General features: G+C 45.7%; 1 protein-coding gene across 1 annotated transcript; it reads left to right on the forward strand.

The window, feature by feature from the left end:
- Positions 1–6,958: 6,958 nt before the first annotated feature.
- Positions 6,959–101,896, forward strand: TARS2 (threonyl-tRNA synthetase 2, mitochondrial; the record flags this gene model as incomplete). Its single annotated transcript, XM_082274887.1, has 20 exons — positions 6,959–7,161; positions 18,276–18,351; positions 23,338–23,418; positions 28,870–29,060; positions 32,522–32,645; positions 34,858–34,979; positions 39,926–40,043; positions 40,887–40,948; positions 49,835–49,913; positions 52,423–52,569; positions 60,967–61,065; positions 68,810–68,976; positions 70,871–71,033; positions 71,781–71,918; positions 74,458–74,535; positions 82,134–82,234; positions 90,032–90,136; positions 93,367–93,439; positions 98,867–98,981; positions 101,705–101,896. The coding sequence occupies 20 exons, from the start codon at positions 6,959–6,961 to the stop codon at positions 101,851–101,853; spliced, it is 2,391 nt and encodes a 796-aa protein (XP_082131013.1). The 3' UTR covers positions 101,854–101,896.
- Between the last annotated feature and the right edge of the window lie 42,283 nt (positions 101,897–144,179).

A 144,179-nucleotide genomic window follows, 5' to 3' on the forward strand; every position in this document is an offset into this window, starting at 1 on the left:
AATGGTGCTTCAAGAACTGTGGGGATTTCAAAGCTGCCAACCCTGACCTACTCAAGATTACTTGTTGCCTGACTGTCTGAGGCTTTAATTGTTTCCTAGTTACTAACGCACAACCGATTACAAAATTAGAATCTTTAATCTGCATACTATTTCTAGGATAGCAACTGAGAAAGTACAGAAACCATTGGAACCACATGGCAGAGAGGAAGCTAGAATTTTCAGGACTTAAAAAGCCTCCATATTTTTCTCCCTGGTGGTTTTCTTTAAAGCGGTTGTATCCTCACAAAAAAAAAAAAAAACCCTACTGGACAAAGGCCTAATGAGCTAGTATGCAATGCATACTAGCTCATTATGAAATACTTACCTTAGAATGTAGCCTGGACACCGCTGAGGGAGCTGTCTTGTTCCCTCAGCGTCTCTTCTGGGTTCGGCGGCTCTGGCGCTGTTGGTGGCTGGAGCCGCGATGACGTTACTCTCGCGCATGCACGCGGGAGTTCACTTTCCGGCAAGGAGCTCTGAAGGTCAGCGGCTGCATGCAGGGCGAATATCTCCTAAACCGTGTAGGTTTAGGAGATATTCATTTTACCTACAGGTTAGCCTTATTATAGGCTTACCTGTAGGTAAAAGTTAAAAAGCAGAGTATACTACCGTTTTAAAGGTCTTCAAGATAGCTTTGGAAGGATGCATAAATGCTTACTGAATGTAGTGCTCTGCCAACTAGGGTTCATAAGCTAAGGTTAAAAGATCCCACAGGGTGTTAGACCTTGAATTGATAAAACCTTATTTTTCCAGAGTAAAGTTGAACTCAAGGAATATTTAAAGGAAACATGAATGCAGCTCTGCATTCATATATATATATAATTTGTATGTGTTGTGTTTTTTTTTTTTTTTTTTTCGTTTTCGAATACAAGCAGCAGAAGTATCCATATTTAACTTGGTACCCATTTCCTGCAGTCACTGTAAAACACTGCTCAGAGGGGAGGTAGAAGCAGCACAAGAAGCCAATCAGTTGTCCTGGTGTTCAAGAAGCAAGCTGATTGGAGCAGAAAGATAAGCTCATCAGTCTTCTGCTGCAGTCATAGGGTGGGGGAGGGAAGAAGACCAATAATTGTTTCTAAGACCCCGTTCACACCGGGGCGACCCGACTTGCTGGGGCGACCTGTGAAGTCGCGGTGCGCAGCTCGCACCGCGACCTCGGAGCGGCCGGCATGGACTTCATATCATTGAAGTCAATGCAGGTCGCTCCAGGTCACCCCAAAGAAGCTCCGGACCCTTTTTCTAAGTCGGAGCGACTTGTGTCGCTCCTATTAGAACAGGTCCTGTGCTGCTCTATGGCAGGCGACTTGTCAGGCGACCAGGTCGCCCCAGTGTGAACGGGGTCTAAACTGCAGCAGATAAAAAAACAGATCTCCTGCCCTGCCAGACAGGGCTGTGTGAACTAATATTATACTGGACTTGTAAAGCAGCAACAGTTTGTGCAGCACTTTACAAAATAAAGGGAGACTGTACATTTTGCAAAAAGACAAGAAGGTTAGAAAGGCACTGCAAGTAGAGCCTTACAATCCCAAAGATAACCTTGTGGAGATGAGTTGTCATTAAAAAAAAAAGTTGAGTAGAGGCAGGATAGGCTTCCCTGATGAGATGAGCTTTCAGGGAGTAGGAGATAACCAGATTGGAGTGGGACATTTCAGAGAATGGGAAAGAGTTATGATTGAGAAATGCAAAAAATTTGGCAGGTATTTTCGTCTGTATTTTGTGGTTTGCCTGAAGTTCACCTTTAATCAATATTTTCTTGGAAACGTAAAGAATGAAATATTAAGTTGCTGAACATTTTTGTTTAGATTCATCACCACACACCCAAAGTACAGAATTTTCGATCCTAGCTTTTAATATACATTGCTGAATAAAGCTTACTAGAGCTTAAAAGAAATAGGATTCTCAGAAATTCCGTGTACAATTGTCATGCCTACAAAACAAACACATTTGGTTCCTGCTGTTTAAAATAGCATTGGAGCCATTCCTTAACTTGAACATACATAATTGCTATAACGCAAGACCTATTAGAAGTAAAAAAAATTTTTTAAACTGAAGTTGTTCTTGAAAATGTGTAAAGCAAGGGTGTCCAACCTGTGGCCCTCCAGCTGTTGCGGAACTACAGGACCCATGAGGCATTGCAAGGAAAGTCCCATGAGACATTGCAAGGCTGACTGTTGCTGGGGGGCCGCAGGTTGGTCACCCATGGTGTAAAGTAAACTGAAATCCACAACAATCTACACACAAGTCCTGGTTAAAACCAGACTAAGGCTGGCCATAGACGGTTTGAGTCTTGGCCAGTTCAGCAGGAACTGGCCAAGATTTAAACCGTGTGTGGGCAGGCTGAATGTACAAAGTTGATAGATCAACTGTGGTACAACCAGCTTGCCGGATTTACTTGTGATTATCGCTAGCGGCTGCTATAGCTGCTAGCAATAATCTGTCTTCTCCCAGCAAGGATTGTTTCCTCAATCGCCACCCCCCCCTCCCCCACCAGGAGAATACAATGTCTTGGCAGGAAGGATTACCCTCTCAGCACTGTCTGTTTTGATGGGGAGAATTGTGCGAATTTCTTTCCTGCAACCGCACCATGGCCTGCCCCATTTTTTTGCCTGTGTAGTGGAACATTGCGTAGTTTAAGAGCTATCACTCCATTCTTCACATGGTAGGTCTAACTTAGTGATTTGAAAATGATCACCTTGTAAAACAACCTATTCAGTTTAAAATCAAATTGAAAGGCAAAACTTTTTTTATAGATATGAAAAAAAAAAGTTTTTTATTCCCCCTTTTTTTTTTAAGTGATCACATTCCCTCTGTTCTCAGCTGCATAAGAACTGGGCGAGGAGACGCAACAGGACACTGAGCTTCTCAGTGAATGACTATGCAGTGGGGGGCATGTCAGGACAAGTCTGATCATTGGAGGAGAACACACGAGTACCCAGCATAGCTAGAGAACTGACCACGCTGTGCTCTCCTGCTTAATGTGATCAGTTAATAATAGGAAAGCAGAGGGACTGGCAGGAGCATAAAGGAAGCAATACAAAGCGAATCAGAGACTTTCTCATAAAAGTACATGGTACAGCAGGCACATATAAGGAAGTTCTGGGGTAACAAACTACCCTAAAACATTTCCCCTTCAATGTATCCAAGTTTTTCTTCCGGGTTAATGAAAATAAATGTTGTAATATATATTTGCCAAAAATGATTACTTTTAAAATGTTTTCGTTCTGCTATTACCCTTGTTCTTAGCTATGCCTCTTTTTAGGGCATTCATACATTTCTGTTGGCAGTCAAAACAGGACAGGAGTAAAGTCTTCAGTTCTATTCATATCTGCGTGTTGTACAGTATTGTGTTTTCTTTTGCATTACCATATCATACAGAACTAAATGTGGTGCCATTAATTTTAATTGGCACTTGGCCAGAACGCCACTGCTCATGCATTTTAGCACACCAAATGACAATGATGTGCACCATATGTACATTGCGGTGTGCAGGAGAAATGGTTGCTGTCCAATAAAACCTGCATTGTGCTGTGTTGACAGCTCATTAAAAATGAATAGGCTGCCTAAATGCAACATAGCAGACTAAATCTGCCGTAAGGGGCCAATTTACATTAATGCATTGTGGTAACTCATGTTAAATGCAGCACACCTCAGTGCAAACGTCTATATAAATTGATGTGCCATTTATTGTCAGCGGCACCCTGATGTATAGTACAGTTGCTGCTGACTCACAATGTATGTACCTTGCGGTGTGTTAACATAAAATCAGTATGTCTGTTTTAGGTTTTTAGCGGGAGGTGGCTTTGTGAGGCCAAGTGGAGTTTAAGACTCCAAATGGAGTCTAAAAGAAGACCGGTATAGGAAAGTTTTTAAAATGCAAGACCTAGGCCAGACTCAATGGAAAATGGCAATATCATTAAATAACCACAATATGTTACAATCAAACTATTGTTCTTCGTTGTAGTAATTTGGCCTTCTTGGGTGCTTGAAATGATGACAGTGCAAATAAAAAGTATCACAGACAGTACTCAAGATATAATCGCCTTAAAAGAGAAGTAGGGCCAAAGCTCTCCTGTAGGTCACAGGAGTGGACTTCGTTCTACACTCCTATAACCCGTATTCAGCTGATAGCTGTCGACTGACATCACTCTGGCAGTCCTTGCTCTACGGGGATCACAATTTCAATGTCGAGATCTGCCCAGATGCCTGACTGGCAGCTGGCTCAATCTCTCAGCATGCTGCTGAGCGCCTGAGCCAGCCACTCCTGCCCCCTCTACAGCCTGACACAGCACTAAGTGCTAGTGCTGGAGAAGCAGAGCAGAGAGCCAGTGATTGACAGTTTGTTCACTGAAGACCCAGAACCGAGCGATCAGTGGTCATGTGACTGCTTTTTTCTCAGTCTTAGAGGTGGCTGGGAACAGATGCAGCATTGGACCATTGCTGCATCCTTCTAGGTGAGTGTGGTTGTTTTTTTTTTTTTTTTAAATCCCATACTTCTCTTCTAAACTTTAATTTAAAAAAAACTGTAAATAATCATTGCATACACAGCAACTGGGTGAAATAGGCTCATGTCAATGATAATGCTGTGTTTTGCATTTGAAAGCTAAGGTACTGAGACATGCATCTGTTGACTTTATAAGGGTGGTGTTTACCACCCACAGTCTTCTCTAGGGACATTACTGGGCCACTTGGAAGAGGGCTCTACTTTAAATGAAGTTTAAATTTAAGAAGGTCATGCTTTATAAATCCTTAGGAAGGGCTCCATTCAAAAATATTAGTGTTTGTGAAGCCAAAAGTTTTTTTTTTTTTTCTTGGTTTTAATAGATTGAGAAAGTGTTATTGCTGTGTATGTCTTAAACACACTTTGGAAATTTTGGGGGAAAAAAAAACTTTAAAATCACAATATTAAGAGGTGAAAGGAATTATTTAATTGGTAATGACTTTTCTGGTGACAACTGTCTAGGCAAGGATCATTTGTCACTGTGATTTCCTTTTCCTGTTTTGGTTCGGGACAGCAAGTGAAAGAAACCTTCAATCCTTCCAAAGGCTGCCCATACCTTGTTTTATTTTTTGTGTTAGCCAGAGCATTGATCGAAAAAAAATAAAAATAAATAAATTGCCCCATCCACACATTCGAGGTGGATGGAGAAATCCTCCCCACTGCGCTATTGCGTTCTGACAGCGGGACTCTCACTGTCAGAATACACTGATCAGTGTTGTAGCTATTGAACAAAAATTTACCAACAGTCCCATTCGGGAGGAGTCAACCATTCCATTGAGGGACACAGGATGTCTTTCACCTTCAGATTATATACCCCTGTGTTTTAAGGACCCAACTGAAAATCTGTTGAACTTTGTTTACACTGGCAGGCCATGTTCTTTAGCCCATCTTGGCTGTGCCAAACCATGGCTGACTGGTCAAAATCTCTTAAGGGATCTTACATTGCTTTGGTTGATCTCGTGAAAGCATTTGACCCATATGGGTTTTGAGACCTACTTTTGATACCATTCTCAAGGACATTGCTGATGGCAAGAGCACCCATCTTAATTCACTGATGAAGCCTAAGGAACAGCTTCCAAAGTCTTCTCCCCTCTCTTACAAAATGTCCCTTTTCATTTCTCTGCTCCTGCACCCTCCATGTCGACACCTTCCCCAAAGCTTGGCTTGCTGTCCACCTGCAAAATCTGGGCTCAAGTCTGCCATATCTGCAGACAAGCTGCTTTTGGCATGACAGTGTGCCCCCACTTTCCAAAGTGAGGGGGTATTTGTTCTCATTTACAGACAACAGCTTGCTACAAACTGGATTTTCACGATTCACTACCTACTTGGTTTCTCACCTCAACCAATTGTCACCACGCAGATTGCCAGATCTCCATCAAGGCCTCTTGGGTCTTTTGGACCAAGGTGTCTGCCCAGTTCCTGTAGCAGAACAGTTTTTTTAAGGTTTCAGTCCAACCTGTTCAGTTCTCAAACTCCAAGGGGGCATCCACTTCATCTTGAATCCCAAAGTTCTGAATGTTTTATTCAATCACTCAAAATCCACGTTGAATCCATCAGGTCTGTTAAGGATTGACCAGAGGTCATCTCCATTCACCAGGAAGCCTTTCTAGCATTGGTGGGCATAATGGATGCATACCTACATGACCTAATTTTTACAGGGCATCAACGTTTCTTAAGCTTTGGAGGCCTTTCACTACCAGTTCTTAGTCTTGCCCTTTGACCTCTTATCTGCACTGTGGATATTCACTGAGGTGCTGGCTCCAGTAATAGCTCTGCTGTGCTTTCGTGGTATCTCCATTGTGGAACACTTAGATGACATTCTGTTGAGAGAACAGTTGGCACAGTCTATATTGAACAATGTGGCTTTAAATGTACAGAAGTTATGGGGAATCAAATGGATCCTGAATCTTCAGAAATTGGTGCTGGAACTGACTCATTGGCGTATCTGGGTCTAATCCCTGAAAGTTTCTTCCACAAGACCTGGAACTTCGGGCAGAAATTTTGTAATCTGATCCTTATTCAGATGCAAAAGGCCACAGTGGTTGAGTACATCCGCCATCAAGAAGGAACAAGAATTTTCCCACTAAGGGAAGAGGTAGATCGCATCCTGCCCTGAACAGAACTTCCAGTTCCTGCCCCATCCGCCGTGGGTATCCCACGTATAGACAATTGGCAGGCAGGCTTCCTCAGATGTTAGTGACTGGACCAGGGGAGTAGTCCCTACACCCCAAGGTGTTCCAGGACCTGTGTCTCAGGTGTGGGGCACTTTATTTGGACCTTCTGGCCCCCAAACTGGATACGTTTGGTTTCAAGTACAGGAATCCTCCAGCAAAAACAGTGAATGCTTTGGTGGCTATATGGGATTAGCTCCCTGTTTAAACTTTTCCTCCCATGAAACCTCTTCCTTGCCTACTTTACACGATGGAGATAAATGGCTTTCTAGTAATCTTCATTGCTCTGGACTGGTCCAAGCAGATGTGCTATGCCAATCTGGTAAGACTCGTAGCAGATTCTTCGTGGGCTCTGCCGAATCAACAGAATCTTCTGTCCCAAGTGCCGATTTACCATCCTACTTCACGGTTGCTTTCTGTAATGGCATGGCTGTTGAAACCCAGATTTCGAAGGTCAGGAGGATGGAGTTTGTAGTACCTATGATAAAAAAGGTAGGAAGTCTACTTCTCACAAAGTCCATCATTGGCAATGGAAGACAGACTTAATTTGATGTGAGTCTCGAAGCTTTTACCACAGGAGTTTCTCCAGAATTATTAATGTTCTTGGCTTTACATACAAAATTAGTATACAAATGACAGAATTTACTATGTTCCTTTTTATGATATGGTGCCCTGTTGTTAACTTGATGCCTTAATCTACTCTTCTCATTGCCTTTACTACCTTTGCTGGAATCCACTAGTATCACTAAGGAGTTATCTGGAGGAGGGTGTGAATTCATGATCACAAAACCAAAAAAATCAACTGACTAGTATTAAGAGCTAATCTATATTACTAAACCGTCTTCTCATATAATTCACACAAGGAGACATGGGACACAAACTTCTTTTCTCTTTCGTTCATTGATGGACACAGCTCAATAATCTTCGACACTAGGCAGGAAGAAGCTTTACCACGCCAATGGGGCAGTCCCAGGGAATATACTCCCACTTCCTGCTATAGGCATTTCATTTTTTCTGCCTAGTCAGGAGTAAGGACCTAGTTCCTTGCTGGGATTTTTGGTCCTAGCATTTTTTTTCTTTTCTTTTGTTTTCTGTTCTGTTCCTGTGAGAACTACAATCAACTGCCGGACTGGGCGGCGAACTGGATATTCTAGATCCTTATGTTCTAGATCCTTATGATCTCCCAGTCCAGCCAGCGAGTGCCGCAGGCCTCAGCTCTGCGCTAAGTCAGCTACGACATAGCCCCACTGGATGGGGGCTGGCCGGCGTGATAAATGTCTCGCGAGGGTGCATACGACATGGTCATGGCCTAAGTTGCAGCATGCTTTTGGCCCGCAGCACACCCATTTCGATAATGCAGGTACCCCCCCCCCCCAGCCCTTCTAAACGGTCACCGTGGGTCTTTCGGCCCCCCCTACCGGGATGCACTTGTGAGCTGGCTTTGCCACCTGCTCCTAAAGGGGGTTGGTTTTAAATGCTGCTGACCGGGTTTTTCCAGGTGCACAACGGGAGGTTGAGCAGGTTCCCTGCCTCCGGGGGGTTAGTGACTGGGGCAGGGATGTACTTTGGGCTCCCTGCGGCAGTTGTCGGGCTGGGGGAGCGGATTTTTACCATCCGCGGGTACGTGCCTCACACGGCCGGATCGGACCAAAAATTTAGGCTGCGGGTTTGCAGCCTACTCGCTGCTGATCGAGCTGCTAACCGGGGCTCACTTCCTGGCGGCCAGGCACCCGCAAAGATTTAGGCCGTGCCTTGCGGCCTACTCGCAGAGATGCTGACCGAGCTGCTGACCGGGTTTTTCCGGGTGCACAATGGGAGGTTGAGCAGGTTCCCTGCCTCCGGGGGGTTAGTGACTGGGGCAGGGATGTACTTTGGGCTCCCTGCGGCAGTTGTCGGGCTGGGGGAGCGAATTTTTACCATTCCGCGGGTACGTGCCTCACACGGCCGGATCGGACCAAAAATTTAGGCTGCGGGTTTGCAGCCTACTCGCTGCTGATCGAGCTGCTAACCAGGGCTCACTTCCTGGCGGCCAGGCACCCGCACAGATTTAGGCCGTGCCTTGCGGCCTACTCGCAGAGATGCTGACCGAGCTGCTGAATGGAACCTAAGTGAGGCTGCCCTGCTGACCGAGGGCTCACGTCCTGGCATCTGGGCACCCTCAAAAAGGTAGGCTGTGGCCACTAGGTCATGCGGCCGCGTTAGGCACCGCCGTTGGGGGGGTGGCCCCAGTGAGTTTAGCTGAAACCTTCATGCAGCCTGCTGGGCCATGTGGTCAGCTTGGCGCCTCTCTTGAACCAGGTGGCGCTGTGGGTCCCTTCATTTTTAGTGACCTTTTTGCCGCAATTATTGTGTGGGCGAAGGTACTCTACCTGAGCGTCCGAGTCACGTCGGGTGGCCCCCCCATTTAAGGGGGCTGTGTCCTATCATGTCCTCTATGGAGAGAGCTCTGAGGGCGACCCCCCCCCCCCCCCGTTGTGTTTTTTTTTTTTTTTTTTTTTTTTGCGAGGTCTCATGTGTGGTCCATATATGGACCATTGGCAGGCATTCCCTTGCCAGATCGCAGTCGGTGGCCTCCCTGATTATAATGTTTCGGGGTGAACTTAGTATGTAGTGACCCTACTGGGTTTGCGTCCACGCACTTGGGAGTTCTCTGATAGGATGATTCCTCTTCTACTCCGCATGAAAAGGCGCTGGTGGATACGCTGATTGTATCAGTGTGAGCAACTTTAAAAATGGAGGATGCTGCTGCGTCGGAGGCGCCAGTCCCCTTTTGGTACCCGCAGCTCCTCAAAAGCGGCAAAGGTATTTCCTTTTCCCACCTACTTTCACAAAATTGCTTAAGCATTTCACTACATGCTATCTCTTTGAAGAGTCTCTGTTGAAGGACAGTCCCACCTGTGGTGGACTCTCAGGTTTCTAGGCTGAATAAATCCACCCTAAGTCTCTGGCTTTTCAAGATCAATTTGACAGAGCGGGACTATGGTCCGCCACATATTTACTGTGGCTGGTTCATGCCTTACGCCAGTGTTCACCATAGCCTTGGTGTCCCTGACTGTCGGAGTGGGCAAAGATTTTGCGCCAGGATCTGGAGGGGGAACAGATTCTCCCTGCCTTTTGTGGTGCTGGCGAACCAGTTGGTCCAGGGGTTTTAGTTCATCTTTGATGTGTCTCCTTTAGTCTCTAGGTTTTCCGTGACAGCAGTGGTTCTTCAGCGCAGGATATGGCTGAAATGCTGGTCTGTGGACCAGACTTCCAAGAAGGCCTTATCTGATCTTCCCTTTGTGGGGGATAGCCTGTTCGGATCCTCCATGGATGATATCATTAAGCAGGATCTCAAGACAAAAGATTTAGGTCTGTAAGGACCTCCTCTGGAGGTTCCAGCAGGACCTGGTCTGGTAACCTGAGAGTGGGTCTTTCCGGCCCTTGGACCTCCAAGACAAGTGATGAGCAGATTCGGTCTGGCTACAAAATCGAGTTTCGGGCTTATCCTCCAGAGAGGTTCTTTCCTTCCAACCTGCATTTATCGCCAGACGTGCCTTTTTTTACAAGGGGTGATTGTTCCGGTTCCAGAATATAAACTTTTTCAAGGGATTTCTTCAATCCTGTTTACAGTTCCCAGAAAGGAAGACTAGGTACATCCAATCCGGGACCTCAAAGCTCTGAACCGTTTTGGCGGATACAGATATTGCAAATGGAATAAATTTGTACGGGAGTGGCATCCCTACATCAAGGGGATCTTCTGGCCCCTATCGATATTAAGGACGCTTACCTTCATATTCCGATGTATGTCGGTCATCCACGCTTTCTCCATTTTGCCGTGGGCGAGGAGCATTATCAATTAGTGGTATTTTCCCTTTGGTCTCGCCTTAGCTCCTCCAGTCTTCATAAAGTGTTGGCCCCGGTGTTGGCACTGATGCGCCAGCGGGATATTGCAGTATTGGAGTACCTGGACAATCATCTTCTGCGACTGCTCTGACTGACAACCTGGAGATTACTGTGCAGACTCTGCAAGAGTTTGGTTGAAAATTGAATTTCCAGGAATTTGCTCTGGTTCCATCCACCAAGTTGGGACTATCTGGGTCTGCCTCTGGACTCAGCCTCAGCCAGGGTGTTTCTCCCATGGGACAAGCTCCCAAAGCTGCAGGATGCAATTCGGCTCCTGTTTTCCAGCAGTCGATCATCTATCAGGTCTTGTATGTTGGGTGCTGGGCCTGATGGTGTCTACCTTCGAGATGGTTTTGTTTGCACAGTTCCACACGAGACCTCTGCAGGGATATTCTTGCCAGCTGGGACAAGAATCCACAGTCTCTAGACAATCCTGTTCTTGTTGAGCCAGGGTACGAGATGGTTTCTGATTTAGTGGCTTCTCTCTCCGGCACTTGAACAGGGAAAATCTTTTCTTCCCCCAGTACTGGACGGTGGTCACCACGGATGCCAGCCTGTCCTAAAGAGGTGGCGTTCTCGGCATCAGACTGTCTGGCTCATTGGGTGTCCGGTAAGGTTTCAATCGGACACGACCATGGCTTATGTCAATCACAAGGGGGCACATGAAGTGTCCTGGTGGCTCGGGAAGTAGCTGACATTCTAAAGTGGGCAGAACGCTTTGTTACAGCCCTCTCTGCTGTGCATTTTCCAAGGGTGGAAAATTGGCAGGCGAATTATCTGTTGTCAGGCATTGGACCAGGGAGAATGGTTACTTCATCCGGGGGTATTTTCCTCAGTTGTGTCTCCGGTGGGGAACTCCCTGAGGTGGACCTGTTGGCCTCTTGTCTCAACAGGAAGGTGCAGAGGTTTATAGCATGGTCTCGGGATCCTCTGGCCTACGCCACCGAAGCACTGGTTGCTGCTTGGGGCCAGTACCATCTGAGAGACGTCTTTCCCTCTCTAAAAACTTCTGCCAAGACTCCTACGAAGGATCGAAGCAGAAGGGATTCCGGCCATCCTAGTGGCTCCAGACTTGCCTCCCTGGTCTTGGTACGCAGGTTTGATACAGTTGGAGACTTCCCCTCAGAGAAGATCTGTCTGTCCATGGCCCAATCTTCCATCTTGGTTTAGTTGCTGGCTTTAACGGCTTGGCTGTCGGAAGCCTGGTGCTGAAGGATAGAGGGATGTCTGAATCAGTGATTCCCACGCTGCTGAAAGCTAGTAAATCGACTTCTAGGACGAGTTACCATCGCGTTTCAAGAGCGTACTTTGCGGGTGTTAAGCTATTGGGGTTCCCCCTGCTCCCTTTCGGTGACTCAGATTGGCTTTTCTCCACCAAGGTGTTTAGCAGTGTCTGGCCTTCTATCAAGGGCCAGGTTCAGCCTTGGGGTTTTTTTTTTTTCAACGTCCATTGGCTACGCTTTTTTTGTTCGCACTTTTGTTCAGGGGGTTCGCCACCTGGCTCCCCCCGTGTGGTCTCCATTGCCCTCGTGGAAGGGTACAACTGGTGCTGTCGGTTCTTCAGTAACCACCGTTCGAAAAAAATTGTGAGATTCCTCTGCTTATGTTGTCCCAGTAGGTAGCCTTCTTGGTGGCTTTTTCTTCTGCACATAGGGTGTCAGAGCTGGCAGCTTGTCTTGCCGTTCACCTTACTACTGGTTCGCAGAGATAGAGTGGTGCTTCGTCCTTGTCAGTCGTTCCTTCCTAAGGTTGTTTCTAGTTTCCATCTGAGTGAGGACATGGTTTTGCCTTCCCTGTGTCCTAAGCCTAGGCATCCTAAGGAGATTGCCGTGCATTCTCTGGATATGGTTCGGGTGTTGAGGGTGTACCTTTCAGCAACCAAGTCGTTTAGGAAATTAGACTCGCTATTTGTCTTTTTTTTTTTTTTAATTCTGTTTATTGAAGTTTTGAAAAACAACATACAAAACAGAGCCGTGTGGGCATACCCAGGCTCAACAATATAGAACCACAATAACAAGACCAACATAAATAAAAAAAAGATATAAAAAAAATAAACCCCACCCACCCACACACCCCCCAACAAGGCTGCAGATCCAAGAAGTTCTTGAGCTTCGCAGGTCTGTGTACCGACAGTCCAACAGACAGGTAAAGAATACAGTATGGTTCAGCGTGGTCATCGCTATTTGTCCTTACGAATGGACCTCGCAAGGGGTTGGCCACGTCTGCGGCAACCATTTCCAGATGGATCAGGCAGAGGGAGGTGCAGGCCTATCCAATCAAGGCTCAAGATCCTTCTTTCCCTGTTAAGACGCATTCTACACGGGCGCTTAGTGTCTCCTGGGCCTTCCGCCATCAGGCATCAGTGATGCAAGTTTGCAGAGCAGCCACTTGGTCGTCTGTGCACACTTTCACAAAGTTTTTACAAAGTGGATGTGCTGGCATCTGCGGATGCTGCTTTGGCCAAAAAGGTTTTTCTGGCTGCTGTTTGAGTGGACTAGTCCTTTGAGGGTGTATATTTCAGGTGAGCTCCAGTTACTGGTTGAGCTCCATGTTACCTAGTTGGCTAGGTTTAGCCTTTGGACATTTTTTTTTTTTTTTATGCTTTGGGCACCCACAAATCCCAGAAATTGGGCAAAGGGTTTCCCTGCCCAGGACTTTGACAATATTGTCAATGAACAGTGGGGGCGCATCAAGCACATGTTGGTGGTGCCAAAACGTTGTAAGCACCATTATCCCTTTGCGGATAAGGTTTACACTCAGTGGATCGTGCCATCAAAGGTGGATCACCCAGTTTCCAGACTGAATAAGTCTATTGTGGTCCCGGTGGAAGAATCTCCAGCTTTTACAGGGATTCTTGCAATCCCCGTAAAAATTGCAAAAGTTGCAGGGGGCGATCTGGTGGTTGTTGACAATCTGTCTTCCTTGCGGACTTGCATGCGGGCCTTGGGTCTGATGGTATCAACCTTTGAGGCGGTTCCGTTTGCTCAGTTCCACACAAGACCTTTACAAAAGGAGATTCCTCTAAAATGGAACAAGGATCCAAAATCCTTGGACAATTTAATTCAGTTGAGTCGCAACACAGTCTGCGCTTCTCTGGTGGATTCACTCGTCAGCTCTTCGTCAGGGCAGTTTCTTCCTTCCATTGTATTGGACGGTGTTACCACGGACGCCAGCCTGTCAGGCTGGGGAAGAGTGCTAGGGAAGCTCAGCGCCCAGGGATCCTGGACGGTGGAAGAGTCCATGCTGCCGATAAATTTTCCTGGAGCTCAGAGCAATAAAGCTTTGCCTGAGTCATTGGACAGCTCATCTGCAAGGATTCAGTCAGAAAATGCCACGGCTGTGGCATACATCAATCAAGGGGGGCACCAAGAGTATCTTGGCGGCCCGGGAGGTGGCCGAGATTCTGGACTGGGCAGGAAAAGTTTGTCCTAGCCCTCTCTGCTGTGCACATCCCAGGTGTGTGGAGAACTGGCAGGCGGATTAACTGAGTCGTCAGGTGTTGGATCAAGGGGAATGGTCCCTTCATCCAGAGGGTGTCCAGTGGGGGCCACCCGATGTCGACCTGTTTGCCTCTCTACTCAACAAGAAGGTTTAGAGGTTTGTGGCCAGGTCGAGGGATACTCTGGCCGACGCCACAGATGCATTGGTGGCTCTTTGGCATCAGTATCAGCTGATCTATGCGTTTCCTCTGCTAAAAGTCCTGCCTAAGCTTCTGCGCAGAATCAAGATGGAAGGCATTCCGTTCATTCTAGTGGCCTTAGAATGGCCTCGCCATTCTTGGTACGCAGACCTAGTAAGGTTGGGCGCAGATGCTCCCTGGAGGTTTTCTCTCAGGGAAGATCTGCTGTCGCAAGAGCTGATCTTCCATCCTGCTTTACAGTCGCTGGCTTTAATGGCGTGGCTGTTGAAAGGCAGGTATTGAGGGATAGAAGTCGTTCTGACTCTGTGATTCCTATACTTTTGAAGGCCAGGAAGTCTACTTCCAGAAAAATCTATCATCGTATGTGAAAATCTTACATCTCATGGTGTGAATCGCTGAAAGTGCACCCTCGCTTGTTTTCGGTAGCTAGGGTTTTGGCCTTTCTTCGAAAAAGGGGTTGAACAGCATTTGGCTTTGGGCACTATCAAAGGCCCAGTGTTTGCTTTGGCTGTGTTTTTTTAACGTCCTTTAGCTACGCTTGCCCTGATTCGCACCTTTATTTAGGGGGTGCGTCATATGGTGCCTCTGAGGCGATCTCACTTACCTCCGTGGGATCTGAATTTGGTATTATCGGTTCTTTAAAAACCTCCTTTTAAGAACATTAGGGAGATTCCCCTGCTTACGTTATCTCAGAAGGTTGCCTTTTTGAGGAGTATCACTTCTGCCTGTAGGGTGTCTGAACTGGTGGCATTTTCTTGCCGTTCACCTTATCTGGTGGTCCACAGAGATAAAGTGGTACTTCAGCCTAATCAGTAGTTTCTTTTGAAGGTGGTTTCTGATTTCCATTTGAATGAAGACATTGTGCTGCCTTCTCTCTGTCCTAAGCCCAAGCATCCCAAGGAAATTGCTTTGCATTCTTTGTATGTGGTTTGGGCAATTTAGATTTTACCTGGTGGTTACTGAATCTTTCAGGAAATCTGACTTTTTGTCCTTTCCGAAGGACCTCGTAAAGGTATGGCTGCGTCTGCTGTGACCATGTCCAGATGGATCAGGCAGATAGTGGTACAGGCTTATTCACTGAAGGGTCAGGTTCCACCCGTGAAGGCGCGTTCTTCTAGGCCGCTGAATGCCTCTTGGGCTTTTCGCCATCAAGCATCAGTGATGCAAGTTTTAGAATTTTTTTTCTCTTTGAGGGTGTATGTTTGTTCCTGTTGAGCTTCATGTTACCTGGTTGGCTATGTTTAGCCTTGGGAAATGACATTCTTCTTTGCCTTGTTTTTTTCCCACCCCTCATGCGAATACTGCTTTGGGACGTCCCAATGGTTAAGAAGATATGAAGCTGCGTCTGTCAATGAAAGATAGATGGATTTTTTAACTTACCGTAAAATCCTTTTCTCTGAAGTTCATTGACAGACGCAGCACCCGCCCCTCTACTTTTGAGTGGAATGAGGTTGTTTGTCTTCTAAACAATGCTTGCAACGAAACTGAGGGCTGTAGCACAGTGTGTGGAGTATGTCTGCAGGGACAGCCCAATAAGTGTGGTGAAAGCTTTTTTCTGCCTAGTGTCCTACTCCTGTAGGGGGCAGCATAACCCAATGGTCAAGAAGATAGGAAGCTGCATCTGTCAATGAACTTCAGAGAAAAGGATTTTACGGTAAGTTAAAAAAATCCAGTTTTTTTGTCTTACCGTAAAATCCATTTCTCTGATGTTTTTCTTATGGACACAGCACCCACCTCTCTATTGAGTTGGGTTATATTTCTTCTGACACTGCTTGCAACAAAACTGAGTGCCTATAGTAGGAAGTGGGAGTATACCCCCCTGGGACTTCCCCATAGGCGTGGTAAAGCTTTTACCTGCCTAGTGTCCTCCTGTAGGGGGCAGGATAACCCAATTGTCAAGAAGATTCTGGAGCGGTGTCCGTCAATGAACATCCAAGAAAAGGATTTTACAGTAAGACAAAAATCCAATTTGTTTTGTAATGCTATGTGTGTACATAGTCTGTTTGTGGGTAGGACAATAACCTAAGCAAAACAAGCGACTCATAACAGAGAAGGTCTTGAAAATATTGTCTTCTCTGATGGTTTCTATATGTGGATGCATTTTTTTTCAGAGTTGAACTCTGGGATAAGCAAGTTTTGCCTAAGTATAAAAAGGTGTCTATTCTTGAATCTTGGTTTGCTTTGTGTAGGTCTTCCAGATCTGTGCAGGAATCGAACATGAAAACTGCCTTTGCAGGACCTTCCTGTTTTTAAGACCAGTTGCTGCCCCTTTGTGCTTGGGTGACTGGGCTTGTATGTGCCCCCATCCATTCAGTTTTCTGCAGGCAGCCTGTATAAGGTGGGTATGCTGGGTTCGCTTTCCTGTCTCCACAGGCTTTGATAATGCCACTTTTACTCTTACAAGGTAGAATATCGGTTTGCAAAGGTATGTGGTGCACACTAAGTGGGTTTATATATTTAAATACATTTTTGGGCCAGGAGTTCAGCTTTAAATATAACGCTGTCCTAAATTATAGCCCTGAAATGTGTGCTGGCTTGCTGTAGTGATATTCCCTGTATTCTGCCAGGCAGCCTATACAGACTTTGCTACATGGCCGGATTTATGCACCACTATAAGCATGTACTGTTTTCATACATTAGTAGAATTTAATTGAATTTGAGATTATCTCATTTAAAATTTGTAGTGAGATATATAGTTCAGATTTAAAGTGTGCACTTTTTTTGTATTTTTTTTTTTTTTTTATCTTCTGTGAATTTTTAAATATCTGTTTCCATTACCTGCAGTCAATCACGAAGATGGATGAATCCGGTTTTGGCAAGTTCTGTTGGAAATTCTTAATATTAACTTTGTGGACCAGTACTAGTGCAGTTCTTGCATTCAGTTTCACATTGTCGCTGCCATTTGGCTTGTTCTCTTGTAAAAGAAAAAAGTAAAGAATTGCCTATCGCATATTTTACCAGTTGTGTAATTTTGTGTACCCAGACGTAATGAAGGTGTGGTTTTTTTTTTTTTTTTTTTTTTTTTTTTTTTCTTCCAAGCAGGATACACATAGAAAAAAAATCAAGCTGCAGGATTGTGGATTTATTAATATTGTGCCATTGAGTTTTTTTTTTTTTGTTCTTTAGTTTCGTTTGTTTTTTTTTACATTTTTTTATTTTCTATGGTTCTAGTAGAAATATCTCCATATAGCTTCAGCATAAATGAGCATTAAATACAACTTTCATATGGCTGAGGAATATAGACTAGAGTTTTAAAAGGAAGCACAACTTAAAGAGGAAGTAAACCCTCCTTTTTTTCCAGCAAATATGTGCATTTATTATTTTTCTGTAAAAGGTGGTTTTAGTCTTTAACTTGTGTCACTGCATGTGCAATTCGTGCAGCTGAAACCCCTCTAATAGGGCGGCACAATGGTGTAGTGGCTAGCACTTTCACCTAGCAGCAAGAGGGTCGCTGGTTCGAATCCCAACCACGACACTACCTGCCTGGAGTTTGCATGTTCTCCCTGTGCCTGCGTGGGTTTCCTCCGGGTACTCCGGTTTCCTACCACACTCCAAAGACATGCTGGTAGGTTAATTGGATCCTGTATAAAAAAAAAAAATGGCCCTACTATGTATGTATGAATGTGAATTAGGGACCTTAGATTGTAAGCTCCTTGAGGGCAGGGACTGATGTGAATGTGCAATGTATATGTAAAGCGCTGCGTAAATTGACGGCGCTATATAAGTACCTAAATAAATAATGAATAAAATAATACAATGACCTGTTGGGGTCTACTGGAGATGAGACATGCCAAGCCTCTGAAATGTATGACATTTCCTGTGTTATGCAGTTCACATGAGCCTCCACAAGGTGTCACCATTGCTCAGCATATGATGGTAATAGTCTTTCCATTGTAAGTCTGCTGCAGACAATCTCAGGCGTGCAGAGCTGACATCGAGGAGTCACATGACTCAGCAGTCACATGACTTGGGGCTGTCAGGAGGCGTGTCCTAAGTGTCATGGCTGGTGTGTGTGCATGTGTGGAGCACGCTGACTGCTGAGGATTATGAAGCTGCTGGGGCTGGTGAAGAGGAGCTCTGTCATTAAACACAAGGCTTTCCTGGCTGCCTGCTGTAGGGTCAGTGCTCTGCTTCTCCTGATCTGTGATCTGCCAGGACTCTGCATGCAATGACCTCTGTCTTCTCTCTGACATGACCCTCATCAAACATTACCTGTTCCCCAGGGACAGTGTCCTGCTGTGCCTGGGACTGTTAGCACCTGACAGATTTTATTTAATGCTATCTGTTTTTCTTAATCTTAAAGGGTCAGTCCACCCAAAACTGATAATGCAGGTTGTGGTAGATGCTGGACAGTTAAAATCTAAATCCGCCTAATAAATGCATTGATAGAAATGAGGAAAAAAATGTGCATTTTATTTATTTTTGTGGCGTTGGAGCATGCCAATGCATTGCAGTCGGGATCACAGGTGTAATGCACAGGTTCCTGCAGACTATTCTTCCAGCTGCAGATGTGGACTTTTAATGGATAAGTTCACCCTTTAAAAAAAAAAAAAAAAAAAAAAGATGATAAATGCACATTTTTTGCAGGCAAAAAAAAAAGCTTTTACAATTTTTTTTTTCTTTTTTGGAGCCTGGAAAGCATTTGCCAGCAATCAGCAGATGGTGCCAAGAAGGGTTCCTGCAGAGTACCACTGTAGGGTCCTTTTCACATGGGTGCAACCGCCGTCAGAGTCCGTTTTTGCTCAGTCGCCGATCCCCGCTGAGCAGGCGGATGACAGCTCCGTCTACGCTCTGTGTGCGGAGACGGAGCTGTCAGATCCCCGCTCTCCTCTATGGGGAGATTGGATGAGAACGGACCACCTTTCTCATCAGATCGGATCCGCCAGACGGATGGAAAATAGGGTTTCCATCCGTCCGGATTCCACGGACAGGATCGGATTGGAGAGCAGCGGGTGTCAGCGGAGATGTCCTCCGCTGACATCCGCTGCCCCATAGGGATGCATGGAGCATCCGATCAGGTCCGCCTGAAAAACTGACCAGCGGATCGGATCGACCGTGTGAAAGGACCCTAAGTGGAGATTGCCCATACAGCATACAGGCAGGCAGTTTCACATTGAGGCTCCTTTCACACTATCCGCTCCGTCGGACGGATTCAGTTTTTCTCAGCGGGGGATCGAGCCGCCGATCCCCCGCTGAGCAGGAGGATGACAGCTGTGTCTCCACGCTGTGTGCGGAGACACAGCTGTCAGTTCCCCATGCATCTCTATGGAGGCAATCGGATGGGAACGGACCGTCGGTCCGTTCTCATCCCATCCGATCTGCTGGACGGATGGAAAATAGGGTTTACATCCGTCCAGATTTGACGGATCAGATGTCAGCGGACATGTCTCCGCTGACATCCGATCCCCCATAGGGATGCATGGGGGGACCGTTCAGATCCGCCAAAAAAACGGACAGGCGGATCTGAACGGTCCGCCTGTGTGAAAGGGGCCTGAAAGGAAAAATCAATTGACTACCAGAGCGCTCAGCAGCGCTTTGGTAGCTCATTGAGCACTACAAGCCAACAGCCACAAAGGGTATCAGTGCTTGTAGTCCAGACATTTACAGGGCTCACTGTACTACTGTCACCCAGGTAGCAGATCACCTAGCAGGAGCAGGGACATATATGTTCCACTCTAAAAATGTCCATGGACGCATGTGTGGTTTGTGGATGTTAATGCCCACCCGCTTTGCTTTAATACGTGTGTTGTGAGCAACAAGAGGCTAACCTAAATGAATAAGGGTCAGTTCACACCAGAACGCACATTCTGTGCGCATTTTCCACACTGCAGTTGCTATCTGCAGCAGGTGTTGGTGTTGACGACTCCCAAAACGCAGGTTGCAAGCTCGCAGTGAGTTTGCCTGTACTGGATTTCATGAAAGCAACATGCAGTTGGGTTGCTATGGGTATGTTTTTAAAGCATACACTACATTTGGTGCAGTCTGGCACTCTAAACGCATTCAAATGAGTAGGCTAAAAACTGCACTGCACCGTTCTTGTGCGATTCATGGTGTGAATGAGCATTAAAGGCAAAACTCAAAATTGTGTATTTTGGGTTTTTTTTTTTTGGAGCATAAATAACTATTTTTACCTTTTTTTTTTTTTTTTTTTTTTTTTTTTTATTTTGGAACAACATTTTTTTTAAATTGGGATGTTTTATAATGAGCACCTAGCATTGGCCAGCGTCTCATGGTATACTATATTTATTTTCACTAGTTTGATATTTATTACTAGATTTATGGTATTCATATTTATTACTAGATTTATGGTATTCATATTTATCACTAGATGTATGGTATTCATATTTATTACTAGATTTATGGTATTCATATTTATTACTAGATTTATGGTATTCATATTTATTACTAGATTTATGGTATTCATATTTATTACTAGATTTATGGTATTTATATTTATTACTAGATTTATGGTATTCATATTTATTACTAGATTTTTGGTATTCATATTTATTACTAGATTTTTGGTATTTATATTTATTACTAGAATTAGGATATTCATATTTATTACTAGATTTATGGTATTCATATTTATTACTAGATTTAGGGTATTCATATTTATTACTAGATGTATGGTATTTATATTTATTACTAGAATTAGGATATTCATATTTATTACTAGATTTATGGTATTCATATTTATTACTAGATTTAGGGTATTCATATTTATTACTAGATTTATGGTATTCGTATTTATTACTAGATTTTTGGTATTCATATTTATTACTAGATTTTTGGTATTCGTATTTATTACTAGATTTTTGGTATTCATATTTATTACTAGATTTTTGGTATTCGTATTTATTACTAGATTTTTGGTATTCATATTTATTACTAGATTTTTGGTATTCATATTTATTACTAGATTTAGGGTATTCATATTTATTACTAGATTTAGGGTATTCCTATTTATTACTAGATGTATGGTATTCATATTTATTACTAGATTTAGGGTATTCATATTTATTACTAGATGTATGGTATTCATATTTATTACTAGATTTAGGGTATTCATATTTATTACTAGATTTTTGGTATTCATATTTATTACTAGATTTATGGTATTCATATTTATTACTAGATTTAGGGTATTCATATTTATTACTAGATGTACGGTATTCATATTTATTACTAGATTTAGGGTATTCATATTTATAACTAGATTTAGGGTATTCATATTTATTACTAGATTTATGGTATTCATATTTATTACTGGATTTATGGTATTCAGCGGATTAAAGTGGATGTAAACACTAACATGTACCCAGTGAACTGAACAGCCTCCGATGATACATAGAGATAAAACCAATCTTCGTACACATATTCTATTTCTATATCTGCTGTCTTCAGCTTTCTACACTGTTTAGAAAGTGAACATTGTGTTAGAATATTTTCTTTCTGTTCCAGCACTGGGTGTGGAGTATTGGCATACACTGTGTGACAGCTGATTGAAGGAAAGGCACCCCTCCCCCCCCCAAACATGCAGAGCTGTGAATAGACCAGCCCTCTGCTAATCTATCCCTATGTACCCACCCCAACACACATTTTCAGCTGCTTTTATCTCCTGTGTCGGAGAACTTGTCAAAACACTACAGATCTGTGTCCAGGTCAAATTTCATGAATGGGTTTTACATCCACTTTAAAGTATAACTGAATGCAAAACTTTTTTTTATTCAGGTTTGGATAGAGCAGGGAGGGATTAGAACCCCTAGTTGGGTTTTTTTTTTTTTTGCGCTCTGTGTCCCTGTTCGGGAGATCTACCCTCTGTTTGCCCAGTTTACTGTTATTATTGAGGGTGAATTTGGGAGTGGCACCAGAACAGAAATGGAGGGGAAATCTTCCAGTGGAGACACAAGTTCTAAAGACAACCTCTCCTTCTGTTTCGGCTATGGGGCAGGAAGTGATGGGAAGTCTTCATAATGGGATGCAAAAAAAAAAACCTCACGAGTTATGTTCCTCCTTTATCCAAAATGGGGGTAAATAAGTTTTACCTTCAGCCTTACTTTAAAAGGAGTTTGACCTCTTTTGTCCTGACATCCAATCACTATCCAAATCTTGCTGCATTCATCCCAAAAACAACTTTAAAATTTGCCCTTTCTTACCCCGCAACACCACCAAGCTACTAATGCTCTCCCTTGTGATCTCACTTGACTACTGCAACCTCTTATAGGCCTACCTCTACACAGGCTAGTCCCCTTTAGTCTATCATAAATGCAACTGCCAGGCTCATCCACCCTCTGTGCCAATCCTTCCGCTGTCTACCAATCGCCCAACAAATCCGATTCAAAATCCTGACGATGACATATGAAGCCATCCACAACTCTACTGCTTTGCTTTCCTAAGGCCCCTTTCACACAGGCGGACCGTTCAGATCCGCCTGTTCGTTTTTTTGGTGGATCTGAACGGTCCCCCCCCCCCCCCCCCATGCATCTCTATGGGGTATCGGATGGCAGCGAAGACATGTCCGCTGACATCCGACCCGATCCGATCCGTCAAATCTGGACGGATGGAAACTCTATTTTCCATCCGTCCATCGGATCGGATGAGAACGGACCGACGGTCCGTTCCCATCCGATTTCCCCCATAGAGATGCATAGAGATGCATGGGGAACTGACAGCTGTGTCTCCGCACACAGCGCGGAGACACAGCTGTCATCCTTCTGCTCAGCGGGGGATCGGCGGCTCGATACCCCGATGAGAAAAGCGGAGTCCGTTTAACGGACATAGTGTGTGAAAGGAGCCTTAAGAACTAGACGCACTGCTGGTATCCAACATTGTCTGCTCAAATGTGTTCGACATTCGTCCAACAAATGTTTTAAAGGTTTTCTTAAGGCTACATTCACACTTGAGCATATCAGTGGGTGATTTAGGATACCACTGTGCCAATGGGGGTCTTAGTAGAATTAAAAAATATGACTTTGCTGTAAATTAAGCATTTAGTAAATTCAGTACTGTAGCAAAGCTTGGGAAATTGATTGTTGTGTATTTATCTTTTTATACTTTTTTTTTATTCTTTTATATAAATTCTTTCTTCTGGTATTCTCTAGTGTTCCAGGAATGGGTCTCCTGCAGCACACAATGGGAGATGGAAGCACAGTTCTGCTGATAACGAGCACCCAGAAGTGCAGGTAGGTTAATTAATTCACTGTGTGCAGCAGGGCTTTGTACATAAATCAATTTTAACCCCCCCTGGCGGTCTGATTATATCGTTTTGCATGGAAATATGTTGTTTTATATTTTAGGCCTATAATTCCTAGGAATAACCCACCTAAATCTGTCCAAACAAGAGTCTAGTAGACTTCCCGGGTATGATAAAGTTTGAAACATGAAATCCTAAATTATAACCTCCATGGCGGTATTCCCAAGTGTGGCTCGGGGTTAATAGAGTACCAAAAGTGGTAACCCCGAACCACACTCAGGATTACCGCACAATAAGACTCACTGTCCCCAGCGATCCACCGCCGTCCTCCCCCACTGTCCTCCAGCCATCCTCCCGCTGTGTGCTCGGCCGATGCAGGCACCTGTCTTCCGGTTCCCTTCCCTGCGATCCCCGCCGTTCTCCAGCCATCCTCCCGCTGTATGCTCGGCCAATGCCGGCACCTGTCTTCCGGTTCCCTTCCCTGCGATCTCCCGCCGTCCTCCAGCCATCCTCCCGCTGTGTGCTCGGCCGATGCCGGCACCTGTCTTCCGGTTCCCTTCCCTGCAATCCCCCGCCGTCCTCCAGCTATCCTCCCGCTGTGTGCTCGGCCAATGCTGGCACCTGTCTTCCGGTTCCCTTCCCTGCGATCCCCGCCGTTCTCCAGCCATCCTCCCGCTGTGTGCTCGGCCACTTCCGGCACCTGTCTTCCGGTTCCCTTCCCTGCGATCCCCCGCCATCCTCCAGCTATCCTCCCGCTGTGTGCTCGGCCGATGCCGGCACCTGTCTTCCGGTTCCCTTCCCTGCGATCCCCCGCCGTCCTCCAGCTATCCTCCCGCTGTGTGCTCGGCCGATGCCGGCACCTGTCTTCCGGTTCCCTTCCCTGCGATCCCCCGCCGTCCTCCAGCTATCCTCCCGCTGTGTGCTCGGCCGATGCCGGCACCTGTCTTCCGGTTCCCTTCCCTGCGAGCATTGCGATGCAGAGGGGTGGAACCGGCGGCAATTTCAAAAATGTAAATACACCAAAATGACATGATAGAAAGCTGTAATCCGGATTACACTGTACTATGCCATTTCACCACAGGATTTCATCTGGTGACTTTTCCAGTGCTTTGTGCCTGGAAAATAGAGAACGACCATGGCGTCCAAAAAGCGTTCTTTTTGCGCAAAAAGCACTTTTAGACAAATTGGAAAAACAGCAACAGTGAAAATGAGTTACTTGAAGAACTGAGCGATAGCGATTCGTGGGAAAATTCGTCATCAGGTACGGAAAGTGACGACAGCGACGATTCTGTCTCTTTCTGGCACATCGCTCTGTTGGAGCACACAGCAGGAGGATGGCTGGAGGACGGCGGGGGATCGCAGGGAAGGGAACCGGAAGACAGGTGCCGGCATCGGCCGAGCACACAGCAGGAGGATGGCTGGAGGATGGCAGGGGATTGCACGGGAAGGTGAGCTTTATTGTGGGGTAATCCGGAGTGTGGCTCGGGGTTACCGCTTTTGGTACTCTATATCAGTGGTCCTCAACCCTGGCCTACAGGGCCCACTAACAGCCCAGATTTTAGGTATTACCTTGGGGAGATGCAGACTAGAGTACTGCAATCACTGAGCAGCAAATGATATCACCTGGGATGTATTTCAGTTATCTTGAAAATCTGGCCTGTTAGTGGGCCCTGTAGGCCAGGGTTGAGGACCACTGCTCTATATTAACACCGAGCCACACTCGGGAATACCGCCAGGGAGGTTAAACTTCAATGTGGGAAAAATAATTTGGACTTGGTGACATTAAACTTTGGTTTAACCCTTTCCCGCCGACAGAAAACAAATATGTGGCCTGGGCTTTAAGGGATTGTCTCGGCGTGATACCTGCAGCTAGAGGCATCACCCCAGTACTGTTTTTTAGAGCAGACGGTCGGCTTTCTTGTGATTACCGTCCTGGCTAATCAGCTGCTCGGCTGTTATTACAAGCAGCAGGAGGGGACCCCCCCCTATCTCTCTGAGCTCGCGCACAGAAGCGAACGCATATGTAAGTCGTGCATATTTACAAAAAAGCGCAAACATGCAAAAGAAATGACTATCAAATATAAAGGCAATCAATGAATAAATAAAAATGGGGATTTAGTCCCACCATATGGCCATATTGTGCTCAAGCCCACCACTACGTCAAAGTACCCCATTATCAGTGGGTCCTACACTATCCATATAAAAAAGGATGAATCCATAACTTCTCAAACCCTTGGAGACACTATATAGCTATAGCTGCACCAGCTTTAGAAATGCATGTTCAGGGTGTGCTCCCCCAACCTTTTTTGTTTGTAATGTATTCGGTCTGACCAGACTCTGAGGTGAGCACCCCACTCTCCCACACCTGTACTCCATTAGTGTCCATTGACTAGTAGATATTGGATGAGTCCCTCATAGTGCAGTCACACATCTCTCCCAGTTAGGAGTAAGTGTCTCCAAGGGTTTGAGAAGTTATGGATTCATCCTTTTTTATATAGATAGTGTAGGACCCACTGATAATGGGGTACTTTGACGTAGTGGTGGGCTTGAGCACAATATGGCCATATGGTGGGATTAAATCCCCATTTTTATTTATTCATTGATTGCCTTTATATTTGATAGTCATTTCTTTTGCATGTGTGCGCTTTTTTGTAAATATGCATGTCTCTTGGTCTATAGCTGCACCAGCTTTAGAAATGCATGTTCAGGGTGTGCTCCCCCAACCTCTTTTTTGTTTGCATATGTAAGTCGCCCATGCATATGTAAATGGTGTTCAAACCACACATGTGAGGGATCATTACGATCATTAGAGCGAGAGCAATAATTATTGCGCAACACCTCCTCTGTAACTCTAAACCGGTAACCGTTAAATAGTTTGGCACCATTCCATGAGTGTGTACAATTTTTATAGCATGACATGTTGGGTATCTCTTTATTCGGCGTAACATCATCCTTCACATTATACAAACAAACTGGGCTAACTTTACTGTTTTTTTTTTTTTTCTTTTTCTATTCATGAATTTTATTTTAAACAAATCACATTTGAAAGACTCCTGCGCAAATACCGTGTGACATATAAAATATTGCAACAATCACCATTTTATTCTCTATGGTGTCTGATATATAATATATATATATGTATGTGTGTGTGTGTGTATGTGTGTGTGTGTATATATATATATATATATACACACACACACACACACACACACACACACACACACACACACACACATATATATATATATAGTGGGTACGGAAAGTATTCAGACCCCCTTAAATTTTTCACTCTTTGTTATATTGCAGCCATTTGCTAAAATCATTTAAGTTGATTCTTCTTCCTCATGAATGTACACATAGCACCCCATACTGACAGAAAAACACAGAATTGTTGACATTGTTGCAGATTTATTAAAAAAGAAAAACTGAAATATCACATGGTCCTAAGTATTCAGACCCTTTGCTGTGACACTCATATATTTAACTCAGGTGCTTTCCATTTCTTCTGATCATCCTTGAGATGGTTCTACACCTTCATTTGAGTCCAGCTGTATTTGATTATACTGATTGGACTTGATTAGGAAAGCCACACACCTGTCTATATAAGACCTTCCAGATCACAATGCATGTCAGAGCAAATGAGAATCATGAGGTCAAAGGAACTGCCTGAAGAGCTCAGAGACAGAATTGTGGCAAGGCACAGATCTGGCCAAGGTTACAAAAAGATTTCTGCTGCACTTAAGGTTCCTAAGAGCACAGTGGCCTCCATAATCCTCAAATGGAAGGCGTTTGGGACGACCAGAACCCTTCCTAGAGCTGGCCGTCTGGCCAAACTGAGCTATCGGGGGAGAAGAGCCTTGGTGAGAGAGGTAAAGAAGAACCCAAAGATCACTGTGGCTGAGCTCCAGAGATGCAGTCAGGAGATGGGAGAAAGTTGTAGAAAGTCAACCATCACTGCAGCCCTCCACCAGTCGGGGCTTTATGGCAGAGTGGCCCGACGGAAGCCTCTCCTCAGTGTAAGACACATGAAAGCCCGCATGGAGTTTGCTAAAAAAAACACCTGAAGGACTCCAAGATGGTGAGAAATAAGATTCTCTGGTCTGATGAGACCAAAATAGAACTTTTTGGCCTTAATTCTAAGCGGTATGTGTGGAGAAAACCAGGCACTGCTCATCACCTGTCCAATACAGTCCCAACAGTGAAGCATGGTGGTGGCAGCATCATGCTGTGGGGGTGTTTTTCAGCTGCAGGGACAGGACGACTGGTTGCAATCGAGGGAAAGATGAATGCGGCCAAGTACAGGGATATCCTGGACAAAAACCTTCTCCAGAGTGCTCTGGACCTCAGACTGGGCCGAAGGTTTACCTTCCAACAAGACAATGACCCTAAGCACACAGCTAAAATAACGAAGGAGTGGCTTCACAACAACTCAGTGACTGTTCTTGAATGGCCCAGCCAGAGCCCTGACTTAAACCCAATTGAGCATCTCTGGAGAGACCTAAAAATGGCTGTCCACCAACGTTTACCATCCAACCTGACAGAACTGGAGAGGATCTGCAAGGAGGAATGGCAGAGGATTCCCAAATCCAGGTGTGAAAGACTTGTTGCATCTTTCCCAAAAAGACTCCTGGCTGTATTAGATCAAAAGGGGGCTTCTACTAAATACTGAGCAAAGTGTCTGAATACTTAGGACCATGTGATATTTCAGTTTTTCTTTTTTAATAAATCTGCAACAATGTCAACAATTCTGTGTTTTTCTGTCAGTATGGGGTGCTATGTGTACATTCATGAGGAAGAAGAATGAACTTAAATGATTTTAGCATATGGCTGCAATATAACAAAGAGTGAAAAATTTAAGGGGGTCTGAATACTTTCCGTACCCACTGTATATGTGTTTGGGGGTTTTAAGTTTAATTTTCTAGCATTAAATACTGATTTTAACTTGTAAGCAACAAACGTCTGAAAAAGGCTTAGGCATGAAGGGGTTAAAAAAAAATTCCCAGTATTTTTAACTCCGAAAAGTCCCTTCTATTGCTCTCAGCCGCCTCCAGATCTCCAAATTCCTTTTCTTGCTGCTATCGGACTTCCTGTTGGAGGGTGGCTACGTTTGTTCTCTGTGGTCTCACTGTGTGTAGGAACGTAGCCACCCTCTCTTGCTTTCTCTGGAGGGGGTCAATGGGATTTGTAGTGTGCATAGGGGCAGTGAACATGACTGAAACTAATGTGCACTGCTCATTCCAAACAAACAGAAGTGAGGGAGAACAGGGGAGGTTCAGATAGACCCAAACCCTTGATCCAGGTCCTGGCTGTTTTATGATGCCTGGTCTAATGGAATAAGTACATGAGAAGTATTAACGTGTATATTAGTCCGAACTGGACTCCTTTAACTGCTTACAGTTTATTGATTTGTTTGGCATCCTATTTTTTGTGTTTTACACAGAACAAATCTCTGCCTGAATTTATCAGAGAACGACTGCAGTGCTTCGAAAAGCTGAGAGAAAGATATGAAGTCAGACTGGCAGAGAGGGTGGCGAAAGAGACTCGTCCAATCAGGATCTCCATACAAGATGGGACTGTGATGAGTGGGCACTCTTGGAGAACAGCTCCCTATGACGTGGCAGTACAAACGAGGTAAATCCCTTACATAGTGAAGTCATGTGAATTAAACCGATGTTGCCACTGAATAATTCAGTCTTAGGCCCCTTTCACACTTGAGGACCGTTCAGATCCGCCTGTCAGTTTTTCAGGCGGATCTGAATGGATGTCAGCAAAGACATGTCCGTTGACATCCGATCTGATCCTGTCCGTCAAATCCGGACGGATGGAAACCCTATATTCCATCCATCCAGCGGATCGGATGAGAATTGACAAGCGTTCCGTTCTCATCCAATTCTCCCATAGAGAAGAGAGGGGATCTGACACCTCTGTCTCTGCACACAAAGTGGAGACGGAGCTGTCATCCGCCTGCTCAGCGGGGGATCGGCGGATCGCCCCCCCCCCCCCCCCCCCCCTGCTGAGCAGCACGGCTCCGCCGACGGAACGGAGCCGTGTGAAAGGGGCCTTAAGCCCCGGTTCACACTTGTGCGAGTGCGGGGTTCGCATGTAATATTGGAGCGCACTGCTCCTTCATTACATGCGATCGGCTGTGCGGTGTGAGTTTAGCCATACACTTTGTATGGCTAAATTCGCACTGCAGCCGCAGCAAACACGCACAGGGACCCTTTTTGGAAGCCGCATCAGGATCGGATCGCACAGCGGTTCACACTTGTGCGATCCGATCCTGTGCGAACTGCAAGATCGCACTGCGATATGCGATCAAACTGGGGGTGTCGTTAAGATTACATTGACACCCCCAGCGTATCGCATATGGCAGTGTGAACTGCCGGGGGTGCGTGTGCGATGCGGGAACAGGCTGCGGATTTGCAGCCTTCCTGCATCGCATAAGTGTGAACCGGGGCTATATTGTAACTGGGTAGTGGAATTACCAAAATATTTTTCTTGGATATTTTTTTTTTTTTTTAGGTAAAAAGTAATCTAAAGTGAGTTGCTGGCTAGTCAACTACCCGATCTCCTAAAACCACTTCAGCTCCAGGAGATTTACCCCCATTTGTGATACTGCACTGTTACTTAAACTGACAATTGTGTGGTCGTGCAACACTGTACCTAAAATTTTGTCCTTTTTCCCCCCACAAATAGCACTATCCTTTGGAGGTATTTGGTTTTACCCCCTTCATGTCCAGGCTATTTTTTGCTACTATGCACTGAACTATTTTGACTGATAATTGCACGGCCAGGCAACACTGAACACTAATGAAATGACTAACATTTTTTTTTTTCACACAAATAGTGCTTGGCTTTTGGTGATATTTGATCATCTGCGGTTTTTAGTTTTTGCTATAAAACACATCAAATAAAACAAATTTCTTCATCAATTTAGCCCAATATGTATTCTGCTACATATTAAAAAACAAAACAATAAGTGTATATTGATTGGTTTGCGCAAAAGTTATAGCATCTACAAACTATGCAACGTTTTTTTTTTGCTAGTAAGGGTGGCGATCAGCGACTTATAGCGGGATTGCGATATTGCTGTGGACATATTGAACACTGACACTTTTTAGGGACCGGTGACACCAATACAGTAAAAAGTGCTAAAAAATATTCACTGTACTAAGGACACTGGCTGTGAAGGGGTTATTACCAGGGGCGATCAAAGGGTTAACTGTGTGCCCAGCTGGTGTGGGGAGGTGCTAAGGGGGTACTAGGTTTAGGGGATACTGGGGGAAGGCATGAACTGGTGCCCCTGCTTTGCAGAGACACAGAATCCATGCCTTCTGTACTGACAGAACAGAAATCTGCCTTGTTTACATAGCAGATTGCCGTTGTCATTCAAACAACACAGGAAAAGCCGCTCAGGTGAGGCACGAATACCCAGGTGCTGGTCGGATCCACCATCCAGTAATCAAGTATCCAAGGAGAAAAAGTGACAGCACTCGGTCGCATACTCATAACCCTTTATGAGTAAGCGACCCACAGAGTTGTGAAACGCGTTAACCGTGTCCATGTTTGTTTGATGCACCGTTGTTTTTCATGAATGGGAATAAACACTTCAAGTTCATCTTCCTCTGAGTGCGGTCACTTTTTCTCCTTAGATTGCCGTTGTTCCTTTGAATGGAAGAATTAGCGGCTGGCGGCGGACATTAAAGGCCCGTACACACGTAGCGATTGTCGGCCGTAAATATTCGGCCACCGACCGATCGGTCGATTTTCGGCTTGTTAGTATGATGCTTCCGACAACCGACTGCGAACTGGTGTGCAGGCTATAAAATTTTTGTTGGCCAACACCAGAACGGCCGATTGTTCCTCAGTCAGTACAGAATTCGGCCGACAAACAGCAGATGAGCAAGACTGGGCATGCTCAGAGAAGAAAAAAGACACGGAAAGTTAACCATCACATGACATCACTTCTGCAGTCGGCTGTTGTTGGCCCGACAAAATTTGTGTGCAGTCTTTAGCACTTTTCAACTGACAGGACAGCACCGGACAAAAGACGGCCGATCGTTCGGCCGACAATCGGTGCGTGTGTACGGGGCTTTAGTCTGCAGTACCTGCCGATCAGCTCCCGCTGTTGGCAGGCACGCTCTAGGCTCGGAAGTGCAGGATCTCATACTAGGTAAATGATCCTGCCCAGCAGAACCACCTTTCCACCGTATATGCAAGTTTATACAGTCGGCAAGCGGTTAAAGTCTTGCAGTTTGAGTCTGCAGAAGAAAGAGTGGTAAAGGTTTGAAAGAATCCTGCAAACTAATCCTAACCTCTGTTGTCGGATACTGTTATGCATACTAGGAAGCTGGGATACCACAATGAGGTCAAGCAGTCACTAAAGCCTGGTACATTGGCTGAGAGGGTGGATCAGAAGCTGGTTGGCTGCTGGTTTTCCAGCATGCTTGTCCGAGAGAAGGCGGAGAAACAACTGGCTTCTGTTGGACCGGCTGCCATACACATGGGCCGATGTCCCCCCGGTATTCGGCCCACGTGTAAGGGGCTTTAGAACCATCTGTCAGACTTCAGGTGTCCTCTAAACCAGAAGCATAAGCTTAAGGCCCCTTTCACACTATCCACCCGGCGGACGGACTCCGTTTATCTCAGCGGGGGATCGATCCGCCGATCCCCCGCTGAGCAGGAGAATGACAGCTGTTCTCCGCGCTGTGTGCAGAGACACAGCTGTCAGTTCCCCATACATCTCTATGGGGGAATCGGATGGGAACGGACCGTCGATCCTTTCTCATCTGATCCCATCTGATCCGCTGGACGGATGGAAAGTAGGGTTTCCATCCGTTCAGATTTGACGGATCGGATGTCAGTGGACATGTCTCCGCTGACATCTGATGCCCCATAGGAATGCATGGGGGGACCGTACAGATCCGTCAAAAAAAACTGACAGGCGGATCTGAACGGTCCGCCTTCTGAAATAACACAAGAAAAATAAATATTTCTATAAACATGATAAAAACTGAAAGTTCAGCATTCTTGCTTTAGCCCTGTTTTGTTATATTTTGAAATTTGAATTGATCCATCTGTTCTTTTCTCAGGCCAGGCTCTATACACAATATCATAGGAGCCCGAGTAAATGGATCGCTTTATGATCTGAACAGACCCCTGGAAGCAGACTCAGACATTGAGTTCCTCACTTTTGACTCTCGTGAAGGGCAGAATGTAAGTTCATTTATACAGATAATCTGTTTGTTAGTAACTAATATAATGGGGAACCCCTGAATAGTTCTTGCTGAAATTTACACACACACAAGAGAATGCATTGTAGCAGTGATTTCATCTCCTCTCCCTGCATGCTTGTTTAGGTGAGTCTATCGAGTGTTAGCAAAAACTGCCTGCTTTCAGGCTTGCTCTGTCTGATTTAGTTTTTTTTTTTTTTTTTCTTTAGAAAGTCCTTAGTGTTCTGGTAATCCTGTGGCCTGTATTAACTACTTGGCTGCCTGCCCACAGTAGTTGTAGTTCAATCAGGTGCAGCTCTAGGGCAGGTGACGTACCTATACGTTGCGGCTTTTTCCTGGACTCAGTATGCATGCACCCCCTGCCAGCCCTGTGTTGTATTTGGACACAGCACGAGTTTGGCAACTGATTTTGGCAGAAGTCAGCTGATGGACTGTGGCCAAACACACAAAGAGTTCTGTGTACTCTGAACAGCGATCCGCCTGTTTTGAAAAAAAAACAGACAGGTAAAGGCAGCACACATTACATACATTCCACATTGTTAGGCACACAATTAATCTCTATGCCCCTAGATCAGAGATATGCAAACTGTGGTCCTCCAGAAGTTGCAGAACTACAAGTCCCAGGAGGCATAGCAAGGCTCTGACAGCCACAAGCATGACACCCAAAGGCAGAGGCATGATGGGACTTGTAGTTTTGTAACAGCTGGAGGGCCACAGTTTGCATATCCCTGCCCTAGATGATAACCCCTTCTTACCCAGTTTCATTAGTATAGTGTCAGTGTATAGTATTAGCACTGATCAGTGTATTAGTGGTACTAGTAATGTCAGTCAGTGTACCTCCCAGCCAGCATCAGCTAGAGCCAGATTGCTGGTCACAGTCCCACTATAAGTGGCTGATCATCGCCATTACTAGTATAGTGTCATAAATGCATAAATTCCAGTATATATACCATCATTTGTAGACGCTATAACTTTCACACCAACCAAATATTATACACTTATTGGGATTTTGTTTTTTTTTCTTAAGCTATGTAGCAGAATACATTTTGGCCTGAATATATGAAAAAATTAAAACATTTTTTATTGGATATGTTTTATAATAAAGTAGAAAAAGTTGTGTTTTTTTTTTTTTTAAACTATATAATAAAAATAAACCCAGTGGTGATCAAATAGCACCAATAGAAAGCCCGATTTGCTTGAAAAAATATATAATTAAATCTGTGTACAATATTGCATGACCGCTCAATTACCAGTTAAAGAAATGCAGTGCTAAGTGGCAAAAAATGGCAGGGTCATGAAGGGGGTAAAACCTTTCGGAGCTGAAATGGTTAAAGGGTGTGTAGGTAGACAGTGAGTGTGTGTGTATATATGTGTGTATATATATATCCTTTTTTTTTAAAAGAGATGTATGGGAATGTTTGTGTTTACACACATACATATATATATCTCTCTATGTGTGTGTGTGTGTGTGTGTGTATATGTGTGTGTATATATATATATACACACACACACACACACACACACACACACACACACACACACACACACACACACACACACACACACACACATATATATATATATATATATATATATATATATATCTATATATATATATCTATATATATATGTGTGTATGTATCCTTTTCTTTAAAGGAGATGTATGTGTTTTTTTTTCTTTCTTTTAAATGTATAGTTACCCAGGTGGATGCAGCATCGGTCCCCCGGCGCCTCTGCACTGAAAGCCGAACAATAGAACACCGCCGATCGCTCGGTTCTGACGGCTCCCCAAGCAAAGAGCTGGTGGCTGTCAGTCAGTAGCTCTCTGCTCTGCCCCCTCCTCATTCACTGGAGCTGGGCTGTGGAGGGGGTGGGAGCGGCCGGCTCAGGCTGTCAGCGGCTTACGGAGAGGCTAAGCCGCGTGTCGTTCCAGGTACCTGGCGGATCCTGACTACCATTGTCGTGATGACGCTGTGCCTGGACTGACTTCTGTGACGTAAGTAGAGAGTGGACTTCAGCCCGCTCTCTGCTAAAACTAGTCACAGGAGTGCAGAACAGACTGCACTCCTATGATCCATAGGAGATGTACAGCCAAACGAGCTTTGGCTGTACATCTCCTTTAAATGGTAGCAGTCAAATTGTCAGTACGCGATAAATAGTCTCAATGAATGTTACTCTTTTTTCTTTTACTGTAGATATTTTGGCATTCGAGTGCCCATATCCTCGGGGCAGCTCTGGAGCAGTTCTATGGAGGCCTATTGTGTCATGGACCCAGTACAGAGAATGGATTCTTCTATGACCTCCACCTCTTCAGCAGGTAAAAAGCAGCGCAGGCTGGGTGTCTGAACGGTTTGAACACATGATATACAGTATAACTGTGCGCAGACCAACTAGCGTTGCTGCTGGGAAGCCTTGCAGTTTTGCTTCTTTTCATGGCATTACCAAACTTCAATTCAACTTTTTAACCATAACTTTCCTGTGAACACAATTTTTCATAGCTGCAAATTTCCAGCATTTTAGTTTTCCAGCACAGTAATAGTTAATAAAACCGTATGCACAAAATTGAAAAGGCCCTTCATTAGCATTCTTTTTTTAGGCCTCATTCACAAAGGCGTATTTATGCGTACACACGTGCAAAGGGCTGCCTTTGCCTGCATGGGATGCACAGAAACTCTGTGCATCCGCGGGCAGGCAAGTCCCATTTATGACTAGTGGGACACAATGGACTACAACAAAATGGCACCTGTCTGCACACTGCCTCAGCATATAGTGAGCTCATTCTTAATTAAAAATGGCTTTGGCTTGATCTCCTACCCGTGGGAGAACTCCCTCTAATAGGTTTTGCCCAGTAGGGTCTTAAACATTGGGGGGAATCACCAGGGTGCCAGGAACAAAAGAGAGAAAAAAAGGTCCTTTATTCTTAAGATGCAAGTAAGCGTTTAATCTAAAATGATTGTAAAAAAAATAAATCTTTCTCATAAAAGTAAAGCAATATTAATTCCACTCTTGGGTAAGAGTCACGGTCAGTGCGGGTCCATATAATGTACACTTGTGTCAGAAGGCCGAATACAGTCAGTACTACTTAAAGCTAACGCATTTCAGATGCCATGTCCCCTGAAGGAGAAACGACCCTGGAATGATGTAAGGCCTGTGTGGTGCTGGCTGGAGTTGGCTTTTTTTTTTTATATTAATTCAGCAGAACATGTACAAAGGATCACAGGTAGAGTCAGCAGCTGAAACAGGAAATGGAACAATAATATATATATATACAGTGGGTACGGAAAGTATTCAGACCCCCTTAAATTTTTCACTCTTTGTTATATTGCAGCCATTTGCTAAAATCGTTTAAGTTCATTCTTCTTCCTCATGAATGTACACATAGCACCCCATACTGACAGAAAAACACAGAATTGTTGACATTGTTGCAGATTTATTAAAAAAGAAAAACTGAAATATCACATGGTCCTAAGTATTCAGACCCTTTGCTCAGTATTTAGTAGAAGCCCCCTTTTGATCTAATACAGCCAGGAGTCTTTTTGGGAAAGATGCAACAAGTCTTTCACACCTGGATTTGGGGATCCTCTGCCATTCCTCCTTGCAGATCCTCTCCAGTTCTGTCAGGTTGGATGGTAAACGTTGGTGGACAGCCATTTTTAGGTCTCTCCAGAGATGCTCAATTGGGTTTAAGTCAGGGCTCTGGCTGGGCCATTCAAGAACAGTCACGGAGTTGTTGTGAAGCCACTCCTTCGTTATTTTAGCTGTGTGCTTAGGGTCATTGTCTTGTTGGAAGGTAAACCTTCGGCCCAGTCTGAGGTCCAGAGCACTCTGGAGAAGGTTTTTGTCCAGGATATCCCTGTACTTGGCCGCATTCATCTTTCCCTCGATTGCAACCAGTCGTCCTGTCCCTGCAGCTGAAAAACACCCCCACAGCATGATGCTGCCACCACCATGCTTCACTGTTGGGACTGTATTGGACAGGTGATGAGCAGTGCCTGGTTTTTTCCACACATACCGCTTAGAATTAAGGCCAAAAAGTTCTATTTTGGTCTCATCAGACCAGAGAATCTTATTTCTCACCATCTTGGAGTCCTTCAGGTGTTTTTTAGGAAAATCCATGCGGGCTTTCATGTGTCTTACACTGAGGAGAGGCTTCCGTCGGGCCACTCTGCCATAAAGCCCCGACTGGTGGAGGGCTGCAGTGATGGTTGACTTTCTACAACTTTCTCCCATCTCCTGACTGCATCTCTGGAGCTCAGCCACAGTGATCTTTGGGTTCTTCTTTACCTCTCTCACCAAGGCTCTTCTCCCCCGATAGCTCAGTTTGGCCGGACGGCCAGCTCTAGGAAGGGTTCTGGTCGTCCCAAACGTCTTCCATTTGAGGATTATGGAGGCCACTGTGCTCTTAGGAACCTTAAGTGCAGCAGAAATCTTTTTGTAACCTTGGCCAGATCTGTGCCTTGCCACAATTCTGTCTCTGAGCTCTTCAGGCAGTTCCTTTGACCTCATGATTCTCATTTGCTCTGACATGCATTGTGATCTGGAAGGTCTTATATAGACAGGTGTGTGGCTTTCCTAATCAAGTCCAATCAGTATAATCAAACACAGCTGGACTCAAATGAAGGTATAGAACCATCTCAAGGATGATCAGAAGAAATGGAAAGCACCTGAGTTAAATATATGAGTGTCACAGCTAGGGCTGGGCGATAAAACGATACCGATATGTATCGCGATAGTCTCGTCATCGATAGCAATAAACAAAATTGAATGATAAAACGAAAAGTCCGCTCCGACGGGTTTAAGCTTTAAAAATGGCGCTGCCCGTCACATACATGTCACCGCGCACGCGCCGCCGCCGCTCGGGAGAGGCCGGAAATAGCCGAAATTATACGAGCGGTGGCGGCGCGTGCGCAATGACGTGTCGGCGCCGGGCGGCGCCATTTTTAAAATGAAGGCGCCTCTGGAACAGGTAAGTGAAACAGCTTCACTACCTGCCATTATGCAGGGCTGCGGGCACACTACAAGGGATGCAGTGCTGCGGGCATGGTCTACCTGTACCATGCCCACAGCACTGCATCTCCTGTAGTATGCCCACAACCCCGGATCCTCTTGTACCATACCAGTCACCCTGCATTCTCCTGCACCATGCCAGTGCCCTGCATTCTCCTGCACCATGCCAGTGCCCTGCATTCTCCTGCACCATGCCAGTGCCCTGCATTCTCCTGCACCATGCCAGTGCCCTGCATTCTCCTGCACCATGCCAGTGACCTGCATTCTCCTGCACCATGCCAGTCACCCTGCATTCCCCTGTACCATGCCCGCCGCCCTGCATTCTCACCCTAGGGTCCTTATTTTAAATGGGTAATAAAAAATATCAATAATTATCGATATCGACCGATATGAAACACTGATATCGTGATACAGTTTTCAGCCATATCGCCCAGCCCTAGTCACAGCAAAGGGTCTGAATACTTAGGACCATGTGATATTTCAGTTTTTCTTTTTTAATAAATCTGCAACAATGTCAACAATTCTGTGTGTTTCCGTCAGTATGGGGTGCTATGTGTACATTCATGAGGAAGAAGAATGAACTTAAATGATTTTAGCAAATGGCTGCAATATAACAAAGAGTGAAAAATTTAAGGGGGTCTGAATACTTTCCGTACCCACTGTATCGTTTTACATAAATGCTGATATTCACCAGAAAGAGGAAGTGCTTTAAGAGAATGGAAATCTTTATGAAGGATTCCAGTTTGGGAAGGTCCAAGCCCACTGACCTCTGTTCCCATAACTGTGCACCAGTTAAAAAAAAAAAATGTTAATCTCAATCACTACCTGGAGCATGGGTTTTTGTGTTTTATAGATTCAAGGAATTGGGTCCAATGCAATTTATATGTAAATTGTTGATTTAACCACTTTAGCCCCGGAAGATTTGGCTGCTCAAAGACCAGGGCCTATTTTGCGATTCGGCACTGCATGTTTTTAACGGACAATTGCGCGGTCGTGCGACGCTGTACCCAAATTAAATTGACGTCCTTTTTTTTTTTCCCACAAGCAGAACTTTCTTTTGGTGGTATTTGATCACCTGTGTGATTTTTACTTTTTGCGCTATAAACAAAAAAAGAGCGACAATTTTGAAAAAATAACAATATTTTTCACATTTTTTTTTATATGAAATTCCCCCAAAAAAATTTAAAAATCAAAATCTTTTAACATTTTAGGCCAATTTGTTTTCTGCTACATATTTTTGGTGAAAAAAATCGCAATAAGCGTATTTTGATTGGTTTGAGCAAAAGTTATTGCGTTTACTAACTAAGGGAAAGATTTATGTAATTTTTATTGTTTTTTTTTTTTCTTTTAACGAGTAATGGCGGCCATCTGCGTGTTTTTTTTTTTTTTTTGCGGGACTGCGACTTTGTGGGGGACAGATCGGACCCTTCTAGATTGTGGTCCCGCAAGCTGGACAATCTGTGTGCTGGGTGCAGCTGAGAGTGGCATTGTTACGCAAGTGACGGCAGGGTGTGGGATTGCCTGGTCTTTGGTCACGAGGTGGATGAGAAGGCCAGGGGTCTGATACCCGCCACCGTCACAACTCCCTTATCTGCATAGCCATTTTTTGGTAAAGGTGAGCTATGCCTTTAAAACAGAGAAAAACACATTTGGCCACTAGATGGAGCTAAGTATCATAGAAATGTCTTATAATGCCATCTAGTAGGTAATTGTGGTATTTTTTTAATGCAATGATATATGTTAAAGCACTGGATATAACCTGCTTACGTTCCTGTTTTTGTTTTCATTTGCCCTATGCACACGGAATGAATATTCATGCACTTTAACTGGGTGAAGGGTTTAAAAAAATCAACCTCCTAATTTTATTCTGAATGCTTGACTGCAATAACTGGTCGTTTTTTGTTTTTTTTGTTTTGTATTTTTTTGCGTGGTTTTAAACTGGGAGTAGGCTGTTGCACTACATAACATAACATTTTGCTTTCATGGATTTTCTGCTGTCCAGATTTCTTCTTTTTTTGGGCTCAGTGGTGCTGAAATGTCCTCAATTGCTCTTTTGTTGATCCTCTAACAATGAAGTGTTTTTCTGCTGTAATGTATTTTCATTCTGCTTATTTTGGGATTCCTTTACAAACGTATGTATTTAGATTGGAGAGAAGAATAGAACGTGTAATTGTTACTGTATTTCCCTAGAACAGCCCTGAGATATTAGTTATTCTATTTTTGTATTCAATAACAATCTTTCTTTCTCATGTCTAGTAATGTACAGGGCGGTGACCTTCCCAGTCTGGAAGCCATCTGCAAAGATATCATTAAACAAAAGCTTCCCTTCCAGCGGGTGGAAGTGACACGGGAAGACTTACTAGACCTATTTAAGGTGAGAAATTGAAAAACAAGGACCCACGCTACAGACTTCTTGACTGCTCTGCACATCCAGCTATGTGTTTTTTACATGTGCTGGGCTGCCTTCAGGGTCATCAGAATTGCTATGTTAGCAAGATATATTTCTGAACAACAGGATCGGACCCTATTTTATCTCCTTTTACTGATAGGTTTTATCTCTTAACTGTAAACCGCAACCCTTATCTCCAAAAATAACTGCAAAAATGTCTTAGTCACGCTGTTTTTGGTTTTATGAAACTTATCTTTGTGCAGACATATGCAAGAAGATTTCAAATATACTCCTCAAAACATAGCTGGACACACAGGTGTTGATTTACTAAAACTGAAGAATCTGGTGCAGCTGTGAATGGTAGCCAATCAGCTTCTGACCTTAGCATGTTCAATTAAGCTTTGACAAAAGCATCTAGAAGCTGATTGGTTTCTATGCAGACCTGCACTAGATTTTTCATTTTTAGTAAATGAACCCCATAAAGTTTGGTGCAAAGTTTCAGTCCACCAACAGTTGACACCTTAGTTCTGAGAAGATACCAGCAAATTGAATTGAGTCACCCACCCACTTTTTTTTGTAGATTCCATTTGTCAGATCTTTAATTTTCTGTTGCCACGTCCAACCTAATGTCACAGAGACTGGTTCTCTTTGCCTTTGTGTCATAAGCCTGTCACCACCATTCACCGATCCAATGTGAATTTTTTTGTTAGCTGATGAGGTTTTTCCTACAGGTTGTTGAATGGTTTGACTCTTTGGGGGAATTGGAAATTGAGGCCTCTGTATTTTTTGCCCTTAGGGTCTCCTAATCTTCTCCTTTCTCTTCTGCAGTATAACAAGTTTAAAGTACAAATCATTGAAGACAAAGTGGAAGCAACTACTAGTATTTACAGGTAAAATACCATACCTTTTTAACATCAGAATTTATTTTTAAAGGGGTTGACAATTTTAGCTTAGTGTGTGACTGTTATATAAAAATCACTTTTATACACAGAAGCCTTTATAGAAACTTAGTTGGCAAGGTTTATTTAACAAACAATTGAATTCATTTTAAGATTAAAAGTAAAAATGGTCCGGTTGGAACTTGGCACCTTTTATCACCTCCTTTGGAGCTGCCCAGACCTGCAGGGATTTTGAATGGAAGTATTAGGACAGGAGATGTACCAGGGGATTGGAGGAAAGCTAGCATGATTCCGATATTCAAAAAGGGCCAGAGGCATATCCCAGGGAATTATAGGCCTGTCAGTCTGACATCAGTAGTATGTAAACATCTGGAGGGGATGATAAGGGACTATATCGTAGAGTTTGCTAAAGACAACAACATCATCAGCAGTAATCAGCACGGGTTTACAAATGGGCGTTCTTGTCAAACCAATCTCTTAACATTCGTTGAGGAGGTGAGCTGTGAGCTAGATAGGGGGAGACCAGTGGATGTGGTGTACTTAGATTTAGCTAAGGCATTTGATACAGTTCCCCGCAAGCGCTTCATTTATAAAATAAGGTCTGCAGGTATCGACAGCAGGGTTTGCTCTTGGATAGGGAACTTTGTAAAGGGGCGTGTCCAAAGGGTGGTAATAAACAGCGCATACTCAGACTGGTCTGAGGTAGTAAGCGGGGTCCCCCAAGGCTCAGTCCTGGGACCAACCTTGTTCAATTTATTCATAAACAGCATTGAGGACAGGATCAGTAGTTCGTTATCGGTTTTTGCAGATGACACAAAATTGGGGAGGGCAATAACTGCACAGCATGAAGCAGATATCCTACAGAATGACCTGGACAAAATAACAGAGTGGGCAACGACTTGGCAAATGAGGTTTAATGTGGAGAAGTGTAAGGTTTTGCACTTGGGGACTAAAAACATAAAAGCACAATACACGTTAGGAGGGGAACCCTTGGGGGAATCAAAAATGGAGAAGGATCTGGGAGTCTTGGTTGATGATAGACTAGGCAATAGCATGCAATGTCAAGCGGCAGCTGCCAAAGCTAGCAGAATATTAGCATGCATAAAGAAAGGGATGTATTCCAGAGCTAAGACTATAATCCTTTCACTTTATAAAACTCTGGTCCAACCGCATCTGGAGTATTCTGTCCAGTTCTGCTCGCCAGTCCTCAGGAGGGATGTGTTGGAGCTGGAGAGAGTCCAGAGAAGGGCAAATAAACTGATTAGGGGATTGGAGGAACTTAATTATGAAGAGCGTCTGCAATCGCTTGATTTATTTTCCCTGGAGAAGAGACGCCTGAGGGGGGACATGATAGCAATTTACAAATATCTCAATGGGGATCTCAGCTTAGAAAAAAAGCTGTTCATTCGAAGGGATTGCATGAGGACTCGAGGGCATACAATGCGATTAGAGGAGAAGCGTTTTAACCTCAGGCAACGTGGGGGGTTCTTTACTGTTAGGGCTACAAGATTGTGGAATTCTCTACCACAAGAGGTGGTTTCTGCGGGAAGTATGGTGGCTTTCAAAAGACTCTTAGACGTACATCTCAAGGATCAGAACATTCAGGGCTATGTGAGATGATTACAGCCACACACCCCTACACAGGTTGAACTGGATGGACTATTGTCTTTATTCAACTTCACCTACTATGTAACTATGTAAGTGGTCAGATTTCTACATGACACTATGGGCTCCCCTCTGACGTTGGCCCCCAAGCCGTGCTTGCTAGGGATATTCCCTGACACCAGTGTAGCCAAATCCACTACCCTCTTCTTACACGAGACATTATTTCTAGCTAGGAAATGCATTGCACGACAATGGATGCGCGACAATCCCCCCACCTTTCATGATTGGCTCCGAGAGGTTAACATAACGCTACCCTATAAAAAGCTGATATATGTCCACCGCGGGTGCCCCTCCACGTTTAATAAAGTATGGGACAGATGGGTACAGGCTTAGTTGACATGTATTTAAATTTTGCACTGTTGTTTATGCTAAATCTTCTATTCACTACATCTCTTGCTTTCATTTACTGTTGGGGGCATAGAGCTATTGCAGATACAGGTTTGGCAATGTCCACACTCCATATATGTCCTTGATGTACCTAGGTATTTCCTTCATTTTTGACGGTTTTTGTTTTGCTATATTCCCATGGCGGTTTCCTGATATGTACTTGTATTTTTTGTAACTGAGTTTTTTTATCAATAAAGACCTTGTTTAATAAAAAAAAAAAAAAGTAAAAATGGTCTACTTAACCACTTGCCTGACCGCCCCATAGCAGATTTACTGCTACAGGGTGGCTGGGCTGTGCAAGATCACGTACAGTATCTCACAAAAGTGAGTACACCCCTCACGTTTTTGTAAATATTTTAGTATATCTTTTCATGTGACAACACTGAAGAAATGACACTTTGCTGCAATGTAAAGTAGTGATTGTACAGCTTGAATAACAGTGTAAATTTGCTGTCCCCTCAAAATAACTCAACACACAGCCATTAATGTCTAAACCGCTGGCAACAAAATTGAGTACACCCCTAAGTGAAAATGTCCAAATTGGGCCCAAAGTGTCAATATTTTGTGTGGCTACTATTATTTCTCTATCATTCATTGACAGACACAGCGTCATATCTTCTTAGCCATTGGGTTATGCTCCTTCCTTCAGGAATAGGACACTAGGCAGGAAAAAGCTTTCACCGCGCCTATGGGACTGTCCCTGCAGACATAAACCCACACACTCTACTACAGCCCTCAGTTTGTTTCTGCCTAGTTTAAGAGTAGGACCTAGTTCCCTGCTGGGACTTCAGTCTTAGCTGTTATTTTTTTGGGAACCGTTTTTTGTACTTTATTCTTTTGATTGAGTTCCAGGAGAACTACAAGCAACAGCCGGCTGGGTTTCGGACTGGATATTCTAGATCCTTAAGGTCTTCCAGGCTGGCCAGCAAGCGTGAGCAGGTTATAGTCCAGCACTAGGCCTCGCCACGACAGAGCCCCGATGGATGAGGACGAGCCCGCGAGTGGACTGTCTCGCCGGGACACGATTGACCTGGAACGCCCTGAGTCGCAGCGTACCCCTTGGCTAGCAGCACTCCCATCCCGGGTGGGAGGTAGTCTGTTTGGAGTGGCGCCCAACTGATTCCGTGGTATGGTAAGTGTCCCCCCAATTCTCTGGCGGTCTCAGGGTGGACGTGGGCCCCCTCCATGGAATAATCGGACCCTCGATTCCCCTGGCCTCTCGGGTATACCAGGTACCCTTCCCTTAACTGTTCCCCTCCTCCCATACAGGTTCCTACCTTTGGGGGGGGGCGGATATATTGCAGCTGCTGCAGCGGTCCTTGGGCGGGGCATTTTCTCTTGTGGGGTCCCCTTCTGGGGACCACCCGATGCCTTTGTTTGCTGATCCCCCCCCCCCCAGGTGTCCTGGAGACCGCATGGCACTCCATGGGGGCTGCCATTTTGCTGTAGACTTGCCCTGCATTACTGTCAGAATCCCTCATTGTAATGTATGGGCAGCCCGTGTGCTTTCCCTTCCTATGTCAGATCCTTTTTCTGCTGTACAGATCGTTCCTGCAAGCCTCCTGATCTGTTTGGTAATGTTTTTTGGGGTCTCTTGTGGGTTTCGTCACACAGACTGTGTTAGGCTGAGACTTGCTGTACCGCCGGTGTAGCGGTACAATCTTGTTTTTGCGACTTTTTAAAGCGACACTACATCTTTATAAATTTAGTTTTTCAAATTGCACCTACAGACCCCCTCGGTGCGACTGCGGAACCTTCTGGTTCGCAGCCCCTGTCAGCTTTTACAGCTGTTTTGGAAAGCCTAGTGTCAAAAGTGAATTTAGTGTTTTAAAAAGTGCCGCTAGCCGAGAGGCGCCCTTTGCCTTCGCCTCCCTCTGTTGTATCTTCAGATTGAGAGGCAGATGTGGCCGCCGCAGATGCACCCCACCCTGGTGGCTCTGTGTCATCGCATTCTGATGTCCTGTTCTCATCAGCCGCTGTGCGGGAAAGCTTATTGGTGGAAACACTTAGTTTCAGTGCAAGAAACTTTAAAAATGGCAATGTGTCTACAGTGTTAGGAATGCAGGTGTCCTTTGGCACCCGCAAATCCCAGAAATCGGGCAAAGTGTTCCCCTGTCCGCAAATTTTTGAGAATCTTGTCAATGAGTAGTGGGGGCGCATCAAGCACGTTAGTGGTGCCCAAGCGTTTTAAATGCTGTTATTCCTTTGCGGGTAATGTCTCCACTCGATTGACCATGCCACCAAAGGTGGATCATCCAGTTTCCAGACTGAATAAGTCAACCTTGGTCCCAGTGGAAGAATCCCCAGCCTTTACGTATCCCGTTGATAGATGGATTGAGTCTCTAGCCCACCATATGTGTTGGCGGGCTCAATTTTGAAACCAATTTTTGTGGCCACCCTGGTGTCAGTCAGTCACTGAATGGGTGAACATACTAAAAGGTGTCTTGGAAACGGAACAGCTCTCCCCGGGGCTTGAGCTCTTGGATCAAATGGCTCAAGCCCTTCTGTATTTATGTGATGCTTCGCTGGATGCGGCTCCACTGGTAGCCAGAGTGTCCGCGGTGTGGATTGCTATTAGATGCATGGTGCGGCTAAAAAGCTGGTCTGCAGACCAGGCTTCCAAAAAGGCTCTTTCTGACCTTCCCTTTACTGGGGACTGGTTGTTTGGATCCTCCCTCGATGAGTTGATCAAAGGCCTTAGGGGTGGGAAGAGTACTCATCTCCCTCAATCCTCTAAGGGCAAGACACCACGTGCTAGACGGGGGCCTTCCTTTACTTCTCATAGGCGGCTTTTTTCGCACCTCTTGGTCGCAAGAAAAAGGAAAGCCATTCAGGTCTTCTGGGAGTTCCAAGAAGACCTGGTCAGGTAAACCGAAGACAGGCTAATCCAGATCTGCAGCCAAATCCTTGTCTGCATGAAGGGGAGCCCTCAAATGATTCTGGGGTGGGGGGACATCTTTGCTTCTTTCCGGAACCACAGACTTCTTTGTTTCAGGACGAATGGGCTCACAAACTGATCTGATCAGGGTTCAAGATCAAATTCCGGTCTCGATCGTCGGACAGGTTCTGCCTGTCCAACCTGCGCCTATCTCCAGACCGTTTCTCCGAAGGAAGGCAAAGTGCATCCAATCCTGGACCTCAAGGCTTTGAACCGCTTTGTGGGGGTACAGAGGTTTCGAATGGCGTCCATTTGCACAGTAGTGGCGCCCTACACCAGGGAGACCTTTTGGCCTCCATAGGTATCAAGGATGCCTATCTACACATCCCTATATATGCTGGACACCAGCATTTTTCTCGCTATAGAAGAGGAGCATTATCAATTTACGGCGTTAAACTTTGGTCTCGCCTCTGCCCCCAGGGTCTTTACCAAGATGCTGGCTCCGGTGTTGGCATTACTGTGCCAAGGGGGATTTCGGTACTGGGGTACCTGGTTGATCTACTATTGAGGGCGGACTCTCACTCAGCCCTGTTGGACGACTTGACTGTCACTGTCCGAACACTGCAAGAGTTCGGTTAGAAGTCTCAAGGGCCGATCTTCCATCCTCCTTTACAGTCGCTGGCTTTAATGGCGTGGCTGTTGAAAGCCAGGTATGGAGGGATAGAAGTCTTTCTGACTCAGTGATTCCTACACTTTTGAAGGCTAGAAAGTCTACTTCCAGGAAGATCTATCATCGTACGTGGAAATCGTACATTTCATGGTGGGAATCGCTGAAGGTGCACCCTCGCTTGTTTTCTGTAGCTGGGGTTTTGACTTTTCTTCAAAAAGGGGTTGAACAGTGTTTTGCTTTGGGCACTATGAAAGGCCAAGTGTTGGCTTTGGCTGTGTTTTACCAATGTCCTTTAGCTACACGTGCCCTGATTCACACTTATTCAGGGGGTGCGTCATATTGCGCTTCCGAGGCGATCCCAGTTACCTCCATGGGACCTGAATTTGGTGTTATCTGTTCTTCAAAAGCCTCCTTTTGAGAACATTAGGGAGATTCCCCTGCTTACATTATCTCAGAAGGTTGCCTTTTTGGTGGCTATCACTTCTGCCCGCAGGGTGTCTAAACTGGCGGCATTGTCTTGCTGTTCACCTTATCTGGTGGTCCACAGAGATAAAGGGGTACTTCGACCTAATCAGTCATTTCTTCCTAAGGTGGTTTCTGATTTCCATCTGAATGAAGTCATTGTGCTGCCTTCACTGTGTCCTAAGTCCAAGCATCCCAAGGAAATTGCTTTGCATTCTTTGTATGTGGCTCAGGCAATTAGAGTTTACCTGGCGGCTACTGAATCTTTCAGGAAATCAGCCTCTTTTTGTCCTTACCGAAGGACCTCGTAAAGGATTGGCTGCGTCTGTTGCGACCATATCCAGATGGATCCGGCAGACGGTGGTTCAGGCTTATTCATTGAAGGGTCAGGCTCCTCCTTTCCCTGTGAAGGCACATTCTACTAGGGCGCTGAGTGCTTCTTGGGCTTTTCGCCATCGGGCATCAGTGATGCAAGTTTGCAAGGCGGCAACTTGGTCGTCAGTACACACGTTTACCAAATTCTACAAGGTAGATATGTTGGCATCTTCAGATGCCTCTTTTGGCCGCAAGGTTTTGCAGGCTGCTGTTTAAAAGAGAACTTTTTTCTCTTTGAGGGTGTATTTTGTTTCTAGGTGATCTCCAGTCATTCCTGGTTGAGCTCCTGGTTACCTGGTTGGCTACGTTTTTAGCCTTTGGGGAATTTTTTTGTTCTTTGCGTTTTTTCCCGCCCCTCATGAAAATACTAAGAAGATACAAAGCTGCGTCTGTCAATGAACGATAGAAAAAAATTGATTTTTGACTTACCGTAAAATTATTTTCTCTGAAGTTCATTGACAGATGCAGCACCCGCCTCTCTAATTATGAGTGCAATGGGGTTTTTGTCTTCTAAACAATGCTTGCAATGAAACTGAGGGCTGAAGCAGAATGTGTGGGGTTATGCCTGCAGGGACAGCCTCATAGGCGGCGTGAAAGCTTTTTCTTGCCTAGTCTCCTATTCCTGAAGGGAGAAGCATAACCCAATGGCTAAGAAGATATTAAGCTGCGACTGTCAATGTACTTCAGAGAAAAGGATTTTACGGTAAGTCAAAAATCCAGTTAGTCTAGCACTGCCTTAACCCTCTTGGGCATTGAGTTCACCAGAGCTTCACAGGTTGCCACTGGAGTCCTCTTCCCCTCCTCCATGATGACATCACCGAGCTGGTGGATTTTAGAGACCTTGCGCTTCTCCACCTTCCATTTTAAGGATGCCCCACGGATCCTCAATAGGGTTTAGGTGTGAAGACCTAATTGGCCAGTCCATTACCTTTACCCTCAGCTTCTTTAGCAAGGCAGTGGTCATCTTGGAGGTGTGTTTGGGATTGTTATCATGTTGGAATACTGCCTTGCGGCCCAGTCTCCGAAGGGATAGAATCATGCTCTGTTTCAGTATGTCACAGTACATGGTGGCATTCATGGTTCCCTCAATGAACTGTAGCTCCCTAGTGCCGGCAGCACTCATGCAGCCCCAGACCATGACTCTCCCACCACCATGCTTGACTGTAGGCAAGACACACTTGTCTTTGTACTCCTCACCTGGTTGCCGCCACACACGTTTGACACCATCTGAACCAAATAACTTTATGTTGGTCTCATTAGACCATAGGACATGGTTCCAGTAATCCATGTCCTTTAGTTTGCTTGTCTTCAGTAAACTTTTTTTGTGGGCTTTCTTATGCATCAACTTTAAAAGAGGCTTCCTTCTAGGATGACAGCCTAGACCAATTTGATGCAGTGTGTGGCGTTTGGTCCGAGCACTGACAGGCTGACCCCTCACCCCTTCAACCTCTGCAGCAATGCTGGCAGCACTCGTACATCTATTTCCCAAAGGCAACTTCTGGATATGACACTGGGCACGTGCACTCAACATCTTTGGTAGACCATGGCGAGGCCTGTTCTGAATGGAACCTGTCCTGTTAAAACGCTGTGTGGTCTTGGCCACCGTGCTGCAGCTCAGTTTCAGGATCTTGGCAATCTTCTTATAGCCTATGCCATCTTTATGTAGAGCAACAATTCCTTTTTTTTGGATCCTCAGAGAGTGCTTTGCCATAAGGTGCCATGTTGAACTTCCAGTGACTAGTATGAGAGAGAGAGCGATGACACCAAATTTAACACACCTGAGACCTTGTAACACTAACGGGTCACATGACACCAGGGAGGGAAAATGGCTTATTGGGCCCAATTTTGACATTTTCACTTAGGGGTGTACTCACTTTTGTTGCCAGCTGTTTAGACATTAATGGCTGTGTGTTGAGTTATTTTGAGGGGACAGCAAATTTACACTGTTATACAAGCAGTTTGAACAGGAGCCAATTAACATGCCAGCAGGTCTTTGGAATGTGGGAGGAAACCGGAGTGCCCAGAGGAAACGCACGCAGACACAGGGAGAACATGCAAACTCCAGGCAGGTAGTGTCATGGTTGGGATTCGGACTGGCGACCCTAGTGCTGCTAGGCGGAAGTGCTAACCACTTAGCCAATGTGCTGCCCTTTTATCCCTGTTACCTGGAGGGGCGTTGCTTTGTAGTTCACAGAAGATAGCTGGGAAGGCGGACCACATTTGAGATTTCAGTTCGGTGTACAAGGAGTTACAAAGACACTGGCACTCTGGCAGGATCTACAGGTATTTTCTGTCCTTGGATAAACTTGGCATGAACACAGGAAAATGTACGCAGCCACAGTGTCCAAGGACTAGTAATATATATTACATACTACTTTTTGGGTTTACGTACATTTTAAGGGCATCTGAGGCTACTAGAATGTCTTCTTTGTCTGTGCAGGTGTGGAAATCTGGTTGACCTCTGCCAGGGTCCTCATGTCATGCACACCGGGCAAATTAAAGCCATTAAACTCATCAAGGTAAGTCAAAAAGAGATTTGATTAGAGGGGTTGGATCATAATGTGATACTTGTGTAAGAAATATATGATGGAAGTCATTTTTTGCCAGACTCGTACATTAGTTGCTGGACCATGACACGAATATGTCCCAGCTCTACTGTCTCAGAACTAGTACATGGCACATCAATCTGTGTCAGCTGCCATCATCACCACTTTCTGCATGCCAAGCATCTGTTGGTTCTAATGCATAAGCTGGCAGGGTGTAGCCCTTGACTGTCAAGTGGACCTGTCAAAGAATACAAGATTGATCCTCAGATATATGAAACAGTTTAGGTTCAGTTATTCAGACTAAGTGTATTCATGGCGCTGGATTGAAGCATTTTTTGGTATATGTTGTATCTCTTCAAACATAGGTGGAGATTTCCTAAACGTCGTGCACACAGGGCCGGTGCAAGGATTTTTGCCACCCTAGGTGAAATCTAATTTTGCCGCCCCCCCCCCCCCCTTGACTCTGCCCCTGACTGCACCCCCTTTCCCCTGCCCATGTATACGGTGTAGGTGGCAGGGGTCAGGAGTGTGTAATGCACAGAATGCAGGGGAGTGCAGGGTGCGCTACGCACTGACTGCAGGGTGCGCTACGTACTGACTGCAGGGTTGCAGGGTGCGCTACGTACTGACTGCAGGGTGCGCTAGGTACTGAGTGCAGGGTTGCGGGATGCGCTAGGTACTGAGTGCAGGGTTGCGGGGTGCGCTAGGTATTGAGTGCAGGGTTGAGGGGTTTGCGCTAAGTATTGAGTGCTTATTTGGCCCTACTTCTCCTGTAGGTCACAGGAATAGTGAACTTTGTTCTGCACACCTGTGACCCGTATTCAGCAGGGCTAAAGCTGTCACTCAGCCAGGTTGACTTGGCACCGCTGAGAGCCTGAGCCAGCCGCTCCTGTTCTCTCCACAGCCTGCCGGTACAGTGAGCATTGAAGGAGTAGAGGTGGGGGTCCGTGACTGACTGTCACCGGCTCACTGAGGACTGATCGATCAGTGGTTTTTGATTGGACAGCTCTCGGTCTTGGAGGTGGCAGGGAACAGATGCAACATACAACTGATGCTGCCTCCACCTAGGTGAGTATAATAGTTTTTTTCTTTTTTAATCTACACCCACCCCTATTCTAAGCCCCATACTAACTACCCTGTAAAAACAAACTCCCAGCACCAGCTTCAGGGGAGAGAAGGGACATCTGACAACGAATGCCCCTATGGGTGACATCAGCGCCCAGGCCCTGCAGCCACTTTCGCTGCTCTCTCCTGTACACTGAAGCTGGCCACTGGAGAGATTACATGACTGGACCGGAGTGCCCTTAATTTAGGTAGGAGTACACTTTTTTTTTCTTTACAGGGTAGTTAGTATAGGGCTCACAATAGGGGTGGGGATAGGTTTAAGGTGGTTCTAAAGGCAGAAGGGGTTTCTTATCTTAATGCATTCCATGCATTAAGATAAAAAAACCTTCAGTGTGCAGCAGCCCCCCTAAGGTAAGTACCTGAGCCCCATCTCGATCCAGCAATGTTGCACAAGAGTCTCAGCTGTCTGGGGACTCTCCCTCATTGGCTCATGCTGCTCTCAATCAAAGTCAGTGAGCCAATGAGGAGAGAGGGGGCGGGGTCAAGCCACAGTTCCGTTTCTGAATGGACACACACAGCAGCGGCTCGGGTGCCCCCATAGCAAGCTGCTTCCTGTGGGGGCACTCAGCTGGAGGGAGGGGCTAGGAGCACCGGCAGGGGACTCAAAAGAGGAGGATCTGGGCTGCTCTGTGCAAAACCACTGCACAGAGCAGGCAAGTATAACGTGTTTGTTATTTTTAAAGGAAAACAAATGACACTTTAGTATCACTTTAAGTTTAGTTAAAGTGGGGGGGGGGGGGGCGAATGTTGGTATGTTTTCTGATGGTTTACTTCCACTTTAAGATGAATGCTTCAATAATGAGGGAAAATATGCACCCTGAAAATATACTCCACTTTCCCTAATTTTTAACACTACCCCTCACTTTCAATAATTACTCTTGACCTAACCCCAATTATAAAAATGACCACATTATCTAATCCCTTAAACTTTACTCTAACTCATGAATTTAACCCCTAACTTAAGTCCAAGCAGCCTAATGCTTGCATTGTGTTTAGCTTATTGGGAACTGAACCTGAATGATCAGCACCAAAAGCGAACTCTCTGCTCTGAGATCTATGTGTGTATCTGATGCAACTGATTGATAGATATTGTACATTGTATTATAGAAGTGATTTATAGTCTACATTGTATTTTAGAATTGACCTATCCTTCTCAATCATGGTTTTAGTGACAGACAGCATTTTGTTATGATACTAATATATTAAATAATTTTTGTTTTTATATTATTGGACAGCATTTTGTTCATTATAATATGAATATATTATATTATTATTGTTTATTATATTATTTGACAGCGTTTTTGTGATCTGCTCAGTATCCTATTCATTTGGGATCTTTCCGCTTGTTTCATATCAGAACTCATCTGCCTTCTGGAGAGGGGACCCCACACAGGATGCATTACAGAGAGTGTACGGGATCTCCTTCCCTGACAGTAAACAGATGAAGGAGTGGGAGAGACTGCAAGAAGAGGCAGCCAAGCGGGATCATCGCAAGATAGGAAGGGTAAAACAAGTCATTTGTACAAAACCATTATCATGCTGTTGAAGGGACAACTGTACCTTTTAGTGTTGTTCTTTTAACAATTGCTCCTCATCCGAGTGCAGCCAGCCTATCAAAATTCCTAAATCCCAGCCCCCTTCCCGCAATTTTGACTGTGCATCCTTGCCCAGCCAAATGCAATGAAAATGTATTGAGCAGTGGCTGTGGAGGAGCAGCGGCGTGTTCGGTCATTGGTAAAACCAGTTCACATCGGATCCGATGCCTGCTGTCAGCACTTTTACCTGTGATAATCATCCATATCCACTTGCCTGCTTGAGCTCATTTGACCATTATAACCTATAGTCCTGTTGATCTGGTAAGAGGCGTGTTCTGAAGGGTGTCGGTGGTGGTGATCTTCATTTTGGTCTCCGCTTCGCACTATACTTTTTATTGAAGATTTAAATTATCACCATATTGCATTTTTTCTTCTGCACAATTTCTTTGCACTATTTGTTTCACACTGATTTCAACATAATTTGTCATTCAATGTTTGTTGTTGCATTGATCTTATTCAGCACACCTTAGCGCCGCTTTTTTATGTATTAAATATTGTTGGACTGGTATCAGTTTTCTCTTTTGTTCATTGACGGACACAGCTTCTGATATTCATACCCATTGGGTTATATTGCCGCCTACAAAAGTGGGAAAGTAGGCAGAAAAGATTTCTGGCTACACCCATGGTCAGTCCCATGGGGTATACTCCCTCTCTCTGCTATAGCCACTCAGTTTTTTTCTGCCTAGTTAGGAGTAAGGACCTAGTTCCTTGCTGGGATCTCTGGTCCTTGCAATTTTTTCTTTTCAGATAGAAACTTTTTCTCCTGTTTTTTTTTCCTGTGAGATCTAAAACCAACTGCCGGACTGAGCGACAGGCTGGATAATCTAGATCAACTGGTCACCCCAGTCTGGCCAGTGAGCACGCGCAGACTTCAGCGAGCATGAGCAGACTTCAGCTCTGCGCTAGGTTTGCCGTGACATAGCCCCACCAGACGGGGGCTGGCCTGCGAGTTAAATGCCTTGCGAGGCTGCATACGACCGGGTCTGGACCCGAGTCCTTCTGGCCGACAGCCGCCACATTTCGATGGAGAGGGGCTCTGTCTGCAGCAGTGCCCGCCTGGTTCCTGCGAAGGGTCTCCGGGTGGACGTGGGCCCCTCCTTGGGACAGTCGCCCCCCTGAGTTCCTCTTTTTCTTTCAGGCACCCCCCCCCCCCGCCAATTCCCTCACTCTGCCCACCCTCCACGCTGGGGCTTTTTGGGTGATCTGTCCACTTTTCCTGGGATGGGGGTCAGACGCTAACTAGCGATAGGGGCCGGGGGGTAGGGGTTGTACCTGGTGGGGGCTTCTGCCAGGATCTGTTCTTGAGGCCTGGTCTCCCTCCTGGGTCCCTGTAAGCCTTGTGGTGCCGCCGTTTTGTTGTAACCCACGTGTTTCTATACACGGCAGCCATATTTGTGTAGTACCACGGCCATATTTGTTGTGGTTTGCCATTGGAAATGGCGGCAGCCATGACAATAGATCCTTGTGGGCGGCGATTTCGGCGGTGGGAGCCCCTCCTCATCCCCTAGTGCTGATTCCTGGATCATTTTACTTCCTGATCGCCACACGTGTAGCTTCCTCTCAGGGAGGATCTGCTGTCTCAAGGACCGATCTTCCATCCTGCTTTACAGTCGCTGTTGAACGCCAGGTGCTGAAGGATGGGGGTTTATTTGAGTCGGTGATTCCTACACTGTTGAAAGCTAGGAAATTGGCTTCTAGGAAGATCTATCATCGTACATGGAAGACGTACATTGCGTGGTGAGTCTCTTGGGGTTCATCCTCACTCGGATCTCCCCCGTCATCTTTCTTTTGCTTTCTTTCTTTTTCTTTCTTTCTTTTGCTTTCTTTTTCTTCTCCCATCTCTCTATCTCTATCTCTATCCCGCTCTATCTCTCTCTATCTCTTGAACAGAAATTTACTAAAAGTGAAGAGTGCAATATCCGGTACAGCTGTGCATAGAAACCAATCAGCTTCCAGGTTTGTTTGTCAAAGCTTAATTGTACAAGCTGGAGTTAGAAGCTGATTGACTATGACATGCATAGCTGCACCATATTTTGCACCATATTTAGCACTCTCCAGTTTTAGTAAATCTCCCCCATTGTGTTTAAACTTGAAGCTTTATAGAAGTCAATCATCCTGTCTTCTGCCATATAGTAAAGTGTGGTCCAGCTCTCAACTTTGAGCAGGACTAAGAGCTCCAGTTGATGCAGCATCACCTGCTGGTGAAATCTGGTATTAATGCACAGCCACAAAATCGTATCTAATATTTATTGTGGATGTGGGGCTGGTCATGAAATAAAATGAAATAATTACACCAGAAGCGAAACTGTGAAAATGTGTACCCACTAATGGCACTTTCTCCAATCGCCTTCCAGGACGGCCCAACATGAGAGATGATAGGCTCCTCCTACCGGAAACACAATCAATTAAAACACAGTTAAAAGGCCCCACCCTTCCCTCTATCCTCAGTTTAGATTGTGTTTCTTCCTACGAAACGTTTGTTGTTTTTTACTGACCTGCAGACTTTGTGATAGTCCTATGGTCCCCCTGTGAGCCAGGTTCAGCGAAGCCATTGAGAGTAGAGCTCTACCTGCCACCCCTCCCGGGTCTCTCACAGGTCGCCTCTTCCATCGGGGGAACCGTCGGTCACCCTGGGTGATCCCTCTGGTCTTTCTCTGTTTTTTCCCGGCGCCAGCAGCTCTCCTCCACAGAAGATCAGATTCAAAATTCCCGCGGGAAGTGACGTCAGACGCGAGCGCCTCAAGCCTCGCGGTCGGAGCGGAAGGAGTCGGACATCCGGTGACGTCAGTTCCGACGAACGCGGAAGGAGAAGGTGGAGGAGACGCCGGAACCGCTTTACATGCGGTAGTGCAGCTCCCAGGCCGTAGGAGCTCGGACAGCTGCCAGGGAGATGAAGCCTTCTACTCACCCACCAGGGAAGGAAGAAGCGCTGAGCCAAGCAAAAGCAGCCAAACCCAGGTCGGACCCGGGTAAGTGCTGTAGTGCATCTAGAAACTTACTTTCAACAGAAAATGTCTGCTGATGTATTTTCCCTAAAAAATGCTTGATGTTCCCTCTCCCTGCCCATAGTAGGACTGTTAAGTGTCTTTTCTATAGGGCCTCATACCTTTGCATATGTGGGAACAGTGATACTAATCGATGTTGTATCCTGTCTTCCAGAGTCCCAGAGTGGTGTTCAGGAAACTTCTACTGTCTCAGGGCCAGGATCTGTTGCCTCTAAAAAGTGTGGTAACTGTGCAGACAAATTACCTCCCTCCCATACAAAACCATTTTGCTACAAATGCATTTACAAACTGGCAGGAAAAGAATCATCAGCCCTTATGAAAGACTTTTTAAAAACAGTCCGGGAGGAAATGCTGACAACAATCCAGACTGTAAAAACTTCCCTAGCACCCCCAGCCTCTCAGGCAGGGGAAGGGACCTCTTCACAGGAGAGCTTTTTTGTTAAAGCAGGACAAACTAGCCAGCCCCTTTCTCAGAGTCTACCTTCAGGTTTGCAAGGAAGTAGACAGGAAGAAGAGGATTTGAACCACTCAATCTCCCAGTCCAATTCAGAGGGAGAAGGAGATAGGGACTCAGATGAAACAGAGGAAGCAGAACCTTCCAGGAATCTGTTTGGACTTGATAACATGCAAGGGCTTCTTCAAGCTGTGTATGCCTCTGAAGAAATACCTGACGTACAAGTAGGGACATCAGCTCAGGACAGACTCTACAAGGGTCTAGGTAAGACTCCTAGAGTTTTTCCCATCCACCAATCCCTCAAAGGGTTGGTTCTTCAGCAATGGCAGCGTCCAGAGACTAAGTTTAAGAAACCAGTGTCATGGAAATGCAGATTCCCCTTTAAGGAGGAAGATATCGAACAGCTGATTAAAAGTCCAAAATTAGATGCACCCTTGGCTCAAGTAACCAAGAAATCGGACCTCTCCTTTGCTGATTCAGGCAGCATTAAGGATGCCATGAATAGGAAAGCGGAGTCTCTCCTGAGGAAAGCCTGGGAGGCCAATGCCTCTACCATGGCCCCAGCCTTGGCTGCCTCTTGTGTAGCAAGGAATACCTGCTGTTGGTTAGACAGGTTGAATAAAAACTTATCCCAGGATAAGACTCAAGATTTACAGGACTCACTGACCCTGATTGGGAAGGCAGTAACTTACCTGGCAGATGCAGCTGTTGAGTCGGTTGTAGCTTCAGCCAAGACAGGTGCCCTTTTAAACTCAGCCAGAAGAGCTATCTGGTTGAAGGAGTGGGAGGGTGACCTCACCTCAAAGTCAAAGCTCTGTGCCTTGCCTTTTGAAGGATCATTATTATTTGGTTCTGGGTTGGATGAGGTTCTAGCTAGGTCCTCAGAAAAAGGGAAGAAATTTCCAGTTAAAAGGAAGGATGTTCCCAAGAAATTTTTTCGAGGCCCCCAGGAACATAGTCAAAATAGACGTAAAAGAGAACCCAACAAGAGATGGGGTTTCAGGAAGGGAAAACAAAGGAATAATTTGCTCTTTCCCTCCTCAGCGGGCTCTAGAGACAACAAGTGACGCCACCATCAAGGTGGGGGGGAGACTGAAAAAAATGTTTCCCTCAGTGGGGAAAAATTTCAGTCTCCCCATATATTTACAACCTCATTCAGGAAGGCTATCGCCTTCAATTCAATTCAATACCACCCACCACAATTACCATAACTCAGGTCCCCAAGAAACCTCAGTTCAAGGAAGCTCTACTTCAGGGGATTCAAGAACTGGCAGAGCAATTAGTAATAACCCCAGTACCAGAGGATCAGCATCTACAAGGGGTGTATTCCCATGTGTTCGTGGTTCCAAAACCATCAGGCAAATTCCGCCTAATAATAAACCTGAAGAAACTCAACAGTTTCCTGACGTACAAAAAATTTTCAATGGAGACAATTTATTCAGTACGAAAGAACTTACTAAAGGATGTCTTCATGACCACCTTAGACCTCAGAGACGCTTACCTACACATTCCCATCCACCCAGAACATCAAAAGTTCCTGAGGTTTGCCTTAGAGAACAATGGGGAAACGACTCATTGGCAGTTCAGGGCACTACCCTTTGGTCTAGCTGCCAGTCCAAGAATATTTACGAAGGTTCTTGCAGAGGCGGTAGCCCACCTACACATGTTGGGGATTGCCCTGATCCCCTACTTGGACGATCTACTGATTTTCGGGAAATCAGAGACCCAGGTAAACCAGGATACCCATCGTGTAATAGAGGTTTTGGAGAGCCTAGGATGGCTTATCAATCTGAAAAAATCAGCTTTGGTCCCATCCCAGCTCCGGAACTTTCTAGGGTTTCTAGTAGACTCAAAGGCTCAAAAACTATTCCTAACCCAAGAAAGGATGCACAAGATAGTCACCACAGTCCAAGGGTTAGAAGACTCCCCATCCTGCTCCAGAAGAGATGTTCTGAGAGTATTGGGCTTGATGTCAGCCAGCATACCAGCCTTGGTGTGGGCACAATTGCACGCAAGGGAACTTCTGTTTTTCCATTTGTCATCTTGGGACAGAAAAACAGACTCGTTGGACGAACAAGTCGTCCTCACCCCTCAGGCCCGGGAATCCCTGATATGGTGGAAAGAACAGACCAATCTAGGGAAGGGCAGGCCCTGGGGACAATGGGATCCTATAGAGATCACTACAGACGCCAGTACCAAGGGCTGGGGTGCACACATGGAAGGAGCTCATGCACAGGGGATCTGGGAGTTGGCGACAACTCAAGCCTCCTCCAATTTCAGGGAGTTGAAAGCTGTAGGAGAAGCCTTGAAAGCTTCCAAAGAGAACATCCACAACAAGGAGGTCCTCATTCTCTCAGACAATACTACAACGGTAGTATACCTGAACAGGCAAGGAGGAACCAGATCCAGACCCCTCTTGGATCTAGCTTCCTCAATCCTAAGCTGGGCCGAGGAAAGAGTAGTCTCTCTAGTAGCAGTCCACATCAGGGGGGAAAACAACCTGCAAGCAGACTTCCTCAGTCGTCATCTGATTCAGGAAGGAGAATGGGAGTTAGACCCCAGAATTTTTCAAAAGATTACACAGAGGTTCGGAACACCAGAAATAGATCTGTTTGCCACAGCGCAGAACAAGAAAGTGGAAAAATTCTTCTCCCTCACCAGGTCCAGAGGAATGATGGGGTTGGATGCCCTGGCTCAACCTTGGGGTTTCAGTCTGGCTTACGCCTTCCCCCCTCTAATGTTGATCCCGAGAGTTCTTCAGAAACTGAATCACTCGGAGGACCTCCGGTTGATACTAATTGCTCCTTGGTGGCCAAGAAGACCTTGGTTTGCCACTCTGAAGACCATGGCAATGATTCCCCCATGGCATCTGCCGGTCTCAAAAAACCTGTTATCTCAGGGTCCAGTGTTATGCCAAGACCCGGAATTTTTTCAGTTGGCAGCTTGGCTACTGAAAGCCAACTCTTAATTTCAAAAGGTTGCTCACAGAGAGTTGTAGATACTCTCCTGCTGAGCAGGAAACCTATTACCAAGAAAATCTACACTAAGGTATGGAAAAAGTTTTGTACCTGGGGTAAGCAAAGAGGATTTGACTCCCCCTCTACCCCTGTAATCCTAGAGTTTCTACAGGACGGGGTGGATAAGGGTGTGGCCATTAACACTCTTAGGGTACAAATTGCGGCTCTCTCGGTGTTCCTGGACACTCGTCTGGCAAGAGAGCCACTGATGAGCAGATTTTTGTTAGCCAGACAAAGAGTTACTCCTTTGTCTAAAGACAGGTTCCCTCCTTGGGACCTGACAAGGGTCCTAGAGGCGTTATCTAGGTCTCCCTTTGAACCTTTGGAACAGATTTCCCTCAAACGGTTGTCTTTAAAACTGACGTTTTTGCTGGCTATCACTTCAGCTCGGAGAGTAGGGGATCTCCAGGCCCTCTCTATCAAAGAACCGTTTATGACTGTATGCCCAGACAGGATAATCCTAAAACCAGATCCACTATATCTCCCAAAGGTGGCATCTCCTTTTCACAGAGTACAGGAGATCAATTTACCTTCCTTCTGTGACAACCCAAAGAACAGTAAGGAGGAAAAGTTCCACTGTATTGATGTTAGAAGAGCTCTACTCATCTACTTAGACAGGACAAAGAACTTTAGAAGGTCAAACCATCTTCTGGTCCTTCATTCTGGACCTAGGAAAGGATTGCAGGCTTCCAAGCCCTCAATTTCTAGATGGATCAGGCAAGCAATTACCATCGCTTATGAGGCATCAGGTGTCCCAGCTCCTGTTAAAGTTAAAGCTCATTCTACAAGAGCCCTAGCAACATCTTGGGCCGAGAAGGCAGGAGCATCCTGGGAACAGATCCGCATGGCAGCCACTTGGTCCAGCCAGAACACCTTCCTGAAACATTACAGGATAGAAGTACTGTCTCAACAGGACCTGACCTTTGGACGCAAGGTCTTGCAGGCAGTTGTCCCACCCTAAGGTAGGCTGAGGTTAATCTAGTATCCTCTCATGTTGGGCCGTCCTGGAAGGCGATTGGAGAAATCTTACCGTTAGTTTACCGGTAACGTCTTTTCTCATGAGCCTTCCAGGACGGCCGGCCTACCCGCCCTATCAAAGGGTGCAAACAAGTTAAAAAGGGTAAGTGCCTATGAATTGACTGTGATACACGGTTCCCTCAAGGAATTTGGTTGTGGAAGATACTTTTTTACAACTGAGGATAGAGGGAAGGGTGGGGCCTTTTAACTGTGTTTTAATTGATTGTGTTTCCAGTAGGAGGAGCCTATCATCTCTCATGTTGGGCCGTCCTGGAAGGCTCATGAGAAAAGACGTTACCGGTAAACTAACGGTAAGATTTTCCACTGCAAGTACCGGCTCGGCTCTACTTGGCCCTGCTTGGCCCGGTTTGCTTTTCCACTGCATGGTACCGCACGGTATGGTGTTGGAACGGTTCAGTACGGTACGGTATGGTTTGCTTTGCCACTAAAGTAGTACTAAAGTTAAGTGGGTGGGATAACAACGATTCTCTGACCAATCAGTGGCTAGTAGTGACTGCATGCAAAGGATTGTGGGATATGGTACCGGGTATGGTACCTCTTGGAACCACAATCGAGGTGGTACTCTTTTTGAGAGCCGTACCGTTCGGTTCCATGCAGTGGAAAAGCGCTACCGTACCAAACCGTTCCTACACCATACCATGCGGTACCAGCAGTGGAAAGCACAAAAGCGAGCCGAACCGTTTGGTTCCATGCAGTGGAAAAGCACCATAAGGCTACAGTATACATTCCCTTTAACATGGAAACAATACTGAATTTCTTCTTTTTGCTGTAAGTTCCCTTTCTCTTTTCCAGGATCAGAATCTGTTCTTCTTCCATGAATTCAGTCCAGGAAGCTGTTTCTTTCTACCCAGAGGAGCACACATCTACAACCTCCTTATAGACTTTATAAAGGTATTTCCCCTTCTGTTTTCATAGAATCCCTGCTAATACTAGAATGGCACACCGATTTCTGTCTGGGAAGGGGATTTCATTGTATATTGTAGTGTAGTTGTTCTGCTCTGTCAGGAGGATCAGGTGTACAGAGCGACTCAACAGTCACTGTTTCATGTTAAGTTACCTAGCCATAGAAAACCTGTCTAAAGAGTTCAACCAAATATAAAAATAAAACGTCTTCAGAACCCTAAACCCACAACCGATGCGGACAAATCCAGCATTGGTAGGTTTTCACTTTTAAATTGTTTGATAACAGCATGATATAAATTGAAAATTCTTTTTATTACTTTAAAGGTGTTACTAAACCCACAACAGGAAAATCGGACTGTATATGCAGTAAAGCACGCTTGTTATACTCACTGTGGAACCTAAGGGGTTAATCCTCTGCATTGTGTATAAGAGCTGTTTGATCCTGTCTTCTCTGATCATCTCCTCCTCCCACTGACTCCAATATATTTCCTGATATTTGCAGAGCTAGGGGACAGGCTGCACATGCTCAGTTTTGTTGTGTATTGCTAGAGAGTTTTCTTTGGCCCTGTGCTGATCACATGCACTCTCCCAATCAGCACTGTCCAGACAGGGTCAGGGGTCCTGCATCCTCATAGGACAATCGTGGGAGAATGGAAACTCCTCCTACAAGCTTTAACCAGACCAATGGTGGCCCCTCCATTAGGGGCGCGGGGTTGCTGCCCCCTAATCTACATGCAGGGTGCCGGGTGTTTTTTTTAAGCACATAATTAGAGCCAGAGGCTGTAATAGGATTCATAAAAGGGTGGGCTCGGGGCGCAGAGCACTGCGCCCTGAGCCCACCCAATTGTGTGACAATAGTGAATGAATATTCGCTATTGCCACACTGATTCTCTTGCCGGCCAATCAGGAAACGGATCCTGAGACCTGTTTCCCGATTGGCCAAAAGGAGAAGGCATCCTATTTGTCAAGATGGAGAGAGGAGACGGCTGCCAAGAGGGAACATGGAGACTGGGGGGAAGCCGCCGCCGCTGCTGCCTGTCAGTCCCGCGGAGCAAGGTAAGTAAACTGGCACGGGGGGGATATGGTGGGGCAGGCTGGAGTGATTGGGGGGGTCTGTAACAAGTGACATGGTTCTGTGAATATGGGTGTAACATGTCACGTGTTACTAAAGGGGAACTTAACCTTTAGCAAAGGGGCACAAATTTATTAGGACAGATCTGCTCCCTCTTCTGTGCTGTCTCCATGATAGACACAGAACTGTACAGCTGGGGCTGCATGTTCCAGATTCCTCTGTCCATCCCTGTCCTCCTACCTAGCTAAGTGTAAGAGGGGAAAGAGAGGGCTGTGCAGGCAGAGAGAGGAATCTGAGCTGTCTGACCGCTCACATTCCAAACACCAGGCAGGCTTTCTCTAATAAAAATTGGGGAAATCTCCTAAAGCAGTGGTCCTCAACTCCAGTCCTCAGGGCCCACTAACAGGCCAGATTTTAAGTATTGGGGGAGCAAACCCTGAACATGTATATCTAAAGCCGGTGCAGCTATGGACCAAGCGACATGTATATTAAAAAAGAATAGCGCACACATGCAAAAGAAATGGCTATCAAATATGGAGACAATCCATAAATAAAAATGGGATTTGGTCCCTCCATATGGCCATATCGTGCTCAAGCCCACCACTACGTCAAAGTACCCCATTATCAGTGGGTCCTACACTATCCATAAAAAAGGGGTGAATCCAGCCTCTCTAACCCTTGGAGACAACACTCCTTGCTGGGAAAGATGTGCTAATGCACTACAGGGGACTCCTCCTATATCTACTTGATAGTGGACTCTGATAGAGTACAGGTGTGTGTGGGGGATGGGGTGCTCAACCTCAGGGTTTGCTCCCCCAATTTTTTGCTTGTTTATTATGTATTTGTTCTGACCAGGCTTACCTATAGGTACAAGTGTCAGAGGAGGGTTTTACTTTTTAATGTGGTACATGCCAGCCCACTCATTTTCCTACACCAGTTATTCCCCGTTTCCTTTTTCAGAATGCTTTTATTTATTTATTATTTTATGTCTTTTAAATATCAATAAATCAAAGTTAAATATTAAAGTAACTTTAAGGAAAGCAGCATAAAGGAGAAACACTTTAAATTTCCATTGTTATAGTAAGAACGAAGATCAGAAAAGGCTGTTAGAGGAAAGAAGTGACTGTCACAAGTTTTATATGAAGTTCTATTTGTATTTCTTATACATTTTGCCAGTTCACACCAAGATCAGGTTAGAATATGACAGGGAAAGCTAGATTTAAAACTGGGTACTTCAGTTAAATTGTATTTTTCCTATCAGAAAATGAGGATTAGGCTGGCCATCCGTTTATGCAATTTTCATTCCTTCAACTGTGGGTTGAAGGAAAGAAAATCGCTTGATTTTTCCCAATCAACACACTCAGTGTTGATGGGGGAATCCCTCACACTGCACCATTGTTGTCTTGACATCGGGAGGTTTCCCCACCATCAGAATACAATGATAGAAATTTAGATCCGGCCATAGGGACTGACAGGTAAGGAGAGCTGTGCATGTGCAGTAAGACAATGAAGATCATCTCTGGTCAGAATAATAAAATCGTCCTCTGATGAGAAGTTTCTTTTGTTATTTCTTATACAACCCTTATACAATCCTGCCTTTGTGTTCAGTGTGCATTGCTGAGAGGTTTATTCTGTGGTGTCACCTTCCTTCCTTACTAGTCTATTAGTAGCGATGGTTAAGTAGGGTGTGGTTCTGATTTTCAGGCAGCTGATTCAATTATGACGTACTGATTAGAGAATGATTTGGAAAGCTGTAGCGTAATTGTTTAGTTTGAGGCATTTCGGAAGAATCAGACGACGATTGGTTGTTATGAGTATGACTCATGGCTGTAGGTTTCCTTTGAAGATTGACCACAAGTGTAACCTATAACTTCTGGACTGAGAGCATTTTAAAACGAAACCATGTCACCATTATTTACTTTCAGGGTTCATGCTTCAAGTGCAGTCAAGTAAACGAATGGCGACCTTTTTTTTTTTTTGGCTGTGTGCGGCACACATGTAGGGATGTCGTCCTATTTATCAGTTTTGCCTTGTAGCCTTGCCTTGTAGCCAGCAAGCACTTTGGCTTGTACTGTCCAGCTGTCATTTTCCTGCTGGTCTGAATTTATTTGTGGTTGTAAATAAGTGAAGATTGTTCATCTTTGAAGCACATTGGCAGTTAAAGGGTTAGCTCACCTTTTACAAAAAAAAGGGAGGGTGAAGGTGAACGAATACCAGACCGACCCCCTTTCCCCCACCATCCCCGATCTCTCCTGTACTTGCCTCCAGAGTTGCTGAGCTGTCGGTCACCCATGCTGCCGCTCTAGTGGTCTGAGGATTTGACCTTTGCTCTTTGTCTTCCCTGTGCAGCATTTTAGGGACAGGCCAGATTGATTCACTGTGATGATGCCAGCCAATCAGAATCAATCTGCTCTGTTCCAGCAACACTTCACACAGAAGAGGGAAAAGTGTGGGGATTTCAAATCCCTGGAGCATGTGAGGGGGGGGTTTGACAGCTCGGCAACCCCAGAAGTAAGTACAGCAGGGACCGGGGGGTGGCAAGGGTATCCAGTGTGGTGTTTGACAGCTCTGCAACCCCAGAAGTACAGCAGGGACCGGGGGGTCAAGGGTGTAGGAACCCACACAAATCTGGGGGGGGGACAGCATTTTTACTCGCCAGGTATATGCTTTTTCAGTAAACTGCGAGAGCGAGAGTGTGTGTGTGTGCAATACAATTAATTCATCAAATTTGTTTATTATATCCCACATAACCCACATAGCATTAATAAAAATTAACCCACCTGGCATTAATAAAAATTAACCCACCTGGCATTAATAAAAATTAACCCCCAAATTAAGCCCATGGCATTAATAAAAATTAGTGCTGGTGCTGCTGCTTGGCTTGCTGGCTGGGCTGGCATATGCTTGCTGCCAGTGCCTTGCCTTGCGCTGCCGCCGGAACCTCCTCACTGTCCGGTCCCCGACACACAGTGGACAGACTGCTAGGTAGTCAGTCAGTACTGTCCATGTGACGCCACTCCCGCATGCGCTTTAGGTCTGGCCGCCTAGGCTGGGTGCTTGGTGCGCGCCGCGCACTCTCCCTATGCTGGTGAGACGTCTTGCATGATGCCACTCCGCTGTGCACGCCCCCCTCCACCCGCCTGCCAGCCTGTGTTTGTAGGACAGAACAGGACCCCCCAGGGCAAGACAGGACCCCCCAAAGACAGGAAAGGACCCCTCAGGATAAGACAGGACCCCCCAAAGGAACAGGACCCCCAAGGACAGGAAAGGACCCCCCAAGAACAGTGCCAGAACACAGCATTGCCCCCAATGATTTCAAAGTGCCAGCCACACATTGCCCCCAATGATTTCAGAGTGCCAGCCACACATTGTCCCCAATTGCAGAGTGCCAGCCACACATTGTCCCCAATTGCAGAGTGCCAGCCACACATTGTCCCCAATTGCAGAGTGCCAGCCACACATTGCCCCCAATGATTTCAGAGTGCCAGCCACACATTGCCCCCAATGATTTCAGAGTGCCAGCCACACATTGCCCCCAATGATTTCAGAGTGCCAGCCACACATTGCCCCCAATGATTTCAAAATGCCAGCCACACATTGCCCCCAATGATTTCAGAGTGCCAGCCACACATTGCCCCCAATGATTTCAGAGTGCCAGCCACACATTGCCCCCAATGATTTCAGAGTGCCAGCCACACATTGCCCCCAATGATTTCAGAGTGCCAGCCACACATTGCCCCCAATTGCAGAGTGCCAGCCACACATTGCCCCCAATGATCGCAGAGTGCCAGCCACACATTGCCCCCAATGATCGCAGAGTGCCAGCCACACATTGCCCCCAATGATCGCAGAGTGCCAGCCACACATTGCCCCCAATGATTGCAGAGTGCCAGCCACACATTGCCCCCAATGATTGCAGAGTGCCAGCCACACATTGCCCCCAATGATTGCAGAGTGCCAGCCACACATTGCCCCCAATGATTGCAGAGTGCCAGCCACACATTGCCCCCAATGATTGCAGAGTGCCAGCCACACATTGCCCCCAATGATTGCAGAGTGCCAGCCACACATTGCCCCCAATGATTGCAGAGTGCCAGCCACACATTGCCCCCAATGATTGCAGAGTGCCAGCCACACATTGCCCCCAATGATTGCAGAGTGCCAGCCACACATTGCCCCCAATGATTGCAGAGTGCCAGCCACACATTGCCCCCAATGATTGCAGAGTGCCAGCCACACATTGCCCCCAATGATTTCAGAGTGCCAGCCACACATTGCCCCCAATGATTTCAGAGTGCCAGCCACACATTGCCCCCAATGATTTCAGAGTGCCAGCCACACATTGCCCCCAATGATTTCAGAGTGCCAGCCACACATTGCCCCCAATGATTTCAGAGTGCCAGCCACACATTGCCCCCAATGATTGCAGAGTGCCAGCCACACATTGCCCCCAATGATTGCAGAGTGCCAGCCACACATTGCCCCCAATGATTGCAGAGTGCCAGCCACACATTGCCCCCAATGATTGCAGAGTGCCAGCCACACATTGCCCCCAATGATTGCAGAGTGCCAGCCACACATTGCCCCCAATGATTGCAGAGTGCCAGCCACACATTGCCCCCAATGATTGCAGAGTGCCAGCCACACATTGCCCCCAATGATTGCAGGGTGCCAGCCACACATTGCCCCCAATGATTGCAGAGTGCCAGCCACACATTGCCCCCAATGATTTCAGAGTGCCAGCCACACATTGCCCCCAATGATTTCAGAGTGCCAGCCACACATTGCCCCCAATGATTTCAGAGTGCCAGCCACACATTGCCCCCAATGATTTCAGAGTGCCAGCCACACATTGCCCCCAATGATTTCAGAGTGCCAGCCACACATTGCCCCCAATGATTTCAGAGTGCCAGCCACACATTGCCCCCAATGATTTCAGAGTGCCAGCCACACATTGCCCCCAATGATTGCAGAGTGCCAGCCACACATTGCCCCCAATGATTGCAGAGTGCCAGCCACACATTTCCCCCAATGATTGCAGAGTGCCAGCCACACATTGCCCCCAATTGCAGAGTGCCAGCCACACATTGCCCCCAATTGCAGAGTGCCAGCCACACATTGCCCCCAATTGCAGAGTGCCAGCGATCCCCCCGCACTTACCTCTCTCGCAGCTTCTCTTCAGTCCCCGGCTCCATGCGTCTCCGAGTCTTCAGTCCTCCCGCGGCGCCTCCTCCTCGTCCAATGGCACGGTGTTTGCCTTTCGGCCAATCAGGAAGCGGGAGGACCCGCTCCCTGATTGGCCGGGAGGAGTATCCGTGTGACAATAGCGAATTCTCATTCGCTATTGTCACAGAATGGGCAGGTCGGGTGCACTGCTGCTCCCTGGCCGCCACGTCTGCGGCTGCGCGGTCCGAGCGCGGTACATTCAATTGTACTGCGCTCGGACGCGCCACGGCTAAACTGGGGGGGATTTCAGCATACCAGTCCCCCCCCCGCATTATTTTCTGGGGGGGATGTGTCCCCCCCGTCCCCCCCGGTTCCTACGCCCATGCGGGGGGTGGCAAGGGTATCACACTGGCTGAGTGGTTAGCACATCTGCCAGGTAGCACTAGGGCTGTGGGTTTGAATCCCAACCACGGCACTACCTGCATGGAGTTTGCATGTTCTACCTGTGCCTGTGGGTTTACTCTCACCCTCCAAAGACATGCACGTAGGTTAATTGGCCCCTGTCTAAATTGGCCCCAGTAGGTGTATGTATGAATGTGAGTTAGGGACCTTAGATTGTAAGCTCCTAGAGTGCAGGGACCGATGTGAATGTACAATATATATATATATATGTATGTAAAGCGCTGTGTAAATTTATGGGGTTATATATGTATATGTAATTAAAAAAAAAATATATATATATATATTATAGTGAACTAATACTTTAAGGTCTACTGAAAGAGTTTGTAAATGAAAGTTCTAAAACTCCTCCTCAGCCAACCAGCAGTGATTATTTGAATTAAAAGATAATGATTAAGATTGTATTAGGACAAATTCAATAAAACATACCTTAAAAAAGAGGAGGCGTGGGACTGCAGTTCCCCGGGAGGCGAAGGAGGCATGGGACTGCAGTTCCCCGGGAGGCGAAGGAGGCATGGGACTGCAGTTCCCCGGGAGGCGGAGGAGGCGTGGGACTGCAGTTCCCCGGGAGGCGAAGATGTTGGACTATATTTCTAGAATCAGTGTTGTCTGAATCTAAAACCGCAAGGGGGTTGTAGAGATGCAGGGCTCTGAAGCAATTGGACAATTGGATGAGGCACAGTTACCATTACAGGCATGGACATGGGGTACTATCCTCACTAGAGGTAAAGATGTGGATGTGCTTATATGCCATCAAAAAAGAATGTGGCATCCATTTTAACACAGTGGTTTTCAACGCCAGTCCTCGGGACCCACTAACGGGCCAGGTTTGCAAGATAACTAAATTACATCACAGGTGATCTCATTTGCTGCTCAGTGATTTCAGTATTCTAGTCTGCATCTCAAGGTAATACTTAAAATCTGGCCTGTTAGTGTGTCCCAAGGACCGGAGTTGAGAACCACTGATTTAACACCACTGGAGTAGGGTGGGTATTAACCTTTTTTTTTTTTTAATTTTCTTTTTGTTCCTTGTAGAATGAGTACAGAAAGCGGGGGTTCACAGAGGTCATTACTCCCAACATGTACAACAACAAGCTATGGCAGCAGTCTGGACACTGGGAGCACTATGGAGAGAATTTGTTCTCTTTCACCGTAGAAAACGAGACTTTCTCTCTGAAGCCGATGAACTGCCCTGGTCACTGGTGAGTCAGTACATGAAACCTGCTGAACTCATGGAGTCTATATCTACACAGACGTTGCAGGCTGCGATGATTCAACTCGGCACCTGCTTTTATTGATGTGTGTGCAGCTGCTGCACTGCGTGTCATGCTGGTACTGTATATTGCAGTATACATCAGTTCATGACCCAGACCTACAGAAAGTGCTGAATACAGTATATTTACTCTAACTGAAACACAGGATATAGCTTTAAAATTCTTGTCAATTTCTGAAAACGCACTTTAGTTTTAATTTGCAAGTTCTGAAAACACACTTTAGTTATAATTTACTTTATTAAAAAAAAAAAAAAAAAAAATGGAAAAAATAGGGGATGCTATGACTGTTTGGGGGTCAGTATTTTTTTTTTTTAATATAAGGCTGATTTTTTTCATTTATACAGAACTACATATATTTATGGTAAACAACCTTTAAACTGCTTTCGAAGTAGGAATCTATAAAAGGCATTCTGTTGGCAACGTGGTTCATCAATGCTTATACTTTCTATGATTTTTTTTTTCTTCCATGACAAAGATTATCCAGAACACTCTGAGTTAGCTGTAAAACGAGGGGGATATTAATCTGGTACTGTCGGTTCTTCAAAAACTGCCCTTTGAAAACATTTGTGAACTTCCTCTGCTTACCTTGTCACAGAAAGTGGTTTTCTTGGTAGCGATTACTTCTGCATGAAGGGTCTCTGAGCTGGCTGCTTTGTCCTGTCAGTCGCCTTACCTGGTGGTTCACAGGGACAAAGTGGTGCTTTTTCCCGGTCAGTCGTTCCTTCCTAAGGTAGTTTTGGGGTTCTACTTGAATGAGGACTTTGTGTTGCCTTCATTATGTCCTAAGCCAAAGCATCCAAAAGAGGTTGCTTTGCATTCTTTGGATGTGGTCCGGGCCATCACGGTGTACTCGATGGCGACTGAGCTTATTCGGAAATCGGATTCCTTGTTTATTCTTGCGGATGGTCCTCGTATGGGGCAGGCTGCATCTGCTGCGACCATTTCCAGATGGATCAGGCAAACTGTGGTGCAGGCCTATTTAATCAAGCGTCAGCTTCCTCCTTTCCCTGTTGCGCATTCCACAAGGGCGCTTAGTGTCTCCTGGGCCTTCCGTCATCAGGCATCAGTGGTCCAGGATTGCAAAGCGGCCACTTGGGTGTCTATACACACATTCACCAAGTTCTACAAGGTGGATATTTTTGTATCTGCAGATGATTCCTTTGGCCGCAATGTTTTGCAGGCTGCTGTGGAAGAGACTTCTGCCTCCGTGAGGGTGTTTTTTCTGGTAAGGTGAGCTCCAGTTGTTCCTGGTTGAGCTCCTGGTTGGCTAAGTTTAGCCCTTTTTTGAGAATTTTGTTTATTGCTGTGTTTTCTCACCCCTCATGCTGATACTGCTTTGGGATTTCCCATCTGTCAAATGAAGATATGAAGCTATGTCCGTCAATGAACGAAAGAGAAAACTGGATTTTTGTCATACCGTAAAATCCTTTTCTCTGATGTTCATTGATGGACACAGCACCCACCCCTCTGTGGAGTTGGGTTATGTATTCTTCTGACACTGCTTGTTACAAAACTGAGACACCACCTGGGACTGCCCAATAGGCGTAGTTAAGCTTTGTTAGCCCTTTTCCGCCTAGTGTCCTACTCCTAGGAAGAGCAGCATAACCCATCTGTCAATGAACATCAGAGAAAAGGATTTCACGGTAAGACAAAAATCCATTTTTTTTTCTTTGACCCTTTTAATCTCACAAGCCTGTTTTCATATGGAACAATGCATGTAAATGTTTTACTTTTCTTGTGGTGGTGGTGTTTTTTTAAAATCTGCATTGCTACTACTTTGCAGGAACAGTTTATTGATCACTTGGTTTTCGTTACTTTCTAGCTTGGTGTTTGATCACCGACCTCGTTCATGGCGAGAACTTCCGCTAAGGTTGGCTGATTTTGGGGTGCTGCACAGGAATGAACTCTCGGGGGCGCTATCAGGGCTCACCCGTGTCCGTCGCTTCCAGCAAGATGATGCCCACATATTTTGTTCCTTGGATCAGGTGAACGCAACTTAGATTTGATAACCTTTTGTTTTTACTCTACATCACTTGGTCCTTTTGTGTCGCCCACCACCTTAGGGATTTGATCAGAGTGCCTTAACAAATAATAGCTAATCAAATTTAAATAAGTTCACGTTTCAAAAAAATAAATAAAAATAATAAATGCACATATTTTTGCAAGGAAAATGTGTTTTTATTTAATTTTTCCTGTAGGAGCCTGGAAAGCATTCCACACATGATCAGTGAATTGGGGGTGCAATGTCAGGCTTCTGCAGACAAGCTGTGCAACTTTCTGCTTGTACCATCATACGGGTCCTCTGTTTACAAGATGCAGGATTTGTGAATGAACTACAAGAGTGCTCATCAGTTCCCTCGTAGTTCATTCAGAACTACAAGCTGTCAGCCACGGTGTCTGACGGTAGTTGTAGTTCGTTCATTTCACAGGAAGCTGTCACAAAAGGGGAGGATTGGGGGAACTGGCGGCAGAAACTGGAACATTTTCCACCCTAAATATGGTGAACTTGCACACAGCTGAACAAAATAAGCTGAATTCTAGGCTGCAGCACCGTTGTTAAAGCTCACTGCAACTTGCTTTTTAAACTCGTGGAGTTGAGACCCAATCTGCAAGTGCATTGAAATGGCACAATCATCAATTAAATATCTGAGCTCTGAGGGTTTATTACCAATTGAATGTGGTTTGGACTGCAGGCTATATAATAAACACTTTTTTTTCTTTCAATTTTGCAGCTGGAATCTGAAATTAATGGCTGTCTGGATTTCCTTCGTGCAGTGTATGCAATATTTGGATTTACATTTAAATTGTTCCTCTCCACACGTCCTGAGCAGTACATGGGGGAACTGGAGGTCTGGCAGAGGGCTGAAAAGGTAAGTCTTTAATGAGATCTTCCATTCGCTACATTTGACAGGTATTATGTTTGGTGCAGTGTGTAAAGCCAAAGGTTTATTTTTACAAAAAAAAAAAAAGCTACTGAAAATGATCAGCTCATGTGGCAGCCCCTCTCATAATTTCAAGTTGAAGACGAATTGAAGCAAGCTGGCTGATCTGTATGTATCATAGGCAATGCTGGAAAATGATCCTTTGCCCCCTACAGTATGGCACACTGTGTGCTAACCTGGGGATACTATGTTTTGAAATTCGATTTAAGCCGGCCATAGATGGAGCGAACCTCCTTAACCTCCTTAACCTGGTTAAGCAGGGACCAGCCGAGATTTGATTCACTTATGGGCAGCCTTGTTTTACTTAAGTGGATCCATCAATTGACTTCAGTAAAACCAGCCTGTCAGATTTCTTCCATGTGACTCCTGCTGGTGGCTATAGTTGCCAGCAGTAATCATGTTCTGCTGGTAGGGAAGGCTCACCGCTGGCAGAAAGCAATAGCGCTTCCTCCATCAACACTGAATGTGTTAATGGAAGAATCAAGAAGTTTTTTTCTTCCTGCAGCTTTTGGTTGCAGGAAAGAAATTGCATCATCTATTGGCTTGCTGAACTCTCACTTTCTATCCTTAAGACCCCTGTGACTGGGACAGAAACAAACAATCAAACATCTTTCAGTCATCACCAAGAGTGGAGAAATTTCCCAAAGGAAGCACAGTCCACAATGGAACTCATCAGAATTACAAAGGTTGAAAAAAAAAAAGACACAAGTCCATCTAGTTCAGTCAATAGAAAAAATCACTAGTAGAGAGGTTCAACCCCCCCCCCCCCTATTTTTTTCAGAACCAAGAATCATGTATATTGTGATGTATAGTGTGATGTACACTGCTCAAAAAAAATTAAAGGAACACTTTTTAATAAGAGTATTGCCTCAAGTCATTCTCCTGGGATATTGATCTGTCAGTTAAGTAGCAGAAGGAGTTGTTAATCAGTTTCAGCTGCTTTGGTGTTAATAAAATGAACAGGGGCACTAGATGGGCAACAATGAGACAACCTCCAAAACAGGAATAGATTTAGAGGTGGGGGACACAAACTTTTTTTCCCTACTCCTCTTCTTTTACTAGTTTTGTATTAGGCTAGGGTCAGTGTCACTACTGGTAGCACGAGGCAATACCTGGACCCTATAAAGGTTGCACAGGTATTCCAACTTCTCCATGATGATCCATTGGCAGAAGGTTTGCAGTCTCAAGAGCATGGAGGAGATTTAAGAGAGCTGGACCGGGCCGTAGAAGGTCCTTAACCCATCAGCAGGACTGGCATCTGCTCCTTTGTGCATGGAGGAACAGGATGAGCACTGCCAGAGCCCTATAAAATGACCTCCAGTAGGCCCCTGATATGAATGTCTCTGACCAAACAATCAGAAACAGACTTCATGAGGGTGGCCTGAGGGCCCAACGTCCTCTAGTGGGCCCTGTGCTCACTGCCCGGCACCAGGGAGCTCGATTGGCATTTGCTATTGAACACCAGAATTGGCTTGTCCGCCACTGGCACCCTGTGTTTTTCACAGATGAGCAGGTTCACCCAGAGCACATGTGACAGACGTGAAAAGGTCTGCAAAATATTATGCTGCCTGTAACATTTTTCAGCATGACCGGTTTGGTGGTGGGTCAGTGATGGTCTGGGAAGGCATATCCATGGAGGGGCGCACAGACCTCTACAGGCTAGACAATGGCACCCTGACTGCCGTTAAGTATCGGGATGAAATCTTTGGACCCATTGTCAGACCCTACGCTGGTGCAGTGAGTCCTGGGTTCCTCCTGGTGTACTACAATGCCTGGCATCATGTGGAGAGTATGCATCTGGTTCCTGGAGGATGAAGGAACTGATGCCATTGAATGGGCCCCACGCTTGCCTGACCCAAATCCAACAGCACACCTCTGGGACATTGTTTTGGTCCATCTGACGCCACCAGGTTGCACCTCAGTCTGTTTAGAAGCTCAGTAATGCCCTGGTCCAGATCTGGGAGGAAATTCCCCAGGACACCATCCGCCGTCTCAAAAGGCGCATGCCCCGACATTGTCAGGAATGCATACAAGCACACGAGGGCCATACAAACTACTGAGGACCATTCTGAGTTGCTGCAATGAAATTTCAGCAAAATGGACTAGCCTTCTGCATCGTTTTTTCACTTTGATTTTCGGGGTGTCTTTGAATTCGGCACCCTGTAGGTCGATACTTTTCATTGCCATCAAACGATGTGGCATCCTTTTGTTCCTAACACGTTACCCAGCCCATACCAGTATAGATCCTAACACATTACCCGGTCCATACCAGTATAGACCCTAACACATCACCCAGTCCATATCAATATAGATATCCAGCATCAGATTTTTCCCCATTGAGATCTGATGTGTTTTCAAAGTGTTCCTTTAATTTTTTTTTAAGCTGTATTAAACAAGAGCAGCTTTTCATTCATTGATGAATCTTATTTACTTTTACACTAATAAAAAAAATCTGGACTCATTTTAGGAACTGGAGAAAAGTCTGAACAGTTTTGGTCTTCCTTGGGAGCTGAATGCAGGAGATGGAGCATTTTATGGTCCAAAGGTAAGAATTTTCCTTACTCAGAGAGGACAGAAAATAGAAAGGGTGGCACATCAGAATGATGGGGCAGTTGTTAATGTTTACATTTTGCTTTCAACTTGCAGTGGAAAGGGACATGGATCTCAAAACTGATGTTGGACAAAATCTGTAGTCTTTTTATTTTAGAAAAGTATTTTACTGATTGTATTACTGCCTGAAAGCTGTCTTTATTTACACTGAGAGGAGAACCAGAACTGTGAGTCAGTCAAGATCTATTCCATCATACTGTATGTATAGGAACTTTCTTAAAGCCCAAGTTCAGCCAAAAGCAGAACAAACAAAAATCAGCACAAGATAAACCTAGTCAGTATGTTGTCCCTTGTGCAGATTCCTCTTATTCTGAGCTATTCTGCTAGAAAGCGGTCAAAGCCAGCAGCAATCCTAGGTGGTGGAGGCATTCCCTGCCCTGCATACATGTGGCTGTGGGACGAGGAATGCCTCCGCCACCTATGATTGGCTGTTGGCTTTGGCAGCTTCCCTACATGAGATCTCTAGAGAGTTTGGACTCTGAAGCTGCCTGAGCTCATCACTGATATTCCCCTTTGACATGGGTTCATACCATTACTGCAATTTTGAGATGGCACATGGTTGGAGGATACTTTCCACTATCAGGGTAAGTTAGAACGTGGGGCAAAACCTTATGGCTTTTTGCCTATAATTTTTATTTTTTTTTGTGTTTACCAGTTGTTGACAAAAAAGGACAGAAGGAAAGACAGTTCTATTACTAGATGTTAAAAAAAAAAACCAATAAAACACAGAGGCAGTAGCTATAGGTTAGGGGAAAATATTCATAAACTTTAAATAGTTGCTTAACCACCTAACCACTACTAGGTTTTTTTTATTTATTTAAATGTTTATTGGATTTTTGAAATACAAAACTGAAAGTAGAATGAACATAAACAGGTTAACCAAAGCAATGCAAACAGATGGACGGAAAACGTCCCAGGGAGATATACAATTATCCAATGATAGATAAGCACATATTGGACTACGGGAAGGGGAAGAGAAAAAAAAAAGAAAATTAAAGGAGGGGGGTAAGCCTGTAGTGGTCGACTTGGGGAAGAACACATAAGCTGTAGCATAAGTACCTGGAAAAAAAGAGAGTAAAACCATAGAAAGTACGGAATCTAAATGTTAACCATAATACTGACTGTCCAGACGAAGCTACGCTACTTTTAGCGAAACGCGTCGAAAACCAGCCCGGCGGTGCACACTCTACACTCTCCATAGTGGATGGCAGACCGCACTTGGAGGGCACAGCAGCCAGCAACACCACAAGCCTTCGAAAATGGAAGGGAGACGGCACAAGCAGCGCAGCAGTGAAGGAGCGGCTGACAGCTTTCCCCTCTGTGACTGCTAGGGGTGAAATAGTCGCACTAGCTATCAGGTAACTGGAACCGGGACTGCCGTTACGGGATCCACCGCCACACACAGTGCATAGCGCATACTCCTCATAAGGAACAAGTAAGTGGATCTCTATACCTACCCGTATACACCTGACGCAAGTCCCCTACAACCGGCAGTCACACTGCATTAGCACCGGAGATTTCTCCACAGCCGATTACCTGCATAAGCGCCCCAGACACATCCCATCTCCCCTCATCCATCCTCCGCAGCCACGGACATCCTGGTCCAAGAAACTTTCCAGCAGGACTGATTATACTTAATCTACACAGTAACCTGTTACATTATAAGTCTGTACATAAGATACAGCATTGCTATTTTTATGCCCAGTAACAGGAGATCACTACACTGGAAATATAGAGTCGGCTACACCCTGTATAACAACAAGACGATCTGCTAAAATACATTGACATTGTGTCACAAATGCACATTCTTGAATCATTCCTTCCTATTTTGACAGATTTGTCGTAAAAGAGTAGGAAAGTCCAAAACGTCCCTTTGTGGTCCCTAAGAGATCGCAATGAGGTACCCATTTAAAGAGTCCCTTTCCAGGTTGAATAAGGCAACCATGATTCCGGTAGAACAATCGCCCCCTTTTAAGGATCCTGCTGACAGAAAGGCGGAGGTTGTGGCCAGCAGTATGTTCACTGTGGCCGGCTCGACACTCAGACTGGTCTTCACCATTGCCCTGGTGTCACAAACTCTGACTGAGTGGGCTAAGCTTTTACGCCGTGACCTAGAGGGTGAGCAACTCCCCCCCCCCCTGCCTTTGCAGAGCTGGCAGACCAGTTTATCTGTGATACCTCTTTGGATGTGGCTCCCCTGATTTCTATACGGTCTGATTTGGCAGTGGTCTTTAGGGGGGTTTGTGGCTCAAATTTTGGTCTACGTACCAGACCTCCTTAAAAAAAAGCCTTGACTGATCTTCCTCTTCAAGGAAATCGCCTGTTTGGAGCTACCCTGGATGACATCATTACGAGTCTCACTGGGGAGAAGAGCACCTTTCTTCCACAGGCCAGTAAGGGTAAGGAACCTCGTTGGAGACAGGGCCCATCTTTCTCGGCTCACAGGAAGTTTTTTCCTTCCTCAGGGTAGGCTGACAAGGGTTCAAAGCCTTTCAGGGCCTCTTCAGGAGGATCCAAACGAACTTGGTCTGGCAACTCCAAAGCAGCGTTTTCCATACCCACAGACAAGGCTCCTTCTGCATGAAGGTGTGTCCCCACCCATGCCTGGGGTGAGGGGACGTCTTTGCTGCTTTCTGGACCCGTAGACCTCCTTGGTTCAGGACAAGTGGGTCCACAAAGTAATACAGTCTGGTTACAAAATCGAGTTTCGTTCTTACCCTCCGGAGAGGTTCTTTCCTTCAAATGTGCGTCTGTCCCTGGACCGATTGCAAGCCCTCTTCGGGGCAGTGCAAGACCTGTTAATTCAAGGGGTAATTGTTCCGGTTCCAACTCCGGAACGTTTTCAGGGGTTTTATTAAAACCTGTTCACGGTCCCAAAGAAAGAAGGCAAGGTGCATCCAATTCTGGATCTCAAGGCCCTGAATTGCTTTGTACGGGTACAGAAAATCAGAATCGCGTCTGTTCGCACAGTGGTGGCATCTTTGCATCAGGGGGATTTCCTTGCCTCTATCGATATCAAGGACACTTACTTACACATTCCAATATGTGTCTGTCACCAACGCTTCCTCCCCTTTGCCGTGGGAGAGGAGCATTATCAGTTTGTGGCGTTACCCTTTGCTCTCGCCTCTGCTCCTCGGTCTTCACAAAGGTGTTGGCTCCGTTGCTGGCCTTGTTACGTCAGTGAGGAATCTCAGTGCTGGGCTAGTTAGACTACCTTCTCTTGCGGAGCACTCTCTCCTACTTCTCTGATGGACAACGTGGACATCACTACAACTACTGAGGGAGTTTGGCTGGCTTCTGAATTTTCAGAAGTCTGCTCTGGTTCATCCACGAATCTGGACTATCTGGGCTTGACTCTGCTCTAGCCAGAGTATTCCTTCCTCTGGACAAACTCCAGAAGTTGCATGCTGCGATTCATCTCTTGCTGTCCAGCAGGTGGTCGTCCCTCCGGACTTGCATGAGGATGCTGGGCCTGATGGTTTCTCTACCTTTTGAGGCGGTCCTGTTTGCACAGTTCCATAAGAGGTCCCTGCAAAGGGAGATCTTGGCAAAATGGGACAAGTGTCTGAAGTCTCTGGACAATTGGATCCGGCTGAGCCAAAAAACAAACTGATCGCTCTCCAGCTCTTCACCAGGGCAAATCTTTTCTCCCCCTGTATTGGACAGTGGTCACCACGGATGTCAGTCTGTCCGGGTGGGCATCGGCACTCCGCTCAGGGAGTTTGGATACTGGAAGAGTCCAGACTCCCGATCAATGTCCTGGAACTCTGAGCGATCAGGCTGTGCCTGAATCACTGGACTGATCGCCTATGTCAATCACCTTGGTGGACTAAAGTGTATTGGCAGCTCTGGAGGTAGCCAGCATTCTTCGGTGGGCAGAACGTTTTGTTACAGCCCTCTCCGCCGTACACATTCCAGGGGTGGAAAATTGGCAGGCGGATTATCTTAGTCGGCAGGCGTTGGACCAAGGGGAGTGGTCCCTTCATCCGGAGGCGTTTCATCAGCTGTGTCTCCGGTGGGGCACCCCCGAGGTGGATCTGTTAGCGTCTTGGCTCAACAGGAAGGTGCACAGGTTTCTGGCACGGTCAAGGTATCTGCTAGCAGACGCCACAGATGTGCTGGTGACCCCCCTGGGGCCAGTATCGTCTGAGTTCTGCTTTCCCTCCTCAAGCTTCTATCGAAACTCTTGTGCAGGATAGAGGCAGAAGGAATTCTGGTCATTCTAGTGGCCCTGGATTTGCTTTGCCGGTCTTGGTACGCAAACCTAGTGTGCCTGGTCGTTGACTCCCCTTTAAGACTACCTCTCAGGGAGGATCTGCTTTCCCATGGGCCAATCTTCCTGCTTTAGTCACTGGCTTTGACGGCTTGGCTGTTGAAATCCAGGTGCGGAAGGATAGTTTGTCTGGGTCAGGGATTCCCCACACTACTGAAGGCTAGGAAGTCTACTTCTAGGAAGATCTACCATTGTAGGTAGAAAGCGTACATTTCGTGGTGTGAGTCACTCGGTGTGTTCACCCTCGCTCTTTTTTGGTGGCTTGGGTCTTGACCTTCCTTCAACGGGGGGTTGAGCAGAAATTGGCCTTGAATACCATTAAAGGTCAGGTGTTGGCCTTGGCGGTCTTCTTTCAACGATCCTTGGTTAGGCACTCCCTGGTGCATACTTTTATTCAGGGGGTTCGATATTTGACTCCACTGGTGCGGTCCCCACTACTGCATTGGGATCTCAACTTGGTGCTTTCAGCTCTACAGAAGCCTCCCTTTGAAAATATTCAGGAGATTCCCCTGCTTACCCTATCCCAGAAGGTGGCCTTTTTGGTGGCTATTACCTCTACGTGTAGGGTGTCGGAATTGGCGGTGTTGTCTTGTCATTCCCCTTATTTGGTGGTTCTTCGCCCCTGTCCGTCTGTCCCTTCCAAAGGTAATCTCTGATTTCCATCTGAATGAGAACCTTGTGTTGCCTTCTCTGTGTCCCGGGCCAAAACATTCTAAGGAAATTGCGTTGCATTCCCTGGCTGTGGTTTAGGCTATTCGGGTGTACCCGGCAGCTATGGAGTCTTTTAGGAAGTCAAACTCACTACTTGTGCTTACTGATGGGCCTCAAAAAGGACTATATTAGCTTCTTCTGCGGCCATTTCCCGATGGATCAGACAGACTGTAACTCAGGCGCTTAGCGCTTCTTGGGCCTTTCATCACCAGGTGTCAGTAACGCAGGTGTGCAAGGTGGCTACTTGGTCGTCGGTACACACTTTCATAAAATTTCATAAAATTTTATAAAGTGGATGTGTTGGCATCGGCAGATACCTCCTTTTGGCCGCAAGGTTTTGCTGTTTAGGGGGCTTGTTCCCTCTTTGGGGTGTAAAGCTTTAGTTGCTTTGGTTGAGCTCCTGTTACCTAGTTGGCTACGATTTTAGCCTTGAATTTTTTCTTGCTGTTCCCACCCCTCATTTTTTACGCTGCTTTGGGACGTCCCAATGGTCAAGAAGATCAGGAGCTCTGTCAGCCAATGAACGAAAGAGAAAATGGGATTTTTGACTTACCGTAAAATCCATTTCTCTGATGTTCATTGACTGACACAGCACCCACCCCTCTATAGAATTGTATTACTGCTTGTAACAAAACTGAGTACCTCTAGCAGAGCGGGGGAGTATACCTCCTGGGACTGCCCATAGGCGTAGCCAAGTTCTTTTTCTGCCTAATGTCCTACTCGTGTAGGGGCAGTATAACCCAAAGGTCAAGAAGATCAGGAGCAGTGTCCGTCAATGAACATCAGAGAGATGGTTTTTGCGTTCAGTCAAAAATCCAATTTTTAGGGTGAAGGGCCCTAAACACTGACACTTTGAGGTACGAGCAAGCAAATACGCTGACAGACTGATTGCTGGTGCAATGCTTTCCAAGCTCTTACCACAAAAAATATTAAATGCCCTTTTTATTTTTTCTATCTGCGAAAAACATGTACATTTTATCATTTTTTGTGAAAAGGTAAACTTATCCTTTAAACATTGTGGCAAGAGTAGGCATAGCCCTTGTATATTAATTGTATCTGTAGTCAAAACCTTTTTTCAGATTTGGATATCCTAGAGAAGCCGATATATCGAGGGACGACCTGCACTTTCCCCGATATATCGCAATCGGCCCCTGAGGTTCCCGATATTGCTGATATTTCGGGAAAGTGCTTGTACACTATTTTTCAATAAGTTAAAACTTGACTTCATCCACACACCTAAATACTTACAGCAGGAAAAATAATTATTTGATCCCCTGCAGATTTTGTATGTTTGCCTACTTACAAAGAAATGAAGGGTCTATAATTTGAAATGATAGAGACAGAATATCCACCAAAAACACATGATACAAATAAGAGATCGACTGATTATCGACAAAGCCGATATATTGAGGGCCGATCTGCACTTTCCCTGATATATCGCAATCGGCCCCTGAGGGTACCGATATTTCGGGAAAGTGCTTGTACCGGAGTGATGCCTGCAGCTAGAGGCATCACCCCAGTACCGGCATCCATAGCCAACGGTCGGCTGTCTTGTAATGACAACCGATGCGGCTGAGAAGCTGCTCGGCTGTCATTACAAGGAGCGGGAGGGGACGTCCGTTCCCCCCCTTCCTTACAAGGAGCGGGAGGAGACGTCCGTCCCCCCCCCCCCCCCTCCTTCCACGGCTTGCCCGGGTCTCTCGTCCCACCAGGAGACCCGGGCATCCTACCTGCGCAGCCTCCAAAGAGAGGACCCGATCAAAGCCGCATTCGGCTCTGATCAGGTCTCCATGTAAAAACCTGGAAGTGATGTCATAGGACATCACTTCCGGGTACTCGGCGCCAAATTTAAAAAAATGACCGCATTCAAAACGGCCAAACTTTTAGACCCCCAGATCCCTCCACAACAGTTCTTCTAAAAATAAAAAAATTTTAAATGTCTGAAAATATCGGCCGGTACCGTTATGCGATGACCAAAATATTGGTATCTGCAAAAACGATATCGGTCGATCACTAGTTAAAACCCCGTCACTTTGTTATATTTACTTTTTGCTGTCTGATTTCCTGCTTGGCAGATTCACTCTGTTTGTCCTTATGACCATTGTCCTCAAAACATAAAATGATGGAATATGCTAAAATGGTCAATATGGAAATCTTGACAGGGGAGCGATTTTTTTTTTTTTTTTTTTTTTTTTTTTTTTTTTATTTTTTTTTTTCCAGCTGCATTCATTAGCCACAGGCTCCTTTTACAGTTCTTTTGCATGTTGTTGGTACCGGGCAGATAATGATTACAGATGGGTTGCTGGATTTTTGATGGTGAGAAATGTCGTTTGTTTTTTTTATCAGAACTTCAATCTGAATGCATCTAGTACAGATGGTAGTACAATGTGGCCATATGTTTAAAGCTATGGTTGGTTCTACATTTTTGCCACCACGACAACTCTGAAGTTAAGTTGTTCAAAATGTTTGCTGTCACGAACTGCCAGTGGATCTTACACCATCCAAAATGTCCAGATTATTTGGATAACAAGTTTGTTTTCCCCCTGCAGATTGACATCCAGATTCAGGATGCCATGGGCCGCTACCATCAGTGTGCCACCATTCAACTTGACTTTCAGCTCCCCATCCGCTTCAACCTCACATACATAAGGTATGATCTCCTATCTAGCAAATTACTGAAAGCTGTGTCAAGCTGACAGGAAATTACATGTTTGTGTTTTGACGTGCGGAAACCATTTCTGTTGCCTCATCTGTGTTTAGCAACTGATGCCAAGTGCCCGAGGCTCTTCCCACAGATTGGCAAAGAAAGATGTCATTGGCACTAGACTTGTGAGAAATAGTGATAAAGAAGTACTTAATGCGGTACTAAACCAAACCAAAAATGTAATATATTGCAGCTTGCCAATCATTCGATATGGTGGGCTGCATCAGTTTTCCTTTTTAGGCTTTTTATCCGTCTGTTTTCACCTAGTGATCTGGCCAGTGACACACTTTCCTCTATTCGAGTGCCCCCACTCTGGATGCATGAGTACAAGGGACACAACAGACAGCAATGCATGAGTACAGGGGACACAACAGACAGCAATGCATGAGTACAGGGGGCACAACAGACAGCAATGCATGAGTACAGGGGGCACAACAGACAGCAATGCATGAGTACAGGGGGCACAACAGACAGCAATGCATGAGTACAGGGGGCACAACAGACAGCAATGCATGAGTACAGGGGACACAACAGACAGCAACTTTAAAGAGGAAGTAAACCCTCCTCTGCAACTTGTACCTATAGGTAAGCCTATGATAAGGCTTACCTATAGGTACTGTAAATATCTCCTAAACATGTACCATTTAGGAGATATTTACTTTGCATGCAGCCAGTGACATCACTGGCGCATGCGCTATGAAGGAACAGCCGCCCGTAACGTTCCTTCAGAGCCTTGTGTCGTGAATGTTTGCTCCTACGCGCATTCGCGGGATTGGCATCAGTGCGGCTCCAGCCAATCAGTTGGCCGGATGCCGCAAACCCGGAAGAAAGGCGACCGAACATGTCACCCGTGAGAGAGGTGAGCGGTCGGCACTGCGGGGGCTTCGTTCTAAGGTAAGTATTTCATAATGAGCTAGTATGCATCGCATTATGTGTTTGTCTTTCAGGTGTTTGTTTGTTTTTGTTTTTTTTTTAGTTTTTTGAGGTTTACAACCTCTAAGTCTGAGGGGAGGGTTAAATGTTTTAGCAGACTTAAATACACTAACAACACTTTGGCAAACTTTTTTTTTTTTTCATTTTGGCATAAAGGTTTTACATAAAAGCTAATCATTTTAGGTACCCCTGAGAAGTGGTAAACCGTATGTCTCAAGTCTGTAACTGATTAATTCTGCTGGAGCGCTTGTTCTTTTGAAAAACACTGGCAGGATCACCAGGTAAAAATAGAAGATAGAAATCCTTAAAAGAAAACGAATGCAGCCATCACATCTAAGATGGTAAGCTGCAATATATTAAATGCTTTCTTTTCGGTTTAATACTGCTTTAACCCGTGTCATTCTTCATGAAATCCTTAGTGTAGACGCACATAAAGTCTAATTCATATATGTTTTTACCAGAATATCTGTTACTAAAACTGTTCAGAGGAACATTTTAAAAAGTTTAGTCTTCCCTGTAAGTCTTTGGATGGGGTGTCAGGTTCAAAATAAAGTATCTTTAGCTCTGGTGGCAACTTCAAAATTTTGGATTTCCGATCACTTTCTATCCCGGTGGCCATTTTCACCAAAACAAATAGGGTGAATCTTCTCATAGGGGACCTAGCAATAACATACTAACAGGAGTTCAAATCCTTTCTTACTCAAGCCAAAATGTAACACATTTTTGTTCTGCAGCTCTTTGCACCCTTTTAAATGATAAGTTCGCATTTCATAACATTTTACATGTTCCACCCATATTCAGGGGGTAACATTTTAAGAATGCCCCCCCCCCCCAAATTCCCACTGTGACAGCAAACAGAGATGTTCTTCCCCGCATCGACTGCCACAGTTCAAAAAAGATCTGGTCGCGCGGGGCTCCGGCCACGTCTCCCATTCAGTGTGACTGGGAAAACTACAAGGTTTGGCAGCCTTAGCAGCTGTCCGCTTGTAGTTTTTAATGAACTACCACAATGCTATGTGCACTGTGGTAGTTCATGGAGTCTATAATAAACAAGCAAAAAATTGGGGGAGCAAACCCTGAACATGTATTTCAAAAGCTGGTGCAGCTATGGACCAAGCAACATGTATATTAAAAAAGAATAGCGCACACATGCAAAACAAATGACTATAAAATATGGAGACAATCCATAAATAAAAATGGGGATTTAGTCCCACCATATGGCCATATAGTGCTCAAGCCCACCACTACGTCAAAGTACCCCATTATCAGTGGGTCCTACACTATCCATAAAAAAGGGGTGAATCCAGCCTTTCTAACCCTTGGAGACAACACTCCTTGCTGGGATAGATGTGCTAATGCACTACAAGATAGTGGACACCGATAGAATACAGGTGTGTGTGGGGGATGGGATGCTCAACCTCAGAAGTCTGGTCAGACCGAATACATAATAAACAAGCAAAAAATTGGAGGAGCAAACCCTGAACATGTATATCTAAAGCCAGTGCAGCTATGGACCAAGCAACATGTATATTAAAAATGAATAGCGCACACATGCAAAAGAAATGACTATCAAATATTTACCCCTTTTTTATGGATAGTGTAGGACCCACTGATAATGGGGTACTTTGACGCAGTGGTGGGCTTGAGCACTATATGGCCATATGGTGGGACTAAATCCCCATTTTTATTTATGGATTGTCTCCATATTTGATAGTCCTTTCCTTTGCATGTGTGCGCTATTCTTTTTTAATATACATGTTGCTTGGTCCATAGCTGCACCGGCTTTAGATATACATGTTCAGGGCTTGCTCCCCCAATTTTTTGCTAGTTCATGGAGTCTACCTGTCAGAATGTATTGGCTTACTCATAAGAGGTAGGGGCTGACAGACAGATTTCCTCATCATTTGTGCAATGCTTTTACAGGCTCCTGCAACAAAGAATAAAGGCACATTTTTTTACCTGCAAAAAAAAGCGCATTTATTATTTATATTTTTTAAAGTGAACTTATCCTTTAAATCAAAACTGCACTAATAAAAAAAAAAAAAAAATTTATTACCCAGTTAAAGCAAAAATAAATTAGTAATACTTTTACCTTATTCACTTAGGCCTTAGGTGTGGGAAAGCCCTAGTTTAGGGGAAGGGGGTCATATAAAGTCTGGAAATAGAAATACAATATAACGTTCATATTTTAGAACATGTTACACCTGTATTTAGAGTGTAACATGTTCTAATTTAACCCCCCCCCCCTCCTTTTTAGTGTGAGAGCGGACAGGGGGTTTTCTCCACTGCCCCCACATTTTGAACAGGAATCCTATGACTAAAGACACAAGTTTGTCTGTCACCATAGCAGATGGACTTCTAGGGTGCTGATCAGCATGCTCGTAGTTCAGGAATCCTCAAACTATGGCCCTCCAGCTGTTGCGGAACTACACATCCCATGAGGCATTGTAAAACTCTGACATTCACAGACATGCAAGAAAGGAGAGAGCGGCGCCAGCTTAGTATAGTACAAGTTTATTTAACACTGTTAAAATTGGTGACTCACTGTCCGAGGTTGGGTGAGACCGGTACACAAAGACTGTTAGGGTCATCCATCTTCCTCTTCCAGGATAGTGGTCATAGGAGAAGGTGGTGAGGTTCCAGAGGTATAGCCGAGCCGCTGTGGGGCTGCTAGTTGTCACTGGCCGCGGCGGAGCATGCACAACAGGGCTCCGGCTGCCGACTTCTGATCCCTGATGACATCACTTCCTGGCAGGAGAAAAATAGGGGTTGCACGTGTTCGGAGCATCCGTGCTCCTTCGTCAGGCGATGGGAGTGTCTCAGGTGGGGCAGGGAATTTATACCCTGTTGCCCACCTGAGACACTCCCATCGCCTGATGAAGGAGCACGGATGCTCCGAACGCGTGTTCCCCCCCACGCAGCCCCATAACCCCCCCCCCCCCCCATCCACCCACATTCCTTGTACCATCTTGGGATATTAGAAGAGCGCCATGACACCCCCACTTACATTCACAGACATGACTAGGCATCATGGGAATTGTAGTTCCTGAACAACTGTAGGGCCATAGTTTGAAGACCCCTGTCGTAGTTCATTCACTGCTTGCAGCTCTGTAACTAAAAGCCCATTCGGGAGGAAAGGGCAACAGAGCTGTAGGCAGTATGTGCGTAATCTGTTGATCGCAGGTGCAATACTTTGCAGGCTTTTGTTTTTAAAAAAAAATATTAAATGCACATATTGCATTTATTATTTTTTAAAGGTGAGCTTAGCCTTTAAGTAAGGCTAAACCGTGCAGCATTTTGCTTTTACAGAAAGTCTCCTATGAGAATACAAGTTGTCCACAAGTTGGAAGGATAAGGATGACAGTCCCTGAAGAATGTTCCTACAAAACATGTCCACTCCTCTACTTTAATTCTGATCGGTTCCTTTTTATTGAATATAAAAATAAATAAAACCTATAGATTTTTGCAGTGGTATTAGGCTTCACCCATTAACCCTAGGTCTTGAAGTCCCTCTGATCATGTGTACAACAGAAGGGTAAAGCTAGAAGTAGTTAAGTTGAATTTTTCTATATGGGTATCAGTGTGTCTTCAACACTCAACCTGTTACAATATAGTGTAGAAACCATAATTCAGGCAACGTTTCCAATTGGTTGTAATGCATTAGTCACAAGATGGCATTTATATTAACGGATGTCCATATTAAGATGTAATCTTGTAGTATCTGGATATATACATTGCTGGTCTGATATCCGTGAAAACTACACATCCACGTGCCAGCTTCTTCTGTGCTTCATCAATACAATGGGTAAAACTAAAGGAATAAAAACATACTTCAGTACCAAATCTAGTCTAAAATAGGTCTTAAAGCGGGAGTAAAGTTAACTAAAAAAAAAAAAAAAAAAAACCTTCTCCCTGCACGGTAAAGTCATAATGTGCATACTAGCACATTATGAAAGACTTACATTGAAACAAGGCCCTCCAGCGGCGCCCTGTCACCGCTGACTGGGCTTCCATCTTCACTAGGTCTTCCAGGTTTGCGAGCTCCAGTCCTTTGAATGGCCGAACCGCGATGATGTCACTCCAATGCGCATGTTTATGGCACAGGACTCTGAAGGAACGGCACAGGCATGCCGTTCCTCAGAGCACATGCGCTGGGACGTCACCAGCTCAAGAGACACTGAATATCCCCTAAATAGTGCACGCTTTGGAGATATTCCTTGTACCTACGCTTTTATTATAAGCTTCCCTGTACGTAGAAGTGGCCAATGGGACTACTACAGGCCCGTACACACGATATGAAAATCAGAAGTAAAATTTCATCCGTCCGAACGATCTGGCGATTTTCGGATAGTTAGTATAGTGCTTTCGACAGCCGATTATGAATTTCCAGGTGACAAAAACTGGATGTGAAGGCTATAAAATTTTTATCGTACGTGAACACAACGTCCGATTTTTGTTAAATTAGTACAGTTTTAGTCCAAAAAAAAATCGTAAGAGCAAGACTAAGCATGCTCAGAAATGAAAGAACACATACAAAACAATTCAACACATGACATCACTTCTGGAGTAGAATTCTATTGTACGGGAATTTTCGTATGAAAGTAACCTCTTCACTTTCGATATGAGACTAGCATGCAACAAAAAAAGACGAAAGCTCGTCCGATAACAGATCGTGTGTACGAGGCTTACCTCTTTAAATGTATGAGGAAGGATTAACATAATTTCCCATCTAATAGAATTTATACAATGCCCTAAAGAGGCATTTTCCACCCTTTGTAAAAATGAATAACTGCTCCCGTATTGTAAAAAAAAAAAGTACATTTATAATTACCGTATTTATCGGCGTATAACATCCACCACCTTTTCCTCCTAAAAATGGAGGAAAAAGTAGCTGTGCGTGTTATACACCAATATAAAAAACATGTCCAGAAAGCAGCGCCGAGAGGTAGAAGGGGGCGGGCGGCGCAGAGGAGAAGGAAGGACGCGCTGTCATCGGAAGTCTCGCCTCCTATGCCGACGTCTATCATAGGCGCCAGGACTTCCGATGAGAGCGCGTCCTTCCTTCTCAGCGCCGCCCGCCCCCTTCTACCTCTCGGCGCTGCTTTATGGACGTTTTTAAAAGTGATGTGTATAGTGGCACTGGCGAGGGTGCAATTATGGGCACTGGCGAGGCAGCAGTTATGGGCACTGGCGAGGCAGCATGTATGGGCACTGGGGAGGCTGCATGTATGGGAACTGGGAGGCTGCATGTATGGGCGCTGGCGAGGCTGCAATTATGGGCACTGGCAAGGCTGCAATTATGGGCACTGGCGCTGGCGAGGCTGCAATTATGGGGACTGGCGCTGGCGAGGCTGCATGTATGGGCACTGGCGAGGCTGCATTTATTGGCACTACGCTGGCGAGGCTGCAATTATGGGCACTGGCTCTGGTGAGGCTGCATGTACGGGCACTGGCGAGGCTGCATTTATTGGCACTACGCTGGCGAGGCTGCAATTATGGGCACTGGCTCTGGTGAGGCTGCATGTACGGGCACTGGCGAGGCTGCATGTATGGGCACTGGCGCTGGGGTTGCTTCAATTATGGGCACTGGCGAGGCTGCAATTATGGGCACTGGCGAAGGTTGCATGTATGGGCACTGGGGAGGCTGCAATTATGGGCACTGGCGCTGGCAAGGCTGCAATTATTGGCGCTGGCAAGACTGCAATTATGGACACTGGCGCTGGCAAGGCTGCATGTATGGGCACTGGCGAGGCTGCTTGTATTGGCACTGCGCTGGCGAGGCTGCAATTATGGGCATTGGTGCTGGTGAGGCTGCATGTATGGGCACTGCACTGGCGAGGCTGCATTTGTGGGCACTGGTAAGACTACATTTAATTTTAAAAAAATGTTCAAAGCTGTTTATTTTAAATTTAGGTGCGTGTTATACGCCGATAAATACGGTATTTTGCATTGGAGCCTGCAGAGCATTGCAACAGGGATCAGTGCATCACAAGTGCAATGCAGAGGCTCCTCTGCCCCCCCAGGTCTTTACAGGAGTACAGATCTTTAGTTATTGTGCTGGAGGAAGTAAACAATGGGCTGAGTGTGGTGATATCCCTACACCTGTGCTCCGTTGTGCTGCATTGACAGATGGGACTTGTTGTCTTCCAATTACAGATCTAAAAGGAGAAGAACAAAAGTTACTGACTTGGTCGCAATACCACTCTGGATTTGCAAAGAAATTCTGAAAACGTAATGTTAGTATAGTAGTTTAGGACATGAGGCTATTTGCTCCCCCAGGAGATAGGGACAATGCATAGATTGGGTCTATGTACCTATGTAAAGTGCTGTCACCATATAGATAGTGGAGATAAAATAAATGCTGACCTTTTTGGATTGGTTCAGTCACATGAGCAAATACCTAGGCTCCGGGATTAGTCTGGTTTATCATATACTTCCATTACAAATGACCCCGAGCCTTGACATTTGCTCTTTTGTTTTGACTTAAGGCACCTATTTGGATTAGTTCACAGAAGGACATAATGTAAAAGTGTTTGCTCCCCTGTTTTTTTATGCATTTTTCATTTGAACTAATGTGGTTTTAAACACGTAAACAGACAATATCGTTGGTTCTATGTGTTAATATCGGTTAAGACTTGTGTATATTTTGGTTACCAAGAGAAGACGTGATTGCACAACTCTGCGGAATGTGTGATGAAAACAATGCCTTTCACTGGAAAGTTTTGTATTGACTGATCAGTAACCTAGGATAACAACCGTTGTTGTGAAATGAGATCTGCTAAGCTGAGCCCTTTCTGTTCCCCGATACAGTAAAGAGGATGGCATAGCGGAGAGACCAGTCATGATCCATCGTGCTATACTTGGCTCCGTAGAGAGGATGTTGGCTATTTTGGCAGAGAATTACGCTGGGAAGTGGTAAGAGAATAGCATGTGTACATCAGCTGATAAATGAGTCATTTCCATTAGCTGGGCAACTACTGATAGCAGTTTTTGCAAGCCATCAAAATGTCACTAGCAGCAGATAATCCCAATCTTTTGCCTGTGAGCTGCATCCTTCAACAGCCCCACATAAGACATGGAAGGTTACTGGAGCAGAGATATCACAATGTATAAGGCGGGCCATAGACTATGCGATTTTTTTTCTTTCCTGCAACCATGGATTGCTGGAATGAAAATCACTAGATTTCCACGATCATCAGTCAGTGTTGATGGGGAAATCCCTCCCATGGAGCTATTGTTTTCTCCTGGTGGGGGGGCTCGGAGCCATCCCTGCCCGGAGAACACAGTGATTACTGCTGGTGGCTATAGCCACTGGCAAAAATCAAATGTAAAAATCCAACATGCTGGTGGTTCCAAAGTCAATCAGTGGATCAGCTTGGATACAATCAGCCTGCCCATAGATCAGTGGTCCTCAACCCTGGCCCTCAGGGCCCACTAACAGACCAGGTTTGCAAGATAACTGATATACATCCCAGGTGATATAATTTGCTGCTCAGTGATTGCAGTACTCTAGTCTGCATCTCTCCAAGGTAATACTTAAAATCTGGCCTGTTAGTGGGCCCTGAGGACCGAAGTTGAGGACCATTGCCGTAGATGGTTTGAATCTTGGCCGGTCCTTGCTGAACTGGCCAAGATTGACGCGATCTTTGGCCGGTGTACTGCCGAAATCTCCAACCACGTTATTTCCGGTGAATGTACACTGGGAATAATTGGAGATTTCTAGGACTTGGTGTTTTCACACAACACCGGCAGCCTATACACCCGAGCACATGGTATAATTAGTGCAGATTCTTACTCCGCCCGCTACTAACCAAAAACATGGCCGCCTCCAAGGCCGCGACAACTACCGGGCGGAGTAAGAATCTGCACTAATTATACCATGTACTCGGGTGTATAGGCTGCCGGTGTTGTGTGAAAACACCAAGTTCTAGAAATCTCCAAGCATCGGCAGCCTATACACCCGAGTACATGGTATAATTAGTGCAGATTCTTACTCCGCCCGGTAGTTGTCGCGGCCTTGGAGGCGGCCATGTTTTTGGTTACTAGCGGGCGGAGTAAGAATCTGCACGAATTATACCATGTACTCAGGTGTATAGGCTGCCGGTGTTGTGTGAAAACGCAAAGTCCTAGAAATCTCCAATTATTCCCAGTGTACAGTCACCGGAAATAATGTGGTTGGAGATTTCGGCAGGACATCGGCTTAAGGGAGGTGTTGCACACCTTTTATCAGATTCCGCACAAAATCCAAATCTGTTGTGGTGGACACACCCAGGAAAACTGCAGCTGAATCTATGCACAAGGGTGGCTAGGGATGCATGGTTTTCCACATTCAGAAGCAGCTAAATGGTGCTTGTGAATGCAGCAATGCTCTGTGAATGGCCATCTACAAACTAGGCCAGAATTCTGCAGACATGCATATCAGGTGCACACACTTTGCTTCCAGGGTTGGCCATTGGCTCTATTCGCATGTAAGCACTCAAGATGAGTGGTTAAATGTGAACAGCTGTGGCACCAGCCATTGGTTTGTACAGGGTTCAAATCTTGACAGCTGCTGCTGGTTGCACACAGTGTAGGCAGGCAGAGTTTAGAATCGCCAGCAAGAATCTAAAAGCCAGAAATTCATATTTCAGGTCAAATGTACCAGGACTAAAGAAAACTGCAGCCATTGGCAAATGACTAAATACAGTTAAAACCACATAAGTGAGGAGTTTTACTTGATAAAGGATTATTCAGACATTTGTCGTGATTCACATACCTGAGTCACGATGTACAGCCAAATATAGAGAAAAATCCAGCACTCCAACAATGTACATCGTACAGCCAGGCTACTATTTTCTATTTTATTCTTTCTTGGGTCACATTAATTCCTGTAATCCTAAAAATAGAAGAGAGAGAAAGAAAAAACAATTTTATTATGATATAGTGGAATATTGTCCATGCCTTGCAGGTGGCACAGGAATCTCAAATATGAAATATTGGTGTCTTTTGCCTGGCAAAACTGTGAAGCAGATTAAGGATAAGTTCACCTTAAGGCCCCTTTCACACACAGTCGTCCGTCGGCGGACTCCGTTTATCTCAGCGGGGGATCGATCCGCCGATCCCCCCGCTGAGCAGGCGGATGGCAGCTGTGTCTCCACGCTGTGTGCGGAGACAGAGCTGTCAGGTCCCCATTTTTCTCTATGGGGGAATCGGATGGGAACAGACCATCTGTCCGTTCTCATCCGATCTGCCAGACGGATGGAAAATAGGGTTTCCATCCGTCCAGATTTGACGGATCTGATCGGATGTCAGTGGACATGTCTGCTGACATCCGATGCCCTATAGAGATGCATGGGGCATCCATTCAGATCCCCGTGAAAAACTGACAGGCGGTTCTGAACGGTCCGCTTGTGTGAAAGGGGTCTCAGGGACAAAAATAATAAATGCATATTTTTGCAGTCAGAGGTGCATTTTTCGTTTTTTTTTTTCAACCAGAAGCCTGCAAAGTTTGGCTCCTGCAGACACTTCCTACAGCACTGTGCCTGTACCTCTGTATGGCCTATCAGTTTTAGAGCTGTAGGAAGTGTTAATGGACTATGAGCGCTCCAATCAGCACCCTCACAGTTCATTGAAACTTCCTGCCACAATGGAAGAAAGTACTTGTAGTTAATTTATTCACAGATCACTGTGAATGAATGATGCGGGTGCGTGGGTGGAGCCCTGTGCACGACAATTAAAAATGTTACATGCTCCAAACATGAACTTTTCCTACTACTTTGGTGCAGTTTTTCAGAAAGCGCATTAAAACTCCTGCCTGCTGCATCTTTGGGCTTTCTGAAACCACACTAAAACCACAATACATCATAGAAGTCTATGGGAAAGTGCAGCCAACCTGCACAAAATCTGACAGCAGTACGTTTTACACAAAGCGCAGTGGGACTGCATCGGGGCAGTGTGAAGGCACCCTTGGGGGAATCCATTTATTTAGGCCCCTTTCACACAACGTTCCATTTGATTTATCAGTTCTATAGGTCACTGTTTAGTTTTATAAATTATGCAACATATCTGGGTGTATTGGGCAGTTGATGTCCTAGGATGTGTATATCTTTGTAATAGTGGACAATGCCCATCCAATAATACCCCTTTCTGTACTATATCTTTTGTAGGCCATTATGGTTGTCACCATTCCAGGTCATGGTAATACCCACAGGAGCCAGTACTGAGGATTATGCCAAGGAGGTAAAATTTATACATTTTTCTCTGTTCCTTACTGCTCACATAAAAGATCAACTCCTGCCATTTTTTGCGGGGAAGGGATAGAATCCCATTCGGGTTTTTCAATTTTTTTTTTCCTATTGCAGTCTGTCTGTGCCTTGTATTCCAACAGGAAGATTTTCCATCACCTCCTGTTCCAGATTGCAAATCCAAAAAACAATATGTTATTAGTGAAATTGGGAAGGGTTAGCTTCTACCAGTTTTCTGTTGCTGTAATTTCTTGGGACAGGGAGAGCAGTAGGGTTCACAGGCAGATGTCATTCTTTACTGAATTCATATACTATTCCCAAAGTCTATCCAAAACTAAATGTAGAAGGGCTTAATATGCTTTCACTATCAATGGCTTATTTTGCATGCTTACACCTCAGCAATTGCAATTAAAGGCACTCTTAAACTCTTACTTCCACCTGAATATCACCACCTCCTTAAAGCAGAACTTCACACAAAAGGGGAAGTTCCACTTCAACACCGAGTGTTTGCGGTGGGGATTGCCGTACGCCGCATGGTGTGGCTGAAGAGCTGGTCGGCGGACCAGGCTTCTAAGAAGGCCATAACTGATCTTCCCTTTTTAGGTGAATGTCTGTTTGTTTGGTGACTCCTTGGATGAGTTAATCAAGGGTCTAACGGGGGGTAAGAGTACTCTTCTCCCCCAATCCGCAAAAGGTAAGCCACCTCGCAGTAAGCGGGTGCCTTCCTTCAAGGCTCTCAGGGGGCTTTCTGGTGCCTCCGGGGCGCAGGAAAAAGGCAAACCGTTCAGGGCCTCCGAGGAAACAAGAAGGCTTGGTCAGGAAAGCCCAAGCAGACAGGTTCTTTCCATCAAACCTCCGTCTGCCTCCGGATTGTTTGACAGATCTCAGGGGGGCAGTGCAGGATCTCCTTGCACAGGGCGTAAACGTCCCGGTTCCTCAGCAGGACAGGTTTTGAGGTTTTTACTCAAACCTGTTCATGGTGCCCATGAAGGAGGGCAAGGTGCGTCCAATTCTGGACCTCAAATCGCTGAACCGCTTTGTGCGGGTGCAGAAGTTTTGGATGGAATCCATTCAGTCGGTGGTGGCGTCTTTAAATCAAGGGGATTTTTCTGGCCTCCATCGATTTAAAAGATGCGTATCTGCACATTCCTACTTACGAGGGTCATCAGCTGTATTTCCATTTCGCAGTGGCGGAGGAGCACTTTCAATTTGTGGCTTTACCCTTTGGTCTAGCTTCTGCTCCCAGAGTATTCATCCAAGGTTTTGGCCCCGGTGCTGGCTTTGCTACACAAAAAGGGGATTGCGGTCCTCTGTTATCTGGACGATCTCCTGTTAAGGGCAAGCTCTTGTACCACCCTGTCGGGCGACCTGATATTCACAGTTCAGACGCTTCAGAAGTTCGGGTGGACCATGAACTTCCAGAAGTCTGCGCTTACCCCGTCACTACGTCTGAGTTATCTGGGCATGCTCCTAGACTCCTCTCAAGCGAGGGTCTTTCTTCCGGAGGAAAAACTCCAGACCTTTTTGGGGAGAGATCAGGATCCTGATGGGCAACGATCTCTCCTCCCTACGGACATGTATGAGGTCCCTGGGGCTGATGGTGTCGGCCTTCGAGGTGGTCCCGTTGGCCCAATTTCACACAAGGCCTCTACAAGTGGAGATTCTTGCCATCCTTGGACAGGATGATATGTCTAAGCCGTCTCACAAGGTCGTAGCTCTCGTGGTGGCTTCTGTCGCCCGCTCTGAGCCAGAGGAGGTCGTTTCTGCCACTGTTGTGGACAGTGATCACCACGGATGCCAGCCTGACAGGCTGGGGTGGAGTGCTGGACACTCTTTGTGCCCAAGGAACGTGGTCGATGGAGGAAACCTCTTTACCTATAAATATCCTGGAGCTCAGGGTGATCAAACTCTGCCTGCTCCATTGGACGCCTCGGCTGCACGGTCTTCCGGTTCGGATGCAATCCGACAATGCCACAGCTGTGGCTTACATCAATCACCAAGGGGGCACCAAGAGTGCCCGGGCGGTCAAGGAAGTGGCTGAAATTCTGACTTGGGCTGAGGCGCACGTTTCGGCTCTCTCCGCTGTTCACATTCCAGCTTTCTCCGCAGTTCACATTCCAGGAGTGGAGAACTGTCAGGCGGATTACCTGAGTCGTCCGCCTCTGGATCAGGGTGAATAGTCCTGCATCCGGAGGTTTTTCGCCTCCGGTGTGCCCAATGGGGAACTTCGGAGGTGGATCTGTTTGCGTCTCATCTAAACAAAAAGGTAGAGCGGCTGGTGGCCAGGGCTCGGGATCCTCTGGCTGACGCCACAGACGCATTGGTGGTGCCTTGGAGCCGATACCGGCTAATTTACGCCTTCCCTCTGCTACAACTGTTGTCGAGGTTCCTCCGCAGGTTGGCGGTGGAGAAGGTACAGGTGATTCTGGTGGCCCCAGACTGGCCTCGCTGGTTGTGGTATGCAGACCTTGTAAAAATGGTTGTCGAGCCTCTATGGCGGTTGCCTCTGAGAGAGGATCTGCTGTCTCAAGGGCCGATCTTCCATCCTGCTTTACGGTCGCTGGCTTTAACGGCATGGCTGTTGAAGGCCAGGTGTTGAGACATAGGGTTTTCTCTGATTCTATGATTCCTACCTTGCTGAGAGTTAGGAAGGCGACTTCCAGGAAGATTTATCATCCTACTTGGAAGATGTATATTGCCTAGTGTGAGTCGCAAGGGTTGCATCCTCGCTCTCTCGGTGGCGAGGGTCTTCGCCTTCTTGCAGAAAGGAGTGGAGCAACGTTTGGGTTTAGGCACGATTAAAGGTTAGGTGTCGGCCTTAGCCATTTACTTCCAACGTCCCTTGGCGACTAATTCCTTGATTCGCACCTTTATTCAAGGGGTGCGTCATCTGGCTCTGCTGAGGAGATCCCCTTTACCTCTGTGGGATCTGAATTTGGTTTTGTCCATTTTTCAACCACCTCCCTTTTTTAAATATCAGGGAAATTTCTCTGCCTTTGTTGTCTCAGAAGGTTGCCTTTTTGGTGGCTATCACCTCTGCTAGCAGGGTGTCTGATTTGGCGGCTCTGTCTTGCCGTTCACCCCTGGTCGTTCATAGGGATAAGGTTGTTCTGCGACCTGACAAATCTTTTCTCCTCAAGGTGGTGTCCGCTTTCCACCTCCAATGAAGATATTGTTTTACCTTTTGCTCTGTGCTAAGCATTCCAAGGAATTTGCCTTGCATTCACTAGATGTGGTTTGGGTGATCAGGGTCTACTTACTACCTGTCAGCCACGGAGTCCTTTCGGACATCTGATTCTCTGTTTGTCCTTCCTGAGGGATCTCGTAAGGGTTCAGCTGCGTCTGCTGCAACCATGTCAAAATGGATCAGACAGACTATTGTCCAGGCCTATTCATTAAAGGGTCAGGTTCCTCCCTTCCCTGTGAGGGCGCATTCTTCTAGAGCGCTGAATGCCTCTTGGGCTTTTCGCCATCAGGCTTCTGTGGCTCAGGTGTGTAAAGCGGCGACCTGGTTGTCTGTACACACTTTTAAAAAATTCTACAAGATTGATTTGATGGCATCCTCGGATGCTTCCTTTGACTGCAAAGTTTTGCAGGCTGCTGTTTGGCGAAGAGACATGGTTTTTCTCTTTTGGGGGTGAATTTTTGTCTTGGGGCAAGCTCCCGTTGGTTTAGCTTTTGTTGACCTGTTTGCTACGTTTTTAGCATTGGAAATGCGTTAACAGTTTTTGGTGGCGTTCGTCCCACCCCTCATGCCTACACTACTTTGGGACGTACCATTAGTGAAGAAGCATTGAGAGCTGTGTCTGTCAGAGGACGTAAGAGAAAATTAGATTTTTGTAAGAACTTACTGTAAAATCATTTTCTCTGTGTCCTCTGACAGACGCAGCTCCCGCCCCTCTATTTTGGGGTTGGTTGTTTCTTGTTTCAATGCTTGCTACGAAACTGATTTTAGAGCACAGTGTGTCTGGGGTTATGTGTGAAGGACAGCCCCTATAGGTGTGTCTAGTGAAAACTTTTCACTGCCTAGCCTACTCCTGTTTTTTGTGCATAACCCATTAGTGAAGAAGCATTGAGAGCTGCGTCTGTCAGAGGACTCGCAGAAAATAATTTTACGTTAAGTTCTTACAAAATCCAATTGGCCCCCATCATGCCACCAGGGATACTATACAACCCAATATCCCACCCAGAAGGCTAGAAGAATGGCCCTGCTACACCAGTAGGAACAAATACACTTGATCTTAGCCAAAAGGCTGAGAAGCCATTTAAGTGCTCCACTATAGATGAGAATGGCTGCTCTACACTGTGGTTAATCTAATATCTGTCAGATCAGATGAAAAACTGCTCCTTCTATGCCCAATCTATCTGTGCCAGGCTTAGTTATGAAAGGTGACTTGCAAAGTGTTAAAACCTAAAAGCAACCTTCCATCATCATTGAACAGTCATACATTCTGATTGTTGCCAAAATTACTGAGCTTAGCACATTACTTTCAGCCTAGCTAATTCAGCTCATGAATATAACACGCTAAAAAAAAATGTATTTGAATAGTAAGAGCCAACAAGAAAGATAAATGCCGTGTTGTAAAGTGTGAATACAGATATCAATCATAACCAAATACAGGAACGGGCCAAACTCACATCTTACCTCTAGCATCTCTATTAGGCAACCCAGCCAGTTATGTAAGGACACTTCATAAGGGGTTAAGGCTGAGAACACAAAACAATACAAGATAAAAATTCCATGATCACAAAATCCCATGACTGCACATCGGGATCCGTGAGAAGTACAAACAGTATCAAATAAAAAGTGAATATCAACTTAAATACAAACTAGCAAATATTACCAAGTAAGAAAAAATACATATACACAAAAGTATGACCATTAATAGTAACACAATAACGAGACGTGGGTTTGTGCACATTTTCTGTAATTATGGTCTGGACTAAAAATACAATTGCATTTTTCTGGTCAGATAAATATGGATATTAGAATTTTCTATTCTACTTTCCAGCCTTAACACTACTTGGCTATCTAAACCATACTATAATAAACTACAAATATTCATCAACTGCATGTATCCTTCACAAAGGAAAGCCTTATTAGCCTATATCCATGCTTGTACCTTTTTAGTTACAGTAAACCATTATGGACACAATGGGGACGATTTACTAAAACTGGAGAGTGCAAAATCTGGTGCAGCTCTGCATAGAAACAATTCTACTTTCAGATATTATTATTATTTTTTTTTTTTTTTTATCAAAGCCTGATTGAACAATCTGAAGTTAAAAGCTGATTGGCTCAGCTGCACCAGATTCTGAGGGCTCCAGTTTTAGTAACTCTCCCCCAATGTGATTCTTCTGATAGGATCATCATACCTGCACTGTAAGCATTTGTTTCACCTTTCCATTATCATGTAACCAGGTGCAACAGGTCATTCATGAGCACGGCTTCATGGTGGACATGGATACAGACCAAGGAACCACCTTCAGCAAGAAAATCCGCAAGGCTCAGCTGGCACAGTACAATTTCATTCTTGGTATGTAGTGTTTCTTATGCTACCACCATTGTTAAACAAAACATCCACCCTAATGGCCTTTAGATCAAGGCAAAGGGTACTAGGCCCTGATCTAGATTCTCTACTGAGGCTATGCAATGATCTTGTAAGAGCAGGTGAGCTGGGGCAAATATTTAACCCAGTGAACATTGCGCCTGTGCTACGCAGGGTTTATGGTCCTCCAGCGCATTTGGAACAAACATTTAATTTTTTTAGGTTCTTTTTATTCTCTACATTCTTATACAATTTTCTGTTGGGTGGAGAATTATATTCTACATGGCAGGCAATAATGCTGATATAATTGCACCACACAATCCAGGAGCCAGATCAGCTGCCGGTTAATTGGCAACATCAATAACATTTTCTCCTGATTCTTTCTATGGATAGCAGTATTGTAAATCTTATTATATTGTTTCCATTCAAAGAGGTCAGCAGCTTAATTTGAGCTTTTCTTTGTTTTTAGTTTTTGCATAGAGTAGGAAATGGTTTAAAGGAGAAGTTCACTTTTGGGAACATGTTACATCCATTTGTTTTTAGGGCGGAACATGTAACATGTCCCCAATGCTGCAGCTGCTGCCTGATTTCAACCCACCCCCCCCCCCACCCTCCCTTTGGCAGCAGAACAGCGAGAAGTTCCTCGTACTAGATGTCGGTTTTTTAAATCCATGCGGGGCTCTGCTCACATGGCCACACTCTTTGAGTGAATGAACTACAAGCCCCGCCATCCTTTGAAGGTGTCGGCTTGTAGTTCTAAATGAACTACCACGGTGCTATGGAGCGCCGTGGTAGTTCATCGATGGGATGTACAGACACACAATTACACTGATAGATCTGCTGTCTGCTGTTGCATTGCTTTACAGACTCAAAAAAAATAAATGCATAATTTTTTACCTGCAAAAATGTTTAAAAAAAAAAAGTGAACTTCCCTACCGGCGCATTGTAAAATGACGCCGGCAGGAACACTCCCTCGTTATGTCCGCCCGTTCCCGCTGCTCTCTCCCTCCCCCCCCCCCCCCCCCCCCTCGGCTGTGTCCGGCCACATGCACTGTCCTTGTGATCAGGGATGGAGAGTTTCACTCTGACACAGTCCATCCCTGATCAGGGTAAAGCACCAATGAAATTGGCTCTTTACCACGTGACCGACTGTGTTCAATCACAGCCGGTCATAGAATGTAAAAAAGAAACCACGGTAACTAGCGGTTACAGTGTTCTCCTCCTCACACACCAATCCTGTGTGAGGAGGAGATTGTGGTAACAGTTAGTTACGGATTACAGTGCACCCCAAAACATACTTATTGCCCCCCCAATAAAGAGGACCTGTCACTAGCCCTTCCCAGTACCCAAGTACCTGTCACCAGCCCATCGGGTACTCTGATGACAGGTCTTCGGAGTACCTGTCATTGGAGTACTTTCCAAAAACTTGTGGTAAAAAATGACATGTTTAAAAGAGTCATTATCCCTCATAGAATATATGTTGGGGTGTTTGCTTTCCAAAATGGGGTCATTTTGTGTATAATTCTATTGTCCTAGTGCTCCAGGGCCTTCAAAATTGTGATAGGTCGTTAGGAAATTGTGTGTCATTTATGCTCCTAGAACACCTGACGGTGCTCCTTGCATGTCGGGCCTCTGTATGTGGCCAGGCTGTGTAAAAGTCTCACACATGTGGTATTGCCATACTCAGGAAGAGTAGCAGAATGTATTTTGGGGTGTAATTGCAAGTATGCATATACTGTGTGTGAGAAATAACCTGTTATTATGACAATTTTGTGTAAAAAAAAAAAAAAAAAAGAATTCCTAATCTTCCATAGAATTGTGGAAAAAATTTGCCATTTCAAAAAACTCACCATGCCTCTTACTAAATACCCTGCAATGTCTACTTTCCAAAAAGGGGTCATTTGGGGGGTATTTGCCCTGTCCTGACATTTCAGGGCCTCAAGAAATGAGATAGGCCGTCGATACATCAGGTGTGATCAATTTTCAACGATTGGCACCATAGCTTGTAGACTCTATAACTTTCACACAGACTAAATAATAACCGCTAATTTGGGTTATTTTTTACCAAAGATATGTAGCAGTATAAATTTTTACCCAAATTTATGAAAAAAAATTACTTATACTAAAACTTTATAATAGAAACAAAAACAAAATGTTTCAAAATTTTCACTCTTTTTTCACTTGTATCGCAAAAAATAAAAAACCCAGTGGTGATTAAATACCACCAAAAGAAAGCTCTATTTCTGTGAAGAAAATGATACAGCGTTGCATGACTGAGTAATTATCATTCAAAGTGTGAGAGGGCTGAAAATTGGTCTGGGCAGGAAGGGGGTATAACTGCCCTGTTTGGAAGTGGTTAAATCCCTATCAGTTTTGTTTTTCTTTTTTTTTTTTCTATTCATGTCCTTTTGGATTTCCTTCTGCTTCCTTGGTGACCATGGTCACCAGGACTAATAGAGAGGGTAATTCTCCCCACCAGGGGCACAGACCGCAATACAGAATTGAAAGAAGGTCTAACTCTTCCCAAAAGGGATCTAGTGTGTGCAAATCACATGACTGGTTGATTTCAATGACACACATGCAAACTGTTTCACCTGCCAAAGTATCTCTTTCATCTCTATGTATAAAGCCATTTGCCTGTGGGGACACTTTAAATAAAACAAATGCTTTTATGTATTGGCTCACTCCAGATTTCCTCTTCTACTTCACAGTGGTCGGCGATAGAGAGAAACAGAACAGCACAGTCAATGTACGGACCAGAGACAGTAAACAGCACGGGGAACGCAGCCTAACAGAAGTGGTCTCCAGATTATCGGAGCTGTGCAAGTCACGGGTCAGGAATGCAGAAGAGATTTTCTAACATTTGCGGTTTACAGAAATGCAGATTCTCCAAATTTCCCATATTCTGCAGTTCAAAATCACTCAGGATTGCTGGAATGAATATATATGTGACCACAAAGCATGGAGCTGTATCATTCTCTGCAATAAACTGCCACTGATGTTAACAGACACCCCTCCCTGAACTGAGAGTGGATGGGTGATGCACAGACATCCCTGACTTCTCTGCAGTTTACTACCATTGATGTTAGCACAGACATCCATGACTACCGAGATTGGATGGGGTGGTGCATTGACCACCAGCCTGAGACTGGATGGGATGCACGGACATCCTGACCACCAGCCTTAGGGCTCTTTCACATGTCAGTTTTTTAGATGGATCTGATTGGATGCCCCATTCAGCCCTATGGAGCAGCGGATGTCAGCGGAGACATGTCCGCTGACACCTGCTGCCATCCGCATCCGATCCTGTCCGTGAAATCCGGACGGATGGAAACCCTATTTTCCATCTGTCCTGGGCATCGGATCAGATGAGAGCGGACAGGCGGTCCGCTCTCATCCGATTCCCCATAGAGAGCAGCAGGGGCTGTGACACCTCCCTCTCTGCACTGCAAGCGGAGACGGAGCTGTCATCCGCCGGCTCAGCGGGGATCGCGGATCGATCCCCGCTGAGCAGCAGGGATCCGCCTACGGAGGCGGACCGTGTGAAAGAGCCCTTAAAGTGTCATTCTCATCAAATTCTAATTAAGGCTAATGCTACTCACACCCCCATTCTAAGGCTATTCTATTTTCCTTGCAAAAGAAAAGATGTGTATACTTAACTATTCTGAAGCCACTCCGGTGTTCCGTGAAAAAACCATACCCGTGAGAAAACCATACCCTCGGGACTTCCGGTTCCGCTACGGAGGGTATGGATTTCTCACGGTAGTTAAACTTGCGGCGGGTACATTAAAACACTTCGGGTGCAACATAAATCATGTCCTCTCCTATCGCTGTAACATCCCTCATCTCCGGTAATAAATATAAAAGCGGATCACGGAGCCGCGATCGCCGTCACATTTACATCTCATACACCCGCCGCCGCTTTTATATTTCTTACCGGAGATGAGGGAAGTTACAGCGATAGGAGAGGACATGATTTATGTTGCACCCGAAGTGTTTTAATGTACCCGCCGCAAGTATAACATTAGAAACAGTGCCGTGATAATTTCATGCCCACCGAGCATGCGCACTTCTCAAATTCTTTCTTCTTCAATCACGTATCCGGGGCTCTGAGCATGCGCACTACTGCGCTGCTCAGCTGTTTCAAACCGGAAGTGACGAGGGTATGGTTTCTTCACGGGGTATGGTTTTTTAACGTTACACCGGTACGGTCACATGACCTTCTTCAGTGCAGAGGAGCGTCAGCTGACAACTGTCCCCATAGTAAGCCTATAGGTGATGTCATCACCCAGCTCTGCAGCTGTTGTCACTGTCTCTCCTCTACACTGAAGACGGAGCTGGGACCCGATCAAATGACTGGACCAGAGCTGCTTCAGAATAGGTAAATGTAGACATTTTTCCTTTTACAAGGTAGCTAGAATAGTCTTAGAATGGGGGTGGGAGTAAATTAAGCTTTAGAATTTGACTGGAATTCCACTTTTAAAGAAGGCGGTGTTGCCCCATTAGAACTTTTTATGTTTACTGTACATGGATGCCAGTATGCTGAAGTATTTATTGCTGTATATACTATGGTGCACTTGTTCAGCCTTAAAATATAATTTAGGTATGATTTTCTTCTATTTTTTTTTTTTTTTTTTATTGATGTATTTTTCTATCATGGCTAAATAAAACGAATATGTTTTTCTGTACCAAGAAGAATTTTATTTCCATGATTTCACCCAAATTGAACAATGGCCACTGGGTTCAATACTTAGCAGAACATGTTGATATTTATTCATATGGTAAGCCCTTTTCCAGCTGCACCCACCAACCACATCCACTCAGTCTCCGCTCTTCCCATGAAAAAGTTGCCATGGCAGGGGGCCAGATTAGGAAATCCTAATTCTAAGAATATCTTTCTGCACACCAGGTGTGTCAGTACTCAAAGTCAAAACTATTACTAAATGCTTCTGGCACCAATACGTGTTCCTACATATAAAAGTGAATTAAAAATGATACAAAGTGTTGCATAATCAAATATATCGCAATATAATCAACTGATCAGAATATATAAATGAGGCATAAACAGCTGCTTAAAATGTAACCACATATATCCAAATGAAGATAGTGAATCCATTCATTCCGTGAAACAATCTATCAGATAAGAAATATTGTGTAAGAAATATTGTGTCCAAATACAAAAGTGCACTTGTTTTACATGAAAACACTCTCAAACCGTTCACTCCAAATTCCGTTATTTGTGATTAAACACCCGTGCTCCACCACTAATGTGTAAACAGTGCCCTCACCTCCTTAAAGCGGAGTTCCTGGAATTTTTTTTTTTTTTTTTTTTAAAAATACCCCCGGGACAGTCAGGGCTAGTGCATTCCACAATGGCTAGCCCCTGATCTGTCCCGGGTTGCACTTACCTGTTAGGACAAATACTTACCTTGAAAACGTCTTGTCCAGCGCTGCCATCTCAGATGTGGGCAGCTTGAAGCCAGCGAGATCCTCTTCGGGGTCCTCTTCCGCCTTCTTCGGTCCCACGATGCCCTGCGCCGGCCCCGACGTCACTTCCGGGTCGCGTTGAGAGAAAGTTGAGAGACGCAAGACCCAACGCTCTGGATGAGCTCAAGGCCGCTATCGAAGCATCCTGGGCCTCCATAACACCTCAGCAGTGCCACAGGCTGATTGCCTCCATGCCACGCCGCATTGAAGCAATCATTTCTGCAAAAGGATTCCCGACCAAGTATTGAGTGCATAATTGAGCATAATTTTTTGAAGGTTGACTTTTTTTGTATTAAAAACACTTTTCTTTTATTGGTCGGATGAAATATGCTAATTTTTTGAGATAGGAATTTTGGGTTTTCATGAGCTGTATGCCAAAATCATCAATATTAAAACAATAAAAGGCTTGCACTACTTCCGTTGTGTGTAATGAATCTAAAATACATGAAAGTCTAATGTTTATCAGTACATTACCGAAAATAATGAACTTTATCACAATATGCTAATTTTTTGAGAAGGACCTGTATAGAATTTTCACTAGAAAAGGTGCTGATTAAAAGAAGCTAGTGGGTGACTGTACCTGCCCACATCCACACAACACTGAAGCATCACTCTATAGCTACACACTAAAACACTAGCAAAACAGAAACCACTTAAAAAAAAAAAATAAATGAATAATAATAATCTATATTATAGTTCCCCTTAATGCACAAGTATACCAATAGAAGCTTAGTTAACCTTTAACCGCTTCCATACAGAGCAGTTAGACACCCTTCCTGCCCAGACCAATTTTCAGCTTTCAGCACTCTCACACTTTGAATGACAATTGCTCAGTCATGCTACACTGTAACCAAACAAAATTTTTATCATTTTTTTCACACAAATAGAGCTTTCTTTTGGTGGTATTTGATCACAACTGGGGTTTTTTTTTTTCGTGATATATGCAAAAAAAGTGCAAAAATTTTGAAAAAAAAACACTTTTTTTTAGTTTCAATTATGAAATTTTGCAAAAAATAAATTTTTCTTCATACATTTGGGCCAAAATGTATACTGCTACATGTCTCTGGTAAAATTAACCCAAATTAGTGTATATTATTTAGTCTGTGTGAAAGTTATTGAGTCTAGAAGCTATGGTACCAATTACTGAAAATTGATCACACCAGATGTACTGACTGCCTATCTCCTTTCTTGAGGCCCTGAAATGTCAGGACAGTACAAATACCGACCAAATGACCCCTTTTTGTAAAGTAGACAGTCCAAGGTATTTAGTAAGAGGCATGGTGAGTTTTTTGAAGTTGTAATTTTTTCCCACAATTCTTGGGAAAATGAAGAAAAAATTTTTTTTTTCTTTTTTTTCCCACAAAGTTGTCAATTTATAAGCTATTTCTAACACATAGCATGTACACAGCAAAAATTACACCCAAAAATACATTCTGCTACTCCTTCCGAGTATGGCGATACCACATGTGTGAGACTTTTACACAGCCTGGCCACAAAAAGAGACTCCACGTCCAAGAAGCACATTCAGGCGTTCTAGGAGCATAAATACACATAAAACTTTCTTACTACCTATCACACTTTTCAAGGCCCTAGAGCACCAATACAATGGAAAAGTCCACAAAATGACCCCATTTTGGAAAGCAAACACTCCAACGTATATTCTATGAGGCATTATGGGTCGTTTGAACATATCATTTTTTTCCACAGGTTTTTGGAAAATGTGGGAAAAAAATGAAAACTTTTTTTCTCTTACGTCCTCCGACAGTCGCCGCCTCTTCATATTCGTCACATATGGGGGTATTAGACTTTGCTCCGAAGGAGTAGCTAGGCAACAGAATATGTTAACAATAAAGCTTTAACATATCCCACCCTCAAGGGGTGGTCCCCTCAGTCAATACCCTCCTACTTCCTGCAACCATATCTCAGTTTTAATGTCTAGCTTGTCAGGAGTGGCTGGCTCTCTCTGTGCTGGGACTTTTTGTCCCAGACTCTTTCTTCTTTTTAATATTTTGTTTGAGTTTTCTCTCTACCTTTACTTAGCTGTTATTTTTGTCAGCATTAGTTAGTTCTTCGGACGAAGAGGATCATGCGGACTGGGTCTCGGGCTGATCCCCCTGATCGCAGGTCGTGGGTCAGTGGCTTCCCAGTCTGCCATCGAGCGTTCAGCCAGGTAACGCTCCTGGCACAGTGAACGACCCATCCCTGTTCGGTGCAGGGATGATTGGTGAGGTGGCTACCTCACCGGACGCTGTGCGGTTTCTTAACCGCCATTGTGTGCGTCTTGAATTGCGACTCTCCCTGCCTCATGTGCAGCGGCTTGTTCGCCTGTGCGGGTTCCCCACGCCATGTGAGGTAAGTGTATCTATGTGGGGACCTGTCTGTCTGGGGGGGGTCTCAGTCTGGGACTGTGTAACCTGCCTTTATTCACACTGCTTGTCTCCCTATCTCTCGGCTGCATGCTGTGGGCTGCAAGGGGGGGGGGAGCTGTGTGACACTGTGTGTGTCAGGCTGGGCAGTGTGGGAAGCTGTGTGCTGTGGGGCATGTTTTTAATGGCATGTTGGGGCATATACAGCGATCGCTGCGGCGATCTAACATGTATCCATATAATGGGATAAAATTGTGTGTGTTTTTATGCACTTTGGAGCGGCGATTTCGGCGCCAAACGACGCCATTTTACCGGCGCCCGCTCCGGCCGCATGGTTTACATGCACGGCGGCCATTTTCTTGTAGCCTCCATAGGCTTACATAGAGCGCCCTGGCAGCATCACTTCCTCTTTCCTGGAACACCGATCGAGGCAGCAGCAGCAGCGGGGTCTCCTCAGGTTTTATCCTTCTATTCCTGTTTTCCATTGCCTGTATTCAGTCTGTATATTCCCTGTGGGGGTCTCATTGTGCCTGAGTGTGGTGCGGTGGGCTGCGCTTGCCGCGCTTGCTGAAAGGGGGCAGTTAACCCTTGGTTGTCTGGCATACAGGGGCAATGGATTCTCAGGAGGGCAAGTTTCCCACAGTATTGGTGGAAAGCCAGGGGACCGCTGTTTCCCCCCCAGGGGGGGGGATTTAGCCACTATTGTGGCTGGCCTTGCTGCCCAGGTGCAAATGCTGGTGGCTGCTCAATCTACTAAACGGCCCAGAGTTGCTCTGTCCTCTGATTTTGAGGGTGAAGGTGATGGGGCTGTTCTGGCAGGGACCCCCTTATCGGGGTCCCGCTCCTCTCTTGATCTAGTGGGGTCTGAGGTGGAGGCTGAAGTTGAGGGGGTCGATAATTCTCCCCCTGGCTCGCCTGAAGAGCTTGCAATCATGGATGAGTTGATTGCTTCCATTAAGCAAACGCTGCGTTTGCAGGACGAAGTGTGTCCCCCCGCTGCCTTGGCGGCTTATGGGACGCAGAGAAAACGCAGGACGCCGCAGGTTTTTCCCTGCAATGCTGATTTTCAGCGCGCTGTTAAGGATCAATGGCGCGATCTGCGCAAACCTTTTGCGGTACCAAGTAAATTCAAGCTGCGTTATACTTTCTCGCCTGCCACTGATGAACGGTGGTGTGTGCCTCCGCCAGTGGATCATGCAATTGCGGTTTTGAACAAAGCCACTGCGATTCCTGCAGAGGGTTCCCCTGTTTTCCGTGATGCCACGGATAGGAGACTGGAGTCTCTTGCCCGTCATACTTATTCTGTTACGGGTTCTATGCTTAAGGCTCTGTTTGCTTCTCTCATGGCGGCCCAGGCGATCGCAAGTTGGACGCAGATGCTTAGGCGCGTCCTAGTGGCCGATTCGGCCTCGGCGGCGACCCTGGATATGGTGGATCAGATCCACCAGGGTGTCATGTATCTGTGTGATGCGGACCTGGACCTGATTCCGTTGGCTGCACGTGTGCACAGCGTGGCGGTGTTGTCTCGCCGCCTGGTTTGGTTGAAATGTTGGTCGGTGGACCAATCTTCACGTAAAACCTTAGCCAATCTGCCTTATGATGGGTCTCGCCTTTTTGGGGAGTCCCTGGATGTATTGATTAAGGGGATCACCGGGGGTAAGAGCACTCTCTTGCCCCATTTCCCCAAGGCTAAGGGGGCTTCTGGGAAGAAGCATGCGAATTTTCGGCCCCCTCAGGGGTCCTTTCGTGCCTTTCGGCCGCACTACAAGGGCAAACCGTTCAAAGGCCAAGGCTCTCAGAAGAAGCCCTGGTCTGGGAAACAGAAGTCCGGCCAATCCGGACCTGCGGCCCATAACAGTTCGGCCTGAAGGGGCGCCCTCACCCAGTTTTGGGGTGGGGGGACGCTTGCTCGGTTTTCTTCAGCCCTGGTTGGCCCGTGTGCGGGACAGATGGGTTCTGGAAATCGTTCGATCTGGTTACAAGATCGAGTTTCTCTCTCGGCCGGAGAGCAGATTTTTTCCCTCAAATCTACAACTGTCTCCAGAGCGCCTGCGGGATCTGCACCTGGCGGTGCGGGACCTGAGGGCTCAGGGTGTGGTGGTTCCGGTGTCTCATCGGGACAGATTTCGGGGGTTTTATTCCAATCTGTTCACCGTGCCCAGGAAGGAGGGCAAGGTTCGTCCGATTCTGGACTTGAAGGCTCTGAACCGCTCTGTGCGGGTTCGCAAGTTCCGCATGGAATCCCTGCGCTCGGTGGTGGCTGCCCTGGTTCCGGGGGAATTCATGGCCTCCATCGATTTGAAGGATGCGTACCTTCACATCCCCATATTCGAGGGGCATCAGAGATACCTTCGATTTGCCATTGCGGAGGATCACTACCAGTTCGTGGCGTTGCCCTTTGGGCTCGCCTCGGCTCCGCGGGTCTTCACCAAGGTGCTTGCACCGGTTCTGGCATTATTGAGGGCCCAGGGCATTTCTGTCCTGGGGTATCTGGACGACATTCTGATTCGGTCTGCGACCAGTCAGGGTCTGGAGAAGGACCTGTCTGTCACAATGCAAACTCTGCAGTTCGGTTGGACGATAAATGTTCCAAAGTCGACACTGAGTCCGTCGGTTCGTCTTCCCTATCTGGGAATGATACTGGACTCGGTGCAGGCGAAGGTCTTCCTGCCGGAAGACAAACTCAGGACTCTTCAGGAGGAAGTCAGGTCCCTCAGGGACGTTCCACACTCGTCTCTGCGGACGTGTATGAGATGTCTGGGATTGATGGTCTCGGCCTTCGAGGCGATTCCTTTCGCTCAGTTTCACACGCGGGGTCTCCAGGCGGAGATCCTGTCCAAGTGGGACGGGCGACCTCAATCTCTGGATCTTCAGATCTCGTTGAGTCATCGCACCAGGGAAAACCTTCTGTGGTGGCTACAGTCCCCGTTGGTGTCCGGGGGCAAGTCGTTTCGTCCGATCTCGTGGACGATAATCACTACGGATGCCAGCCTGTCGGGCTGGGGTGGTGTTCTGGGCGTTCTGTCCGCCCAGGGGACCTGGTCGGAGGGGGAGTCTTCCCTCCCGATCAACATTCTGGAATTACGTGCAATAAGGCTCTGTCTTCATCGCTGGACGGACCGGCTGCAGGGCTGCCCGGTTCGGGTGCAGACGGACAATGCCACGGCGGTGGCCTACATCAACCACCAAGGGGGCACCAGGAGTGCCCGAGCGGCTCGAGAAGTGGCCGACATTCTGTCTTGGGCCGAGACTCATGTCCCGGCGATAACGGCGGTTCACATTCCGGGAGTGGAGAACTGGCAGGCGGACTATCTGAGTCGCCAGACCCTGGATCAGGGGGAATGGTCTCTCCATCCGGCTGTCTTCCAGATGTTGTGCGCGAAGTGGGGTCTTCCAGATGTGGACCTGTTCGCGTCTCGCCTCAACTACAAGGTGAAGAGGTTCGTGGCAAGGACGCGCGACCCTCGGGCAGACGCGTCGGACGCGTTAGTGGCCCCGTGGCATCAGTACAGGCTGATGTACGCTTTTCCACCGATTCAGTTGCTGTCCAGGTTCCTTCGCAGGTTACACTCGGAACGCAGCACGGTGATTCTTGTGGCACCGGACTGGCCTCGCCGGTCCTGGTACGCAGACCTCGTGAATCTGGCGGTCGACGCCCCCTGGCGTCTGCCTCTTCGAGACTATCTACTGTCTCAAGGACCGATTTACCATCCTGCTTTACAGTCGCTGGCTTTGACGGCCTGGCTGTTGAGACCGAGGTCCTGAAGGAGAAGGGTCTCTCTCCAGAGGTCGTTCATACCTTGATCAACGCGAGGAAGTCTTCCTCGGGAAAGGTTTATTACCGTACTTGGAAGGCCTATTTTGCCTGGTGTGAGTCCAGGGGGTTTTCACCCCGCACGTACTCGGTTTCCCGTGTGCTGTCTTTCCTTCAGACGGGTGTCGATCAGCGTTTGGCGCTGGCCACGATAAAGGGTCAGGTGTCTGCGCTGGCCGTTCTGTTTCAACGTCCCGTGGCTTCCAACTCCTTGGTTGGCACTTTTATTCAGGGTGTGCGGCATCTGGTTCCTCCTAGGAGGGATCCTTTGCCCCCCTGGGACTTGAATCTAGTTCTATCTGTGTTACAACGTGCTCCTTTTGAACAGATCAGGGAGATCTCGTTGTCTCTGTTGTCCAAAAAGGTCGCCTTTTTGGTGGCGATCACTTCGGCTCGCAGAGTGTCGGAACTGGCGGCTTTGTCCTGCAAGTCTCCGTACCTGGTTGTTCATTTGGATAAGGTGGTCTTGCGACCTAATCCTTCTTTTCTGCCGAAACGAGTTTCGGAATTCCATCTTAACGAGGATATTGTTTTGCCTTTGTTGTGCACGAAGCCTAAACATCCAAAGGAGGTGATATTACACTCTCTGGATGTTGTTCGGGCGATTAGGGTTTACCTTAAATCGACTGAGTCTTTTCGTAAGACGGACTCCTTGTTTGTTCTTCCAGAGGGTCCTCGGAAGGGCATGGCGGCTTCGGCCTCTACCATCGCCAAATGGATCAGGCAGACCATTGAACAGGCCTATGCCTTGCAGGGGAAGGTTCCCCCTGTGCCTGTGAAGGCGCACTCTACTAGATCACTGAGTACGTCTTGGGCCTGCCGTCATGGGGCTTCTGTAGCCCAGGTGTGTAAGGCGGCGACTTGGTCGACCGTGCACACTTTCACAAAATTCTACAAAGTAGATGTTCAGGCATCGGCGGATGCTTCCTTTGACCGCAAGGTTCTTAGTGCGGCTGTTCCCTAGGGTCCCTTGTTGGGGACTCCTGGCTGTTGGGATATCTTTTGTATCCCCTGGTTTTTTTTTGTCTTTTCCTGGGTTGTTGCTCCTGTTGAGCACTTATTTTTGCTGTTGCCCAGCTGGTTTCCTTCCTTTGGTAAGGTTCCTTTCTTTGATGTGGAGACTGCGTTGCCTTTCGGCGCGGATGCGTTTCCCACCCCTCATGTTTGCACTGCTTTGGGACGTCCCCATATGTGACGAATATGAAGAGGCGGCGACTGACGGAGGACGTAAGAGAAAACGGAATTTTTGTAAAATCTTACCTGTAAAATTCCTTTCTCTGAGTCCTCCGACAGTCGCCGCCCCCGCCCCTCTTTTGGGGTTTGAATGTATACTCTACTGCTATTCCACTAAAACTGAGATATGGTTGCAGGAAGTAGGAGGGTATTGACTGAGGGGACCACCCCTTGAGGGTGGGATATGTTAAAGCTTTATTGTTAACATATTCTGTTGCCTAGCTACTCCTTCGGAGCAAAGTCTAATACCCCCATATGTGACGAATATGAAGAGGCGGCGACTGTCGGAGGACTCAGAGAAAGGAATTTTACAGGTAAGATTTTACAAAAATTCCGGTTTTTTTTACACAAAGTTGTCAATTTATAGGATATTCCTAACACATAGCATGTACACAGCAAAAATGACACCCCAAAATACATTCTGCCACTCCTCCTGAGTATGGCAATACCACATGTGTGAGACTTTTTCACAGCCTAGCCATATAGAGGGGCCTAACATCCAAGGAGCATCATCATGCATCCTAGCCACTTGCCTAGGCCTATTTTTGACATTTGGTGTTTACAAGCTAAAATCAGTTGTTTTGCTAGAAAACTGCTTAGAACCCCCAAACATTATATATTTTTTTTTTAGCAGAGACCCTAGAGAATAAAATGGAGATTATTGCAATATTTTTTTATCACACCGTATTTGCGTAGCGGTCTTCCAAACGCAATTTTTTTGGAAAAAATTCACTTTTTTTAATTAAAAAATAAGAAACCAGTAAAGTTAGCCCAATTTTTTTCCATAATGTGAAAGATAATGTTACGCCGAGTAAATAGATACCCAACATGTCATGTTTCAAAATTGCGCACGCTCACGGAATGGTGACAAACTTTGGTACTTAAAAATCCCCATAGGCGACAATTTAAAAATTTCTACAGGTTGCCATCTTTGAGTTACAGAGGAGGTCTAGGGCTCAAATTATTCCCCTTGCTCTAACGATCGCGGCGATACCTCACATGTGTGGTTTGAACACCGTTTACATATGTGGGCGGGGTTTCTGTATGCATTCGCTTCTGCGCGCGAGCTAACGGGGACAGGGCGCTTTAATTTTTTTTTTTTTTTTTACTATTTATTTTATTTATTATTTTTTATTTTTACACCGTTTAAAAAAAAAAAAAAAAATTGATCATTTTTATTTCTATTAAAAGAAATGTAAATATTCCTCGTAATAGAAATAGGCACGACAGGACCTCTTTTTTGTGAGATCTGGGGTCAAAAAGTCCTCAGATCTCACAAGTACACTAAAAGATAGAAAAAAAAAAAAAAATAAATAATAATTATAATATAAAATGAAAAAAAAAAAAAAAGGACCTTTAAACCGGTTGCTAGGCAACAACATTTTCCGTAGCTCCGGTCCTCCAAGACCATAGAGTCAAGTGAGGGCAAGCTTGCCCTCACTCGACATCCTGTCTTTGAGGATTCGGGACCGGATCGTTTTCCCCGCTGCCGGCGGGTCCGGTAAGCAGGGAAAAGGACCGGAACGCGTCGGGAGGGGGGGGGGGCGCCTCTTCCGCCATCCCGGAAGGGTGATCCCACGGCGAATCCGCCGCTGGGACCACCCTTATCGGAAAGCCAACCGTCCACCGTTTAAAAAAATACCAGGGTTATGGCAGCTATCTGCTGCCATAACACCGGTATTTAGGTTTAAACGGAGGACGTTTATAAACCTTTTTGGACTTGGACATGGTGGCTGTATGAAGGGTGACAGGTACTCGGGTACTTTGTTGGGCAGGTGACAGGTACTCTGGTACTGATGAGCAGGTGGCAGGTACTCGGGTACTCCGATAGGCAGGTGACAGGTACTCGGGTACTCTGATGGGCAGGTGACAGGGAGGTGATAGGTTCTGATGAGTAGTACTCACTGACTGATAGGTGATACTGTACTGATGGGTACTGATGATCAGTACTGATACGTGATAGGTACTGATGAGTAGTGATGGGTACTGATGAGCAGGCGGCAAGTACTTGGGTACTTCAGGCGTCAGGTACTCTGATGAGCAGGTGGAAGGTACTCGGGTACTCTGATGGGTAGGTGACAGGTACTCAGGTACTCTGATGATGGGTACTCCGTTGACAGGTACTCAAAGTACCCGAGTACCTGTCATCAGAGTACCCGAGTACCTGTCATCAGAGTACCCGAGTACCCGTCGTCAGAGTACCCGAGTACCCGTCGTCAGAGTACCCGAGTACCCGTCATCAGAGTACCCGAGTACCTGTCATCAGAGTACCCGAGTACCCGTCATCAGAGTACCCGAGTACCCGTCATCAGAGTACCCGAGTACCCGTCATCAGAGTACTCGAGTACCCGTCATCAGAGTACCCGAGTACCCGTCATCAGAGTACCTGAGTACCTGTCATCAGAGTACCCGAATACCTGTCACCAGCCCATCAGAGTACCCAAGTACCTGTCATCTGAGTACCTGATGGGCTGATGACAGGTACTCGGGTACTTTGATGGGCTAGTGACAGGTGCTCTTTATTGGGGGGGGGGGGGGCAATCAGTGTGTTTAGGGTGCACTGTAGTTGGTAACTAGCTGTTGCCACAATCTCCTCCTCACACAAGATCAGTGTGTGAGGAGGAGAACACGGTGACAGCTAGTTACTGTGTTCTCTGTTGACATTTGTGACCGGCTGTGATTGGACACAGCCGGTCACGTGGTAAAGAGCCAATTTCATTGGCTCTTTACCTAGATCGGGGATCGACTCTGTCCGAGGGACGAGCCTCGTCCCCGATCGCTGCTCTGCGCGCCCCCGGGGGCGCGCATTGCAGAGAGAACGGGCGGCTCGTACTGGAGCCGCTCATGTGATCGGCTGTGATTGACACAGCCGATCATGTGGTAAACAGCAAATTTCTATTGGCTGTTTACCTTGATCAGGGATGGGCTATGTCCGAGGGACGAGCCTCATCCCTGATCGCGCCGCCGGGGGCGCGCAGTAGCAGTTAGAACGGGCCGACGTCATATGACGGCGGCCCGGATCTAGACAACCACTTTGCCGACGTCATTTTACATGACTCGGTATGGAAGTGGTTAAGAAAACAATAATTAAATACACATATTTTGTGGAAAAAAACAATGTGCAATTATTTTTTCCTACAGGTGCCTGCAAAGTAAGACACCCGTGATCAGTGAATCGTGGGTGCAATGTTCTGTACACTCTACCCCCAGCATACGACCCCTATCTCTGTACAAGCTTTCAGTTACAATGCTAGAGGAAGATCAGGAAGACGCTGATCAGTGCACTAGTAGTCTGTTGATTTTACAGGCCATCTTCTGCGGTAAAGAACGGGACTTGTAGTTTATTCACAGACCTTTCCCCAACACAGCCGCACCAATTTTAGGTCATGGCGGACCTCCATCAACCATCGCACACACGTTTGCCAATACTCTGACTCCATTTCTGATCACTGGTTGTACCTACTCATTTATGTGAATGGTCCCTGCTTGTGTTGGGCTTGGTTACACTGCTACACACACATACTTTCCTTATGGCTGATATGGCGGTTGAGATGACACATCTCGATGGATTTATGCCAGCATATGTTTCTTTTATGACAATATATTTTTCTTTTGATCATCGACGGACACCGCCCCTGATATTCATAAACATTGGGTTATACTGCCCCCTACAGGAGTAGGACACTAGGCAGAAAATAATTCTGGCTACACCCATGGAAAGTTCCTGGGGGTATATTCCCTCTCTCTACTATAGCCACTTAGTTTTTTTTTTTTCTGCCTAGTCAGGAGAAAGGATCGATTTCCTTGCTGGATCTCTGCTCCTGGCAAAATTTTCTTCCATAGAAATTGTTTTTTTCCTGGATTTTTTACTGTGAGATCTACAATCAACTGCCAGACTGTGCGACGGGCTGGATATACTAGATCCAGTGGTCACCCTAGTCTGGTCAGCAAGCGCGCGCAGACCTCAGCTCTGCGCTATGTCGGCCGCGATATAGCCCCACTGGATGGGGGCTGGCCTGCGAGTTAAACGCCTCGTGAGGTCACATATGACCGGGTCCAGACCCGAGTCTCAGCGTTTCTACTGGACTAAAAGCCCCCCATTTCGATGGAAAGGGATTCTGTCTGGAGTGGTGCCTGCCTGGTTCCTGGTATGGTGAGTAGCTGTCCCCCAGCTCCGGCTGGAGGATTTTGCGGTGGACATGGGCCCCTACTTGGGACGGTCGGTCCCCCCTTGGTTTCCCTCCCTCCCGCAGGCACCCCTACACGCCAAGTTCCTGACCCTGCCCCCCCTTCACGCTTGGGCTATTTGGGTGGTCTAGCCACTTTCTTGGGGTGGGGGCAGGGCACTAACTGGCAAAGGGGCTAGGGGGGTGCGCCGCTGGCGACGGTACGATCGATTGTGCGGAGGGGGGGGTTGTTCTTGGTGGGGGCACCTGCCAGGGCCTTCTGTCCTGCCTGGATCTGTCCTTGAGACCTGGTCTCCCTCCTGGATCCCTGTAAGCCTCGTGGTGCCGCACGGGACTGCCATTTTGTTGTAGCCTGTGTTTCTATACACGGCGGCCATGTTTGCTTAGTCTGGTGGCTATTTTTTTGTGGTTTGCCATTGAAAATGGCGGCGGTCATAACAGTGGAGCCCTGTGGTGGGAGCCCCCCCTCATCCCCTGGTGCTGACTGGTGCTTTGTGCCTGGTGCCCGGGTGGTGCTGTCAGTGCGGTGGGGGTTGTCCCTTAGCAGTGTTTTACACTTTTTGTGGGGTACCTCTGGTGACTCTGAGTCTTTGGCGCACCTTTCTCCACCTGATCCCCTCTCTGAGGCTTCGGGCCCTTCTGGGTCGCAGCCATCCATCCACGCACTGACGGCGGTCCTGGAGTCCCTTGTGTCCAGGGTGGAGGTGGCTTGTGGGCAATGGGCTAGCAAAAAGCTCTCCCTGCCTCATCTGTCCCATCAGATCCTGAATCTGATTAGTCTGCCGTGGACGTTGGTCGCCCTGCTGGGTCTGCAACCACGCGCCTGCAATCCTCTGATAGTGAGGATGATGCGCACTAAAAGGCACTGGTGGATGTACTGATTGTGTCTGTGCGTAAGACCCTGAAGACGGAGGATGCAGCTAAAGCTGCGACAGAGGCGCAGTTGCCCTTTGGCACCCACAAGCCATCCAAAGCGGCAAAGGGGTTTCCTTTCCCTGCCTATTTTGACAGAATTGTCGCTAAAGAGTGGGGGCGACCAAAGCATCCCCGTGGGGTTCCTAAGCGCTTTACTAGACATTACCTCTATGAGGAGTCCCTTCTTAAGAAGTGGACTGTGCCACCAGTGGTAGGCCCTCCTGGTTTCCAAATTAAACAAGGCAAACATAATTCCGGTTGAAGTCCCCTGCCTTTAAGGATCTGGCTGACCGAAAGGCGGAGGCTGTGGCCTGCACTGTGTACACTCTGGCTGGTTCGGTAATGAGGCCGATATTCACCATTGCCCTAGTGTCGCAAACTGACCGAGTGGGCTAAGCTCCTACACCATGACCTGGAGGGGGAACAGCTTCCCCCTGCCTTTGCTGAGCTGGTGGACCAGCTGGTCTAGGGGCTGCAGTTTATCTATGATGCCTTTTTGGATGCGGCTCCCCTGATGGCTCGCCTCTGTTTTGGCAGTGGTCCTTCAGCATGTTTTTTGGCTTAAGTGCTAGTCTGCGGATCAAACTTCAAAAAAAAAGCCTTGACTGATCTTCCTTTTCAAGGATATCGCCTGGATGGAACTACCCTGGATGACATCATTAAAGGCCTCACAGGGGGGAAGAGTACTTTTCTTATGCAGGCTACTAAGGCAAAGGAACTTCGTCGTAGACGTGGGTGGGCCTTCCTTCTCCGCTTTTTTTTTATCCCTCAGGGTCGACTGACAAGGGCTCAAAGCCTAATCATTGCTGGTTACCATAGGGCAGTGATGCCGAACCTTGGCACCCCAGATGTTCTGGAACTACATTTCCCATGATGCTCATGCACACTGCAGTGCAGTTGAGCATCATAGGAAATATAGTTCCGAAACATCTGGGGTGCCAAAGGTTTGCCATAGGGGTGTGTGGATTCTCTTATGGATCAAAATATGCAAATGATCTCAATCAAAGACAATTAGCATTTGTCCAGGTTTTTTCAAAAAGATCCATCAGAGAAAGCACACACACACACACCTGTACAATTAACTTGACAAAGATGTAGTGGAAAATGGTTTTATGGCATGCATATACATTTTTCCTTATTGTACTGCCACTACAAATGCCTTTCTGATATATATGCAGTTTTTTCACTATATGTATTGTGGTATAAGTCTCTTTTTTTCTTATTGTCTATTCACATTGAACACAATTGTATTTATATACATATTCAGCCATCACTGGCTGTTATCTCTCGTCTTCTTACTTGTTGCTTTATTGTTGGGTGTATGGATTTGTGCATGCAAGGAATATCGTTTTTCTTTGCATTTGTTTTTATACAAAAAAAATGATTTTTATAGTGTTTTGTGGCATGCATATACATTTTTCCTTATTAATTGTACTGCCACTACAAATGCCTTTCTGATATATATGCAGTGTGTGTTTTCTCTGATGGATCTTTTTAAAAAAACCTGGACAAATGCTAATTGTCTTTGATTGAGATCATTTGCATATTTTGATCCATAAGAGAATCCACACACCCTATGGTAACCAGCAATGATTAAGCACTATTGTGTGAAACGCGTTTGCTGAATGGTGTGTTGTCCTATGGTCTATGTCGGATGATTTTATGTGCAATAAACTCCACGATTTTCCTGCATTTGGAAGCGCCGCATCCTCTCTTTTTGCATAGTTGTACTTTCTGGGCCACGGACCTCAGCGAGCACCCTGCATGGGTTTTCTCCAACCTCTCTGGGATCACAGCTCTGCGGACGGTTTTGGAGCGGTGGGTTAATCCCTTTTCCCTTCCCGCTTTTATCTAAGGGCTCAAAGCCTTTCAGGGCCCTTTTTGGAGGATCCAAATTAACCTGGTCTGGCAAGCTAAGATTGGGCTTCTCCAGACCTGGGGACAAGGGTCCTTCTGCATGAAGGTGCGCCTTCACTCATATTGTCGGTGGGGGGGCCATCTTCCCTGGTTTCCGGGCCTGTTGACTTCCCGTTTGCAAGATAAGTGGGTCCACAAAATCATTTGGTCCAGGCTACAAGATCACGTTTCGCTCTGGTCACCCGGCAAGGTTTTTTCCTTCCAACTTGCGCCTGTCCCCAGACTGCTTACAGGGCCTTTTTGGGGCTGTGCTAGACCTGTTCCTTGAAGGGGCGATTGTCCCGGTTATGACCTCGGAACGTTTTCAAGGTTTTTACTCAAACCTGTTTACAGTTCCCAGGAAGGAAGGCAAAGCGCGTCCAGTCCTGGATCTCAAGGCACTAAACTGCTTTGTGCGGGTACGAAAGTTCAGAATAGGAGTCAATTCGAACGGTGGTGGCATCCCTGCATCAGGGGGGATTTCCTCGCCTCTATCGATATCAAGGATGTCTACCTTCACATTCAAAAATTTGCCAGTCATCAGCGTTTTCTCTGCTTTGCTGTGGTGTTTACCCTTTGGTCTCACATCTGCTCCTCAGGTCTTCACGAAAGTGTAGACCTTCACGAAAGAATAAAAAAAAAAAAGTGGTAATAATGTGTACAAAATGGATAGGCCTTGCAGCCTTCTAACAGTGATGTGGCCAAGTGCTTATTCTCTGTGATAACCAAGAGCACCCCTGTGTCCCCACTACCAGGAGGCATGAACACCGCAGGCTCTCTGCTTCCCTGACAAGGCAGAATTGCTCAGATCAGGGGGCACTGGGCCCCTTGCAACCCTCAACACCAATGAAATGCTCCCAATCCATGGCTTATGTGGTGCAAGCTCAATTTGGTTTCTTTTCCATGGTGAAGTTCTCTTAGCACCGCTATGTATACTATAAATAGCCAACACGCCCAGAAGGCCATAATGATGTCCCTACTAGACACTGATAAGAAGAAATACTACACTTGATCTTAGCCAAAAGGCTTAAAAGCCAGTTAAGTGCTCACCATAGATGAGTATGGCTGATCTACACTGTGGTTAGCCTAATATCTGTCAAATCAGATAAACTATCCCTGCCAGGCTTCGTTACTAAGGGCAATTTGCAAAGCATTAAAATCTAAAAACTTCCATCAACATTCAACAAGCAGAGAAATTCTGATTGGTTGCCAAGATTACTGAGTGTTGCACAGTACTCTGTGTAGCCAGATTGAGCCCCTGAAAATAACAGGCTAAACAAAACAAAAACACTTTAACCATTTTCGGACCAGCAACATACCTGTATGTTACTGGACTTAAGGTGGTTGTACCAGGACGATGCCTGGAACTAAGGATAGACTGATTATCAGCAAGGCCGATATGCACTTTCCCTGATATATTGGTATCGGCCCCGGAACTGGCCGATATTGCCAATATTTTTGTGACATCATTCTACCTTCTTGGGCCGCCTCCCTCCCCTTGGACAGCCTCATCTGGAGTCGGGACTAGTCTCGTGGGAGTGTATCACAGCCATACACCCACATCCACAGGCCCTGTACCAGTGAGCCAGTGACCCACAGGCCCTGTACTAGCCACCCACCCACTCACCACAGGGCGCCAGCAAGCCAGCCATTAAGAATTAAACAAAAATGAACATGTTCAGAACTAGATTTGTGTCAAAAATTGTCTTTATTTTTCAAAAACTTTACATGTACAAAATATCAGCCGATACCGATACGTTGTAACCAAAATATCGGTATCGGCCCTGAAAAAACCATATCGGTCTTTCCCTACCTGGAACCCATAACTGTTTTTTTTTTAGAGCCGACTATTGGCTTTCTTGTAAAAGCAATCCTATCGGCTAACCAGCTCCTGGCTTGCTTTTACAAGTAGCTTTACCAGGATCTCCTGTCCCACCAGGTTTGCCAACTGATTATAGAGCCCAGCAAAGACCTGATCGGCTTTGTTGGGCACTATGATAATAAGCCAGAAGCGATGGTGTCACATCACTTTCGGGTTACCCAGACTTAAACTGCGCCATTGTTAAAAATCAAAAGCATTTGATCTCAATGATCTTGGTGTGATCAAATACTTTTAAGTGCAGAGGAGGGATTTGGGGTCTTATAGCCCCAGATCTCTTCATAAAGAGTACCTGCCACATGTTGCCAATTGCTGTCACAAGTTATGTTTACATTCCTTGTGACAACAATAAAAGTCATAAAACAAATTTAAAGTGACAGTGTAAAAATACATGTGATGTATCACCGCAAACATCAGATCATGTACAGTAATTCTAGCACTAGACCTTCTGTGTAAATCTAAAGTAGTAACCTGTAAAGGCTTTTAAAGTGTGGCCTATGAATAGTAAAATTGATGCCATTTGTCTCTCTTTTTAAAAAATGGCATGTTTGGTATCTATTTACATGGCGCAGTGTCATCTTTAATATTTTACCGAAAATTGGGTTATGTATTGTTTTTTTTCTTTTGCATTAAAATTCATAAAAGAGTATTCTTTCCAAAAAAAATTGTGTTTGAAAAACTGCTGCGCAAATACCATATGACATAAAAAATTGCAAAACCCACAAACTTCTCTAGGGCCTCTGCTCAAAAAAAAAAAAAAATGTTTGGGGGTTTTAACCACTTGCCTAACGACGATTTACGTCGGCAGTCAGCCCCTCACAGGCTAGCGACGTAGGTCTACGTCGCTAGCCTGTGAGGGTCTAGGGAGCGAGCACGCGCCCCCGCTCGGTCACGGACCCCCCCGTGCGCGAGTGACCGGCGGACCCGATGTCCGCTGGTCACTCGCGATCGTCGGTTACAGAGGGAGAAAGGCGGGCGGCTAATGTAAACAAAGCCGCCTGTCATTCTCCCCTGTGTAAGAGCACAGATCATATGGTCCTGCTATGTAGGACCGTTGATCTGTGCTGTTACACCACTAGCCACATCCAATCACAGTAAGAATCACGCCCCTAGGGACACACATAACCCCGTCCTCTCAAATAAAGTTAACCCCTTCACTGCCAGTGTCATTTTTACAGTAACAGTGCATATGTATAGCACCGATTACTGTAGTAATGTCACTGGTAACCCCAAAAGTGTCAAAAATGTCAGTCAAGGGTCCGATCTGTCTGCCACAATGTCGCAGTCCCGCAGAAAAAAAAAAATCGCAGATGGCCGCCATTACTCGTTAAAACAATAAAAATGACAAAAATCATTCCCTTAGTAAATGCAATAACTTTTGCGCAAACCAATCAAAATACGCTTTTTGCGTTTTTTTTTTTTTTTTACCAAACATGTAGCACAAAACAAATTGGCCTAAAATGTTAAAAAATTTTGATTTTTACATTTTTTTGGGGGAGGAATTTCATATAAAAAAAAATGTGAAAAATATTGTTATTTTTGCAAAATTGTCGCTCTTTTTTTGTTTATAGCGCATGATCAAAAAATCGCACAGGTGATCAAATATCACCAAAAGAAAGCTCTGTTTGTGGGACGTCCATTTCATTTGAGTACAGCATCGCACGACCGCGCAATTGTCCGTTAAAGTCATGCAGTACCGAATCGCAAAATAGGCCCTGGTCAGGAAGGGGGTAAAATCTTCCGGGGCTTAAGTGGTTAACTAATTTTCTAGCGAAAAAATACAAATTATTACTTGTAAACAAAAAAAGGCCTGGAGCCCAACTGGTTAAAAAAAAAAGCAGATTTTGAATAGTGAAAAAACAAAGAAAGATGATAAATACCTAAGGCTTTATTCACATGGCTGTATACATTTTACTGATATTACATGTGTGTTTTCTAGGGGAAAAGTTCCTGTGTAATAATCCGTAATAGTTGCATATAGATCCATTTAAAATGCATAAAGATGCGTACATAATAATTTGTCACCTTTGTTTTGACTTAATTTACACGGTTACAAACGTCTATACTTGCGTTTATATGCGTAAATGCATAAAGAGCGTGTTCTTAGATGCAGATTTTTGGGCTCTGTGTTACCAGTCTGAAAGCAGCACATGCTTACATGCCTGTGTAAATGGCTCAATTGAAAACAATGCAGCTGTGTTCAGATCTGTAAATTAAAAAACTGTATATGTGTTTTTTACTGCCGTGTGAATGAAGCCATATTATAAAGTGTAAGCACCAAAATCCATCAGTTCAAAAGCCAGAATGAAGCATTTATTCACCATAGAAGAAAACACTACGGCTTACGCCTGCAGGTGAAATACAGGATCTGACCACTAGGATCTGTAATGTAGCAACACTTCATTAGGGGGTTAAGGCTGAAAACACAAACAACCCTATATTACAGAAAAATTCTATGATCACAAAATCTCATTAAGGAACCAGAAGTTCCATGAGAAGTACAAACGGTATCAAATAAAAAGCTAATGAAAAATACACAGAAATGTGACAAATATTATTAACACTATAATAAAGTATTATAGGGAGTGCGTTGTGTTTTTGTGTGCATTTTCTGTAATTATGGCCAGAATTACAATTACACTTTTTTAGGTCAGATAAATATGGACATTAAAAAATTGTATTCTACCTTCCAGCCAGCAGATGGTCAGCATAGTTTCCATGCTTTACTTTTCGGCATTGCTGAAAAAAAAAAAGCCTATTTACAGAGATCAATAGTTCATGCTGAATTTTTTACACACAATCAGCTCAGAGCAAGATCCTATCTCTTATTGGACAGCATTGTCTGAAGTTTCAATCTCACAGAGCAAGCCAAGCCTCCCATCATTTAAAAAAATGGCTAAATTTTTAATTAAAATGTTAAAGTTCACTGTATCCAAGCATTACCTAAATTTACCCCCAAATCTCCCTCTAGAGCAGGCTCAAACATGACTTCTTTCTTGGACCTTGTTGCTATAGCGAGACACAGCGTTTAGTACTCACTGTGATCATCACCATCAGGTTTGTAAAATTCTTAATCAATAAATAGATACTGAAAAAACAAAGGTAGACTGCACTCCTAAACTATAGAAAAAAATACAAAATATTTTATTACAACAATCAGAACAATCGTAATCCCCTCACCATTAAAAACAGTAGATCTATCATAAGGCTACTGAAGTGGTCCCCACACATATACTGCAACCTTACACTACCTGGCTATCTAAATATTATATACTGAACTACAAATATCCATCAACTGCATCTATACTTCACAAAGCACTACCCCCTAAATTACATAGCTTTGCATATAGTAGAAAAGGATTTGAAGCTTATCGCTACGTCCCTTTAAATACACTATATTTGTCAAAAGTATTTGGACGCCTGCCTTTATACGCATATTAACTTTAATGGCATCCCAGTCTTTAGGGTTCAATATGGACTTGGCCCACCCTTTTGCAGGTATAATAGCTTCAACTCTTCTGGGAAAGCTGTCCACAAGGCCAGTCAAGTTCCTCCACCCCAAACTCCCTCATCCATGACCTTATGGACCTTCCTTTGTGCACTGGTCCAAATCATTTGGTGGAGGGGGGATTATGGTGTGGGGTTGTTTTTCAGGGGTTGGGCTTGGTCCCTTAGTTCCAGTGAAGGAAACTTTTAAGGCGTCAGCATACCAATACATTTTGGACAATTTCATGCTCCCAACAGTTTGGGGATGGCCCCTTCCTGTCCCAACCTGACTGCTCATTCGTGCACAAAGAATGGTCCATAAAGACAGGGAGGAGTAAGTTTGGGGGGGAGGAACTTGTCTGGCCTGCACTGAGTCCTGAGCTCAACCTGATAGAACACCTTTGGGATGAATTCGAGCAGAGACTGCAAGCCAGGCCTTCTCGTCTAACATCAGTGCCTGACCTCACAAATGGGTTTCAGGAAGAATGGTCAAACATTCCCATAGACACACTCCTAAACCTTGTGGACAGCCTTCCCAGAAGAGTTGAAGCTGTTATATTCAATAATTATATTCAATTCAAGCTCAATATTGAACCCTACAGATTAAGACTAGGATGCAATTAAAGTTCCTGTTCGTGTAAAAGTAGTCGTCCCAATACTTTTGACAATATAGTGTAGTTAATTTGGTCCAACAAACTATCTAATGCACTAACAGGTGTGCTTGCTGAGCATGCTATATTAATTGTATGTAGCCTCAGCTACATACAGTATATAGCACTGTGTTCAGCAGTGGGACAGGGACTTCCCATCTCACTCCAAGAACAAAGTATAGTTGGGCTGAGCGCTGCTCAGCTATTCACAGGAAGCTATGTATTCTATGAATGCAAAGCTTCCTCTGATTGACTGAGCTGGAGATCCTGGTGTCTTCTGCCTGCCTCACCCAATCAGAAGAAGCTTGTATTTATTCATGGAATACCAAGCTTCCCATGAATGGCTGAGTGGCATCTCTAATTTGTTCTGGGAGTAAGACGGGAAGTCCCCATCTCTCTGTTGGAATACAGTGCGGTATACCTAATGTATCTAAGGCTGTATACAATTAATACAGTGCACCTGTTAGTGAACTAAATAGTTTGTTGGTGCCTCTTGCTATGGTGACAACTCTAAAAATGTTTGAATTCCTCCCGCTTCCTTGGGGACAGTGGTCACCAGGACTAATAGAGAGGGTAAATCTCCCCACCAGGAACACAGTCCGCAATACAAAATTGAATGAAGGTCTAACCTAATGAGCTTCCACAAAAATGTGTGTGAATCATATGACTGCATATACTGTATGTCATTGAAATGAACCAAACTGTTTAGCGATTCGCCCGTGGTGACACCTTAAAGCTAATCTTCATCTTTACTGTCATTGTAACTATTTTGTCCTGGCCAAGCTGGCCCAAACAATTTTCTGCTCAAGCAGATGCACCCACTGGTGAGCTGTATAAACTGTATGTAGTCTCATTTCTGTGTTTTGTCTTTCTTTGATTGGATGAATTAGATATCATCTGCCGCCTCACTGCCTCAAGCAATTCGAGGAAGCTTTGTATTTATTCAGAGAATACAAAGCTGCCTATGAATGGCTGAGCAGCACTCAGATCATCTCAATAATGTTTCGGGAAAGGGACGTTCCATAACACTACCAAAATATAGCGCTGTATACTGTATGTAGCTAAGGTTATAAAAAGTTTATACAGTGCCCCCGGTGGGCGAACCTGTTGGTGTAGACCAGGGTTGCTAAGGGTTCTCAGTTCTTCTCAGATAAGTTCCCACTGATACCATTGATCTTTTTTAGCTATCTGTAAAGCGTACTTCTTCCCAATGACCACACGTGTATGGAGTGTTATTCCCACTGACCATCACACTAATGTATCATGAGTTGTAAATAAAGTAATTTTTAGCAGAGGTTTCGGAAGAATGTAAAGTTTTTTGTAAGGGTTCCTCTTGTGGAAGGCTGGTATAGACCAGGGGTCTCCAACAGAGGCGTAACTAGAACCTTCAGGGCCCCGGTGCAAGAAACCATTAAGCCCCCCCCCCCCCCCCCCGGACCCATGGCAGGGGCCCTTCCCTTCAAGCCTGGGGCTCTTCCCACTGATCCTGGGGCCTTTACTCTTGTTGCAGGACCCTTTCACAAGTTCTGCAGTGGGCCCCCTTCCTGCCATCTTGGGGCCTACCCACGGTGGTGGAATGCCAGGGCCCGGTTGCAACTGTGACCTTTGCGATCCTAGAAGTTCACCCACTGGTGTCTAGTTTTTTTTTTGGTATTTTAATTGTAATATTTTTTTATCATTTTATTTTTTTTTTTTACAATGTCACTGACTATGACTCTGTCCATTCAGAAAAAGAAGGAGCTGATTAATTACATATTTACCCCAACCCCTTCCTGGTTCTCTATTGTGACACATCCCCTGCAGCAGCCAGCAGGAGAGGGAAGGGGGCAGCACAGTAGGGGGTGGGACCAGGGAAAAGCAGAGGGGCCCAGAGACAGCAGAACACAAGTGAACTGAATTGGAGGAGTGGCGGGGGCAGCATACAGAGGAACCAATCTCCTCCATTTTCCTCCTGCAGCTACAGGAGGAAAAAGGAGGACAGTGATTTCTGTACATGCTGCCCCTGGCCCCCCTTCTATCCAGGTTTACAGGGGAGCTGCACGGGCCCCCTGGAGCATGGGCCCGGTTGCAATTGCAACCCCTGTAGTTACGCCCCTGGTCTCCAAACTTTCTAAACAAAGGGCCAGTTTACTGTGCTTCAAAATGTAGGGGGGCCTGCCCATGGCCAGTGGGAGTAGAAAATGTCCTGGCCTTAGTGCCCCCTTGTTGGTGTCAGTGGGGGGGGGGGGGATAGTGCCCCATCATTGGTGTCAGTGGAAGGAATAGTGCACCTTCATTGGAATCAGTGGGGAATATAGAGACTCATTGATCATTGGTGTCAGTGGGAGGAATTAGAGCCCCATTGTTGGTTTCAGTGGGAAGAATAGTGCTTTACTGTTGGTATCAGTGCAGGGATTGTTGCCACATTGCTGGGGTCAGTGGGAGGAATAGTTCCCCATTGTTGGTGTCAGTGCAGAGGGAGGAATAGTTCCCCATTGTTGGTGTCAGTGGGAGGAATAGTACCCCATTGTTGGTGTCAGTGGGAGAAATTAGTGCCCCATTGTTGGTTTCAGTGGGAAGAATAGTGCTCTAATGTTTGTATCAGTGCAGGGAATATTGCCACATTGTTGGGGTCAGTGGGAGGAATAGTGCCCCATCGTTGGTGTCAGTGGGAGGAATAGTGCCCCATCGTTGGTGTCAGTGGGAAGAATAGTGCTCTACTCTTTGTATCAATGCAGGGAATATTGCCACATCGTTGGTGTCAGTGGGAGGAATAGTGCCCCATCGTTGGTTTCAGTGGGAAGAATAGTGCTCTACTCTTTGTATCAATGCAGGGATTATTGCCTCATTGTTGGTGTCAGTGGCAGAAATAGTGCCCCATCGCTGGTGTCAGTGGGAGGAATGGTGTCCCATCGTTGGTGTCAGTGGGAGGAATAGTGCCCCATCGTTGGTTTCAGTGGGAAGAATAGTGCTCTACTCTTTGTATCAATGCAGGGATTATTGCCTCATTGTTGGTGTCAGTGGCAGAAATAGTGCCCCATCGCTGGTGTCAGTGGGAGGAATGGTGTCCCATCGTTGGTGTCAGTGGGAGGAATGGTGCCCCATCGTTGGTGTCAGTGGGAGGAATGGTGCCCCATCGTTGGTGTCAGTGGGAGGAATGGTGCCCCATCGTTGGTGTCAGTGGGAGGAATGGTGCCCCATTGTTGGTGTCAGTGGGTAGAATAGTGCTCTACTGTTTGTATGAGTGCAGGGAATATTGCCACATTGTTGGTGTCAGTGGGAGGAATAGTACCCCATCGTTGGTGTCAGTGGGAGGAATAGTGCTCTACTGTTGGTGTCAGTGCAGGGATTATTGCCCCATTGTTGGTGTCATTTGGAGGAAGTAGTGCCCCAAGCGCCAGGATAAGAGTATGCAAAGGGCCACCGTTTGGAAACCACACAATAGGTAAATAAGATAAATGCCTATATGTATCGGCTCACCCTGGACTTCCTCTTCTACTTCACAGAGGCAAGTGAGAGAGAGAGAAACAGAACATCACAGTCAATGTACGAACCAGTGACAGTAAACAGCGCAGCCTAACAGAACTCGTCTCCAGCTGTGTGAGTCATGGCTCAAGAATGCAGAAGAGATTTTGTGACATTTCATGTTTACAGAAATACAGACTCTCCAAATCCCTATAAATAAATGATCTTGATCCAGACATATTCTGCAGTTCAAAAAGAGTCAGGTCCCCTGGTATGAATAGATCTGAGAAATCTGACAACAAAGCATGGATCTGTATCATTCTCTGCAGCAAACTGCCACTGATGTTAGCACAGACCCCAGACTGCTGGCCTGAGAGGGGATTTTATTTATTGTTGTATATACCATAGTGCACAGGCTTTACTTTACACCAGGGATCCTCACACTACGGCCCTCCAGCTGTTGCAGAACTACACATCCCATGAGGCATTGTAAAACTCTACCATTCACAGACATGACTGGGAATTGTAGTTCCTGAACAACTGGAGGGCCACAGTTTAAAAGACCCCTGCTTTGGACTTTAAATACAGTGCCTTGAAAAAGTATTCATACCCCTTGAAAGTTTCCACATTTGTCATGTTACAACCAAAAACGTAAACGTGTTTTATTGGGATTTTTTGTGATGGACCAACAGAACGTGGCACATAATTGTGAAGTGGAAGGAAAATGATAAATGGTTTTCAATTCTTTTTACAAATAAATATGTGAAAAGTGTGGCGTGCATTTGTATTCCCCAGTCAATACTTTGTAGAAACACCTTTCACTGTAATTGCAGCTGCAAGTACTTTTGAGTTTGCCTTTACCCTAGTCTCAAGTATTTGTAGATTGCCCTCTATTTGGCTCTATCCATCCTTCCAATGGGGATGGTGTGTTCAGCGTGATGTGTAGTGTTAGGGCTCTTTCACACGGGCGATCCGATCAGATCCGCCTGTCAGTTTTTTAGTCATCCGCCGGCTCAGCGGGGATCGCGGATCGATCCCCGCTGAGCAACACGGATCCGCCTACGGAGGCGGACCGTGTGAAAGAGGCCTTAGTTTTCCGCCACACATAGCGTTTTGCTTTTAGGCCAAAAAGTTCAATTTTGGTCTCATCTGACATAAGCACCTTCTTCCACATGTTTGCTGTGTCCCCCACATGGCTTCTCACAAACTGAAACAGGACTTCTTATGGCTTTCTTCCAACAATGGCTTTCTTCTTGCCACTCTTCCATAAAGGGCAGATTTGTGGAGTGCGGAACTCTCCTGTGGACAGATTCTCCCACCTGAGCTGTGGATCTCTGCAGCTCCTCCAGAGTTCCCATGGGCCTCTTGGCTGCTTCTCTGATTAATGCTCTCCTTGCCCGGCCTGTCAGTTTAGGTGGACGGCCATGTCTTGGTAGGTTTGCAGTTTTGCCATACTCTTTTTATTTTTGGATGATGGATTGAACAGTGCTCAAAGTGTGCAATATTTTTTTATAACCTAACCCTGCTTTAAACTTCTCCATAACTTTATCTCTAAATTGTCTGATGTGTTCCTTGGCCCTTGCTGTTTGTTCACTGAGGTTCTCTAACAAACCTCTAAGGGCTTCACAAAACATATTTTATTTATTTATTTATTTAAAAACATCATGAGTAAAAAACAAAAAAAGTTTAATCGCGACAAAAACACATTCAAATTAGGGAAAGCCTACGATTGGACAACACGTAAACACAATCTTAATATCAATAGAAAAACCGACCCACCCATGCCATCGAGCGTCCAACATCCCCACTCCAATCAAAAAACATTTAATAATGATCGCCCCAAAAGACCCCTCCCAGGTGACCTACATGGGAATCAATCTTCCTCAAAAAAACCGAATACAAAACCTACCTCCAAAAACGTATATCCTTTGTTTAAATCACTTGCTATAAACCAATCAGCCGAGAATAATCTCCAACCATCACCACACCACCAGACCTCATTAGTCACTAATCCTATGCCCACTCAACCTCCCTCCACTATTACTAGCACTATTGATTTACAACACGCTTCTTTTTTAGAGATTCTTCACCAACAAGCTCATCAGCTATCCCCACATCCCCCCACTCCAACACAACCCGTTTAGCCACTCCCCCCTCACCTCCCACAGAGTCTACTATCATTAATCTTTCAAGCCATATTTTAACGGAAGATGAATCCATGGCCCTCCGGAAGGGATTAAGTTTTTGTCCAAATGCAGGCCTTGACAAATTTGATTTTGTCAAGGACCTGCATTTATTTGCGCGTAAGTTGAACTTCAAAGTTTTATTTAACAAAGAGTCCAAAGTTACGTCTCCGAACACTCCCCACAATCCCGCTCTCGAAACCCTGATATCGCTCTTAGAAGAGAACGAGGACCTCATTGATCGCGTTGATCTTCCCTCGCTACTAGCGAGTGTCGATCAAGCACCCAATGAACCTCCATGCCCTCATCCTATTGTGAAGAAAAAATCCAACAAATGTCCCCCGATACAGAACTCAAATATAAACGCCTTCTTGAAAATGGTTTCTAATGATGTGGATAAGTTAAAAATTAAGTCTTCATATACATCTAACATCACGCCCCAACAACGACAAGCTGTAAACTCCCTTGCCAAGAACCAATCAATTGTAATTAAGCCATCGGACAAGGGGGGCAACATCGTCTTAATGGACGATGTACAGTACATCCATATGTGTCAAAAAAAATTACGAAACCGTGAATGGTATAGACCCATCACAAATGATATCATTAACAAATACAATATTGCCTTTTACGAGTTGGTAGATACAGCTTATCTGCACAACATCATCACTAAAGACACTTGGGAGTACATTCGCCCAGCTTTTCCGGTGGTTTCAACCTTTTACCCCCTCCCCAAGGTCCACAAGGACCTTGGGGACCCTCCAGGGAGACCCATTATCTCCGGGTGCGGATCTATTACGGACAGCGCAAGCAAAGTCCTTGACAAATTTTTGAAACCTTTTGTCGCAAAACTTCCATCCCATATACGCGACACCATACACTTTTTACAAAAGATTAGTGATCTCACCCTACCCCCTGGGTGTCTTCTGGTGGCGATCGATGTTGAGGCTTTGTACAGCTCGATCCCCCATTCCAGGGGGGTCACAGCTGTACGCCACACGATCGCCACCAGCATTGGCCTGGACGCATATGGGGAGTTCATGTTGTCTATGTTGGAACACATTTTAACACACAATGTGTTTTCGTTCCAGGGCTCCCACTTCCACCAGGTACAGGGCGTAGCGATGGGCACATGTTGTGCCCCATCCTACGCCAATCTGTACCTGGGGGAGTGGGAGAAAACGGTTTTGGCAGATGAAGATCTGACGATATACACAGACTGTATCCGCACATGGATGCGATACATTGATGATGTTTTTGTAATTTGGGATGGACCTAGAGAGTTGCTGAATAAATGCATGGAAAGACTAAACCGCAATGAATTCAATTTAAAATTCACAATGCATAACGATGCCACCAAGATAACTTTTTTGGACGTTGAGGTCTTTTGTGATGGGGATGGTGTTCTCCGCAGTGGGCTTTTTCGTAAGCCCACTGCTGGGAACACCATTCTCCACGCTACGAGCTTTCATCCCCAACCGTTTATTCGCTCAATTCCGATGGGCCAGTACCTACGTTTGCGTCGAAACTGTACCAACGTAGACACCTTTAAAACAGCTGCCATTGGCTTGAGGGATAGACTGCTTGCGAGAGGCTACTCTCGCAGGTTGTTAAAATCTGCATACAAAAAAGCATTGTTCAGTGACAGAGATTCACTCCTTGTCCCCAGGGCTCGTAAAAATGATAACACCCTGAGAATTATCACCAGTTTTTCTCAACAACATCAGGACTTAAGAAAAATCATTGAAAAATATTGGCATATTTTAGCTTTAGATCCAGCTTTAAGCCCACATCTATCTCACAAACCGTCAATTACATACAGACGGGCACCAGCTTTGAAGGACAAACTAGTGCGTAGTGAACTGAAAAGCCAGTCCACCTTTGACCCATGTAAGTACAAAGGTACTTTTTCATGTGGTGCATGCCACTATTGTAGTTATATGCACACTATGCAGAATCCTATCCTCCCCAATGGTCAAAAGTTCAAGGCTAAGCACTTCGTAAATTGTAGGACCATCGGAATTGTATATCTTCTTATTTGCGAATGCAAATGCTTTTATGTTGGCAAGACCAAGTTAGAATTTTGGAAACGCATGTACAAGCATATCAGAAGTATGCGTAAGCGCGACCCTGATTTACCCCTGGGCCGCCATGTGTCCAGTGTACATGGGGGAAAATTTCCTAAGATTAAGTTTTTGGCCCTTGATCGGATCCATCCCAGCCCCAGGGGAGGCGACTGGAACAAGCGCCTCCTCCAAATGGAGCGGAGATGGATCCATGTCCTAAAGGCAACGGAGCCCCCAGGCCTTAATGATATGGTGTCATTTAGGCCTTTTCTGGAGGGTTTTGCTTCTGGAGGCATTGAGAGATGACATTCTTTCCTTCCCAGTGTCTCCTTGTATAGTACGTCCTCTTCACTAAGCCATCTGGACATTTTTCATATCCATCTGACTACCCACACATTTTTGATTTTGATGTCTAAGCAACGAAATGTGGTTTTTTTTTAGCTACTTTGTAAAAGAACATGGAATTGACACCACCCATAGCCTCTTTGTTCAGCCTTGTTATCTATATGATGTTTGCTGTCTCCTAATATTCTATATACATTTTTTGTGATTGCTAGAATAGCTGCCTTCATGCATGGCTACCTGCAAGTGAGTGTCTACGGCACCACTATAATATACAATATCCCAAGAATGTAATGATTGGTGGCATTGCGGATATAATATCAAATTATTTCTGATCCCATAAATGGTCAATTTGGTTATGTGTGCATTATTTCTACATGCAGTGCATACATTTTCAAATTGGTTTTCTTCTTTTTCCTTATTTTTTCATGCGTACGTGGATCTGTGCACCTTGGGGGGCCTTTGCTCCAACCCGGCACGGGGTCTGGGCCCGTATTTAGGGCCCAGCGATTCCCGGCGGTGGGGACCTTCCCTGCTGACATCTCCGGATGTCTTCCCCACTTCTGGGACACGCCGCTGCACGTATTCTCGCGTAGCAGCGGCGTCATATCCCGTACCGGCGAGAGACGCCGGCTACGCCTCCGCCCCCTCCGGTGACGCACTTCCTGTGCGCGTCGGGGCGGTGTTGTGGGCGGGTCTGGCGAGCGCCGCTCGGGGAGCCCATGGCTGTCAGGGGGTGGAGATGCAATCAGTATGACTGCCTTCACCTGACAGCGCTCCTATTTAGGAACCACTCCCAGCATGGAGTACTGTGTACATCCACTGCTGGGAGGAAGGTTGCTCTGGAGCTCTCTGTCTCAAGGTCAGTTCTTATTACTCTAGCGGGGTTTATTCTCAAGGTATTCCTATATATTATAAAAACTGTTTGTATGTAGACATGCACACTTGGTTCATGCTTTGGATATAATCTCTATTTTTTATATATTTATCACTATTGGTTATCCATTATATATCCATATACCTGTAGAGCAGAGGCTTCAATACATCCCTTTCACTGCCCCCATTTCTATAGTAGTGTTTTATAGCAGTGTTCATTATGTCTGACCCTAGATGGATATGTGCACACATATATATTTTGATGCACACTCACTAGGCTACAGCCTTCTTTTGAAATAAGTCATCTTTATACATATATAGCCCCTCTATCTAAGAAAAATTATTGTAGGATACCCCCTTGATCCGTGTGGGTTTATACTCATTCTGGATCATTACCTTTATCTTAGATTTTTTTTCCCCTATATATTTCTTACTTATGTATCTATATATGTGTGTGGTGCTTTTACATATTTTACATATTACATATTTGGCCCTGTTGCGTCATTGTAATATCTGCACACCACACTCATATAAAACAACTAGTTTGTTTTTTCTACTTATTGTATGTATTTCCTTGCCATCTACAGCATTTTTGTGATTGGTCCCCCGCCCCTTTGGTCGGGCTACTTTGGACTCCAGCTGGAGCATCGGGGCCCCCCCTGGTCTGCACATTTTCCACTATCACATGCTTAGTGATATCTTTTTTGGATCTGCTCCAAGCATCAAACCTTCTTTTCACAGACAAGGCTGATGATGGTATCTGTGGGTGTCGTCAATATTCCATGTTTTTAACCTATGGCAAAACAATTTTGGTGTTCATGTGCCCTTCAACCATGTAAGTGTATACATATATATATATATTTATAATGCTTTGTTACAATGAGTGAATGCTTACACTCTAAAATATGTTCATATCCATATTTTGTCACTGTATTTTATTGCATCGTCAATTGTTTGCTTTGACATATATCTTTCCAATACTTACAGAAAAACTATTTCCACAAAAATCCCTGAAGAAGAGGTTTTCACCTTGAAACGTCGGATGTTGCATGGAATAGTTGGTTGAGTGATATGTACACCTTTTTACAAACATCAGTTTTGCCAAGTTTTATCAGTTTCCACTGTATATTTTTGTATGTTTACTCTTTATTTTTTGTAATAAAATCCATTTATATTTAATACTTCTTCTATTGCACATTTTTGAGTGGCCTCCAAAGTCCCACCCCAAGGGGATCCCCCAAATATGCTATTTATTTATACTGAGATTAAATTAAACACAGGTGGACTCTATTTACTCATTAGGTGACTTCTGAAGGCAGTTGGTTCCACTAGGTTTTAGTTAGGGGTATCAAAGTAAAAGGGGGCTGAATACAAATGTGCGCCACACTTTTCAGAGATTTATTTGTAAAAAATGTTGAAAACCATTTATCATTTTCCTTCCACTCTACAATTATGTGACACTTTGTGTTGGTCTATCACATAAAATCCCAATAAAACACATTTACGCTTTTTGTTTGTAACATAACAAAATGTGAAAAAAGGCATATTGACCGCTTGCCAACTGCCGCATGTACATATACTGCGGCGGTCAGCCCCGTGCAGGCAAAGTGACTTATGGGTACGTCACTCGCCTGTGAGCCAATAGGGGGCGAGCTCCGGCCCCCGCTCGTTCACGGACACCTCCGCGCGAGTGACCGGCGGACCCGATGTCCGCCGGTCACTCGCGATTGTCAGTTACAGAGCGAGAAAGGCAGGCGGCTAATGTAAACAAAGCCCCCTGTCATTCTCCCCTGTGTAACAGCAGAGATCATACGGTCCTGCTATGTAGGACCGTAGATCTCTGCTGTTACATGAAAAGCCACATTCCTGCACAGTAAGAATCACGCCCCTAGGGACACACTTAACCCCCCCTTCTCTAGTAAAGTTAACCTCTTCCCTGCCAGTGTTATTTTTACAGTAACAGTGCATATGTATAGCACTACTGTAGTAATGTCACTGGTACCCCCAAAAGTGTCAAAAATGTCAGTCAAGGGTCCGATCTGTCCGCCGCAATGTCGCAGTCCCGCAAAAAAAATTGCAGGTCGCTGCCATTACTCGTTAAAAAAAAAAACCAACAAAAATGACAAAAATCTTTCCCTTAGTTAGTAAACGCAATAACTTTTGCGCAAACCAATCAAAATAAGCTTATTGCGATTTTATTTTTACCAAAAATATGTAGCAGAAAACAAATTGGCAAAAAATGTTAAAAAATGTTAATTTTTACATTTTTTTGGGGGGAATTTCATATAAAAAAATGTGAAAAATATTGTTATTTTTGCAAAATTGTTGATCTTTTTTTGTTTATAGCGCATGATCAAAAAATCGCACAGGTGATCAAATACCACCAAAAGAAAGCTCTGTTTGTGGGAAAAAAAGGACATCAAATTCGTTTGGGTACAGCGTCGCACGGCCGCGCAATTGTCCGTTAAAGTCACGCAGTGCTGAATCGCAAAATAGGGCCTGGTCAGGAAGGGGGTAAAATCTTCCGGGGCTTAAGTGGTTAATACTTTAAGGCACTGTATGATTTAGCTATGCTTTTCTTCTGCTTTTGTGTTTTTTTTTTAAATTTGTTTTAATATTGATGTATTTTTATATCATGGCTAAATTAGATATATGTTATTCTGTACCTGTTCTGTTCTGTATTTCTCTATCGCTCATTGACAGACGTAGTCTTCTTGATTCTCAAGAGCTGGGTTATGTTGTCTCCGCAGGAGTAGGACTAGGCAGAATGACAAAACGTTCTGGCTCCACCTTAGGGGCAGTCCCTGAGGGTATATCCTCCCTCTCTCTGCTACAGGGAATCAGTTTTTTTCTGTCTAGTCAGGAGTAAGGACCTAAGTTCCTTGCTGGGATCTTTTGGTCCTGGCAAGACTTTTTTTCTTTAAGAAAAAGACATTTTTTAGGTAGTTTTCTCCAGTGTTTTTTTCCTGTGAGATCTTCAAGCAAAAAATGCCGGACTGGGCGACACTTGTGGTCACCCCAGCCGGCCTACGAGCGTGCGCAGACCATGGCATTGCGCTTGGTCGGCCGCGACATATTCAAGTAAGTATGCGGGGCCGGGCGACGGGCTGGATGTTGAGATCCAGTGGTCACCCCGGTTTCTGCCTACGAGCGCGTGCAGACCAGTGCGCTGGGTCGGCCGCGACGGAGTCCCAGTAAAGGGACTGACTTTGCGAGTTAAAAGTCTCGCTTGGACCCCAGGTACCAGAGAGTCGAGGCGTCCACAAACCCCCACCCCGGTGGAGAGGGTATTGTGAAGAGAGGGTGCCTGTCGGTTCGGTATGGTGAGTAAACGTTCCCTTTTTTCCTCATTATGAGGCAGTATATATTATGGGCCCCTCCATATATGGTCAGTATATATCTGATACTTACAAGTCCCCCTTGTAATACAGCATGTGTTTGTGGGAAGTGGACTTGGTTCAAGAGCTAACACTCTACCCAGCAGACTGTAACATTACAGCAGACATAGGAGGTATAATCCTACCTTATGTGCAGTTGAGCCTTGGGGGTCCCTCTCTCTCTCTCTCTGGGATCGAGAAGCAGGTACTCTGAGGGGCGCTATTGCGCTAGGGGGAGACACACAAAAAAAAAAAAAAAAAAAAAAAAAAGAAAAAGTTTTTTTGTTTTGCTGGCAAAGGTGTCCTGTATTAACATGGACCCTGCCACTCATGTATCTCCTCCGGATCCCCTCGAGGGGTCTGCGGGATCCTCCAGCACCCCATTGACAATTGAATCTTTGTCAGCCATTATGGAAACTTTTGTGTCCCGGGTGGAAGTGGCTTGTCAGGGACAGGGCGCAAGAAAGCGACCCCCGCCTAACCCCTTATTATCTGAAACCTCGGATTCAGACTCTGAGCCTATTTCTGCAGTTGCAGGTACTTCATCTGGTATTGGTGTCTCGGGTCCTGTCTCTTCAGACAGCGAGGAGGATGTTTCGGCATCCGCCATAGCCCGAGAGGAAGCGTTGGTAAACGCACTCATTGTATCTGTTCAAGAGACTTTAAGGTTACAGGGTATTCCATCAGAAATAGCTGAAACTGAGATCCCTTTTGGGACTAAAAAGCGCATCAAAGTGGCGAAGGTTTTTCCATTGCCCAAATGTTTTGGCAATCCAATCGAAGAAGAATGGCGTCTGCCAAAACGCACTTTTAATATTTCTAAACGCATTGACAGGCGTTATCCGTTTGAGGAAACCCTTATTAAGAAATGGACAGAACCACCTGTGGTGGATTCACCTATTGCTAGATTGAATAAAGCCACGGTTATTCCTTTAGAAGACGCTCCGTCTTTTAAAGATCCAGTGGATCGCAAGATAGAAGCTATGTCTCGCACCATGTTTTCCTTGATTGGATCAGCTTTCAGACCAATAATTGCTATTGGTCTGGTTTCGCAGGCTGTAACTGAATGGACCAAGTGGTTACGCCGGGACTTAGAAGAAGTCCCTCAGGCGGTATCAGATTTGTTGGAACAAATGATACAGGGGTTACAGTTTGTATGTGATGCGGCGTTAGACGCCACTCCATTAATGGCGCGAGCATCAGTCTCAGCAGTGGTTCTCAGGCGTACACTGTGGCTAAAAGGTTGGTTAGCCGACCAAGGTTCCAAAAAAGCATTGGCTAATATCCCCTTTTCAGGAGAGCGTCTATTTGGAGCCAACTTAGATGAGATCATTAAGGATCTCACCGGTGGAAAAAGCACCTTTTTACCGCAAAATTTTAAAGGTAGAGGAACTCGTCAAAGACGAGGGCCTTCTTTTTCTGCTCACAAGAGGTTTTTTCGTCCAGCGGGTGAAAAAACTAAGTCCTCCAAAGCTCCTGCAGGAGGCGTCAGGGGTCGTTGGTCGGGCAAGCAAAAGCCCGCCCCCTCCAGACCTGAAGATAAACCATCCAAAGCCTGAAGGTGCGCCCCCACCCATAACTGGGGTGGGGGGACGTCTTTGCCGGTTCCCGGATCCATGGCTTTCCAGAATCCCGGACAAATGGGTTTGCGAAGTCATAAGGTCAGGGTACAAGATCGAGTTTCGATCTCTCCCTCCGGCGCGATTCTTCCCTTCCAATATCCGACTATCCGCAGATCGTTTAGAAGATCTGCGGAGAGCAGTCACAGATTTACTACAACAAGGAGTGGTAGTCCACGTTCCTTGGACAGAACGGTTTCAAGGGTTTTATTCAAACCTGTTTACAATACCCAGGAAAGAGGGCAAAGTGCGTCCAATTCTGGACTTAAGAGCACTCAATTCTTTCGTCAACATAAGAAGATTCAGAATGGAGTCCATTCGCACGGTAGCAGCCTTCCTGCATCCAGGGGATGTCCTAGCGTCCATAGACATCAAGGACGCCTATCTTCACATTCCCATTTTCGCAGGACATCAGCGTTTTCTACGCTTTTCCGTAGAGGAGAACCACTATCAGTTTGTGGCGTTACCTTTCGGTCTCGCCACGGCTCCGCGGGTCTTCACAAAGGTGTTGGCCCCAATGTTGGCACTTCTGCGCCAAAGAGGTATATCGATTCTAGGTTACCTAGACGATCTTCTGCTTCATGCAGAGTCTCCTCAGACCTTGCTACAAAACATAGAAATTACTATGATTTCTTTACAGGAATTCGGGTGGCTGGTGAACCAGCAAAAGTCATTTCTGGTTCCCACCCAGAGGCTCGAATATCTGGGTCTAATTCTAGACACAGTCAGGACAAGAGTTTTTCTTCCGGTAGGGAAACTCCGAAAGATTCAATCTGCAGTCCAGTTGTTACTGTCCAACAGCTGGTCTTCCCTTCGGACTTGCATGAGGGTTCTGGGGTTGATGGTGGCTTCGTTCGAAGCAGTCCCATTTGCCCAGTCCCATACCCGAATTCTTCAGCAAGAGATTCTTCTCAGATGGAATCGGAATCCGGAATCCCTGGACAATCAGATCCGATTGAGCAAACAGACCAGAGAGTCTCTGGTATGGTGGCTTCGGTCTCCGATGCTCAGCCAGGGAAAGTCATTTCTGCCAATATATTGGACGACAGTGACCACGGATGCCAGTCTATCCGGATGGGGAGGAATTCTCGGTCAGTTATCTGTCCAGGGACTTTGGTCCCCGGAAGAATCCAGGTTACCGATAAATGTATTGGAACTGAGAGCGATCAGACTTTGTCTGATTCACTGGACCGAGCAGCTCCAGGGCAGCTCGGTTCGGATCCAGTCGGACAATGCCACGGCCGTGGCTTATGTCAATCACCAGGGGGGCACCAAGAGTGCCCGAGTGGCCAAAGAAGTGGCTTGCATTCTTCGCTGGGCGGAACGATTTGTTCCAGCAATCTCTGCGGTATTCATTCCGGGGGTGGAGAATTGGCAGGCAGATTATCTCAGCCGTCAGACCCTGGATCAGGGGGAATGGTCCCTCCATCCAGACGTTTTCCACCAGTTGTGCCTACGGTGGGGCACCCCGGATGTGGATCTGTTGGCATCACGATTCAACAGGAAAGTTCAGAGATTCGTGGCTCGCTCCCGCGATCCTCTAGCAGAAACCGCAGACGCACTGATCGCCCCGTGGGGGCAATACCAGCTAATATATGCCTTCCCTCCTCTCGCGTTACTGCCAAGACTTCTTCGCAGAATAGAGGAGGAAGGAATCCCAGTAATCCTGGTAGCTCCGGACTGGCCTCGTCGAGCTTGGTACGCCGACATGGTCAGACTGGTGGCGGACGTCCCGTGGAGACTTCCTCTCAGGGAGGATCTACTGTCTCAGGGACCGATCTTCCATCCTGCTTTACGATCGCTGGCTTTAACGGCCTGGCTATTGAGACCCAGGTGCTGAAGGACAAAGGTTTGTCAGCTTCAGTTATTCCTACTCTAGTTGAAGCAAGGAAAGCGACTTCCAGAAAGATTTATCATCGCACATGGAAGTCCTACATTGCATGGTGTGAACCTTTGGGGTTCCGTCCTCGGTCTTATTCGATTAGTCGAATATTGGCTTTTCTGCAACAAGGGGTTGAGCAGAAACTGGCCTTGAGTACTATCAAGGGTCAGGTCTCAGCATTAGCCATCTTCTTTCAGAAGCCTTTGGCTACTCATTCCTTGGTGCGGAATTTCATCCAGGGGGTGCGACATCTGGCTCCGCCAGTGCACGCGCCGTTACCCCCCTGGGATCTTAATTTAGTGTTGTCGGTTCTTCAGAAACCTCCCTTTGAAGAGATTAGGGAGATTCCTCTACCCACGTTGTCCCAGAAGGTGGCCTTCTTGGTGGCTATTACTTCTGCACGCAGGGTGTCAGAACTGGCCGCATTATCTTGTCGTTCACCATATCTGGTGGTTCATAGAGATAAGGTGGTTCTTCGTCCGAATCCATCCTTCCTACCAAAAGTGGTTTCAGAATTTCATCTGAATGAAGAAATTGTATTACCTTCCCTGTGTCCTAAGCCCAGTCATCCTCGGGAGTTTGCGTTACACTCCTTGGATGTGGTCCGGGCGATCAGGGTATACTTGAAAACGACAGACTCGTTTCGCAAGACGGATTCACTTTTTGTGATCCCAGATGGACCCAAAAAGGGGTTGCCTGCATCTGCCGCGACCATTTCCAGATGGATCAGACAGACGGTAGTACAGGCTTATTCTATTAAGGGTCGGGAGCCCCCGTTCCCTGTTAAGGCGCACTCCACTCGGGCACTTAGTGCGTCATGGGCCTTTCGCCATCAGGCGTCAGTGGTCCAGGTGTGCAAGGCGGCTACCTGGTCGTCGGTGCATACCTTTACTAAACATTATAAAGTTGATGTAATGGCATCATCTGATGCCTCGTTTGGCCGCAAGGTTTTGCAGGCCGCAATTTGAGGAGACCAGTGGTCTACCTCGAGGGTTTTTTCCGTTGGAAAATTTTTCTTTAGTCTCATTCTTTGTTTATAATGAGCCTTTAAAACTTCTAGTTTGGCACCGGTTGGGCCTTCTAGATTGGATTTGATTTTTTCAATCCCACCCCTCATTTGTGGCACTGCTTCTGGATGTCCCAGCTCTTGAGAATCAAGAAGACTACGTCTGTCAATGAGCGATAGAGAAAAATGGATTTTTGTAAGAACTTACCGTAAAATCCTTTTCTCTTAAGCTCATTGACAGACGTAGTACCCGCCCCTCTATCATTGAGTTGGGTTGGGTTAAATTCTCTGTACTGCTTTAAACAGAACTGATTCCCTGTAGCAGAGAGAGGGAGGATATACCCTCAGGGACTGCCCCTAAGGTGGAGCCAGAACGTTTTGTCATTCTGCCTAGTCCTACTCCTGCGGAGACAACATAACCCAGCTCTTGAGAATCAAGAAGACTACGTCTGTCAATGAGCTTAAGAGAAAAGGATTTTACGGTAAGTTCTTACAAAAATCCATTTATTTTTATATCATGGCTAAATTAGATATATGTTATTCTGTACCAAGAACAATTTTCTTTTCATGATATCACCCAAAATTGAACTGCACCCACTGGTTCAATACTTGTCAGAACATATGTGGTGAGCCCTTTCCCTGCCGGACTATCCAGCCACATCCACTCAGAGACTCCCTGGCAGGTGGCCCAATTAGGAAGTCATATATAGAAATTTCAGCATAAAAGTCCCAGAGTCATAAAGGAAGCTGGTGGGTGACTCTACCCCACCACTTCTACATAACTTTGAAGAATCACCGTATAGCTACAGTACAGATATAGCCACAAACACTGGCATAACTACTAAAACTGACCCCAGACTTAAAAAAGTACAGGTATACAATTAATTAAAAATATTGCACAATGATCCTTTAGAGACTTAGGGCTGTATTCTGAAAATGGTGACACTCAGAATATAAACCCATACAAGATTTTGGAAGTGGAGTTTATTAAAGAGCTCTATATACCGTCTTTGTGGTTAGCGCTTATAGCTTGAAGCATTGGGGTTCTTGGTTCACATTTTGGCCAGAACATTGCATGGTTTTTGCATGTTCCCCATGTGCTTTAATGGATTTCTACTGTTTACTTCAGTTTCCCCCTACATTCCGAAACATATACTGGTACGTTATGTATAAGTTGGTTGTGCACACATATTATCACATTCTACATGCCAGTCCCAAGCCTATGTAAAAGGGGAGGGTTGAGGAAAGACTGCGCAACTGGCCTCAAGAGAAAAAAAAACTTGCTATTCAAATTCAATGCCAACAGGCTCTCAAGAATATCAGACATAGTGCCTAGCTGGCCCATAGAATCACTAAGTCTCTGATATTACTGAACGGATATTGCGCACACATCCATCAGATCTGGCAACTAAAATTGTTTGTTTCATGGCTGAATTCCTTTCTCTCACTACAATCTTTAGAAGGGGAGTTTTTTTTTCTATGGTATGAATAGGAAACCCTGGCACTCCAGATGTGGTTACAATCAGGGCCGGTGTTTCCACTAGGCAAACTAGGCAGCCGCCTAGGGCGCATTGCCACCTAGGGGCGTAGCCACGAGTCGGCACTCTCTCTCCATCATAAATGATCCTTGTGAGCTGAGGGGAGGGATGGCAGTGGGGGAGGAAGAAGGGACAGAGGAAGATGCCAGGTGTCTTGGGCAGTGGCGGAACTACCAGGCCCTGGCTTTCCACTGCTGTTGGGGGGGGGGGGGGGGGCACAAGTAGCTGGTCTTGCCTAGGGCGTAAAATAGTCTAGCAACAGCCCTGGTTACAATTACAAATCCCTATGAGACATGCCTGTGGCTGTAAAGTATTGCAATGTCCCATAGGATGTGTAGTTTCACCACAGCTGGACTGCTGAGGTTGCCTACTGTATCCCCAGCATCTCTGATACTGTTAGTACTGGTGATCATATACTTGCAATATGCACGGCCCTGTATAGTGGCTAAGGACTGGAAGTGCAGACCATTCAAAATGTACCTATGGCAACTAAAACTATGGTTTATATATTTGTATAAATTAGACAAGACAGGAGTGCCACAAACAAGAATATTTTCTCTTTCATTCATTCACAGCTCTTCATCCTCTTGACCGTAGGGTTATACTGCCCCCTATAGGAGTAGGACACTAGGCAGAGAATAAGCTTGAACATGCCTATGGGGCAGTCCCAAGGGGTATACTCTCACTTCCTGCTTTAAGTATTTAGTTTTTTTTCTGCCTAGTCAGTAGTAAGGACCTAGTTAGTTCCTTGCTGGGATCTCTGGTCCTGGCAATTTTTTCTTTTTACATGGAATTTTTTCCTTTTTTTATTATTTTGCTCCTGTGAGAGCTACAATCAAGTGCTGGATTGGGCGACGAACTGGATAATATAGATCCTTAGGGTCCCCCTAGTCTGGCCAGTGAGTGCATGCTCCGCGCTAGGTCGGCCACGACCTAGACC

This window comes from Pelophylax lessonae, assembly GCF_965119305.1.
Source record: "Pelophylax lessonae genome assembly, chromosome: 13".
Classification (NCBI taxonomy): domain Eukaryota; kingdom Metazoa; phylum Chordata; class Amphibia; order Anura; family Ranidae; genus Pelophylax; species Pelophylax lessonae.